At 40.8% G+C, this 138,243-nt stretch overlaps 3 protein-coding genes and 2 pseudogenes across 11 annotated transcripts; 2 read left to right on the top strand and 3 right to left on the bottom strand.

The window, feature by feature from the left end:
* Positions 1-2,873: 2,873 nt before the first annotated feature.
* LOC103235902 (UPF0711 protein C18orf21-like) lies at positions 2,874-4,362 on the bottom strand (annotated as a pseudogene).
* A 22,826-nt stretch (positions 4,363-27,188) lies between these two features.
* Positions 27,189-75,346, bottom strand: HELQ (helicase, POLQ like). Of its 8 annotated transcripts, none has more exons than XM_007999110.3 (18): positions 75,161-75,346; positions 72,912-73,626; positions 68,881-69,059; positions 66,834-67,034; positions 66,013-66,085; positions 63,543-63,640; positions 61,339-61,437; positions 59,943-60,088; positions 57,240-57,479; positions 52,490-52,631; positions 52,025-52,129; positions 50,034-50,256; positions 48,450-48,607; positions 46,893-46,991; positions 42,466-42,639; positions 38,413-38,526; positions 37,026-37,160; positions 27,189-27,442 (listed from the first exon to the last, which is right to left on the bottom strand). In XM_007999110.3, the coding sequence occupies exons 1-18, from the start codon at positions 75,344-75,346 to the stop codon at positions 27,335-27,337; spliced, it is 3,195 nt and encodes a 1,064-aa protein (XP_007997301.2). In that variant the 3' UTR covers positions 27,189-27,334. The 8 variants fall into 8 exon arrangements, 6 of the variants coding, with proteins under 6 accessions (XP_007997301.2, XP_007997299.2, XP_037845540.1 ...); XM_007999108.3 differs by having other exon boundaries at positions 75,050-75,346; XM_037989612.2 differs by having other exon boundaries at positions 63,530-63,640; positions 75,050-75,236.
* A 229-nt stretch (positions 75,347-75,575) lies between these two features.
* On the top strand, positions 75,576-80,882 carry MRPS18C (mitochondrial ribosomal protein S18C). The gene is made up of 6 exons (XM_007999107.3): positions 75,576-75,826; positions 76,560-76,615; positions 77,961-78,044; positions 79,384-79,441; positions 80,618-80,677; positions 80,766-80,882. The coding sequence occupies exons 1-6, from the start codon at positions 75,727-75,729 to the stop codon at positions 80,840-80,842; spliced, it is 435 nt and encodes a 144-aa protein (XP_007997298.1). The 5' UTR covers positions 75,576-75,726; the 3' UTR covers positions 80,843-80,882.
* ABRAXAS1 (abraxas 1, BRCA1 A complex subunit) lies at positions 80,584-103,877 on the bottom strand. Of its 2 annotated transcripts, XM_008000527.3 has the most exons (9): positions 103,686-103,875; positions 100,615-100,705; positions 96,259-96,295; positions 91,758-91,824; positions 89,771-89,964; positions 88,621-88,740; positions 87,046-87,130; positions 83,082-83,196; positions 80,584-82,496 (listed from the first exon to the last, which is right to left on the bottom strand). In XM_008000527.3, the coding sequence occupies exons 1-9, from the start codon at positions 103,770-103,772 to the stop codon at positions 82,063-82,065; spliced, it is 1,230 nt and encodes a 409-aa protein (XP_007998718.2). In that variant the 5' UTR covers positions 103,773-103,875; the 3' UTR covers positions 80,584-82,062. The 2 variants fall into 2 exon arrangements, with proteins under 2 accessions (XP_007998718.2, XP_072873564.1); XM_073017463.1 differs by lacking the exon at positions 88,621-88,740 and having other exon boundaries at positions 103,686-103,877.
* On the top strand, positions 96,302-99,434 carry LOC140712000 (brain mitochondrial carrier protein 1 pseudogene; annotated as a pseudogene).
* Positions 103,878-138,243: the final 34,366 nt, after the last annotated feature.

The following is a 138,243-nucleotide window of genomic DNA, read 5'->3' on the forward strand; positions in this document are numbered from 1 at the left end:
AGGTTCATGGCTTACACCCCATAACAAAAAACAAATTAACAAGAGAAAAGTGTAACAAATTTATTTAACCAAAGTTTTATGTGACATGCAGCCTTCAGAAATGAAGACCCCCAAAATGGAGGAAACTGTGTATTTTTATGTTTAGGTTTGATGAAAAGTGGATACTTATGGAGAAACATGATTGGATAAGGGGTATGATCTAACAGTAATAAACTGGGGGACTTAACAAGGGCTTTGTGTTCAGATTTATCTTGGTGTCTCCGTGTCTTCATTCCGTTTCTCTGACTGTCACATGAAGGTCTTATAACTGAGAAACAAAAAAGAAATCCTAAGTCCCCTAACTGACTGAATGGACACTCTTTTGGCCAAGAGGACCCCAGAGAAACCTTGAACATTGAGTTCCTGGACATGACAGGATGGAAAGTCAGACACACCTTGTATTAGTTCATTTTCATGCAGCTAATAAAGACATACCCAAAACTGGGAACCAAAAGAAGTTTAATTGGATTTACAGTTCCACATGGCTGGGGAGGCCTCAGAATCACAGTGGCAGGTGAAAGGAACTTCTTACACGGCAGTGGCAAGATAAAAATGAGGACGAAGCTAAAGCAGAAATCCCTGATACACCCATCAGATCTTGTGAGACTTATTCACTATCACAAGAATAGCATGGGAAAGACTGGCCCCCATGATTCAATTACCTCCCCCTGGGTCCCTCCCACAATACATGGGAATTCTGGGAGATACAATTCAAGTTGAGATTTGGGTGGGGAGACAGCCAAACCATATCAATCCACCCCTGGCCCCTCCAAACCTCATGTCCTCACATTTCAAAACCAATCATGCCTTCCCAACCGTCCCCCAAAGTCTTAACTCATTTCAGCATTAACCCCAAAGTCAACAGTCCAAAGTCTCACCTGAGACAAGGTGAGTCCCTTCTGCCTATAAGCCTGTAAAATCAAAAGCAAGCTAGTTATTTCCTAGATACAGTGGAGGTACAGGTATTGGGTAAATACAGCTGTTCAAAATGGGAGAAGTTGGCCAAAACAAAGGGGTTACAGGGCCCATGCAAGTCTGAAATCCAGCAGGGAAGTCAAATTTTAAAGCTCCAAAATGATCTCCTTTGATTCCAAGTCACATCCAGGTCATGCTGCTGCAAGAGGTGGGTTCCTATGGTCTTGGGAAGCTCCACCCTTGTGGCTTTGCAGTGTGCAGCCTCCCTTCTGGCTGCTTTCACAGGCTGGTACTGAGTGTCTGCAGCTTTTCCAGGTACATTGTGCAAGCTGTTGGTGGATCTACCATTCTGGGGTTTGGAGGATGGTGGCCCTCTTCTAACGGCTCCACTAGGCAGTGCCTCAGTAGGGACTCTGCATGGGGGCTCTGACCCCACATTTCCTTTCTGCACTGCCCTAGCAGAGGTTCTCCATGAGGGCCCCATCCTTGCAGCAAACTTTTGCCCGCACATCCAGGCATTTCCATACGTCTTCTGAAATCTAGGCGGAGGTTCCCAAACCTCAATTCACAACTTCTGTGCACCTGCAGGCTCAACACCATGTGGAAGCCGCCAAGAATTGGCGCTTCTGCCCTCTGAAGCCACAGCCTGAGCTCTATGTTGGCCCCTTTCAGCCACAGCTAAAATGTCTGGGACACAGGGCACCAAGTCCATAGGGTGCAGGGACCACCCAGCACAGGGACCCTGGGCCTGGCCCACAAAACCATTTTTTCCTCCTGGGCCTCCAGGCCTGTGATGGGAGGGGCTGTGTGAAGGTCTCTGACCTGGCCTGGAGACATTTTACCCAAGGTCTTGGGGATTAACATTAGGCTCCCTACTACTTATGCAAATTTCTGCCGGCTTGAATTTCTCCCCAGAAAAAGGGTTTTTCTTTTCTATTGTATAGTCAGCCTGCAAATTTTCCAAACTTTTATGCACTGCTTCCCTTAAAAAACTGAATGCCTATAACAGTATCCAAGTCACCTCTTGAATGCTTTGCTGCTTAGAAATTTCTTCCACCAGATACCCTAAATCATCTTTCTCAAGTTCAAAGTTCCACAAATCTCTAGGGCAGGGGCAAAATGCTGCCAGTCTCTTTGCTAAAACATAACAGGAGTCATCTTTGCTCAAATTCCCAACAAGTTCCTCATCTCCATCTGAGACCACTTCAGCCTGGACCTTACTCTCCATATTGCTGTCAGCATTTTGGGCAAAGCCATTCAACAAGTCTCTAGGAAGTTCCAAACTTTCCCACATTTTCCCATCTTCTTCTGAGCCCTCCAAACTGCTCCAACCTCTGCTTGTTACCCAGTTCCAAAGTTGCTTCCACATTTTCAGGTATCTTTTCAGTGATGTCCCACTCACTCTACTAGTACCAATTTACTGTATTAGTTTGTTTTCATTCTGCAGATTAAGACATACCCAAAACTGGGAACAAAAAGAGGTTTAATTGGACTTACAGTTCCACATGGTTGGAGAGGCTTCAGAATCATGGTGGCAGGTGAAAGTTACTTCTTACATGGTGGTGGCAAGAGAAAAATGAGGAAGAAGCTAAAGCGGGGCTGGGCACAGTGGCTCACGCTTGTAATCCCAGCACTTTGGGAGGCCAAGGTGGGCAGATCATGAGGTCAGGAGTTCAAGACCAGCCTGGCCAACATAGTGAAACCCCGTCTCTACTAAAACTACAAAAATTAGCTGGGCGTGGTGGTGGGTGCCTGTAATGCCAGCTACTCGGGAGGCTGATGCAGGAGAATTGCTTGAACCCGGAAGGTGGAGGTTGCAGTGAGCCGAGACTGTGCTACTGCACTCCAGCCTGGGTGACAAAGCTAGACTCCATCTCAAAAAAAAAAAAAAAAAAAAAAGCTAAAGTGGAACCCCTGATAAACCCATCAGATCTTGTGAGATGTATTCACTATCACAAGAATAGCATAGCATGGGAAAGACTGGCCCCCATGATTCGATTACCTCCTCCTGGGTCCCTCCCACAACACCTGGGAATTCTGGGAGATACAATTGAAGTTGAGATTTGGTGGGGAGACACAGCCAAACCATATCATGCCTCATTATACCCCCTCCCTCGCTAACCACCATTAGAATTTTTTCCCTAAGGAGTAAACAGAAACCAGCCCTTTGGAAAGATTCACTCCACCCTTCGTTTAACCAACACCCTGACACTGACCGTCCCTTTTGCAGTTTCCACAAAACAACAAACCAGCATTCCTTCATGATAAGAGATCACCAACCATGGGCCGGTTCTTTTTTGTTGTTGTTTTTCACTCAGATCAAGTTTCCATGTGTTCAAAAAATAAATACAAGTTTAAAAAGTTGTCTCACTAACTTTAGTTTTAGAACTGACTGACATCAGGCATTTCTTATTGTCAAAGTCCACCCTTCAGAGAAGATAAGAAATTTCTGAAGTCTACCTACGGATTATTTTGAGATTCATTCTGACTAAGGAATATTTTTTACAAGAAAAACCTGGAATTATGTAGAAAAGCATTTCCCCAAACTGGGAGGGAGCCAAGAGGGAGCCAACATTTCACTGAGAGAAACGTTTCTTTGTTTTGCCCACATTCTTTGAGGAGCAAGAAGATACTAACTCTCCAGACGTAGGTGTTCTGAAATCAATATTGGGCTCTTGCCTTTGGAATCAGACATCTCATGATTTGGGTTTGCAGTCCTTCTCTTTGGTGTCTTCAGGCTGAGTTTATTTGTAGGAGTACTAGGATTGCTCTTCAATGCTAATAGAAAGCTTCTGCTCTTACCATGATGTTTCACTGTTCTGTGGCATGTTTTACAAGTAATCAACAATACACTTTTGGAGTCTCTGAACTTTTTCACAATTTTTACTTCTTTAAAACTGAGTGTATAATTTCATGCTTCTTGATTAATCAGTTTCTGTATTTTGGGTATCAATGTGGCTTTGGCTTTGAGACACACTCAAAAGTTATCCAGAATCAACAACTGCAAACAATATGGACATGTTTCTTCAAAAGTGCTCTTATCATAGGAGATAGCAGGCTTGGCCCTGGCAGCTGTTGTGCAGTTCCTGCTCTGAAGCTTCAAGGTAGTGCTTCTGTGTCATGGCCGTCACTGCCACTTCCTTGTCACAGGGACCTGGTGAGAAAACACGGCACCAGAAGTTGGCTTCCACCATGGTGTGGTTCTTGCCAGCCTAAGGAGGATGTGCAGTGAGGATTTTCATGTCTCAGTTTCACATTTTTTTTTTTTTGGTTTTTTTTGTTTTCTTGTTGTTCTCATTCACTCTGTTTCCCAGGCTATAGTGTAGTGGCATGATCACAGCTCACTGCAGTCTCCCCAGCTAATTTTTGTATTTTTTGTAGAAATGGGGTTTTGTCATGTTGCCCAGGCTGGTCTTAAATTCCTAGGCTTAAGTGATCTGCCCATCTTGGCCTCCCAAAGTGTTGGTACTACAGGTTTGAGCCAACACACCTGGCCTGTTTCACCTTTTGACATCAGAGGCCCAAAAACTTCACCCTGGGATCATGCTAAGGCCACCATTTTTGAACATGGGTCTCATGGAGAGGTGTAAGGTAAATGGATGTGCTTTGGTCAAGAATAGGCCGAGGCAGACGTGCAGGCCAGCATGACTCAGCAAGTTTGGAGCACGGCACACAACTCCACTTGTATAACGCATGTGCGTAAGCTTATACTTGGCTTAAAGCCACTATTGTTTGTAAAAGCTACAGCTGCCCTGCAGACACTGTACATGGGGCATACACTCAGAGGGAGAGAGTGAAGCTCCTGACCCTGTAGGGAGAGCCAACCATCTTGCAGATGGACATGGGGGGAGCCAGAAACCAGCAAGTGTGCCATGGAATGCAGCTGTAAGTGCAGGAGTGACAAGAGCTGCAGAGCTGACTGCTGAAAAGGGATGCAGCTGGAGCAGACAGTTGAGACAAAGGAACAGTGTAAGAGAGCTGCTGAATAAAACCATATTTTACCTGCCTACAGCCCCCTGAGTGTTCTTTCAGCTATCTGCCACCCATCCACCCACTCCCCTTGGACCTCAGCATGGGCTGGAACCTGACACTTGGTGTGACAAGAGGCATGAAGGTCAATTGCACATGCATTTCTCATTTTATAAATATTCATGACTCCTCCTATAGCTTATTGAATATGTGTATTTGGCCACCCACTTCAGCATAAATTCCTGTCTTATTCTTCTCACCCTTGAAGTGCTTGTTCCTGGCTTCTGATGGGAGATTATGCTTTTCAGCCTATCAAAATGGCCACTTGCAGGCTGCAACCGTTTATGAAAAATAAAGCCTTCTTTCCATACTTATGAACCTCATCATTCTTCAGTTGCCCCTTTTTTTGAAACAAAGGTGATTTTAAGATCACATATAATTTATTTGAAAATAATACTAATATATATTATAATTTGGTCTTTAACCAAATTATAACAGATATAGTAGCTTTCTGAGCTAGTATATAATAGCTTTCTAATAACATTTATATATATGTTCATTTATATGTACATTTGATTTCTTATATATAATAGTTCTTTAAGAACATTTACATAACATAATAGCTTTCTAAGAACATTTAAACAACAGAGAACTTGATCTTAAACCAATCAAGATTAAATAAGAAAATAAGAATAACTTTGTGTTCAGTTTCCTCATCTGTTAAATGAAAAGAAAAAGAAAAAGAAAAAATAATAATAATTTGGTCAAAGAGCCCATCATGAAACCATGAAGAAATGTGTGTGTCCACATCTCTGACAGATCTTGCACTTTAACCATTGTAAGTAAAATGGCATTTGTTTGGGCAATATAAGTAAAAATAAAAAAAAAAAACTCCCGTTTCAGAAAACTTCTCTACAAAGAGAAGAAAGAAAACAGTGCTATGATTAAATAAGCATTAAACCAGAATGTGATGCTCAGCTCAGACAATCTGCTAAAGAGATTGCAAGACAGAAAGAAATCCACTGACATACAGCTAGCTGGACATAACCCATCACATTAGGCAGGTGATTTGCAAACTGGAGTCAGGTTTAGCCAGTTAGCCCATCTCCTCCCAGGAGACTGGGAAGATAGGGTGTTATCTTCCTTGATGATTACCTTTCAAAGAAATGACTCCCAGGTCCTTGAGAAAACATTCCTGAATCATGAGCCTGGAAAGAGGCTTATTTAGCTATTTAAAAAACGTACATACATTTGAAAAGGGCTGAGAGAAATTCTTAAAAAAAAAAAGGGCAAAGTAGAGAGGTGGGTCTCTTATTTTCAACAGGAAGAATTAAGTTTTTTATTCACCCTTACACATACTCTGGGGTTAGTTAATCAACTGAATTCGTGTTAGATAATGAGGGATAAAAGGTAATTCAGCAAATGTCAAGTATACAGTTTTCCTTTTTGGCAAAGCAGCAGAAACATACTCACTTTCCTAATTGCCTAGGCCGGGGTTTTTCAACCTTAGCACTGTAAAGGGGAAAAAATATCTTTCCTTCCCCTCATCTTAGGTTCCTTGGCTGGGGGGCCCTGTAGCAAAAGATAGATTAACAAGAGAAAGGCATCCACATTTACTTAATATAAATTTGACAGGGGAGCCTTCACAAGGAAATGAAGACCTAAAGAAATGGAGTAAACCTGAGTATTTTTATGCTAGGTTTGATAAAGAGTGGACAGTCATGGAGAAATATAATAGAGCAAAGAGTATGATCTAATGGCAGTAAACCAGGGGAAACAGCAAGTCTTGCTTTTCAGATTCTTCTCTGTGTCTCTTTGTCTTTGAAAATAAGGATGTTCCATTTCTCTTGGTGTATGGAGGGTACCTCTCATATATAAGGTCTTATGATCTGCTTCAGGGAAAGTTCAGAAAATCCTTTCCAGGTGCCTTTCCTTTTCCTTCTACTTTCCTTTCCCTTTTCCTCTCCTCTCCTCCCCTCCCCTACCTTGTTCCTCCCCTTCTCTCCCCTCCCCTCCACTCCCCTCCCCTCTGCTGCTTTTCCTTTCGTTTCCCTTCCCTTCCCTTCTCATTTCTTTCTTCTTTCTTGCAAGATCTTGCTATATTGCCCAGGCTGAAATCGAATTCCTGGGCCCAAGCGATTCACCCACTTCATCCTCCCAAAGTGCTAGGATTACACCTATGTGCTAGGAGCCACCATGCCTGGCCTGTTTTTGCTATAGGTGTCAACTGTGAACCTTACGACAAGTGAGGAGAATTACTTTTTCTCCCCTATGCCATTGTACTAATTTCAGTGATTGGCTTTGCTGTGCCAGGCAACCCCAGTTGGGTTCTGTAACACCCCCAGATGATGCCTGATGACCCTGGCCTGACTTCAGCAAGAATCCTGTTAGGCTAGTTTAGCCAGAACCCCCCTTACCCTGCGTGTTTTCTTTTAATAATTTTCCATCCACTGACCCATACCCTGTTCCTTGGCTCTAAATTCCCACTTGCCCATGGTATATTTGGAGTTGAGCCCAATCTCTCCCCACTACTGAAAAATCCCATTGCAGTGGTCCCTAAACGTATATGAATGGTCCTGAATAAAGTCTGCCTTATGAAGGGGTTAAGAACCTGCCACCCTACAATATGCTTTGGCATATTGAGTATTTTGAGTTAGAGGCACTCAAAAAATGGCAGATGCAAGAAGATCACTCTGACCTTCCTTCTGTTTCCTAAAAGCAGGAGATGAAGTTCCCACATGTGGGATATTCTCCCTATTCCAGAAGGAAAGTATCATTCTTATCATCAAGGATGGGAAGTTGAGGCTGAGGGGAATCTGAACAAACCAATCTCATAGACCAATCTTCCTAGCCACTGCACTACCCAATACCCTTTGCTGCATCGCATTTTCACAATTTACTACTCTTTGTTTAATTCTTTATATAAGTGTTCATCTCTAGCAATGTCTGGATTTTCATTTCCTTATGAAGTCCTCTGTGCCATGTAAAACTGTACTAAATTTTTTGTATGCTTTTCTCCTGTTGATCCCTCTTATGTCAATTTAGTTCTCAGCTTGTGGGGTGAAAAAAACAAATCCTGAGGGCATTTTGCCTCTCTTTATGTAGGGGAGGAAAAATAATGCTCTCCTCCAACCTTCATGAGCTCTTAGCTGGTGCTCCCTGTAACAAAAGACAGATTAACAAGAGAGAAACAAATGGAAGTTTAATAACATGTGTACCTCCTGTAACACAGGAGATAACCAGAGAAATGAGTAAATCTCTAGAGTAGATCTCAAAGAAAGATTTTAAAACCTCAGGCTTGAATGTCATTATTCTCTGAAACAAAGAAATAAGGATGGAGAGAATGGCCAGCTAAGACAAGATGGCCAGAAAAAGCATCTTAAACAAAGGTACATTTGTTATGCAGATTTAAGTTGATGCCTTCCTTCTTTATTGATTAAGCATCTCTAGAGACTTAGTCTTCCTTCTCTTCCTAGTACAGAGAGGGAGACACACTTAAAAATGGAGACTGCCTTTATAGCTTCAGATTTCTCTTACACAAAAGGGTAACTTTCCAGAACTTCTCCTGTGTCTGCAGTTTCTCAAAATAACCAGCTCAAAATAAACCTTATGCCAAAGAGGCCTATTTTGGGGTGGCATATTCTGGACTCTGGCAGTCATATTTTGGAGTGGTATGTCCTGAGCCCCGTCACTTACTGTGTTTTAACAAGGATCATCAAATAATTTTTTCTCTAGCAGAACTTAGAGTGCCACTAGTATACAGCACTCACAGGTTCCCTTGTTACTGAAAAGGGGTCCCAATCCAGACTCCAACAGAGAGTTCTTGGACCTCCTACAAGAAAGAATTCAGGACAAGTTCATATAGTAAAGTGAAAGCAAGTTTTTTAAGAAAGTAAAAGAATGGCTACTCTATAGGCAGAGCAGTGACATGGGCTGCTCAACTGAGTATACTTATAGGTATTTCTTGATTTTATGCTAAACAGGGATGGATTATTCATGAGTTTTCTGGGAAAGAGGTGGGCAATTCCTGGAACTGAGGGTTCCTCACCTTTTTAGACCATATGGGATAACTTCCTGATGTTGCCATGGCATTTGTAAACTGTAATGAAACCCGTAGGAGTGTCTTTTAGCATGGTAATACATTGTAATTAGCATATAATGAGCAGTAAGGATGACCAGAGGTAACTTTCCTCATCATCTTGGTTTTGGTGGATTTTAGCTGGCTTCTTTACCACGACTTGTTTTATCAGCAAGGTCTCTGTGACCTGTATCTTCTGCCAATCTCCTATCTCATCCTATGACTAAGAATGCCTGACCTATTGGAATGCAGCAGACTATGTCTCAGCCTTATTTTATCCGTCTCCTATTAAAGATAAAGTCACTCTGGTTCAATCGCCTCTGACACCCATGCCGTCCTTTTTCTGAATGGGTCAGTGAGGTGGAGGTGGAAGCACACGCCTTTAACATCCTCTTCTAATCTCCCCCAGCACTACGTTCCTACCTCTCCTCTTCAATTCCTCTTCTTAACACTTTTGATACAGTTATTTATGAGGATGCCTTATCTCTGCTGCTAAGCTGCATGTTTCGTTAGGACTGCATCCTGTTAGATTCACCTTTATATCCTCTGTAGCACACAGCAAACCCTCAATAGAAAGTATGGGTGTCATGAAACAACTTCAAACAGGAACCAAACTGTAATCTACCTGTGTCTTAAATTGATGGCTTTCTGGTTTCCACAGTAAAATGAGAGAAAGGTTTTCTGCAGCGTTCAGATTCTGGAAGCGAGGCCCGTTTCTTCCCCCTTAGCTCTCTGGACTTCATCTTTCCCTTCTCTGTATCATTTCTCGCTCATATTTATGGAAACACACCATGGCCAAACAGCTCTATTGTTCCTTCCTTTGCTGGCCAACAACTGTTTTTCCAGCTCCCATTGTCCTTAAAGGGTACCAGAATATCTCACCCCAGAATATGCCTTTTTGGCTTATGAATTATTTTGAGCTAAAGACAATAAGAGCCAGCAGATACAGGAAAAGCTTTTTATCTCCTGATGACTGCCTGAAAACAAAGTGTATTAGTCTGTTTTTGCACTGCTATAAAGAACTACCTGAGACTGGGTAATTTATAAAGAATAGAGGTTTAATTGACTCAGTTCCACATGGCTGGGGAGGACTAAGGAATCTTCCAATCATGGTGGAAGGCAAAGGGGAAGACAGGCACATCTTAAATGACAGCAGGATAGTGGGGTGGAAGTGCCCCACACTTTTTAAACCATCAGATCTCATGAGAACTTACTCACTATCATGAGAGGAGCAAGGGGGAAATCCGCCGCCATGATCCAATCACCTCCCACCAGGCTCCTCCTCCAATTTGACATGAGATTTGGGTGGGAACACAAATCCAAACCATATCATTCTGCCCCGTCCCCTCCCAAATCTCATGTCCTTTTCACATTGCAAAATACAATTATCTGTTCTCAACAGTCCCCCATTCTTTACTCATTTCAGCATTAACTCCGAAGTCCACGGTCCAAAGTCTTACCTGAAACAAGGTAAGTCCCTTCCATCTATCAGCCTGTAAAATCAAACAGTTACTTCCAAGATACATTGGGGGTACAGGTATTGGGTAAATGCTGCCATTCCAAATGGGAGAAATTAGCCAAAACAAATGGGCTACAGGCCCCATGCAAGTCTGAAACTTAGCAGGGCAGTCATTAGATCTTACAGCTCCAGAATAATCTCCTTTGACTCCATGTCTCACATCCAGGTCATACTGATGCAAGAGGTGGGCTCCCAAGGCCTTGGGCAGCTCTGCCTCTGTGGCTCTGCATGGTACATCCTGCATGGCTGCTTCCAGGGCTGGAGTTTAGTGCCTGTGGTTTTTCCAGGCACACGGTGCAAGCTGTCAGTAGATCTACCGTTCTGGGGTGTGAAGGACAGTGGCCCTCTTCTCACGGCTCCACTAGGCAGTGCCCCAGTGGGGACTCTGTGTGGGGGCTCCAACACCACATTTCCCCTCTGCACTGCCCTAGAAGAGGTTCTTCATGAGGGCACCCCCCCAACCTGCAGTAGACGTCTGTCCTGGACATCCAGGCATTTCCATCCATACTCTGAAATCTAGGTGGAGATTCCCAAGCCTCAATTCCCAAATCTGTGCACCCACAGGCCAATACTATGTGGAAGCTGCCAAGGCTTAGGGCTTGCACCCTCTGAAGCCATGACCAGAGTTTTACTTTGGCCCCTTTTAGCCACAGCTGGAACTGGAGCAGCTGGGATGCAGGATGCCATGTCCTGAGGCTGCACAGAGCAGCAGGGCCCTGGGCCTGACCCACTAAACCATTTTTTCCTACTAGGCTTCCAGGTCTGTGATGGGAGGTGCTGCCATGGAGGTCTCTGAATTGCCCTATAGACTTTTTCTCCTAAAAAACTTTTAAAAGGCTATTAAAATTTGGCTCCTCTTTACTTATCAAAATTTCCACAACAGGCTGGAATTTCTCCCGAGAAAATGGCTGGCTACCACATGGCTGGGCTGCAAATTTTCCAAACTTTTACGCTCTGCTTACAGTTTCAGATAATTTCCTTGTTCGTCCATATGAACATACACTTTTACCAACAGCCAAGTCATATCTTGAATGCTTTGCTGCTTAAAAATTTCTCCTGCCAGATACCCTAAATCGTCTTTCTTAAGTTCAAATTTCCACAAATCTCTAAGGCAGGGCAAAATGCCACCAGACTTTTTGCTAAAGCATAGCAAGAGCGACTTTTACTTCAGTTTTCAGTAAGTTCCTCATCTCCATTTGAGACCACCTCAGCCTGGACTACATTGCCCATATCACCATCAGCATTTCTGTCAAAAACCATTCAACAAGTCTCTAGGAAGCTCCAAACTTTCCCATATTGTCCTGTCTTCTTCTGAGCCCTCCAAACTGTGCCAACCTCTGCCCATTACCCAGTCCCGGCATTGTTTCTGCCTTTTCAGGGATCTTTATAGCAGCGCATCACTCCTGGTACCAATTTTCTGTGTTAGTCTGTTCTCACATGGCTATAAAGTACTACCTGAGGCTGGATAATTTATAAAGAAAAGAGGTTTAATTGACTCACAGTTCTGCAGGCTTAACAGGAAACATGACTGGGAGGCCTCAAGAAATGTACCATCATGTTGGAAAGGGAAGCAAGTACCTTCTTCACATGGTGGCAGGAGAAGGAGGGGAGGTGCCACATCACTTTTAAACAATCAGATCTCCTGAGAACTCACTATCACAAGACCAGCAAGGGGGAAATCTGCCCCCATGATCCAATCGCCTCCCACCAGGACCCTCCTCCAATTCAACGAGATTTGGGAGGGGACAAAAATCCAAACCATACCACAAAGTAAGTAAATTTTTTTTGTAAAAAATTTTATATTTTTGAAGGACACTTCCATTTGTAAAGATGTCTCTGTACCAAGGACAGAGCTACTCCAGGGAGATCAGTCCTATCCCCTCCATACCCCTCCCGCCCCCAGAGAGTGTTATCTGCATAACAGGACAAGTCTTCTGTACCTTACATTTCCCCCCTCCCCTTCCCATAACTTGCTTCCTCTGCTCAGAAGCCCAAAGCCCCTTTTATTTGTGTAGCTTAGTCTGTATACAAGCATCAAGCATCTGGCTACCTCCTTGAGTCATATTTTCTCTCATTTGTACATATATAAATTAAACTGTTTTTTCTTCCTTGTTTGTCTGCCTTTATCAGTTTGATTTGCGGGCCTCAGCCCTTGAAGCTAGGAGGATAGAAGCAAAAAGATTTTCTTCTCTATATTCCCCAAACACTAACTAATTTCCTGTTCCTATAAAGAATTTAAGGAAGACTGGCATTGGAAAGGCCCTGATGGTGATGAGGAAGACCAAGCCATGGCTCTCTCTTTTATCAGAGAGTGTCCTATTTGGAAAACAGAGCCCATCTCAGATAATTTCGTTGAGGGAATTTGATGTAGGGAACCAAATAGAAAAGTGTTGAGAGAATTGAAAAGTCAAATAAAGGACAAGGAGGCAAGCCAAATATTAGCAAGAGCAGGAGGCTGCTACTACCCATAGGACTAGAAAGAGCAAGAGAAAAGGTGGTATTGGGAAGCCAGGAGCCAGAACCACCACCATTGGTAGGAGCTAACCACTTTGGAGCCTGCCCAAGGAGCTGAGGCTGCAGAGAGGCTGCCTCCCAGAAGCTGGGATCTTAGAGGAGATGTAGCCAGAGATGCTGCCATATCTCCTGCCAGTGCTTCCCACTGGCCTATTGAGAAGGAAAAACTTTTCCTTTACTATCTTACATTCAGTAGCTCAGGACCTGTGAATTTGACAGACAAAAGACAGAGTCACAGGAGAAAAGACAGTTTGTGTGTGCAATGCACACATGAGTGCTCAGTGAGGAGTCACTGGGTGTGGTGTGGTGGTTAGAATTTGGGGCTTACATTCTTAACTTCATATGGGAAAGGGAGAAAGGAGAAAAGTTTCCTCATGAAAAAACAAATAGATTTCTTTAGGAAAGACAAATAGGTTTTTAGGGGAAAAAAACAAAAAACAAAAAACAGGAGACAAGAAAGTTGGTAATAATGTTGGTTTGTTAGTAGTCTTTCTGTCTTCTTCCTGGCCATGAAACCACACTGGAGGGGGATTTATTGTAGGCTAACTCTTGGTCTCTCTCATGGGAGGAAATCTGCTCCAAAGAGGAAATTTATGGCACCCTCATTTACAAGTTTCTGCTTTTTATCAGAGAACGGAAGCTCTGAGAGGGCTCCTTTCTGTATCTGTTGAATCTCAAATGTCTTCAGCTTAAAATAATCTTTATATTGTCAACTTAAATAATAGAGAGAGGTTCTCTAAAGAAAAGATGTTTATTTGGGAATAGAGCATTGCAATAGGAATGCACATACCATAGTAAACTATGTGCATATTTAGGGAGGTAAAGGTAGACAAAGGTTTTTAAAGGAAAAAATGAGCATTATGTAATTGTTGTGAAATAATTATCCTTGGCTATGAAGATCAATAATAATGGTGGCACCAGTCCAAGGTTGGACTGGCAGTTGCTGGGCAGAAGTCCTTGCAGAAGTATTTTATGTGCAAAGTTGCGTTTAGTTGTAGAGTCTTTTTCATGATCAGGTATACAAGCACGAAAACCCTCTCTTCCTGGCCTTCCCGGGCTCTATTGTCAGGGTTTTCTTAACATCCGTGACTCCATTTTGACTCTGACATCTTTCACAATACCAGCTCTGGAGCTCCAAGTGGGTTCTCACAGACTAAACCTAACTGGACACCAGGTCAACAAGGAAGACTGTGAAATGGAAATGTCCAGACTCTGGCCCCTACAATTCAGAGAAGAAAACAGCAGGGGATGGTTCTGAGAACAAATAAACAGTCATCCCATTTCTTTTTCTGTGGTCACTGGTGATGTAGCTCCACCATTGCCCCTTTTGGAGTACTCCACCATGCAGGAAACACTGCCTATCCCCAGACAGCAAGCCCAGCAGTTCACTTCCGGGTTTCCTTGAATTGCCACCCTGATGGTACTGCCTGAAAAGCAAGAAGAGCTTTTAATCTCAGAGACCTCCACCGCCCTCCACAGTTGCATACATGTAACTACTAACTTACATTGGTTTGTTAAGTAACGTCAAACTGAAGTGCTTAAATAAAACACCCCAATAACACTCTGAACCTTCTTAATTCACAATATAGATGTGGCAAGTGTTCCCAGGGATAAGGAGTGGAACTCATTTCCTTCCAAGCCACTTGAATTACCTGTGGAACAATTTATCTGCAATTCTAGCGGAGACCAGCCAGGACATCTGTTACCAAAGGTGGGACTCAAGCTTCTCATTCAACAGATCATTGACGTTCACTAAGGAAAAGCGAACTCTTGAGTGGGTTTCTCTGATCTTAGTCTGCTTAGTGGTCTGTATCAGACACAGGAACTCAATTGATCATTATTTATGGATAAAACCATTCGCCATTATGAATCAGTAACATGCCAATTGTGCATGTGGAATAAATAATGGGAAATACTTTTTCTCATTGCTGAATTCATAATGAAGAAGTTTTGACAGTGTGTGCTCATTTTTCAGGAAAAGCCAACAAAAAAGGACACATGAAACTTGTAGGGAAGCCGGCCTCCACCTGCCGTTCACTCTGCCCACAGTAACAGAAGTGCGGATGCAGCCACCGTTAGTGTGTTCTGCCCATGGTACTATTCAGTGAGGCATCAGACCATGCATCAGACCATTTGCACATTTTTCTGTGTGTGGACTCGTGTCCTACTTTTGTGCTTCTCTCAAGGACTTTCGGCTCCTCCTGAAAGAACACGTGTTCATCCAGCCCAACATCTTGGCAAAGGCAAGTTTTTTTGGCAGCAGGGCCATTAATGATAGTAGGTGCTGGCAAAAATGTAGGCAGCCGGGGCTCAGGGGAAGGCAGTGACCCAATTACTGACAGCTGTTAGAGCCTCGTTTCTCTGCCTTTTAGTTTCCCCAGCAGAGTGGTACCGACACCACCATCATTAACAGTTAATTTTGATTTAGTATGTCTGCACAGGCTGGGACAACTAAAGTGCAGCCTGTTGCCTATAAAAGCTCAACTCCCCCCTTGAAGTCATTTTGAATTGCACCTGCTCAGGCCCAAACGATGGATGGAAGAAGCTTTTCAAGGTCATTCCAGTTTCTAAAGGCTTCCTCCTGCAGCAGGAGTCTTGAAAGATGAACTTAAGAGCTATGCAAAGGGCTGAAATAACTTATGTAAAAACCCTCTTTCTACTCCCCTGTGATCATACTGAGAAAAAACCCAAGAACTAAAATTAAGTTAAAGACCAAGACCCAGGTTTTATAACAACCAAATGTCAAGCTTAGTGATGGTATTTTTAAAAACGAGCTAAGTGGAGCATTTTGAACAAATATTGGAGGGTGACAAAAACTCTCTTCTTGACCAAACTTTATTTATTACTTTGTTTTAAAAATAGATACAGGGCCTCAGTCTGTTGCCCAGGCTGGAGTGCAATGGCATGATCATATCTCACTGCAGTCTGAATTTCCTGAGCTCAAGTGATCCTCCCACCTCACCCTCCCAACGTGCTGGGATTACAGACGTGAGCCACCACGCCTGGCTCAAACTTCAGAAAGACTCCTCTGAGCCCTCTTTTTGATGAGGCCTCAACTTTGGCCTATAAAAACTACAGACTCTCAGAACAAATGATTTCATCCACACTCTCTCTTCCCTACTAAAAGACTTGAACCACCGGTAACATAGTCTCTAACAGTTAAGGCTGAACCCCTAGGATGACCCCTCACTCCCCTTAAAGTGCCTGCCTGGGAATGCTCAAGGCTGCTGGAGAATTACTGTGCTTTCCAGCCCAAACCTGGTCATAGGCAGATAGGCCCCTTCACCTGCCTGCCTTAGAGCCGTACCTTTAGAAGTTTGCAGGTGTAGATGCTTCCTCTCTGTCTTTGTGATGTTGATCTTCCACCATCCGGAACTGCCTCCTCAAGAACCTGAGGGCCATCTTGTTTTTTTTCTTTTTTTTTTTGAGATGGTTGAAGTGATTCTCCTGCCTCAGACTCCTGAGTAGCTGGGATTACAGGCTCCCACCATCATATCGGGCTAATTTTTGTATTTTTAGTAGAGACAGGGTTTTACCATGTTGGCCAGGCTGATCTCAAACTCCTGACCTCCAGTGATCTGGTCGCACAGACCTCCCAAAGTGCTGGGATTACCGGGCATGAGCCACTGCACCTGCCGGCCATCTCTTTGAAATGCAAAAATTCAGGGAAATAACTCTGCTCTCCTTACAGATCTCCCAGCAGGGTGACCACTGCGCTCTAACTAGTAGCACTATCTCCTGTCACAAAGATGTGAGGGGAAATCTGCTTTTCTTCCACATAAGCACCAATGAACAAACCCAGTCCCTGCTCAAGCTCAGTCTGGTCCCCTCATCCTACTCCCTCATTCTCCCTTTAAGACACCCAGTCACCTCTGTACAATCAAAGTAAGCTCAGTTCACACTGGATCTCTTCCCTATTGCAGTGGTTATGACAGAATAATGTCTATTTTAGCACTTTACTAGTGTCTGACTTTGTCTTTGACAAAGGTCAGATACATTTTCTTTTTGTCATAGGGAGCAGGGATTAGTTTAGACAGACAGACCATGGAGCTAACGAGACCAAGGTTATTATGAACTTGACCTCCAGATGGCTCTGCCCATATTGTGGTGGCATGCGCGCACCTCTATCAGGCGTTTCACACATGCTTTCCATTGATCACAAGGGAGACCAGATGAGAAAGTAGTGCTGGCTCAGCACAAATCGCATGCTGCTGCTCATTTCGTTTCTCGTTACTGCCTTAAGATCTCCAGCATACAGATGGTGCAGCTCACAGCCTCTTCTTTGTACACCTCAGCTGGAAGAGTACCTGTGCTCTTGCTCCCCCAAATGCCTTCTCTCTGACATCCCCAATTCTCCTGTCCTTTTAGCATCTAGTTCATGGTCCCCTTCTACCACAGGTCCTTCCCAGACTCTACCTCCCACTTTGCTCACTCTGGTGCCTACAATATTTATCTTGCATACTCGATATCTCATTTTGTTACCATGGGTAACAAAATTTCGCTACTCCTAAAAGAAATAAGGACGAAGTATTCCACCTCCTGCCTTCTACCAGTATCAGGCAAGTATATTGAAACTATTCAGTAAAATGCACTTAAATATTTTAAATGAGCTTTCAATAGCTTTGACAAATTTCAGTAAAATGACGCTGAATTCCTTCATCATTTCTAGGATGGACAATAAACTTTTATTACAACTCTCAAAATGCTTACAAAGTTATGCAAAATCAAAGTAGTGTTGCTGCACTTTGTATGGAGTAGGTAGTCTATTGCCTATGGATTTTTTTCCAATTTTATGTGTGATCATACACTAATATTATATTTTACCACAAAGGAAAAACGTTTAGCATTTGGCATTATAATAGCTAGTTCTTTACACTCTCATTGCTGTTAGCCTACATTTTCATAACTTTATGCATATCTCTTTCTTATGATAGTATACTTTCTGCCCATTTTAAAAAGAGAAGAAAGGTTTGGGAAAATGTTATAGACTAACTAAATGGCTCATAAAAACTCCTCTGCAGTTAGCGATTCAGACTTCCGGTTATCTGTGTTAATTGGATCTTTGTTGTTCTGTTTTAATCAACTAAGGATAGGACTTTTACATTTTCCTTAAACTGTTATAATACTATAAATAAATACTTTAATACTAATACCATAAATAAAATATTTTCACTAGAGAAAAGTGCAATCAGTAAAAATGTGAGGTATCCATCACAGTAATGTTTTTTTTTTTTTTTTTTTTTTTTTTGAGATGGAGTCTTGCTCTGTTGCCCAGGCTGGAGTGCAGTGGCATGATCTTGGGTCACTGCAACCTCTGTGTCTGGGGTTCAACCTATTCTCCTGCCTCAGCCTCCCTAGTCGCTGGGATTACAGGCGCCCGCCACCACGCTAATTTTTTGTATTTTTTAGTAGAGATGGGGTTTCACTATGTTGCTCAGGCTGATCTCGAACTCCTGACCTTGTGATCTGCCTGCTTCAGCCTCCCAAAGTGCTGGGATTACAGGCGTGAGCCACCACGCCTGGCCACAGTTAACTTCTATATAGTTTTCAGGAATATAAAATAATCCTGTCATGGGTATTTAACTTAGATTACTCATGTGCTAAGATCCAGAAGGAACCTTCCAGAATGGTGGTTTTCCATTTGTGTTCCACAGAACCCCAGGATGCTGAGGAGTTACTTTCAGGTACATTGATTTTCTCTTACTGCTGTAACAAATTACCACATATGTAGTGGCTTAAAACAACACGGCTTTATTTACCTTATAGTTCTGGAGGTCAAAAGTCTGAAAAAGGTCTTTCTAGGCTAACAACAGGGGTCAGGAGGGCTGTGTTCTTCTTGGAAACTCTAGAGGAGAAGCTGCTTCCTTGCCTTTTTCAGCTGCTGGAGGCCACCTGCATTCCTTGGCTTGAGGCCCTTTCCATCTTCAAAGCTAGCAACGGCCGGCTGCGTCTTCCTCAGGTCAGATCACTCTGACTAACTCGCCTGTCTCCTGCTTTCACTTACAAGAACCTTTGTGATTACATTGAGCCCACACAGATGATTCAGGTCAATCTCTTCATCTCAAGGTCAGCTGACTAGCAAACTTAATTCCATCCACAATTCTAATTTCCTCTTGCCTTGTAACAAAACATGTTTATACGTTCCAGTCATTAGGAGTTGAACTTCTATGGTTGGCCATTCTACTGCCTACTACCTCAGGTATCTCACAGATTTGAGTTCAAATTCTAAAACAGCAAAAACAGGTTATTTAAAATATTTAGAAGAAACAAAACACACACTCAAATTAAAAATGTACAGCTTTCTATTTTATTTTATTTCTGGAGATAGGGTCTCACTTTGTTGTCCAGGCTGGAGTTCAGTGGTGCAATCACAGTCCACTGTAACATCGAGCTCCTGGGCTCAAGCAATCCTCCTCCCTCAGCCTCATGAGTAGCAGGGACTACAGGTGTGCAACAGCACACCCAGCTAATTTTCTTATATTTTGTAGAGAAGGGGAGTCTCACTATGTTGCCCAGGCCGATCTTGAACTCCTAGCCTCAAGCGATCCTCCAGCCTTGGCCTTCTAAAGTGTTGGGATTACAGGCGTGAGCCACTGTGCCCAGGCAATGTACTAATTTTAAACACCAGAGTCTACCAGTGTATTAACTTGTGCTGCTAGGCCACTTGTTTCTTTGAGCACAAACCTTAGACGAAAACTTCTGCTGCCGTCGATGTGCAGATACCTCATTTTGGCGGGGAGTTTGATCATCTAATACATGTGGTTCAGTTAAAGCAAAATCCAGTTATTTCCTCCAGAGTAATACTTATTCTGAATAGCAAAATTTTTATATATTGCATACCTGTGTTATCTTGAAAGACGTTTATCACGTCTTCAAGAAGTACTTCCAGTGGTCACATATCACTTCCATAGCTTCTGAAGACAAGGATTGAAGGACTATTTTAACAATGAAAAATGAAGGAAATGAAGCCCACTAATTCATCATACTCAGTTTTCTCCTCCAAGTTTATTTTAGAACATTCTAAACATCATCATAAAGGACAACAGAGAGCTCAAAGCCACCAATTCAGTGGGGAAGGCAGATCATACCTCCCTACTACGCAGTGCAGAGTCCCTTGTTGGTGTGCAGTCAGTGGCAGAAAACAACTGCCCAATATTTTGTTCCAGCTGTCTGGAAGGCATGGCTCTCAGAAAACTATCCACTCATTTTATTTAGTCTGGTGCAATACAGCTTTAACCCACTGTCCTTTTTCATATGTATTAATGTCTTTCAAGAACATTTGAGTGAATCCATCATATAATATCCTGATAGATCCTACATTTTCACAAAAGGAACATTAAAAATCACTGTTGCTTGTCAATATTGTATTTCTTGTAATCTTCACACCTACCTACATGTTTTAAAAGTAGAAGAAAAATACTAATTTATCTCTTGACCTTGCTTCAACCTGGACATTTTCCATTGTATTTAGAGAGTGAAGACTGCTTCACAGATACAAAGCTAACATCAGAACCTTTCTACGAGACTGACATCTTCCTATTCCAGGTTAGGTATGAAAGGTGGAGTCACATATTAGATATTTTCCTTTGAATCCGATCTTTCTGAATTGTGCTAAAATAGCTCTCGCTGTGTTGACATCTACAGTCAATGAAGAATAAGGCACAGGGTTCTAATTGGTTACATCCTTTGAAAAAAGGATAAACTGTTGTGCCCCCTCAAATTTAAAGGGCTTAAATAAATTATCTCTCACAAAAAGCCTGAAGCCTTAGAGAGAATGTCTAATTCTGTAATTTCTTGCATGTCTCAAGGTGTTTATTTTGTCTCTACACTAGGATGGGCATGGATTACTAGGGTCTTTTCTCTATACCTCTGGGATATGGCTTTATTGTCTTTCAGCACAGCAGTAAATAGGTATTAATAGAATTCTCATACCTTTGGACTGTAATCTGTTCTTATTTTTTTCTCTCTAGAGGCTTTATCCTGAGCGTTCTGATTTTTCATTGCCATGTGTCTAGGTATTGGCCAGGACCTGGTGGGGCCCTTTCAATCTGTTTTTCATCAGCTCCAGGGAAATTTATCTTGTGTTTGTTTGTTCTTTCCCTCTGGTATGCTTTTTAGACATACAGATGTCTGAATCTCTCCTCCATGCCTTTCATTGTTTTCTTTCATAGTTAGCAATTTTTTTGTTCTATGGTTATGCAGCTCAGAAAGATTCTTCAACTCAAACTTGGAAATCACGAATTGGCTCTCCAGGTCTGACTATTCCTACTATCTAATCCACTTTTTTTTTTTTTTTTTTTTTTTTTTTTTTTTTTTTTTTAACACAGAGTCTCACTCTGTCGTCCAGGCTGGAGTACAGTGGTGCAGTCAAGGCTCACTGTAACCTCCACCTCCTGGGTTTAAGTAATTCTCCTGCCTCAGCCACTTGAGTAGCTAGGACTACGGGCATGCACCATCATGCCTGGCTAATTTGTGTGTGTGTGTGTGTGTGTGTGTGTGTGTGTGTGTGTGTGTATTTTTAGTAGAGATGAGGTTTTGCCATGTTGGCCAGGCTGATCTTGAATTCCTGGACCCAAGCAATCTACCCGCCTTTGCCTCCCAAAGTGCTGGGATTACAGGTGTGAGCCACTGTGCCCAGCCAGCTATTGAGTTTTTCATTTTGATCAAAATATTAATTTCTGATAGGTTAATTTGATCTTTGCCTTCTATCTATCTAGCATCCACCCTAAAATATTAATTATGGTTTTCTAAAATCTTGATCTGTTGCTTATTAATTGCCTCCTTAGATTGTAATTCTTCTGTTCGCTGAATTGCTGTCTCTATTTTATGGTGTTGACTTACTCACAAACATTTGGCATTCTTGGTTCTCCGAGCAACTTAGTACCTGAGAATCCTTGTTTTCTGCTTTTTCTGTTACCAGATTGTGGTAACATGCTGAGGGTTTGAGCCAGTAGCTTTTCTTGTGGGTGTGTGGAAGTTATCTTCTTTCTTTCACTCCTTGCTGGATCCTGTAGGATACTGTTTTAGCTTTGTGGGAAATGCCACTAGTGTGTAGTATTCTGCATCAGTGAGGGAGAAGGAAAAGCCTGCTGGTCTAGGATGCTCCATTTGGCTTTTTAATCATCATGATCCTATGTGTTAGTGCCAGTCTTCACTGTTTTTCTGTGCTATCATATACTTAGGCTATTTTCAAATCTCTATTTTATTTATTTATTTATTATTTCGAGATGGAGTTTCGCTCTGTTGCCCAGGCTGGAGTACAATGGTGTGATCTTGGCTCACTGCAACCTCTGCTTCCAGGGTTCAAGTGATTCTCCTGCCTCAGACACCCAAGTGGCTGGGATTACAGGCGTCCACCACCACGCCTGGCTAATTTTTGTATTTTTATTAGAGAAAGGGTTTCACCGTGTGGGCCAGGCTGGTCTCAAACTCCTGACCTCAAGTGATCCACCCACCTCAGCCTCCCAAAGTACTGGGATTATAAGCATGAGCCACTGCGCCTGGCCCAAATCTCTATTTTAAATCATTTCATGGGATTTTAGGCAAGAGGAAAGGCACACACATATGCTCAGCCTGCCATCTTGATCCACTCCTTTCCAAATACATGTAGAGTAGCTTGTGCTGCAAATGAACACAATCAAAAACAGAATTATCAGTGTGATCAGGGATGGGTCTAGGCTCTGTCACTTGATAATGGGGTGATCCTGGCAAGCCACACTTTCCACACTGGTAATGTGAGGTAAAAAACAGCATCTCGGATGGCTGCAAGGAATCATCTAGACAAAGCATGAAAGTGTTCAGCATAGTGCCAGCACTTGGCAAACCTTCAAAACATGGTAGTTTATTGTCACCCTTATTACTGTCATTGAGTATAACGAAAGAAAATACTACACTTTTGGCTGGGTGCAGTGGCTCACGCCTGTAATCCCAGCACTTTGGGAGGCTGAAGTGGGTGGATAACCTGAGGTGAGGAGTTCGAGACCAGCCTAGACAACATGGTGAAACCCTGTCTCTATTAAAAATACGAAAATTAGCCAGGTGTGGTGGCACATGCCTGTAGTCCCAGTGACTGGGAAGGTTGAGGCAGGAGAATCGCTTGAACCCGGGAGATGGAGGTTGCAGCGAGCTGAGATTCCGCTACTGCACTCCAGCCTGGGCAACAGAGCGAGACTCCATCTCAAAAAAAAAAAAAAAAAAGAAAAGAAAGGCCAGGCGCGGTGGCTCACGCCTGTAATTCCAGCACTTTGGAAGGCCAAGGCAGATGGATCACCTGAGGTTGGGAGTTTGAGACCAGCCTGACCAACATGGAGAAACCCCATCTCTACTAAAAATACAAAATTAGCCGGGCGTGGTGGCGCGTGCCTGTAATCCCAGCTACTCGGGAGGCTGAGGCAGGAGAATGGCTTGAACCTGGGAGGTGGAGGTTGCGGTGAGCCAAGATGGTGCCATTGTACTCCAGCCTGGACAACAGGAGGGGGAACTCTGTGCTCCTGTCCCAAAAAAAAAAAAAAAGCACACTTATCAACATGATTATAAATGACTAGAAATTGTTAAGTAAAACCAAGTACAACAAGGCTTATATAGTTCTGGTGTGGCTTCCCGTCACAGTGAGATGGAGGCAAAAGCTGCAGTGATGCTGTGTGGAAAGGCTCTCACAAATGAAAGCATGAAGTCAGGGAGGGCCTCACCTCCGTCCTGCCTGAAAAAATACCAGTGTGGAGGCTGGAGGAGAGGGTGGCTAGGTTTGAAAAGGCTCACACTTGACCCAAACATGGGTGTGCTCCAACAGAAAAGCCTCTTTTGGGTGGTTGTTTAAAGGTATAATGCAAAGCAGAAGAGGCTTGGATGTTAGAAAGATCTTGAAGTTAAGCATCTTAGAAATGGGCCAGCTGGCTCATAGCTTGAAAAGAATCTAAAAAGAAAGCAAAATAAAACCTGATACCACACTGGAACTACTGACATTTTACTGTTTTGAAGCCTTAGAAGAAGGAACTGCAGATACGTTCTTTGATGCTTCAGCATAGATGACATCTTCAAAAATTCCACATTTGAATCTTTCATTTGCCTAAAGTTTAATTTGGTTTAAACCAATAGGTAGAAATCAGCTCTCTATTTATAATATAAAATATATTTGATAGAGTGCTAAATATATATATATATATGTAGAAAGAGAGAGAGAGAGGAGAGAGAGGGTCTTGCTCTGTTGCCCAGGTTGGTGTGCAGCTCACTCTAGCCTCATACTCCCAGGCTCAAGCGATCCTCCCACCTCAGCCTCCTAAGGAGCTGGGACCACAAATATGCACCACCAAGCCTAGCTAATTTTTTAATTTTTTGTAGAGACAGGGTCTCGCCATGTTGCCCAGGCTAAGCTTAATATTTTTCTAAATGGCATGGTAGCCATTTGTCTCAATTCCATTCACTGAGTTATCCATCTTTTCCACTGTGACTTGAAGTGTCATCTGTGCTAGCTGTTTTCTCTGCTTACCCCCACTTGTCTTCTGAAAAACCAAAACCCAAACCTAAATCCTATATCCTGCTCACAGGGGTGGGAAATGGGCCCACAAAGGACTAATGAGAACCCTTCCTGGAGACTTTTCTAACTAGAGTTGGCAGCAGAGAGCTCTTTTTGCTTTCATCTTGAAGCCATAAGGAAGCAAGTCTGGTGCTGCCCAACAAAGAAGAGATGGTGAGTATGGATGGTGTTAGGATTCTCTGGTTCTAGCTGCCCTAAGGCCAATTCTATTGCTGCCTACTGTTTGAGAGCGTGGCCACTAAATGTCCCTTTTGCTTAAGCTACATATGCTTGCATTTCTATTACTCAAAACTGAAAAACCATGTTTATTAAATTCTTTTTTTTTTTTTTTGAGATGGAGTCTTGTTCTGTCACCCAGGCTGGAGTGCAGTGGTGCGATCTTGGCTCACTGCCTCCTCCACCTCTTGGGTTCAAGTGATTCTCATGCCTCAGTCTCCTGAGTAGCTGGGACTACAGGAATGTGCCACCACACCCGGCTAATTTTTTTGTATTTTTAGTAGAGATGGGGTTTTGCCATGTTGCCCAGGCTGGTCTCAAACTACTGAACTCAGGCAATCTTCCCACCTCGGCCTCCCAAATTGCTGGGATTACAGGCATGAGCCACTGTGCCCCGTCTATTACATTAAATTCTTAAACGTATTTAGGTCTATTTCTATTCCCTACTTTGTTCCTTCCCACTTGTCTACTTCTCTAGAACTAAACTGTTTCAGTTTCTTTACATTTTAATATCTTTTGGGACTAATCATCCACCATTACACTTGATACAACCCTTCATTGAGATTGACCTGGAGAAACACTGATAGAAGAGTGTGTGTGTGTGTGTGTGTGTGTGTGTGTGTGTGTGTGTGAGAAGAACATCCTGAACTGCAGATACAGGTATTCAAGTTACTGTAAAGGTACCCTTCTCCCCACCCCCTCACCTCTAATCTTAAATTAATAAATTAATCTTGGATTATAAATCAGTCTTTCACAAATTGGTTAGCAAGAATCAGAGCTTTGGCCTGGCACAGTGGCTCATGTCCTTAATTCCAGCACTTTGGGAGGCCAAGACGGGAAATCACTTGAGCCCAGGAGTTCGAGACCAGCATGGGCAAGATGGCAAAATGCCTTCTCTACAAAAATTAGCTGGGCAGTGACATGCACCTGTAGTCCCAGCTCCTTGGAAGGCTGAGGTGGGAGAATCACTTGAGCCTGGGAGTAAGCCTCGAACTAGGTGACAGAGTGAGACCCTATCATCTCAAGAAAAAAAAAAAAAAAAAAAAAAAATCAGAGCTTTACTTAATTGGGCCAACTAGTAAACCTGGGGTTTCCAGACTTAAAAAAAAAAATCCTCAAGACTGGACTATGGCCCATTGTGAATGCAATTCAGAGGCTGGTTCAAACAGCCAGCAGGCTAGCCAGCTGCTGTTTTACAAATCTTTTTAACTGCAACAAATGGAACATGTGCGGTGAAGCCCAGAATTCTACTAGGACATTAGGATGCCGTACTTTGACTTGGGTAAGGAAATGCAGGGATGGGAGTGGGGCAAGGATGATGGAATGTAATACTAAAGATAAAATCAAGGACAGGTGTAAGGAACACTTAGGAAGGAATAAAATGGACAAATTTACCAAGACATTATTGTATAATGATTAAGTGTGTGGATGTTACACTGGGGCTGCATGGGTCTGAATCCTTGCTCTGTGACTGACTAGTTCATGGCCTTGGGAAAGTTACTTTAGTTTCTCTGTGTGTCAGTTTATTCATCTGTAAAATGAGGATAATAATAGTACCTGTCTTACAGATACTATTGTATGAGAATTAAAGTAGTTAATTCATATAAAGCACTTACAAGAGTTCCTGGCACATAGATATTTTCTATGTATTTACCTAGTACTCTAGGAAAATGGCCTAAAATGTTAAGGTACAAATAACTTAGACTATGGATTTATTTGCAAAGTTTCCAAAGGATGTTTCTTAGACAGGTGGGTTGATCATTAATCAAGCAAGTTCAGTACTCATAAATATTGCTAGTTAACACTTTTTTTCTTGCACTAGTGTCATCTACATTTGAGCTATGATTGTGAAAAGGGAGCAGCAATATTTAAATTGTGTTTAAAGAAAAGCTTCCAATTGTTAATTGTGGGTAGTATTCATTCTTCACTGAGATTCCTACTTCTTAAGCATGTGGGTGTTGGTCGCATACACACATGGAGGACTTAGACATCCAGATTATGAAGCAGTGGCAGCAAAAAGACCTGGGCATAAATGTGGGGTCTATGATGCTTATAGGAGGGAAAGAGCATCTAGGTGTGGGGTAGGGGTGAGGATGAACCTGGAATAATTTCATAGAGGAGACAGTATTCTAGCATTTTTTAGTTACTCCTTGAAGTATTAGTACATTTTAAAGATAATTTTCATGCACTGGAAATAACAAAAAGCAGTTAGGAAATGGAGGGTTTGGAAATCCTAAGGAAAATTCTGGGGATTTCAAATAGTCCAATTTGATGAAAGAAATGGGTAAGAGAATAATGAAAGATCGGGATACAAAGGTTGAGCATAATGTTGATGAAGTTGAATTTCATTTTGTGGTGGACACTATAGACTGTTCAGCAGAGAAATAAGTATTCCAAAGAATGAATTGTTAGTGAGAAGAGGTATATTCAATTATTCATAGTTCTTAATGCATACTTAAAATGTATTTTTTCATTTATAAAGTATAAGTTATTTTTAATAAAACACATGTACAATAAATAATTCATATGTGAAAATGCTCATCAGATAGCTTCATGCTTTGTCAGTGGAAGAAGCCACAGCACCAGGGAAATCAGAAGGTAATCTTAGTAGCTCTTCTACTTCTTCTTGCAGGGCCTCTGCTTTTTCATGCAACAGCATCTACATTAAAAAATTAAGACATGAGGCCAAAATATGCATTGCTAGAGAATTGCCAACAATTTTACCACTGTCCATGGAACACCTGAATCCTTACACATCAGAAATCTAGACATTAAAACTATAATGAGATTGAAAAATGGCCACTTAAGAATAAACGATTATAGTCAATGAAGAGGAGGCATTTAGTTAAAACCATTTTAGCTGATCACTGCCTTTTAGTATACCAAAAATAAAGCTTTAATTCTCCCAAAGATTTGTTTTATTGAAGACTCAGCCACTTAAAAATTAACTTTTAATCTATAAAATCTAAGACAATTTTGCAAAAATTTAATTAGCTCCTGAAAATGTTATCCTTTATATATATGCACTTTATTATTCCTCAAAATTTAGTATGCTTTTAAAAAGCTACCAGTATTTCAAACAAAAGTTTTATTCAAGTTCCTAAACTTAAAACTGTTAATTTCAAAAGCAACATAATGAGCAAAAAAAGTATTTCCAAACATGGCATATAAAAGATGTCAATGAATTTTTGCCGAATAACAAGCTATATAGATCAATAAGAATAATAAGTAAACTATACAAAACCCTTGTGTCAGTATTATTATAACACAGAGAGTATCAACAACCTCAAATTACTTGTTGTTTAAAAAAGCCCACCAATTTCTGGAAGAACAAATCCCGCCCCTCCACTTTTTTTTTAAGACGGAGTCTTACTCTGTCACCAGGCTGGAGTGCAGTGGCGTGATCTCAGCTCACTGCAACCTCCACCTCCTGAGTTCAAGCGATTCTCCTGCCTCAGCCTCCCAAGTAGCTGAAACTACAGGCACGCATCACCATGCCCGGCTAATTTTTGTATTTTTAGTAGAGATGGGGTTTCCCCATGTTGGCTAGGATGGTCTCCATTGCTTGACCTCATGATCTGCCTGCCTTGGCCTCCCAAAGTGCTGGGATTACAGGTGTGAATCACCGTGCCCGGCCTCTTTTTTTTTTAGATTAAAAAAAATTTTAAAGGCTTTTTTCATAGAGACTGGATCTCCCTATGTGTCCAGGCTGTTCTCAAACTCTTAGGCTCAAATGATCCTCCTGCCTTGGCCTCCCAAAGTGCTGGGATTGTAAGTGTGAGCCACTACACTCAGCCAAAACCAGTTTCTTGAGCTCCCACCCAAGTGTTTGCAGAGATCTAGATGGGGTTGAGAAAAAAAGCACAAGACAAGAGGGAAATAGAGGGTCTAAAATGAAATAAAATCACCTCCAGAGAGAAAAAGCCTACCCAAATATAAAAATACTGAAAAAAGAATGTTGGTTGATTAAAGCATTGTTTATAGGAAGATATTTAACATGCATGTGGGACTCTAGGAGGCAGTCTTCAAAAGGCAATGCTTTTAGGGGAGAGAATGGGTGAAAAGGGAGGTGTCTTTGGAAGCTCAGACATGAGGGGAAGAGGAAAAAAGGAAAAAATGGATAATCTTGTATGGCAAAAGGAAATTAAAAAAAAAAAAACATGGCACAAGTATACATATGTAGCAAACCTGCACGTTGTGCACATGTACCCTACAACTTGAAGTTTAATAATAATAGATAAATTAAAAAAATAATAATAATAATAATAATTCAGTCTTCTCTAATCAGTGTAATTATATCCTACTTTATGTTTTATATTACATTTTCCTAAGTATCATTTTTATGTTGCTATTACAATTTTATTGGTATACTATGTCACTATATTTTTCATTTTGAACCTTATCTAACCAGGTATTATAAAGAAATGTTTTTAAACTCTACCAATATTTGATTTTTTAACTGTGTAATATTTTTAAACTGTATCATTTGCTTACAATAAACATTGCTAAAAGCAAAAAAAAAAAAAAAAAGAGATATAAACAATGTTTTACCTTCTAAAATAAAAAAAAAAAAAAAAAAGACAACAAAGGACACAAACCCTCCTTGCATTCCTCTCCCACCCCAAGTCATCCATTAAAGAAAAATACTTTGCTACTTTGACAGAAGAGAACTTGAACTGGGATCTCATAAACCATTCCAAATGACTGTGTTGTCCAAGATATGCAGAGGCACAAGCAGTTCTCATCTATACAAAACTACTATATAAAAAGAAAACAAGGCCGGGCGTGATGACTCACGCCTGTAATCCCAGCACTTTGGGAGGCCGAGGCAGGCAGATCACGAGGTCAGATCGAGACCATCCTGACTAACACAGTGAAACCCCATCTCTACTAAAAATACAAAAAAAAAAAAAAAAAAAATTAACCGGGCGTGGTGGCATACCCTTTTAGTCCCAGCTACTCGGGAGGCTGAGGCAGGAGAATGGCGTGAACCCGGGAGGCAGAGCTTGCAGTGAGTGGAGATCACGCCACTGCACTCCAGCTTGGGCAAGAGAGCGAGACTCTGTCTCAAAAAAAAAAAAAGAATACAAATAACCCAAACTCTTCAGCTCATAAAAATTTCCCTCCCTGAAAGCAAACCATGAAGCAGAAAAACTGTAACACAACACTCCAAACAAAATTAAATATTCTCAAATAACAATCTGGAGATATGAGGAGGAGTGGAAATGCTCACTGAATAAGAAGTTAAAAAACTAAGAACCGACATAGACAAAAACTGGAAGAAATGATACAAAAGTTGACTGAGCTCAGGAATGAAATAAAAGAAAAAGGCAAAATCACATTAGAAATAAAAACTAATAACTATAACTAAATAATTGGGTGTCCATAGAAAAACAGATTTAAATAAAAAACCTAATTAGGGCTACTGAAAAAATTTAAAAAGCAGGAAAACAATAAAGAGAATAAAAATGAGACAGGCCGGGCATGGTGGCTCACAGCTATAATCCCAGCACTTTGGAAGGTTGAGGTGGGAGGATTGCTTGAGGCCAGAAGTTAGAGACCAGCCTGGGCAACATAGTGAGACCAAGCCTCTACAACAATAACAAATTAGCCAGGAATGGTCCATGCCTATAGTCCCAGCTACTCAGGAGGCTAAGGTGGGATCGCTTGAGCCTGGGAGTTCAAGGCTGCAGCGAGCTATGATGGTGCCACTGCACTCTAGCCTGGGTAACAGAGACCTAGTTCCTCTCCACTCCTCCTAAAAAAATATCCGTGAGGGAAGGAGAAGAAGTGAAATGGAATACCAGTAGAATTTGTGTTTCAAATGTGTAGTAGCCACACTGAAGCAGATTTTTTTTTAAACCCCAAACCAAATAACATTTTAACACATTGTTTTAATTATATACTCTCAGAATGAAGACAAAAAGTGCTGTAAATAAATACTGAATTTGTTTGTTTTTTTTGGAGTAGTATAATTTAACAATTCTGCAGTTACTTTCAGTGTATTCTAAGATTGAGGAAAACAGAGAAATATATTAATAAACACAGGGATGAGGTTTCTCATTATTGGAGAAAGGAAGTACAAATATGAAAAAGAGGAAGACTATAGCAAGTCCTGTGTGGGATTAGTTTGGCAAATTAATGACTGGAAATTCTTTGACACCTTCATTGAGAGATGGGATCTAATTCTACTCTTGAATCTGTGCTAGCCTTTGTGATCACTTGTAACTAATAGAATGCAGAAGAAATGATGCCGCATGACAGGGCTCAGTTTAAAAAAGGCCTTGGGGTCTTGAAATGAGATCAATCCAAGGTCATGTGAATCCTCCCTCTCAGACCCTAGCATCCACACTGTAAGAAAGCCAAGCCTAGGATAGGCAGGGTGGCTCACACTTGTAATCCCAGCACTTTGGGAGGCCAAGGTGGGCAGATTTCTTGAGCCCAGGAGTTCAAGACCAAACTGGGCAACGTGAAGAAACCCCTTCTCTTTTAAAAAAAAAAAAAAAAAATGTAAATTAGCTGGGTGTGGTGGTGCATGCCTGTGGTCCCAGCTACTTGGGAGGCTGAAGTGGGAGGATCACCTGAGCTTGGGAGGCTAAGGTTGCAGTGAGGCAAGATTGTGCCACTGCATTCCAGATGGGGTGAGAGGGAGACTTTGTCTCAAAAAAAAAAAGAGAAAGTCAAGCAACATAGAGATTATAAATAGATAAATAAGAAACTGAAAAGTGTTAAAAGATACCAGATTGACTAAAAAGAGAGAGACAATACAAAACATCAAGTGCCTTTGAACATATATATATATTTTTAATTTAGAGATAGGGTCTCCCCCAGGCATGGTGGCTCACTCCTGTAATCCCAGCATTTTTGGAGGCTGAGGCGGGTGGATCGCTTGAGCTCAGGAGTTGGAGACCAGCCTGGGCAGCATGGTGAAAAAATAAAAATAAAAAAGGTAATTTAGTTGTGCATGGTGGTGCCTGCCTGTGGTCCCAGTTACTTGGGAGGCTGAAGTGGGAGGACTGCTTGAGCCTGGGAGGTCGAGGCTGCAGCAAGCCAAGATCATGCTACTGCACTCCAGCCTGGGTGACAAAGTGAGACCCTGTCTCAAAATAAATAAATAAACAAATAAATAACATTAATTAATGAAATTAAATTAAAATAGAGGTAACATTGCTTTGTCGCCCAGGCTGGAGTGCAGTGGCCTGAGCATAGCTGACTGCAGCCTTTATCTCCCAGGCTCAAGTGATCCTCCCACTGCAGCCTCACGAGTAGCTGGGACCACAGGCGCACATCACCATGCCTGGCTAATTTTAAAAAAAAATTTCTTTTGTAGGGACAGGGTCTTGCTGTGTTGCCCAGGCTGATCTCAAACTCCCGGCCTTACGTGATTCTCCCACCCTGGTCTCCCAAAGTGCTGGGATTACAGGTGTGAGCCACTACACCTGACCCTGAACTCTTGAACTTCAGTATTCTTGAACTGCATATAGGAAGCACACTGAGAAAACTACCTAGCAGCAAACATGGGCTTATTGTTTATGGAAAAGGGAGAATGACTCAAATGAGAGAACCCAAAGCCAAGAAAAATCATTCCGAGAGAAGAACTGGGACATAATTAAAGAACTGGCCACATGTGGCTGGCTGGATTTCAGAACTGCTGTTATGCACTACCCATTTTCCTTCTTTATGAATGAGAGTGTACTATGGTTATCCTATTTCTGGTTTCACTATTTTATGTAGTATCTCTTTAGGTCACTGGTTTTCAGAGTAAGAACTGTAACTTGTGAAACTGTACTGAAGGTGCATCACTCACACCCGGACTTGATCTAGAATACTGGATCTGAGTCTGATGCTGTGATATTATGATATACATATATTGGTTTTCATCCACGGTTCCTGGCTCATAACTCCCACAGCCCTTGTTACAATGTTGGGGCACTTTAGACCTCAGGAAACAGAATTTCTGTCTCTGACCTTCTTCTGCCCTCCTTTCGCCTAAGGCAGAACTCTACTCTGATCATTGGTTCTTAAAACCCTCATTCCAGGCTGGGTGCAGTGGCTCATGCTGTAATCCCAACACTTTGGGAAGCCAAGGTGGAAGGATTGCTTGAAGCCAGGAGTTCAAGACCAGCCTGTGCAACATAGCAAAGCCTTGTGTCTATTAAATAGAGCAAAGATTAATTAAAAATTAAAAACATTAGCCAGGCGTAGCACCTGTCTGTATTCCTAGCTACTCCTGAGGCTGAGATGGGAGAATTGCTTGAGCCTGGGAGGGGATGGCTGCAGTGATCTATGATTGTGCCATCGTACTCCAGCCTGGGCAACAGAGCAAGACCCTGTCTCCAAAAAAAAGTAAAAAGACCCTCATCCCAGAGTGTCCTGCCCCATACTCTGGAGAAAGGAATGCTGCACAGAGAGGCCAGAAGCATCTGAACAGACAGGTCTTGCTGGGTTTCCCCACTCGGTCTGTTAGTATTATTAATAAATCATACCCTTTCGGTCCAGTCACATTTCTACATGATTGTCAATCATGCCAACCCAATAAAGTTTCCATAAGAGGTCTAAGAGTATAGGGTTCACAGAGCCTCCAGACAGCTGAGCACACGGAGGGTGATGTGCCCAGCGAGGACATGAAAGCTCTGTGCCACTTCCCCCATACCCTGCCTTATGAATCTCTTCATCTGTATCTTTGTGATATCCTTTATTACATACATGTTTTCCTGAGTTTCGTGAGCTGACTGAACCCAGAGAAGAGGCTGTGGGAACCCCAACCTGAAGGTGGTTGGTAAGAAGTTTTAGAAGCCCAGACTCCAGCTAGATAGTGTCAGGACACCCAGCTGACGTCTGCAGAAATGATTGCTTGTTTTTTGGGAAGAAATTCCTCACATTTGGTCACAGAAATCTTCTGTCTGTGTTGCGTTTGTTGAGTGTTCAGTGGGGGAACAACAACAACAAAAAGACTGAGTTTTTCCTAATAGAAGCTATAATGGAAAGGCCTTTTGGGGGTTAATATATTTTGCATGTGGGAGGAACAGAAACAATTTGTAAGCAGAGAGCAGATTTTAAAGATAACTGCAAATTGTTTGACACTCTTCTCATGAGGAGGTGGTCTGATCCCCTTTCCTTTCAATCTAGGTCTTAATGGTTTTCTAGTAACCAACAGTATGCAGTGGAAACGACACTGTCTGACTTCTGAGGTTGGCTCCGAAGACTTCTTGCATTTTCTGCCTGGATATCTTAGAATGCTCACTTTCTGGACATTCCCTCTGAAAACCTAGTTTCTATGCTATAAAGACTGAAGCCACATGGAAAGGCCATATGTAGTTGCTCCAGTTGACTGAAAAGCCCCAGTTGCCTCTCATTATCAGCTGTTGGTCATGTGAGTGAGTCACCTGAGTCATCCAGCTCGGCTGGGCCTTATGACTATAGAGCCAGTCAACTTCTGACTACAGTTGCATGGGACCCAAGTGAGAAGCACCCAGCTGCACCCCTCCAGAATTCCTAATCTACAAAAACATGAGCAAAATAAGATGGCTGTTTTAAGCCACTAAGTTTTGGAGCTAGACTCTGTTATACAGCATATGTACCTGGAAAAATCAGAATTAGAGTTATCAGTATGAGCTCATGGCCTTCAGTAATTTACACGTAAGTATAGAAAAATGCATAGACATACATCAGCTAGGGTGTTCCTAGCTAGTGCCCTACTTCCACGGGCCTTAGAGCTGGCTTCTGGGCAAGTTCAACAGTACATTGTAGGCAGCTTCCTGGCAGTTTTGTCAGCACTCCAGTGGGCAGTTTCTGCTTATTAGCCTTGGCTGTAGAACCACAACAAACTTCCCAGCATCCAGTGGCAATGAAGTCTGAATCCCATCCATAGGGGTGCTGTGGGGTGGGGGTGGACCACCTCTCAAATGTATTCCTTCCTGAATTCTTCAACATTCTGTTGACCCCTTAGAGGCCTGTTCAAATTACTATGTGGTTTCTGCCTCCTAATGATTAGATGCTGACAGACACAGCCAGAAAGTAAGAAAATACTTCAAGAATGATGATGAAGGTCAAAAAGCCACACAAACCAGTTTTCAGGGGCTTCCACTGGCCAAATCTGAGGCCATTTGAGCACCAAAATAAGTAACATTATTAATGGGTTATAACCCATTGAATATGTCTGAACCTATAAGCATGTACTGATAAATGAATAAATAAAGGAAAAGCTTTTCCTCATAGTAAAACATCAGTAAATAAATCCAGAAGGAATAATGAAGTTAGAAAATCACCACTTGATAAACATGGAAATAATGGAGTTAGACAAACATCACTAGTAAATGCTGAAACAAGCATGTCAAAGTTTAATGAACTTTTTTTTTTTTTTAGGTGCTACAGCAAAGGAAATGACTATAACTTCATCCCTACCAACCCCAAGAACTCCTAATTTAACAGGACAAGGTCAGTCTTAGTGGTTTCATCTATAAACTCAGGGTAACACTGACTTTGTCCACCTCATAGGTTTGTTGTAAAGAACGATTAAGGTAATGTAAGCAATGTGAGCACCATTAAAAGATGATGGAAATTTGCTTTTTAGCTAATTCTGATTTATATATGAAAATAGTAAAACAATGAAGTTTCAAAGAAGCCAAGCAATTTCAGACTTAGAACTATAGTTGAGATCAAGAAGGAAATAATCTCAAATTGCTGTGGAATAGCTTTACCCACAGGGAGCAGAAGGCAATGACAAACTGGGTTGCATCTAGCAAAGGGTAACTAGGACAGTGAATGGCCTAAAAATTGATTATTTAATACAGATAAAAGCAACAGAAAAGAAAAACCCTTGGGGACAACAAGAGCTGTTTTTGAATATGTGAAAAACAGCATACAAACAAAAAAAGAGTCCAGTTCCAGACGTAGTACTCTGATGCAATGGTAAAAATTTTAAGAAGGCAAAATTTAGCCTCGGTATATCAGGATAATTTTTGTAACACTAAGAGCATACAAAAATAGAACCACCTAATTTTTGATGAACAAGCTCCTTGTCAATGTGGTGCTCAAAGGTGGAGAGACCAGATGTCGGGATGCTGAGGGAAGGATTCCTGTGACGAGAACTTTGGGAGGCAGAGCTCAGTGACTTCCAGGGTTCTTTGTACTTCAATGAACCCTTGAAATTGTCTTTTTTTTTTCTTTAAGATAGACTCTCACCCTGTCACTCAGGCTGGAGTGCAGTGGCATAATCTCAGCTCACTACAACCTCCAACGCCTGGGTTCAAGTGATTCTCGTGCCTCAGCTTCCCAAGTAGTTGGGATTACAGGTGTGGACCACCACGCCTGGCTAATTTTTATATTTTTAGTAGAGACAGGGTTTTACCATGTTGGCCAAGCTAGTCTCAAATTTCTGGCTTCAAGTGATCCACCTGCCCCTTGGCCTCCCAAAGTGCTGGGATTACAGGCATGAGCCACTGCACCCAGCCATTTTGTTTTTTTAAGACAGAGTCTCACTCTGTCGGCCAGGCTGGAGTGCAGTGGTATGGCCTTGGCTCACTGCCACCTCCGTCTCCTGGGTTCAAGCAATTCTCCTGCCTCAGCCTCCCAAGTAGCTGGGATTACAGACATCTGCCACCAAGCCTAGCTAATTGTTGTATTTTCAGTAAAGATGGGGTTTCACCATGTTGGCCAGGCTGGTCTCGAACTCCTGACCTCAGGTAATCCACCCGCCTCAGCCTCCCGAAGTGCTGGGATCACAGGCATGAGGCACCATGCCCAGCCTTTTTTTTTTTTTTTTTTTGGAGAGGAGGGGCGGGACAGGGTCTCACTCTGTCACCCTAGCTCACTGCAGCCTTGAACTCCTGGGCTCAAGTGATCCTCCTGCCTCAGTCTCCTGAATAGCTAGAACTAGAGCACAAACTACCACGCCCAGTTAGTTTTTAAATTTTTTTGCAGAAACAGAGTCTCATTATGTTACCCAGGCTGGTCTCAAACTCCTGATTTCAAGCCATTCTCCCATCTTGACCTCCCAAAGAGCTGGGATTACAGGCATGAGCCACCATTGAAATTTTCTTTATTTTTTAGCAAGTCGTTTCTCTGTTTAGCAAGGTTTGTGTCATAACAGATGCACTATTTTTACTCACAAATATGAGTATGTACTTTTGTATCTATAGAAATAAACAGTTATGCAATGTTAAATGTTTTTGTTCTGATGTCTACAACACAAGCAAATAACAATACACAAGATTATTAAGGTTAAAAAATGGTTTGCTTACCTTTGCTGATGCAATAATTTGCTTGGCTTGACGTCTTGATAAATGATCAATTGTCTTTATGAGCACTTCAGGATTTGCATTAGCTAAGTGCATTAGACTTTTGTAACCTGCACTGTATAACTGTCTTGCTCGACCCTGAAAAGTGTTGCAAAAATCAGTAGGATAATAATTTGGGATTAGAAAAAAGAAAAGTAAGCACTTTACTGAAAAGAACAAAAACTGCATGTAAGAGACCAGGATAAACTAAGATAATAAAGTAAATATGAAGAGATAAGACATGAGAATTCTGAGGAATTTTAAAAAAGGCATTTGGGTGGTTCCAAACTGACCACAAGATAACTATAGTTCTATCCAGCTTGAGTCAACTGATGTGTGCTGCAATCAACAATAGAAGCCCATTAAGGCACTTAGGTTGGTGGCATCATCTCATATTCTCAAGTAAAATTCAGTATCGTTCCAGTCCAGTATCTTTCTTTCTTTCTTTTTACTTTTCTCTTTTTTTTTTTTTTTTTTGAGACAGAGTCTTGCTCTGTTGCCCAGGCTGGAGTGCAATGGTACAATCTTGGCTTATGGCAACCTCCACCTCCCACGTTCACGAAATTTTCTTGCCTCAGCCTCCCAAGTAGCTGGGATTACAGGCGCATGACACCACACCTGGCTAATTTTTGTATTTTTAGTAAAGATGGAGTTTCACCATGTGGGCCAGGTTGGTTTTGAACTCCTGACCTCAAGTGATCCTCCCAAAGTGCTGGGATTACAGCAGGAGCCACCTCATCAGGCCAAGTCCAATATCTTTCAATGTTCTCACCATCTACTCAGGGGACCACTAGTGTCTCTCTGTGTGTGTGTGTGTGTGTGTGTGTGTGTGTATCCTAAGTAGAACTCCTCTGACTCAAGAACTGAATAACAGAGAATAAACTGAAGTTGAGGGTTGGCTGAAAATAGAAAGCCAGAAAACCAGTTGCAAACCCTTTCTTCTTACTCTCTTAGAAAAAATACAAATGACCCTTGCTGCCACTGAATCACCATTACCTTAAACAAGCACTGAGTCCAAACTGACAGAAGGTAATTCTTCAAAGGATTGGAGGAAGGAACAAGTGTTAAGGACAATTGGTAGCACAACATACTTGGAGACAGTCACCCCCACCCTTCCTGTTATGGTTTTTTTTTTTTTTACAACTGAGATTTTTCATCAGGTATGCCATCTAATAACAGTGGATTTCTGGAAGGCCATAGCAGCTATTTGTTTTAAATAAAAGACTCCCATGACAAAAGAGCAATAAGGCTCTTGCTATCACTTCCCCTGTAATAAGACTTCACAAAACAATAAAACCTGGCTTCTGTATTAATTGACATAATTTCAATTGGGAAACCGCAAGCTACTGACCTCTAAAACTCCAGTAACTTCCATGAGAGGGATTAGTTCTGCCTTTACACAGTAAGTCAGCTTCTTGGTAAGTTCTACCAAAAGGGCTCTGTAAACCCAAAACTCCTCAAGCTCCTATATAACACAAAGAAATACATAAAATTTAAATTTTATAAGTTATTTCAAAGTTTAGTTTGTGTGATAGGGGGCTCAGAGAGAATGTTCCTTATATAAGTTCTGGAACTTGAGTTAAGCCACAGATGAAAGATGATTCTAAGCAGAATGGATGTGAAGAAACACGGTGAGAACCCTGAGGAATTTGAGGAACTGGTTTTAGGATGAGGACAAGACTGAAAATTGAAGAATAAGTCAATAAAAAGTTCTGGTCATTTTAATCAAAATACCTGGAAGCAAATGCACAGTTTTTCTTTCCCAAGTGACTAAAAATAATTCCTACGTCTGGGAATTTATCCTGAAGATGAATATTAAATATGGAAATATTCAAATATAACATGATGTTCAATGCAACAATACAATAATAAAAATACTGGAAGTCATGAGTCAGTAACTGTTCAAGTTAGATGGATAAATGAGAATTCAATATAGTATTTTGTCAAATATATTTGCAATATTCTATTATAGTAATTTATTTTATTTTAAAGATCCCTTTCTAGTCTTTGGATATCACTGTGAGAGTACACGATGAATGGAACAGCATTAGCTAGCCTCTTGTGACCACTAAGAAAGAAATCAACGTGGCCGGGTGCGGTGGCTCACGCCTGTAATCCCAGCACTTTGGGAGGCCGAGACGGGCGGATCACGAGGTCAGGAGATCGAGACCATCCTGGCCAACATGGTGAAACCTCGTCTCTACTAAAAATACAAAAAAAATTAGCGGGGTGTAGTGGCGGGCGCCTGTAGTCCCAGCTACTCAGGAGGCTGAGGCAGAAGAATGGCGTGAACCCGGGAGGCAGAGCTTGTGGTGAGCCGAGATCATGCCATTGCACTCCAGCCCAGGCGACTGAGCAAGACTCTGTCTCAAAAAAATAAAAAATAAAAAGAAAGAAATCAACGTAATGAAGATGGTAGAGTAAAAAGAAGAAAACCTTGAACAGAACTATTGAATCAATCAACCCTGAAGCTGCCTTAGTTCTGGCATGCCTGTTATATAAAATAATTACTTTTTCTTATTCTTTAAACCTTGATGGGTTTTTCTGTAACTTGTAATTAAAAGCATCTTAGCTAAGACAATTAATGTACCATTTCACAGCATTTATAACTTTTTAAAATAAAAAATACCTTAAAACAAGCTTGTCCAACCTGTGGCCCACAGAGCACATGCGGCACAGGATGGCTTTGAATGTCACCCAAAACAAATTTGTAAACTTTCTTACAACATCATGAGTTTTTTTTTTTTTTAAGCTCATAAGCTATTTTTAGTGTATTTTATGTGTGGCTCAAGACGATTCTTCTGCCAATGTGGCCCAGGGAAGCCAAAAGATTGAACACCTCCGTCTTGAAATATTGAAAGTAGACCAGATGTGGTGGCTCATGCCTGTAATCCTAGCACTCGGAGGCCAAGGTGGGAGGATCACTTGAGTCCAGGAGTTTGAGGCCAGCCTGGGCAACATAGCAAGACCCCTGTCTCTATTAATAATTTGAAAAATTATATACATGTAATATATATCATATAATTATATAATATTTATGTTATATGTAATTCCATAATTATGATATATAAAAATGCAGTAAATTAATTAGAGCACAAATTGTCAGCTAGATTTTTCTTAGGATTAGCCATCAAATTATTGCTGTGTTTCTTGATGCTTTATAGAGTTTTTTACTTGAACAATTCTATAAGGCTCAAGTCCTCATAGTCACAATGAAAACAAAGGGAAAAAATATTAGGGAGAGCATCTTTAAATATAAAAAAACCACACACATAGAAAACCTAAGAAAATACATTTTAAAGGCTAGTTTCTTCTTATTACCCATATTTTTTGTCTTCTGTTTAACTAGCATGTGCTCAGGGGGTATAAACCAACATTTAAAAATCAGCACAAGTAAAACACATTTAGAAAGCTAAATTTGTTAGAACAATTATCATTTAATCCAAAGTCAAGTATTTTTGAATTATTTACTCCCTTCATTAGCACATATGATAGAATTAATTGCCATATGCATATACAGAATATGAAGGTTTAAGAAAGGGAAAATGAAGTAAATTTTAAGTTTAGAAAACAATTCATGGGAAAAAGTTTTTAAAAATTGACTTGGAAACAAATGTGGAAAGGATTATTATGCTATCCAATAAGAAGAAAGTTAAATGCAGCAAAAATGGCTTATATTATAAACACACAAAAAATTGTCTGGATGTAAATGTCTAGTAAGCTTTATTGTGCTATTTAAAGGAATTCTGAAAGCTTATTTTAATAAAGTCTTAAATCCATCTCAAATGCATATGGCCAGAATAAGGTTTTCTTCTTAAACTGTTCTATAAAATATACATTTGATGTAAAAACTTTAAATAGTTGCCTGACACTGGAAGCAAATATAATAAATTACAGTGGCAATCAAGAGAATATGGGGCCAGGCGTGGTGGCTCATGCCTGTAATCCTAGCACTTTAGAAGGCCAACCTGGAGGATCACGTCAGCCTAGAAGTTCATGACCAGTTTGGGCATCATAGTGAGAACCCCCCATTTGTACAAAAAAATTTTAAAACCTGGCTGGGCGCTGTGGCTCATGTCTGTAATCCCAAAACTTTGGGAAGCCCAGGTGGGCGGATCACTTGAGCAGATCAGTCTGGCCAATATGGTGAAACCCTATCTCTACTAAATATACGTAAGTTAGCTGGGAGTGGTGTTGTGTGACTGTAATCTCAGCTACTCCAGAGGCTGAGGCAGGAGAACTGCGTGAATCCGGAAGGCAGTGAGCCAAGATTGCACGACTGCACTCCAGCCGGAGACTCCATCTCAAAAAAACAAAAAAAAAATTAGCCAGGTGTGGTGGCACATGTCTGTAATCCCATCTATGCAGGAGGCTGAGGCAGAAGGATCGCCTGAGCCCCAGAGGTCAAAGCTGCAGTGAGCCTGGATTGCTCCATTACACTCCAGCCTGGGCAACAGAGTGAGACTCAAGTAGCTGGGACCACAGGCGTGTGCCACCATGCCTGGCTAATTTTTGTTATTTTTTGTAGAGACAGCGTTTTGCCACATTGCTCAAGCGGCTGGTCTCGAACTCCCGGGTTTAAGTGATCCACCTGCCTCAGCCTCCCAAAGTGCTAGGACTACAGGTGGGAGCCATGGCATCCAGTCGAAATTAAATTTTTTTATTTTTATTTTATTTTTTTGAGACAGAGTTTCGCTCTGTCGCCCAGGCTGGAGTGCAGTGGCACGATCTCCTCTCACCGCAAGCTCCGCCTCCCAGGTTCACGCCATTCTCCTGCCTCAGCCTCCCGAGTAGCTGGGACTACAGGCACCCATCACCTCGCCTGGCTAATTTTTTGTATTTTTAGTAGAGACGGGGTTTCACCGTGTTACCCAGGATGGTCTCCATCTCCTGACCTCGTGATCTGCTTGCCTCGGCCTCCTAAAGTGTTGGGATTACAGGCGTGAGCCACCGCACCCAGCCTAAATTTTTTTAAAAAGAGAATATGGTACTACATAGTCACAGGTAGCTGTTGGATATAGGTAACTTAGTAACCAAACACGTGACATTTTTATTACTCAGGTGAAAGACATTCACACAGAATCTACATCAATAGGTTGTTTTTAACAGTTAATTCCAAATACCTGAAACTATTAATGGTGGCTTTAACAGCTGGGTTAAAAATACACTTTTCATTATGTATTTTAGTTAACTCAGTAATTTTTGTATTGTTACCATAAGTACATAATAGTACTTTCATAAACAGATAAAGACAAAGGTACATTTTAAATAGTTTTTTAGTGCTCCGTAATAACAGAGTATGTCAACAAGGAGAAAATGCTGACATACTAACTGGCTTATTAGTTTAGTAACAGTTAAAACCAGAAGATGCACAAAGTACATATCATATATTCAATGAAATTACCTCACAGAAATGTAACACACAAGATGAGAATGAGGCAGCTCCAGTGAGAAGATTTTGTATATATCCTCGAGGCATATTAAATTTTTCAGATACAGTCCAAATGTTGGTCTCTTTGAGCAAGGTATAAAGAACAAAAGACAGATATAGCCTGTTGACAACGTCCTTGTCCACCTTCTAGAAAGACACAATCAAATAAATTTGTTTACTAGACCTGCTAAAAATGTATGTTATTAAAATTGGACAAAAGGAAAACTGAAGTTGTATTACAGAATAGCAAGGATAGAATAATTCCAGAGAAACAAAACTAATTTCTAACAGATGTATTTCAGATTAATTCAAATTTATTATCATTTTTCCAACTATAAAAAAAAAGATAAGGCCAGGCAGAGTGGCTCATGCCTGTAATTCCAGCACTTTGGGAGGCTGTGGCAGATAGATTGCAAGACCCCAGGAGTTTGAGATCAGCCTGGGCAACATGGCAAAAATCCGTCTCTACAAAAAGACAAACTAACAAAAAATGTGGCCGGGTGTGGTGGTGCGCACCTGTAGTCCTGGCTACTTGGGAGGCTAAGGGATCACTTGAGCCCAGGAGACAGAGGTTGCAGGGAGCCAAGATAGCACCACTGCACTCCAGCCTGGGCGACAGAGTGAGACCCTGTCTCAAAATAATAAAAATAAATAAAAGTTAAAAGATAAACCAAATTATTTCCAATATAAATTATACTTCCTTCTACAGGGAAGGAATTGTACCCCCTCTCCATCACTCCACAAAAAGAAATGTACAAATCCTAACCCCTGGTACCTGTGAATGTGATCTTACTTGGAAACAAGATATTTGCAGATACAATTAGTTAAGTATCTCTAGGTGAAATCATCCTGGATTTACAGTGGGCTCTAAATTCAATGATTAGTGTCCTTATAAGAGGAGAAGACACAGAGAGACACAGAGAAGGCAGCAATGTGAAGATAGAGGCTGAGATTGGAGGGATGCATTTATAAGCTAAGGAACCCAAGGACTGCCAGTAACCACCAGAAGCTAGGAGAGAGGCACGGATGGCTTTTTTCTCAGAGGCTCCTGAAGGAATCAACATTGCTAATACCTTGATTTTGGACTTCTCATCTCCTGAAGTGTGGGAGAATAAATTTCTGTTGTTTTAAGCCAACCACTCATGGTAATTTGTTATGGCAGTTGTAGGAAATGAATACAGGAAAGGAGGGAATTGGGGACAGAGACCTTTACAGTTACTTGGTATTTGTAAATTGTATATGTGTGTGATTATTATTATAAACTAGACAAATGCACTTTAGATAAATATGTTAATAAGCTTGTCTATATTACAAACTAAGAGTAAATATTAGATCCTATTATTTCCACATGGTCCAAGCTAAAACACCTGAAAGAGACAGAAAAATGCTTCCTGTAGTTGATGATTTTGATTCTGTGTACCTGCTTTTGCCTGTGGTGCCTAATGACCATATTTGTGCATAAAGGATTTCATAGCTAGTATCAAGCTTAGAAACTAATTAATTCTTAAAATTGAGGAAAAAACGATGAACTTAGAAAAAGTAGATATAAAAAATAAAATTAGAGGCTGGGAGTGGTAGCTCACACCTGTAATCCCAGCACTTTGGAAGGCCAAGGCAGGAGGATCTCTTGAGTTCAGGAGTTCAAGACCAGCCTGGGCAACATGGTGTAACCCTGTCTCTATTTAAAAAAAAATTGTAAAATAATAAAAAATAAAATAAAATATAAAATTATATCCTCCATCATAGTAAAAGAATGAGATGAGAACTTACGGTGATATATTGAAGGATGTATGAGTTACAGATTCTGCAGGTTGATACTGGATCACTTTTTTAAAAGCATTAGGCTGAAAAAGTATGACAGTTGAATATCAAGTAGGAAAAGAAAGCTATTTAATTTCCCAATTTTAGTGCATATTCAGTACTAAGTATAACTTGAGTCAATGTACATTTTTGCTTAGAATGTATTTCCTAAGCCAAGAAAAATGATATAATTATTATATGGCAAAACATAATGCTTTATGCCAATTTCAAGATCTTTTGTGGCAGGGCATTATAGGTGGCTCACGCCTATAATCCCAGCACTTTGGGAGGCTGAGGTAGGCGTATCACCTGAGGTCAGGAGTTTAAGATCAGCCTGACCAACATGGTGAAACCCCGTCTCTACTAAAAATACAAAAATTAGCTGTGTGTGGTGGCGGGCGCCTGTACTCCCAACTACTTGGGAAGCTGAGGCAGGAGAATCACTTGAACTTGGGAGGTGGAGGTTGCAGTGAGCTGAGATCGTGCCATTGCACTCCGGCCTGGGCGACAAGAGCAAGACTCTGTCTCAAAAAAAAAAAAAAAAACTTTTGCAAGAAATCAAGAAATGTTCAAAAAAGATGGATGAGGGGGCTCTTTTTCAATGTGGAGAAATCAATTAGATTTTAAGCATTTAAATATGTTCTGTAGAGTTTTAAAAAATTATACCTCCAAAACATTAAACTAGTAATTGATCCATTTGTAATAAAGATAAATTCATGTTCATACTATTTTAAATATGTATCAATTTGGCAAATATTTGTTGACTATATTACATTAAATGTAACATAAATAAACTCTGGATTCAAGCTTTAAAAGATGCATTATTCTAATAAGATTTTTGCATGTTCATTATTTGATAATGAGTTCCAAATTAATAATATTGTTTTTATTTTACATTTTAGAGTTTGATGTAAAAGGTTTGTTTTAAGAAATATTTTTATTCAGTATTTTGAAGGTCTAAATAACACAGCCATTTCCAAAGTAAAAGACCCAATCTAAAAATTGTGATAATGTGAATGCTTAAGTACTACAGATACTTTTATTTTTATTTTTGAGACAGGGTCTCACTGTGTTCCCAGGTTAGCCTCAAACTCCTGAGTACAAGTAAATCTTTTGCCTCAGCTTCCTGAGAAGCTAGGAGTATAGGTGTGTGCCACTGTGCTGGGCTTGTGGGGTTTTTTTCCTTTTTTTTTTTTTTTAGACAGAGTCCCTCTCTGTTGCCCAAGCTGGAGTGCAATGGCGCAATCTCGGCTCACTGCAACCTTTGCCTCCCAGGTGCAAGTGATTCTCCTGCCTCAGCCTCCCGAGTAGCTGGAGTTACAGGCACCCGACACCACACACAGCTATTTTTTATATTTTTGGTACAGACGGGGTTTTACCATGTTGGTCAGGCTGGTCTCAAACTCCTGACCTTGTGATCACCCACCTCAGCCTCCCAAAGTGCTGGGATTACAGGCGTGAGTCACTGCGCCCGGCAGGATATTTTTGATTTTATGACACAGTGATGCATGGGACACCGCACCATCAATTTAAGTGTAAGTAAACGTCATCTTCCCATTTTACAAAATGAAATCTGTACTGTCTACGCAAATTTAAAAGGTATAGGGGAGGCTGGGCGCACTGGCACATACCTGTAATCCCAGTACTTTGGGAGGCCGAGGTGGGTGGATCACCTGAGGTCAGGAGTTTGAGACCAGCCAGGCCAACATGGTGAAACCCTGTCTCTACTAAAAATACAAAACTTAGCCAGGTGTGGTGGCAGGCGCCTGTAATCCCAGTGACTCAGGACACTGAGGCAGGAGAATCACTTGAAACTGGAAGGCGGAGGTTGCAGTGAGCCAAGATCACGCTGCTGCACTGCAGCCTGGGCGACAGAGTGAGACTGCATCTCAAAAAAAAAAAAAAAACCGGTGTGGGGGAAAATGGTAGCTAATTAGGTTTCAATGTAAGTTGAACTGCCAAAGAAAATTTTAAATGAAAAAAAAAAAAGTGTATTATAAGGGAGAAAAAAAATTCTCTTAAGGAAATTGAAGATATGGTTACCAAAGAATTACTTCAACTTCTCTTAAAGTTAGTGTATGCATTTGATAACTTGCTTCATGCCTGCTGGCTGAATTTCAAAACACCAAAATATATGAGTATTAGCTTATCCCCTTTAACCTTCTAAAATGCTTTATGTAATATAAGTACTAGACTAGGAGTTCTTTGAGGATGACAAAAGCAATAACAAAAAACCCAGACCTGCCATATCTTAGAATCCTTGATACCAAATAGAAAGCCTAATATGAAGTTTCTAGAAAATGTATTTCCTCCTTTGAAATGAACTTACATCAGGACTGTGTAATATTATGAAAACATTTCATGCTACCCAAAAAAAGGCCATCACACCACCCAGAAATAAATGTTGTTTAAAAATATTCATACATTTTGGGTGCTCAGGTATGTTTTAAGTAGTAAAATGAGAATTATACTAATTTAAAGGAAAAAATGTAAACCAAAAAAGATCAATATCATGGTATTAATTTTGTTGAAGTGAACTTAGTGAGTGGACTAAGTGTTGATTGAACTTATTATGTAGAAAGAAAAAAAGAATGTGGTACCTTTCTGATGGCTTGACCTGATGCTTTCTTCCCAAGAAAGCTTTCAGAGACTCCAAGAATGGCAGCTACATTTTGTTCTGCTGGACTGAGTTGGCTAAACTACATTGAAAAAGAGCAAATAGATGGAAACATAAAAAAATCCATCATGTGAACCAAATCCAGTATTTCTTTTGATATCACATTCTCATGATTCAGGACACAAAAAACAAGATAAATATATTTGTAAATATTGCAGGTTTTAAAGTTGTATCATTAGAATATAACATACTCTAGAATTACTTAAAGGCATGGCCACAACTACTGGTTTCCATGGACTATGTGATTATGTTTAATAACGGATGGCTGAGGGGAAGGAGAAGGAAAGGTTTTGAGAGTAATTGCATTATATAGTACCACTTAAAAACAACTTACTTCCTGAGTGATGTAAACTCAGCAAGTTGAGAAGAGATGAAGAAAGAAAAAAACAAACAGTAATGATTTAAAAATATGACATTAAAAATAAAGTTAATTTCCTGCAATTAAAAGATGTACATTACCTCTGCCTAATAAATGTTTTTGTTTCTGTTTTTGCTTTTTTTTTTTTTTGAGACAGTCTCATTCTGTCACCCAGGCTGGAGTGCAATGGCGTGATCTCAGCTTACTGCAACCTCCACCTCATGGGTCCAAGCCAATTCTCCTGCCTCAGCCTCCTGAGTAGCTGGGACTACTGGTGTGCAACACCATGGCCAGCTAATTTCTGTATTCTTTTAGTAGAGACGGGGTTTCACCGTGTTGGCCAGGCTGGCCTCAAACTCCAGACCTCAAGTGATCCTCCCACCTTGGCTTCCCAAAGTACTGGGATTACAGGCATAAGCCACCACACCCAGCCCTAATGTACATTTATACAGCTAGCCTGTTCACAGTAAAATCATAATATACTGTATGTTACCACTTGGCTTTATAAGAAGTATGGACAGTTCTACTTTGTGATGGGTTGTAAAATAAATATTCCTTTTCAGTTATTAGTATCATTGGGTTTAATGTATTATCATACCTGGCTCTGACCGAGCTCTCATATAATTAAACTCTCAATCATCAGAGATGGTTTTCACTGTTTTCTTTGCATTCTAGGCATTATAAAATGCAGTGATCATAATGTTAACTTTCTGTGGGGAAACAGGACCATCGATAATCCTTTTTTCTTAACCTTTATTTTTTCAATAACAAATATGTTTATATTTAAGAGAAAAGTAACATTTCAGTTAAACAAACCATAAATGCTGTTGCCAGATTACAATTTTTAAAAACTGAAAGAAAAAATATCCAATTCCAAATATATTTTAAGAGAGAAAAAAAGTGAATAATCACTTGATAAAAAGCATATAATAGGCCGGGCACAATGGCTTACACTTGTAATCCTAGCACTTTGGGAGGCCAATGTGGGAGGATCGCTTGAGCCTAGGAGTTTGAGACCAGCCTGGGCAACATGGCAAAGCCTCATCTCTACAAAACAAAACAAAACAGCATGTAATAACTAACAAACGAAGTAGCCTAAGTTGAAAAACATTATATTCTCACCTGCCTGAAGTATATCATCCAATCAGGGTTACTCTGTGAAACCAGATCATAGGGGGTTGTTAGGTAGATTAGATGAAGAAGGCTTTCAAGCACAAGTCCTTCAAGACCTTTCTTCAAGTCTCTGTAGAGAATGTCACAATAAGCTAAATCTATAGTTCCTAAAAGAAAGATACAAATATTCAATCTTTCACAATTACCAGAGGGGCAAAGACATGGTTTTAAATAAAGTATTGTGTAGAAATTGCTTAAATATAGCAAAAAGTCTTCAAAATCTCTTATAACATCTTATTATATAACTATTTTGGAGGTCATGTTGATAGTACTCATCAACATTTAATATGTACACACCTTCTGATCCAACTATTTTGGGGACTCTAACCCAGAGAAACATTTCCATATGTACCCCAAAATACATAGAGATGTCCATGCAGCCTTGTTTATAACAAACAAAAATCAGAAGGAATGCAAATGTCCATCAACATCGAATGGTTAAATAAATTATGGTACATCCACACTACAGATAACTACAGTATTAAAAGAAAAATGAGATAGATTTAAAGAGATTCATCTGATAAGATGTTCATGATATTTTATACATGAGAAAAGCAATTTGGAAAAAAATATTTAAATGATGATTCCATTTGAAAAATACATGCATAAAAATATTTGGAAGAATATATATCAAACTGGTAGTAGTAGCTCCTGAGAGAGTAGAAATGGGAGAGGAGTATGGCATTTTCCTTAGCATAATTCTGAGTTCTTAGGTTTTTTTTTTTTTTTTTTTTACCAGCAGACATGTATTATTTTTCATTAAAAAAGAGCCTCAGCCTAGACAACATAGTGAAACCCCACCTCTACTAAAAAGACAAAAATTAGCCAGGCATGGTGGCATGCGCCTGTAGTCCCAGCTACTCGGGGGGCTGAGGTGGGAGAATCATTTGAGCCCAGGAGACAGAGGTTGCAGTGAGCTGAGAGTGTGCCACTGCACTTCAACCTTGGCAACAGAGCATGTTGTATGGTTGCTGGGGAGGGGAGCATGAAGGAGGGATGCCCACCTTATTCTCTATATACTTCTGCAGTACTTTAATTACTTATAATTAAAAACATTTTTCAACTTTCGAAAGTTGAAGGAGTTTATCAGCTTACAAAATAAGATTACTGCAATTAATATAAAATTATAAACGCAACTTAAAGAAAGTATAATTTTTTATTTTTTTATTTTTGAGGCGGAGTCTCACTCTGTTGCTCAGGCTGGAGTGCACTGGCATGATCTCAGCTTAATGCAACCTCTGCCTCCCAGGTTCAAACGATTCCCATGCCTCAGCCTCCCGAGCAGCTGGGACTACAGGCATGTACCACTATGTCTGGCTAATTTTATTTTTGTATTTTAGTAGAGACAGGGTTTCACTATATTGGCCAGGCTGGTCTCAAACTCCTGACCTCAGGTGATCTGCCTGCCTCGGCCTCCCAGAGTGCTGAGATTACAGGCATGAGCCACTCTGCCCAGCCTAAAGAAAGTATAATTTAATTTTCATTTTTTCCAATGTGTTTCCTGTGATCAATAAGATTTAGGTAAATTCTTACCCTTAAATGAAGCTCGTCCCAACTTTGTAATATGAAAATTATATTGGACCTCCTCTTCAGACTTACAAATAGTGTCTTTTTGTAGGAGTCCTTTTTCTGTCAGGTATCTAAGTGATTCAACAGTTATTTCCCAAAGACTTTTTTCTTTCAATAAAATCTTTTGCTGAACACCAAAAAATGTACCATTCATGAAGTGATAGATGTCATCAAGATTCGTTGCAATCTGAAACAATTCAGGACGTCACTGGAGCATTTTCCTTAACTCAAGGCATCACCTTGAATGCCTATTAATCAAGATGATAACTCATTTCCATACCTCAAAGCTATTTAAATAAAAAATTAGTATTAAATCTACACAGTTGCATATATAAATTGATAATGGCAATTTAAAATTAACAAAAAATATAGGGGGATAGTTATTATATTCATGCTTTTTATGAAAATATGTACACATTTTTCATTCCAAAACTCCTTTGAATAAGTCTTTAAATAATTTTTCACAATATCTCCAAAACTGTGCTATTTACTCCCCAACCAATTTTCACTAATTCTCACTCAGCCTCTTCCCTGCACTGCTTTCCACCCACCTGTGAAAACATCCTTTAGCTCTAAAAGTTGCATTAAAAAAAAAAAAAGCATGGAAAATACAACAATTTCCACTAAAACAGGGTCAGACAATACTTTGCCTAAAATGTTACCTAAAAATAGTTGATCTCTACCTAATTTTGTCTCTCATATTCCTATCTCCATTTCTTGTTCTTTCACTGCCTTTTTCTCTCCCGCTGTTATTCGCTATTTACAACTTACAATGGCAATCATAAGGAATACTTAACCCTCCATTTAGTATTCAGATGTAGAGTTGGCTCTGAATTAGAATAATTTTTATTAGCCAATTTCAGTGAAATCAGCATGTTATACTAAAATATAGTCAATCAATAAGTATATTTCTCTCTCTTACACTTCTGATGCTATTTCAACTGGAAAATTTAAGTCATAATTTCATGTTAAACCAATATAAGGGGTAAGAAAAATATTATGGGGCATAGACATTTTCTATTTCTTCTTCTCACTTTAATAAAAATCATTCTTAATATAGTATTCAATTAAGCTAAAATTATACTTTTAAGATATTTAAGAACTGATACTTGGTTTTTGGATTATTAATGTACTTAGTTTTTGTACTATTTCCTACCTAAATGATTAGAGTTAACACCGGAAGAGAGCCAGAGGAGAGAAGAACCTTTACTTGATCCCTCTATCTACCATCATGTCGTCTTTCTATCCCTCCCTGAAAAAGTTTTTGACATAGTAATTGAAACCCACTGGGCCAGCCTCTGCTTTTGGCTTCTCAAAGCCAGATTCTCCACTGATGCCCCAACTTATAAGTTCACCCACACTCAGTTCCAAAGTTAATTTCATCACCATGTCCCAGGTTAAAGAACAAACAAACAAACAAAAACAGGCCAGGCACAGTGGCTCATGCCTATAATCCTAGCACTTTGGGAAGCTAAGGTGGGAGGACTGCTTGAGGCCAAGAGTTCAAGACCAATCTAACCAACATGGCAAGACCCAATGGCTAAGAAAAAAAAGCCAATTTCATTAATTCAAGTATTTATTAAGTGTCAACCACATGCCAAGCACTAGGATTCAGTGATCTTTTTTTTTTGAGATGGGGTCTTGCTATGTTGCCCAGGTTGGTCTCAAACTCCTGGGGGCAAAGAATCCTCCTGTTTCAGCCTCCCAAAGTGGTAGGATTATAGGTGTGAGTCACCACACCTGACCATTCCATGATCTTTTCAAAATTATTTACCTTAATCACTGAAGTGGATGAGAAAACAAACAAAATAAAAAAGAAAAAAAATTAAAAGAAAAAGATTAAATAAAAAATTAGTGTAAAATCTACGCAGCTGCACATATAAAGTTACTGCATAACTTTTTAACTTCGATTATCTCAGATAACAGTAATAACACAAAAAAATTTAAAAAAATACCTTCAAACCAATCAAAGAGAGAAATAATGTTTGGATTCCCTTGGTGAATTCCTGAACAAGATGGCTGTAACAGTTTTCCAATGGTCTAGTTATTAACTCCAATACCTATAAAGGTCAAAGCAACACCATGCTTTGTGTTATTATTAAAAATAAATGGCATTTAACATAAATATTTTATACTTTACATAAATCTTGTGGCGCCAGAAGAAGACTGAAAAAATAAAGACAAAAGAATTTAACATTTGTCCTCATAAAAATGGATGAAAAACAAATAGGAAAAATATTTTTTCATTGTCTGAAATATATACATTTTCAAACCACTCTTTCTAATTCTTAACCATATAGGAAAGAAAGCATCATTTAAAGAAAATTAATAATTAATTTTTAAAAGATTATTTCATAAAAGGGCTAGACCAAAGACCAAGAAAAAGACAAAAACAACCAACCAACCAAACTGAGTATTACCTGTTGTTTGTCTTTTTCTTGCAGTATGAGGATACTCTCCCCAATAGTATCTATTCCAGCACGACCAGCTCTGCCAATCATCTGTTTATATTGATTCCTCTTTAAAAATTCCTTAGCAACATAGGGAGCTCTTAAAATAACTCTGTGGAATTAATAAAATTAATTAAAAGTCACACTCTACAATAAACAGCACCAATTTAAAAAATTCTTTATTTCATTATATATTTGTGATATTAAATTTAATGACATACTAACACAAAATAATAGGTAATTAGTGTTTATGAAGAATCTATGATTTCTTAGGTTTTTACATATATTATCTATAATTCTTACAAAACTCATAGTAATAATATACTTTTTAATTACATTTTTATGAAGGAGTTAAATGAAACTCAGTTAAGTGACTTAACCTAAACTAAAAAATCAGTAATTACCAGAGCTATCATTTGAACTCAAGTCTGCCTAGCTGTAAGGCCTACGATCGATCTGTAGCAATAGTCTTCAAAGTGTTTTGACTTTATACTTCATAAATAAAAAAAGTGACCATACACCATCAACATATACATAACTATTTATGAATTTTTGTTATTTTGAACTGTATAAAATTGCAGATTTCAGCTGGTTTTGACCTACAAAAATGGTGGTTTCAGCCAGGCTCAGTGGCTTGTGCCTGTAATCCCAGCACTTTGGAGGGCTGAGGTGGGAGGTTCGCTTGAGTCCAGGAGTTTGAGACCAGCTTGGGCAATACAGTGAGATGCAGTTTCTACCAAAACCAAAACAAAACAAAAAACTGGTTGGGCATGGTGGTGTGCCCCTGTAGTCTCAGCTACTTGGGAGGCTGAGGTGGGGGGATCACTTGAGCCAAGGAGGTTGAGGCTGTAGTGAGTCGTGATTACATCACTGCACTCCAGCCTGGGCAACAGAGTGAAACCCCATCTCTTAAAAAAAAAAAAAGCGTGATTTCAATTATGTTCATATATACAGAAGTCTATAGTCAGCTAGTCAGCTTTCCTATCCAAAGGGAAGAAAAAAATCTATTGTTTACCTATACTAATCAACTTCCTCTTTATTTAGAAATCTCAATATGCAGAAAAGATTACCAAATACTTGAAGAAAACTAATAACATAAAAGAAACATAACATGAATATACAGAATAAATGACCACAAAAACCAGATACTATAGGGAACAGAAGAGAACTTTTAAAAATCCTGATTAGCATTCACAGAAAATTCCAAAGAGTATTATATCCACAATATAAGAGTAGACTATTGGCCGGGCATGGTGGCTCACACCTGTAATCCCAGCACTTTGGGAGGCTGAGACGGGGATCACGAGGTCAAGAGATGGAGATCATCCTGGCCAACATGGTGAAACCCCGTCTCTACTAAAAATACAAAAATTAGCTGGGAGAGGTGGTGCACACCTGTAATCCCAGCTACTTGGGAGGCTGAGGCAGAAGAATCGCTTGAAGCCGGGAGGCGGAGGTTGCAGTGAGCTGAGATCGTGCCACTGCACTCCAGCCTGGCGACAGAGTGAGACTTTGTCTCAAAAAACCCCCCAAAAAACCAAGTAGACTATTACAAGGAAAGAACAAAAGAGAGTTCTTAGAAATAAAAAAATTAATTAAAAAATTCATAAAAAATTTGAAGGGCCGGGTGTGGTGGCTCACACCTGTAAATCTAGCACTTTGGGAGGCCAAGGCGGGTGGATCACCTGAGGTCAGGAGTTCAAGACCAGCCTGGCCAACATGGTGAAACGCCATCTCTACTAAAAACACAAAAATTAGCCAGGTGTGGTGGTGGGCACCAGTAATCCCAGCTGCTTGGGAGGCTGAGGCAGGAGAATTGCTTGAACCCAGGAGGCAGAAGTTACAATAAGCCGAGACCGCACCACTGCACTCCAGCCTGGGCACCGAGCAACAGAGCGAGACTTTGTCTCAAAAAAAAAAAAAAAAAAAAGAAAGAAAAGAAAAAGAAAAAAGAAAATTATATTGAAGAATTGAATAATGAATGAGAATAGTTCATGAATACAGTTAAATACTGATTTTCTTTTTTTTTTTTTTTTGAGACAGGGTCTCTCTGTCGCCCAGCGTGGAGTGCAGTGGTACAATCATAGCTAACTGCAGCCTCAATCTCCTGGGTTCAAGCAATCTTCCCACCTCAGCCTCTCGAGCAGCTGGGATCACAAGTGTATGCTACCATACCCAGCTAATTTTTTAAATTTTTTAATAGAGATGAGGTTCTTGCTATGTTGTTCAGGCTGGTCTCAAACTCCTGGGCTCAAGTGATCCTCCCACCTTTGCCTCCCAAAGTGCTGGGATTACAAAAAACTGATTTTTTATTATGGAAAGTAAAGTTGAAAAAAATCACATGGCACAAACATGTGCTTACATTTTCACACATTTTGAAAAATGTGTAAGAAAAGATATGAAAGCTGAATCTAAGAGGCCTCAATCTTGTCTAAGTGAAATCATAAAAGCAAGGAACAGAGATAATGGGAAGAAAAAGAAATAATCGAAAAAAATTACTCAAAGAGGAAAGGCAAAAAGCTTAGATTAAAAGCATCCACCCAAGTGCTAAGCCCTATGAATGAAAAGTAGTAATGTTGGGATTGTAAAATCAAACTTTCTGCGTTCAAACCTTGGCTTTAAAACTCATTTGTTGCAAATAAAGTTGGGAAAGTTATTTAACTATTCAGTGCCTCAGTTTCCCCTTCTATAATAGGTATGTAATAAAATATGACCTTCCTCACAGAGTTGTTGTGAAGCTCCCTGAAGTCAATGCATGTAAAGTTGTTACTACATGAAGGGGAGGGGAATGTAGTAACTACAACTATTATTATACACCATGAGGAAATTGGAAGGTTAAAGAGAAAAGTCTAAAAGCTTCTGGAAAAGAAAAACAGCAAATCCATGCAGAGACAAAAATGAACAACACTGGCCTCTAGAAAATACGGAACAATATTTACAAAGTCCCTAAAGGAAAAAAATTGAATCTAGAATTCTTTTGCTAGTGTTAAAGTTTGAGACCAAAATACAGATATCTTCAACTATGCAGAGAGTCAAAATGTTTTAACCCAAAGCAGCATTCTAAAAAGGATTACTCAAGGAAGGCAAAATTAAAAAAAAAAAAATCGGCCTGGCGCGGTGGCTCACGCCTGTAATCCCAGCACTTTGGGAGGCCGAGGCGGGCGGATCACAAGGTCAGGAGATCAAGACCATGGTGAAACCCCGTCTCTACTAAAAAATAGAAAAAAATTAGCCGGGCGCAGTGGCGGGCGCCTGTAGTCCCAGCTACTCGGGAGGCTGAGGTAGGAGAATGGCGTGAACCCGGGAGGCGGAGCTTGCAGTGAGCCGAGATTGCGCCACTGCACTCCAGCCTGGGCGACAGAGCGAGACTCCGTCTCAAAAAAAAAAAAAAAAAAAAAAAAAAAAAAAAAAAAAAAAAATTAAAAAAAATTAAAAAAAAAATCAGAGAAGAAAGATGTGGGACATAAGAGGCAGTGGTAAGCAAAATACAAGTATGATTTACAGGTAAGTTTAAAGAATTACTATATAAGATGAAAGAAAATTTTAAAACCTGGCACTAAAATTCCAGGTAATTGCAACATTCATGGGGCAGAGTAGAACACATTAAGGACATGCTAAGCCTCTTGTTATGTTCAGGAAAGGATAGTTATTGATTAATTCTAAAGTAATAACAAATGTTTGATTACAACTTAAAATTTTAAGAGTAACCACTGGAATAACAGAAATAGGATATGTAACTTTCATTTTTTTATTCGATTGTCTGAAAAATGGAAAACTTAATCAGAGACAGAAATTGAAAATAAAAGAATGGCAAAAGGTACGTACTTGGCAAAAAAAAAAAAAAAAATAAGTCCTGGTATTCAAAGCAAAATTATTAAATGAGCAAAATGAGTACTTATCGTACTGATAAAAGGTATAATTCAGCAATAAGATATTTGAAGTAAAACTTTGTATATCTAAATAGTTTTGAAATATAAAAAGTAATAACTTCTAGAAATGCAAAAAGGAGAAACTGACAACTACATAATTTAAGTAGGAAACTAACACACTTCTCTGAAATTGATAGACCAAGGAATCAAATATAGTAGGAAAATAGAGAAGCTGAAAACACAATGAACAACTGTGATCTCAATGAGATGTATATAACTGCATATTCAACTGAAAATACATATTTTTTAAATACTCATGGAAATTTTATAAAAGTTGATCATTTATTAGCAGAATACCCCAGGATCATAAATTATAAAGGGTATAAGTCAATTACACAGGCCCGTACCTTTGGTAATAACTGAAAAGGTAATCAAGGATCTGCTTTAAAATATATATATTAGACTCAAATTGCCTTATAGATCAGCTCTCCAAGATTTCAAGGAAATCTCTATGTTAAATAAACTCTTTCAGATCATAAAAAAGGTGAAACACTTGCCAACTATTTCTACACAACCAGATTAATAAACCCTAACATCAAAACCAGATATAAAGAGCATAAAAGGATGGAATTCTAATATCAAGAAATCTACTAACATTATTTTTCATCACATATTTCATTAAATATTCATTAAAATATTAAAGAAAATAAACCAACCAATCAACTCAGCATATGCTAAAAGAACATTTGATAAATTCTCAGCCACTATGGAGAAAGCATAAAACAACAAAACTCCTTGCAAGCTAGAGATGGAGAAGTTCTGAGCCTGCTCAACATTTACTTATCTCTTACCTTCGAGCTGGTAGGTTGACACCTGCTGCTAGGGTAGATGTGCAGGTAAAAAGACAGAGCACTCCTGTGGAGTAGGCCTCCTCCAAGAGTTTCCTTTCATCACTTGTTAAGCCACTATGGTGATAGGCAACTCCAAATGGGATAGTGCGCTTTAAAACAGGACACAGGTTGCCATTGCCAATATTCTTCAAGTTCTTAATTACCTCACATTTTTCTTTCTCCTTGTGCTTCAGATATTCCCTATGAAAAAGATTTGTTAGAAATATGAACCCTTGATCTTTTAGTGACAAAATTCCTACCATTTGCATTTTAGTAGATGCTAATGTAAACGCTCTTTAATGTACTATTTTCATTGAGTTAAGTACATTAAATGTTCTTAGAATTTTGATTCTGACTTCATTAACTATTAGGCAGTCTCTCAAGTTCTTTTTGTGGATTACAGAACTTTGTGAAAATCTTATCAAAACTAAGGAAAGGTGTGGTGCGATGGCTCACGCCTGTAATCCCAGCACTTTGGGAGGTGGAGGCAGAAGGATTGCTTGAGCCCAGGAGTTCGAGATCAGCCTGGGTAACGAAGCGAGACCACCTCCCAACAAAAAACAACAAAAATTAGCCAGGCATGGCAGTGCGTGCACCTGTAGTCCCAGGTTACAGGGGAGGATGAGGTGGGATGATTGCTTGAACCCAGGAGTTCGAGGTTGCAATGAGCTATGAACCTACCAGCCTGGGTGCAGAGCAAAGCCAAAGCCTTGTCCAAAAAAAAAAATAAAAAAGGAAAAATACAACAATTTACATAAATATGACACTTTACATATAATTTCAGAGGGTTTGTGGATTTCCCGAAATTCATTCCTGTACTTCCTTTGCATCCATGCTCTGGATGTTATAGCTGTTTTTTCTTTATGACATATGTCTTTATAGGGAATAGTTTTTTTTAAGACATAAATTTTCTTCTCTGAAGATGGAAACATATATATTATTAAACCATACTTCTATGGTAAAACACTGTCTAAACACTAGCACTTTAGAAACTTCATTCATATCCTGCAATGTTTCCATCACTTAGCCAGTGTCTCCATCTTACTACTTTGAATTATTCTAAGAAAATGAATGATTTACTGAGAATACTTTTTTCAATAATTTAATGTCCTTAAGCTTTTATAATCAAAATCGTTGTAAAAGCAGACTGTTACCAAAATGAGTGACTCCTTCCTGTTATCCCAAACATTTTTATCTTTTGCTATTCAATAAATTTAAGTCTATCTTAGACCAATCCATGACAGTAGGATTGAAAGAGGAGGTAGAGGTTGACAAGATTAGCATTCAGGTTAATAGACTATGAATAGTGACACAGCATTAGCTAAGGAGATGAAAGAAATTTCAGAAGATGATGAAACCACACGAGACAAACAGGTGCATAAAAAACTGAACTGTTAGTACTTAAAGTAACTTCATACTTATCTCTATGAATATGACAGAGCCAATATTAAGACACTACAAAATTACAAGCCAACACATTTCTTACTCAGGAAATTATATCCAAATGTCCATACAACTTAAGTGTGAAGTTTACTAAGAAAACAAAGGCAGGCCAGGTACAGTGGCTCACGCCAGTAATTCCAGCACTTTGGGAGGCTATGGGGGGCGGATTGCTTGAGCTCAGGAGTTCAAAACCAGCCTGGGCAACATGGTGAAATGCTATCTCTACCAAAATTACAAAAAATTAGTTGGGAGTGGTGGTGTGTGCCTGTAGTCCCAGCTACTTGGGAAGCTGAGGTGGGAGGATCACTTGAGCCCAGGAAATGGAGGCTGCAGCGAGCTGTGTTTATGTCACTGCATTCTAGCATAGGTGACAGAGTGAAACCCTGTCTCAGGGGAAAAAAAAAGGAAAAGAAAAAAAAAGGCAATGGAAGGTACAATTCATCTCCACAGTGGTAAACAGTGATTAGTCCTTTGACTGACTAAACCAGTGGTTCCTGTCTTTGGCTATATGTTGGACTTGCCAGGGGAGCTTTACAAAATGATATCTGGGTATCACTCCCAGAAATTCTGATTTATCTAAGATGTAGCCTGGGCTTTGGAGTTTTTAAAAGCCTCCATGATGATTCACTATGCAGCCAAGGTTTTGAATCACTGACCTAAGCCATTATGTTACTTAACATTCTCTTACATGTTACCTTAGAGTTTTCTTTTTCTTTCTTTCTTTTTTTTTTTTTTTTTGATGGAGTCTTGCTCTGTCACACAGGCTGGAGTGCAGTGGTGCGATCTCAGCTCACTGCAACCTCCGCCTGCCGGGTTCAAGAGATTCTCATGCCTCGGCCTCCCTAATAGCTGGGATTACACGTGCAAGGCACTGCACCCAACTAATTTTTTGTAGTTTTAGTAGAGACGGGGTTTCACCATGTTGGCCAGGCTGGTCTTGAACTCCTGACCTCAAGTGATCCGCTTGCCTCAACCTCCCAAAGTGCTGGGATTAGAGGCATGAGCCACGACACCCAGCTACCTTAGAACCCATTCCTCTGGCTATTTCACATGTGATTTTCATAGTTAAAATTTCTTTCTTCAAGGTCAAGGCCTTTAGCATACTGTAACAACTTAATATGATGTTTTGCAAGGCATAATTAGTGTTTGCCTAATCAACATAATACACAGTCTGTAATTCATAATAAAAATAAAACAGGATATTTAAAAAAATTAACATACTTGCTTAAAAATTTGCATATCATTTCTGCTACATTTTCACAGTTCTTCTTACTAGGACAAAAAACTAAGCAGGAATAATTGGGAATAACTTCTGTAACCAACGCTACCAAGTGATCAGGATCCATCTTTCTTAGGGTATCAGAATACTGCAAAACAACAGGATGTAGGAACAAGGTGGTTAGTAAACATGAAACCCTGACAATTTTTTATCAGTGTGATTTGAAGGTAAATAAACCATCTATAATTCTAAACTTCTAATTTAATAATCTGATCATTTAAAAGATGAAATCTATATTAAGAATCAAAATGTTCAATCTCACTTTTTTTTAGGTTATTATGATTTTCTTAGGTCTAGTTAGTCTAAAAAAACTAGAATTAAAAAAGTGAATTAAAGAAAATTAAAGAAGTGAAAATACTTAGTTATTAATAGCCTCACTACATGCCCATCTCCATCACAGCAGAACAAAAAGTCCCACAGAGTGAAACACAAATTGGTCCTAATAATAGCCTGTTTTCAAAAACACAGATTCAATCATACTACTGAATTATAACAATTTTTGTAATGACACAAGGAACACAAGGAACATGAAGAAAAAATGTGAAGTTATTTAAAATGTTTCTTCAACTTTACTAAAAACTAATGAAGACATAGCTTTAGAATAACATACCTTCAGAGAATTCTAAAACTACTATATAATCTCTTCTTCCCCTTTGTAATATCCTTCATATAAGTCATAAAACACTAAAATTTACATAGTAGACATTAACATTTTAATACACAAATATCTGAACCATATGGTCCATAAATTATTCTTCTGTTGTTGTTGTTGTTAAATGAATAAGCATTTACAGGAGAGGTTTCCAAATTTTCTTGGTTCACAGCCCCAATGCCAAAAGAAATACTTAACATTTTGTTAATTAAATAGTGAGGTCCAAACAACTTAATATGTACTTCATCACAACTTAGTAGCTGTTAGAATAAATAATACACATCAGTTGAATGAAAAAATATTTTTATTTCATTTTTAAATAACCACAACAGCTCACTAATGGGATGTGTGCACAACTTGGTACTGTCTTTCAAACTCTGGAATAAGACTGGACACAGCTATTCTCTTCTGTTCCAGATTGATTTTCACACAGTACTTACTTACAGCAACCGCAAAAACCCCAACTTCACAAAGATATGATGTCATAGAAAAGAATATGGTGTGATCTAATGTTAAAATTGGAAATCAGCTATCTTGAACTGGTAGTCTGCATGGTGACCAACAAATATCAAGCATCAGCTGTGTCTCGCAAAAATCTAAACTATTCTACGGAACCCACTGGAAACTTCTGTGGTGCCCCAGACACAAAGTCTGGTAACCTGGAATTTAAAGGTTATCAACGTTACCTTATAATTAAGGAGGCGTGAAAAAGTCATGCCATTCTCAGCTTTGCTGTCAATTTCATATATTGTATCATTTATTTTCAGATATTCTTTTAATTCAACCTTGAATTAAAAGGACATTTGCAATTAATACCACATACAAATTCCTCTTTCCAGAGTTTTAAATGTTGTAAAACAGGTTAAAAAAGGACAGCTATAAAATATTTTAGCTTTCCTAAGATATATAAAACATGCTTCAACTTAAAAGTTCTTACTTTACCATTTCTTGTTCTTCTTCTTTTTTGGTCTCTTTTTCCCTTTAAATCAAAATAGGGATCAATATCCTTGAAGAAATATGTTTGAACTAAGTAAACATCATATCCAAAAAGACACCACACACCTCTGTATTTGTCACAAAAAGTGTCAGTCTTGGTGTTCTTATCTTTTACTAAGGTGTTATCTGTCTTATGTCTCAAGATCTAAAACTTTGTCTTTTTTCTTTTTTTTCTTTTGAGACAGAGTCTCACTCTACCACCCAGGCTGGAGTGCAGTAGCATGATCACAGCCCACTGCAGCCTCAACCTCCAGGGCTCACACTATCCTCCCACAGCCTCCCGAGTAGCTGGGATGACAGGCACACACTACCACGCCAGGCTAATTTTTATAGAGATAGGGTGCCTCTATGTTACTCAGGCAGGTCTTGAACTTCTGGGCTCAAGCAATCTTCTCACCATAGCCTTTCAAAGTGCTAGGATTACAGGTATGAGCCACCGTGTCCAGTCAAAACTTTCTCTCTTATTACTCATCAGTTTTAATTCTAAATACCACCACATTATTTTCAGTATTTGTAGACAAAAACAGCCTGTAAACACAGCTCATTGCATTTTATTAATAACAGTAACAATGTCTAATGTGGCAATTAAGTTCAAAAAATCTCTCTCGAAAATGTTCATATCTGGTACAAATGTAAAAACATCTTTTTTTTCTTTTTGTTTTTTGGAGATAGCGTCATCACTCTGTAGTCCAGGCTGGGGTGTTGTGGCACAAACACAACTTACTATATCCTCGACCTTCTGGGCTCAAGTGATCCTCCCACCTCAGCCTCTCAAGTAGCTGGGACTATATGTGAGCACTACTATGCCTTAATTTTTTTTTTCTCTGTCGCAAGGCTGGAGTACAGTGGTGTGATCTCGGCTCACTGCAATCACTGCCCCACTAGGTTCAAGCGATTCTCCTGCCTCACTCTCCCAAGTAGCTGGGACTATAGGCATGCGCCACCATGCCCAGCTAATTTTTGTACTTTTTAGTAGAGATGGGGTTTCACCATGTTGGCCAGGATGGTCTTGATCTCTTGATCTTGTGATTCGCCCGCCTTGGACTCCCAAAGTACTGGGATTACAGGTATGAGGCACTGCACCCAGCTGCCCTAATTTTTTAATTTTTTGTAGAGACGGGAGTCTTGCCACGTTGCCCAGGCTGGTCTTAAAACTCCTGGACTCAAGCAATCCTCCCGTCCCTGCCTCTTTAAGTGTTGGCATTGCAGGTGTGAGCCACTGCACCCGGCTAAAACATCAAATTTCAAATTAAAATTTGGCAATTAAAAAAATTATTTTCTGAAAACCGACTTAGACACTGAAAACCTATTTAGATACAAAACATACACAATAGTACTGCACACAAATATATACACATTACAAGCTATTTTCAAATAACTACAAATTACATTTGTTTACTTTCTTCGAGCATTTTGGGAATGCTGCTATTGAGGAGTTTACACGTAAATCCATGTGAAGCCTTTACTTTTAAAAAAAGTATTATAACTACTAACATATAAATATTTTAAAATATTTAAATTTTAAGATAAATTTTTTAATGTGCCAATAACTCAAAACCTGTCTCACTAAAATTTTGCCAAATAAAAAAATGTAGTTTAAAGAATAAGGAGTGAAAAAATAAGATGGGGGTCTGGGAAAACTCATTCCATGAATGTTCACTGAGGGCCTGTGGGCCAGGCTATAGATACATTAGTGACCCAACCCAAGATCCCTGACCTAGACACAAACTCTTAAATTCTCTATACACAACCTCTTATTGGCATATAGTCATGGTGAGTAAAATATGCCCCTTTGGTACTCTATAGAATTATTTAAATCCTATGTTTACTACTTTCATTTCTAAGTCAGATGAATACAAAACAAATCAATACAGTGCAAACCTTAGGTACATACTGGTCTAAATTGACTGGTATAATATTCTGCTTGAAGAAACTTTTGTAGGTCTTCAACATTGTTTAATGTGGCACTCATACCAATAATTTGAGTTGTTTCTAAAACACAAACAAACAAAAGCCAAAGTGTTAAGGAAAATATGTTATTTAATATATCATAAAGTAATTTTAGCAAATCTTTTGTGCTCTGAATTCTTCCTGAGTGATTTGGGAAAGGGGTGGGAGAAGTAAGTAAGAAAAATACAAATAGCTGGGTGCCAACTTTGGGAGGCTGAGGTGGGAAGATCGCTTGAGGCCAGGACTTCAACACTAGCCTGGGCAACACCGTAAGACCTCATCTCTACAAAAAACTTAAAAATTACCTGGGCATGGTAGTGCACATCTGTAGTCCCAGCTACTTACGAGGCTGAGGTAGGAGGATCGCTTGAGCCCAGGAGGTCAAGGCTGCAGTGAGCCATGATCGTGTCACTGCACTGCAGCTTGGGCAACAGTGAGACCTGACCTCTTAAAAAAAGAAAACTACAAATATATTACCAGAGTATTAATCTGGCATTTGAAGAATGAAATTTTTCAGGTATCCTGAAAGTTACTACTTAGAAGTTTATAGAGTTTTAAACTTGGCAAGAAGTAGGATATTAAGGCTTCTAAACAATAATAATGAGTGTAAATTTGCTGTTAACTGTCTATCTGGATCTCCTTTACGAAAAGCATGATATGCTCCAAGGTATGGCTATAGACAGACGTACAGTTAGTAGGATAGAGGGCTAAATGAGTCTCCAACTCTTGGCCCATGAAAAGTCCTTTATGAGATCTTGCTATCAAGCTAAGTTTTAATTTTATTTATTTATTTATTTATTGAGACAGAGTCTTGCTCTGTTGCCCAGGCTGGAGTGCAGTGGCATGATCTCGGCTCACTGCAACCTCCACCTCCTGGGTTTAAGCGATTCTCCTGCCCCAGCCTCCCGAGTAGTTGGGACTACAGTTTTTGGTGATGTTATTGCTTTAAATAAAGGTGGAGTGAAGCTTATGAAGCCATATGACATCCTGGGCAATACAAAATGGATACTTTCTATAGACTTAGCTATTGAATGAAAACCCAAATAGGCCTTCTTTGCAAATGTTTCTTCATTGCTCCTATGTCTTGAAATAGTCATTCAAGAAACTGGCTGAAAGAGAAATAACTGGGAGTATCCTTCTCATTCCATAAGGATAGACTATGAAGCTGAAGAGGTGGGCATGGGGCCAAATCAAGAAAGGCTGTACTAAGAAATTAGGGATTTATGCAGAAAGCAAAGGGAAGCTATTAAAGAATGGTAAACAGTAAAATAAACTAACTGGATTTATATTTTGGGAAAGATCATTCTACTTGCGCTAAAGAAAGATGGATTTGGTGGATGAAGGGCAGTGGGTAGACAGAAGAACTTGGTGATTTCTGTGGCAATTCAGGTAGAAAGGATGAGGTACTGAACTAAAGACTTAGTGGTAATGAGGGATAGGAGAGAGAGAAGTAAAAATATATTTATGAGGTAAACCAGATAGGATTTGGTTGCTGATAGAATATGTAGGATCCTGGCTTGGCTGGCTGGAGAGTGGTAGTTGAGAATTCAGGCTGAAGAATGGCTTTGAAGGAAATGAGTTGGGCTCAGACTAAGCCTTGCTTAGGCTTAGCTGTTCATAGAATAGTCAAATAGGAATGCCCTAAAATACAGGCTTGATGAAAGCAGGGACTGTTTTATTCACTGCTATATCCCTAGCACTTAAAATAGCGCCTAGCACACAGTAGGTGATCAATATTTTTTTGAATGAACAATTACAAAATGCCATAACCTGCTTAAATATTATTGCTGTTGAAATTTTTTAAATACTTTTTAAGATTTGACCTTTATAGTTAAATTTTCCATATATATGGTAAATATTGCAATAGCATATCAATAGTAGGTTATGACATTTAGAATAAATTTTTCATATACTTTAAAGACTACCTGATGCTGTAAAATAGCTCCTTAAAGTGACCTATTTAAATGTAGTGCTTTACAATATTATTATTATATTTATATTATATATATTATTATGGTGGTGATGAAAATAGCCGCAGTAGCAGCAGCAAACCCTTACTGAATGCAGTGTGCTAAGCACTGCTGAATGCAATACATGTGTTAACTCACACAATCCTTACAACAATTCCATCAAGCTGGTACCATTATTATCCTTGTTTTACAAATAAAGAAACACAGGGGTTGAGAGATGTGCCTGGGCATCCATAGCTGTTAAGTGGCGGATAATAATAGAGGACTTCTTCAAATACCAATTTCATTTACCTTCAAAATTCTATTCATTAGAAATTTTAAAACAAAGGCAAAAGGCTTAAGTATCTTGCTTTAGGTTACATAATGCAGCTAGTGATAGAATTAAGTGTTTTATAAGTCTCTTGATTATAAATCAATTCATGACCTCATTTAAAAAACACTTACTGCTAGTGTAGAGGATTTTTGCTAGGGTCATTTCCAACGTAGCTCCACGGCTTCCTTCACCAATCATGTGCAACTTCGAGATTTTTTAAAAAAAGGCAGAGAAGTAAATCTTCATATAATGCTCATATAAAACATGCATATATTCATATGAAATTTGTTTGTAAAGAGTTGCTTATAACTCTCAAGTATTTTGAATATAACAACTATAATACATGTATATTATTTCACTGGTATTTAGGATAATGAGCTTTTCGTACAAAATCCTTATGAATCTGGGATTCATAAGTACTATTAAAAAAATTTTTTTTTTGAAATGGAGTTTGGCTCTTGACCCCCAGGCTAGAGTGCAATGGTGCGATCTTAGCTCACTGCAACATCCACCTCCTGGGTTAAAGTGATTCTCCTGCCTCAGCCTCCCAAGTGGCTGGGATTACAGGCGCCCACCACCACGCCCAGCTAATTTTTGTATTTTTAGTAGAGACAGGGTGTCATCTGTTGACCAGGCTGGTCTTGAACTCCTGACGTCAAGTGATTCGCCTGCCTCGGCCCCCCAAAGTGCTAGGATTACAGGTGTGAGCCACCACGCCCGGCCTATAAAATTGTATACTACACACATACGTGTTCACACTTCAAGAAACACCTGACACAAAACCAAATTTAAGATTATCAAGCATAGAATGTCATCACCTATATTGTCTATATGTTAAAATAAATTTATTTTTATAGAGGTACTAAGGTACTAAGCAGATCCACACAATAACCAGAATAATAAATATTTAGTATAACAAAAATGTTGACAAATTACAAAAGTATTAACCAACCTCGTCTACAACAACCAGACCCAGACTGTCAATTCTTCCAGTTTCAATCAAGGAGTTCACCAAGCTATGTCCTTTTTCAATAGTGGCAATATATAGTGATTTCTTTTCCCTTCTTTTAGTTGGAGGAAATCTTCCCTTGCTTCCAGCATATTCTTCAACAAAGAAACCGAGTTCTACACCAAAACTTGACAAACCTGAAATCTAGAACATTAGTTACAATAAAGAAAAACAGGCCAGGCATTGTGGCCAATGCCTGTAATCCCGGCACCTTGGGAGGCTGAGGCAGGAAGATCAGTTGAGCCCAGGAGGGTGAGACCAGCCTAGGCAACACAGTGAGACTTCATCTCTATAAAAAATAAAAAATTAGCTGGCCGTCGTGGCGCAGGCCTGTAGTCTCAGCTACTCAGGAAGCTGAGGTGGGAGTATTCCTTGAGCGCAAGGAATTGAGGCTGCAGTAAGCCTTGGTCATGCCACTGCACTCCAGCCTGGGCAACAGAGCAAGACCCTGACTCAAAAATAAATAAATAAATAAATAAATAAAATAAAACCAAAAAACACAGATAAAAACTCCATTAGATGTTCATGGGGTTCAAAAAAGCTTGTAGTGTTTAATACCCACCAAGTAGTGTTTAATACCCATCAACAGGAACAAGGTCACAGGTAAGACATACATAAGAAATGCTGTAATGTCTTGATCTTTGCAAAACAAATGCAACTTCTAAAATACATGTGAAAATAAATTTCAACTGTCTCCTTTGATGTCAAAAAGCATCAGGGGCATGGTGGCTCATGCCTGTAATCTCAGCATTTTAGGAGGCTGAGGCAGGTGGATCACTTGAGGTCAGGCATTTTAGATCAGCCTGGCTAACATGGTGAGACACCATCTCTACTAAAAATACAAAAACTAGCCAGGCATGGTGGCGTGTGCCTGCGATTCTGGCTGCTGGGTGGGGAGTGGGGCATGGGAATTGCTTGAGCCTGGGAGGCAGAGGTTGCAGTGAGCTGAGATCACGCCATTGTACTCCAGCCTGGGCGACAGAGCAAGACTCTGTCAAAAAAAAAAAAAAAAAAAGGATCAGAATAACTCATTTTAATAATAGTTTCTGCTTGAAAAAGCAAGGTAAGGCCAGGCACAGTGGCTCACACCTGTAATCCCAGCACTTTGGGAGGCCAGAGTGGGAGGATCACTTCAGGTCAGAAGTTCAAGACCAGCCCATCCAACATGATGAAACCCCATCTCTACTAAAAATACAAAAAGTAGCCCAGTGTGGTGGCGCACGTCTGCAATCCCAGCTACTTGGGAGGCTGAGGCAGGAGAATCACTTGAACCCAAGAGGCAGAGGTTACAGTCAGCAGAGATTGTGCCACTGCACTCCAGCATGGGCAACAGAGGGAGACTCCATCTCAAAAAAGAAAAAGCAGGGTAAATAGTAACAGAACATTTAAGATGATGTTTAATCCAATAGTTTAGAAAATGTAAAACTTTCAGCAACAGGTAATTAGTATTTGAAGAGACTTTAAGTAGTGTATACTACTTTTATATATCCTAAAAATATTAATTCTCCATCAAGAGATACTTCTCACTGGGCGCAGTGGCTCACGCCTGTAATCCTAGCACTTTGGGAGGCTGAGGTGGGCGGATCACTGGAGATGAGGAGTTTGAGACCAGCCTGGCCAACATGGTGAAACCCTATCTGTACTAAAAATACAAAAATTAGCTGGGCATGGTGGCACAGGCCTGTAATCCCAGCTACTCGGGAGGCTGAGGCAGGAGAATTGCTTGAACCTGGGAGGCGGAGGTTGCAATGAGCCAAGATCGTGCCACTGCACTCCAGCCTGGGTGACACAGCAAGACTCCATCTCAAAAAATAAATAAATAAATAAATAAATAAATAAATAAATAAATAAAATTTTAAAAAAAGAGGTACTTCCCAACAATACAAAGTTATTACATTTAGGCTAGTTTTCAGATCTTAATATCAAAGTATTAGCAAATAACATGTTTTAAAACACACACGTGCGTGCGTGCGCGCACACTCACACACACCTTTTCTTGGACAATGGCCACATATGGAAGAATCATTAAAACATCTTTCCGACAGCAAAGCAGTTCTTGTAGCATTAAAATCTCAGCCACGAGGGTTTTTCCACCACTTGTTGGCAATGAATATATTAAATTTTTTCTTTCTTGCACAGAATTCAATGTTAAACAAGTATGTTGCCATTCTGCGGAATTAAAAAAAAAAAAAAGGCATTATTTTCTCCTTCCAAACTTTGAAACTCAAAAGTTTTCTAAGAAAAAAATCAAATCCCTTCCTGTGAGGCAATCTTCTCATAAAGATAAATGTAATTATAACCAATGTCACATGTCAAAAATCCCAAATGTGCAAGTAGTACAGCCAGTGAGCCTAGTTCAGGCCTAGGCAACAAGGTGGGCAACCAGCCCATTTATTCACCAGCTGCAGACGTGGGTTCAATATTACAGCAGGGCAGGTAGCAGCCTCGTGGACAAGGAGTGCCATCTGGGATATCAGAGGAACAAAGGGACAGTACAAGGACCTATGTGAATTCTAATGTCTTCCTCTTATGTTCTGCAAGGAGATTATGTAAGCTTCCCTTCCTCATTCAGCCAAAAGCCACCTCAGAGAAGTAGGGGGAGGAGGGAAACAAACCTATCAGGTTTTACACAAACCAATAAAAACTTTAGCTCTCATGGAGACCTGAATTTTGAATGGGTCCAAACCATTTTAAACGGTTAAGACTGTTTAAACCGCAAAAGACTAGAATTATTAACTGGCACGTCTAGGATTCCCACAATTAGGCAAGGCAGGATTCATGAAAATAGATCAGATCCAAGATATTATGTAAAAACTAGTATTAATTACTCTGTACGATAATTTGACAATAAAAATCATCAAAAGTCTTTAAAAATGTGCTTCAGTGTTTTATCACTAGAAAAACGAGCAAAAAATTTAAGACATCTCACAGCAGATGGCAAATGGCCAATAAATAGATGGTCAATAAGCGGCAGAAATGCAAATGGCCAATAAATACATAAGATGTTCAACTGTTCTCTACTGGGTTGGCAAAATTAATTTTTAAAATAAAAAACAAATAACTACCAAAAAAGAAAAAGCCCCACACATGTAAAATCCAGAGCTGACTAACGTGGGGGAAAACAGCCATTCTCATGTATGGTTGTGAGAACATGAACTGCTAGAATCCTTGTGGAAAGTAACCTCATATAAAAAATAGAACTGCACATTGCCTTTGATCTGGCAGTATTACTTTTGGGATTCTACATCTACAGAACGGAAGCCAAAGCATATAAAGATTATTTGCAGGATGTTCACACAGCATTGTTGGTAGGTGACAAAGTGCCATGGTGGCGGGGGTAAAGGCTGAATAAATTATTGTACAATCATCCAATGTGATTCCCTGCAGTTTAAAAATGAATAGTAGATGGATCTATGTATATTCAATATACAGTTAAGTATATATATATAACAAAAAGCAGATCATTGGCCCGGAGTGGTGGATCACGTCTGTAATCCCAGCACTTTGGGAGCCTAAGGCAGGAGGATCATTTGCAACCAGGATTTCAAGATAAGCCCATCTCTATCAAAAAAAAAAAAAGTTATATCTGAAAGACAGTTAAAAGTGACTTTAACTTATTGTGCTTTTGGGTGATTCCCAAATACTACAAGTGACTGTGAATATGTTTTCTTTAAAAATATTTCAAAAATACTTAAATATTGAATAAATATTGAAAAATACTTCAGATTCATATCACCCGAATTATCAAATTAGATGTTTATGCCAAAATATAATGTAACCATAGCCACATTTTATCCAATTCAGATTTTTAAGTATAACATGACAAAATAATATTTATGAATATAATCTTCACATCAAAAAAAAAATTAGCCAAGTACAATGGCTTATATCGTAATTCCAACCCTTTGGGAGGCTGAGAGGAGTTCAGGGCCAGCGTAGGCAACAAAATGATACCCTATCTCTACAAAATACAAAAAAATTAGCCGGCTAGGGTGGCACACGCCTATAGTCCCCACAACTTGGGAGGCTGAAGTGGGAGGATTGCTTGAGCCTGGGAGGTTGACGCTGTAGTGAGCCATGATCATAGACTGCGAGGTCGTACTCCTAGAGGTTCTGATGCAGTAAGTCTGCGGAAGTGTCTGAGAACACGCGCTTCAACAAATTTCCAGGTGACGTTGATGCTGCAGTCCAGGAACCACACTTGAGAACCACTGCTTTAGCTTAATAAAAAGTAGCACATGTATTTATGCTTTAATCTGTCATGTTATTAAGCCAGATTTAAAGGTAAAAAGATTTTAAAAGTTATTTACTGAAGTTCTTACTTAGAAGCTACCAATATAATTACTGACAATCATTACCAGCATCTAATTTGGCATGTCCTTAACACAGCCTCTAACTTGCAAAAAAATTTATCCCTTTTTATAGACAAGGAACTAGGCCCAAAGTGCTAAAGTTGCATTGTTAAGTGACAACCCCCAGCAGCTGAGAACCTACCAGAGTGTACCAGGCACAGTGCTAGTTAAGAAAAAGGTGAGTTAGATAGAGCCCTGTCCTCAGGGTGTTCATTCTGGCAGACTAAACAAAAAGCAAGGTGCTAGGAGAAAAGCAGAGAGAAGAAAGTTAACATCTACTTCCAGGGTAATACACACCATTAGCTCTTAAACCATGAACCTCACAATTTAGATTCTTGTAGAGTCTTTTATCAGACTTTGTTTCCTGTAGCTCTGCTCCAACCTAACTGTTTTCTCCCTAAGAACCCAAGTTTTCATATCACTCATAAGATCCTAACAGGAGTTCCAGAAAACTCATGAAGTGGAAGGTTGATGGGCTGACTTTCCAGTATGGCAGCAACTGTCCCTTATTTGTCTAAAATGACATGTTTCTGAAATATATGCAAGGACCCTGGATTTTCTAAAAACATTACAAGATACCTTCTTAACATTACTGTTTCTTTGCACTTAAAACAAGCCTGTCCAACCCACAGCCCTCATGAGGCCCAGAATGGCTTTGAATGTGGCCCAAAAAACTTTTGTAAAACATTATGAGATTTTATTTTTCCAATTTTTTTTTCTTAGCTCATCAGCTATCGTTAGTATATTTTACTGTGGCTCAAGACAATACTTTTTCCCATGTGGCCCAAGGAAGCCAAAAGATTGGACATCGCTGACTTAAAACTTAATTGCAGCTGTCTTTAATGATGTCTAGTTTTGGGAGAGGCAGCACAAGGCAGAGCATTTGGGTGGTGGTGGGGATGTGCCTGTGGAGAGAGGTGGCTGCGGCTGCTGGTGAGTGGGGAATGATGTTTGGTTTAATCAACAGTATTACTAATATGGATTTCTTTCACTCAAGACATGTGAGTGTCCAAGATATACTGCAACAGCTAAGTTTTGGTAGAGAAGACAGAGCCAGTCAAGGAAATACAAGCTAAGAAAACTGAGGATCTATTAGACAATCAGAGTCAAAAAACAGGAGTGGCTGTAAGGACATCCAGAAACAATTTCACGAAGGGTGCAGTCAACAGCATCAGGTAAGTTATTGAGAAGTCAGATAAGGTAAACATTAAAAGTAACACTGTGTTTATACATCTTAGTCATCAGATCTTAAGTGAGAGCACAGAACCCAGAATTAGAGTGGGGTAATTTACTAAAGTTCTTACTTACAAGCTACCAACATAATTATTGAAAATCATTACCAACATCTAATTTGGCATGTCTTTGAACCAGAATCTAACTTGCCTAACAATTTATTATCCCTTTCTTATAGATGAGGAATTAGAAGAATTATGTGAGGTAAGGAAACAGACAGAAAGGATAACTGGTTTGATAAGTGTGACTGTGAGGGAAGGAAAGAGGTTCAGTGGTAGCAGGATAGGTAGGAATGGAAGGGGTTGAGAGATGACTAGTATTTTGTTTTCAAAATGAGAACTAGTATGGACCATGAAAGCATTCGCTTCTATTGACTTGCACCAATATTATGGTAATGATAGGAAAAAATTTTTTTTATTCCAGCAAAAAGCATTACCATATAATTTTTCAATTCCCTTGAACTGGGCATAAAGGTCTCTCACTTTGCTGGGTAATGAATAAAAAGGACCAAGATCATTTGATGATGACTCAATTGTTTTCTTAGCAACATTAATTTCCTCAGATAGGAGAGTGGCTTTGAGCTGTTTACTTCTAGAAAATACTGGTGTCTGGGCCTTGGCATTTCCAGTCATGGCACTTTTTAGATGATCTTTAATACTTTTTCTCCTGTTCATATCTGAACTAATTCTGACTTTGGAAGAGGCCTCATCATTTTGCTGGGGTTGCTCTATGCAATTATGGGGCAGTTCCTTATTCACAGTGTTGTGAGAGGATGACTTCCAATCCCTTTCTTTCATAGAACAATTGCCCAAATCATTTGAAGAGTTCTGTAAATTTTCAAAGTATATAGCCTGTGAGGAAGGTACATCATACAAAAGATCAGCTCCAGGTTCAACAGTGACACCTTCATATCCACTCTGGTTCTCTGTGTGCTTATCAGTTTGTAATTCAGTAAGGTTGCCTATGGTAGTAATGCTGAGTTTGTTTTTGATACTTTCTGAGTAAAGATTTTCAGTAGCAAAATCTGTAGCATGTTTCTTATGTTCAGGAAGTTGCATATATTTTTGTTCCAGGTCGTCAACTTGAGCTATAAAGGAGTTTTCAGTAAAGCTATCATAGTCACCAAACATGTCCTCTTCACTGTCATTATGCTGCAAAGAAAACAAAAACGCTTATGGTCAATTCCAGTTTCATTAAGAATAAAAGTTTCACCAGCCTGGCCAACATGGTCAAACCCAGTCTCTACAGAAAATATAAAAATTAGCTGGGCACACCGGCACGCTCCAGTAGCCCCAGCTACTTGGAGGCTGAGGCATGAGAATTGCTGGGAAGCAGAGGTTGCGGTGAGCCGAGATCGTGCCACTGCACTCCAGCCTGGGCAACAGAGTGGGACTCTGTCTCAAAAACAACAACAACAAAAACCCAAAAAACACTTTAGCCTAGGGCTGTACCAAGTATATAATTATATGGTCACATATGGATCATAGACCTATATGTAAATAGATATCATCACCAATTTACAGCTGAAGAAATGGAGGCCCAAAGAGGTTAAATTACTTGGCTAAACAGCAGGTTTAGGAGTGTTACGATGATACTGAGATTCTAATTTTTGAGACAGGGTCTGGCTCTGTCACCCAGGCTGGAGTGCAGTGGCTGCAGCCACTGCACGATCACAGCTCACTGAAGCCTTGACAACCTGGGCTCAAGTGATCCTCCTGCCTCAGCCTCCCAAGTAGCTAGGACTACAGGTGCAGGCCACCACACCCAGCTAATCAAAAAAAAAAAACTTTTTTTTTTTTTTTTTTAATAGAGACTGGGTCTCTGTTGCCTAGGCTGGTTTTGAACTCGAACTTCTGGGCTTAAGTGATCCTCCCATCTCGGCCTCCTAAAGCACTGGGATTATAGGCATGAGACACTGCACTTGGCCAGATTCTAATTGTTAAAGCTATACTAAAACAGCAGGAAGACTGGTAGACGTCTACTGAAATGTCAGTGCATTCGAAGTTTCTGATAACTGCAGCGCTTCCCTCCCAGACTACAATCTACAGAGACTGGCCTGTAACAGAAACATGGTTGTACCACTAGACACTCCAAGGAGTTCCTAGGAATTTGGAATTGAGACTGATAATCTGAATACTGACTTGGAGTGGTCTACTACACATTAGAAAAACAAACCTGGAGGCAGCAATATAGTAAAGTGATTACGACAACAGGATTTGGAGCAAGAACTGTAGTTTCTCAACTTTTCAGGGCCTGATTACTGTTGTAAAATCTAGACAATGTAACTAGTTTAACATAATGGGTCTTCAATAAACAGCAGATTTTATTAGTACAGTAGGAGCTGCAGTTATTTGGAAGCCTAGATTTGTGTCTCCGTCAGCCACTTATTTGCTGCGTGTACAACTTTTATGTCTCGGGGTTTACATTTCATATTTATATAAAGGCAATCAATACCTCCTAAGTGCCGATTAACAGTGGTAAAGAAAAGTAAACCAAGGCGATAAAACTGGTCAACTCTTTGCATCTGGGAAGGATGCCAAAAGTTTGTAGTTTCAAGTTCCAAGCCCTTCGTACCTGGTCTCCCACCCCTCTGTCAGTGGGCATGCGACGTAGGAGGTCCGGGTTTATATCACCACCTCCAAGGACGAGACATTCGGGGGAATCTGAGAGTAGAAGGGGCTGTACCTCGACCGGCAGTACGCCCGCGGTTTTCCGCCTCCTGTTCTCAGCCACCATTTCCTCCTCCTCTTTCCCCTCATCTCCGGGCTCGAGCTCGGCCGCGGTGGGAGCGACAAAAATGCACCCCAGGCTTGGACGGTTCCTTTTGGGGAGAGACACCCGCCGGCGGATGCGGGAACCACCTTCAGCCATGGCAACGATCCAGGGCCCTATTCAGACGTCGTTCTCAGTGACCCAGACGCTAAGCCCAAATGGAAAGGAGAGATGGAGGCCAGCGCCCACTTCTACATCCACCTTGGGAAAAGACCCCAAGTTAGTTCTCTGGGCTCGCGGACCGGAAGCAAGCATAAACTTCTACGTTCTCCTTCTCCAATCATAAGCCTCACGTGACCTGCAGCGTAGCGAGGGCTAGAACACAAAGGTGCTGCGCATGCGTATTGAGAAACTTCACCTACTCTCGCGGGTCTTCAGCGTTCTCCTGCGGAACCTTTGAACGGCTCACTCGAGTCCACAGGGGAAAAGCAGCGGAAGGGGCCTTTCGGAACGATAGGAAGTGGAACAAACGCGGGACCATGGCTGCGATGGTTGCTGTTTGCGGTGGTCTAGGGAGGAAGAAGTTGACACGCCTGGTAACGGCTGCTGTCAGCCTTACACATCCCAGGACTCACACGGGTAAAGTCTCCATATCCTATGCTCCGTTGTAGCGTTGCAGGCATTAACCTTAGTCCTAATGGTTGGTGGTGGAGTCCCTGTTAGCAAAACGACTCTGGTTTCTAGGCGATTAAGTTTCTTCAAGATGGTTGGGAATCTGTAATCGCCTTTGACTGTTTTAGAGTCGTCTAATCCACTCCTTTCTTTAAACGTATGAGGAAACTAGAGTGGTTCTTAAAAAGCAGAGACTTTCCAAAGATCTCTGGATAATCTTAGTGACGAAGGGGCATTTCCAGAGTCGCCCAGCAGCAAATTCCAGTTGTCTAAGGTCCCCAAACAGAACAAAATTGTGTAATTTTTGCAATTTTATCTTCTCTGTTTCCCTATAAATTCTCTCTGGGACGGGTCTGTTACTCATTTTCTTTTTGGTATGACAGTGCTTGTTGCTTCTCCTGTAAGAATTTGCATTAAGAATTTCCTCTAACCATGGAATGAAGGGAAAATAAATGTCAGAAAGAGAGCAGGTATGGGCGGGAAAATACGTGCTTTTTCCACAAAGCCCTGGAAAGCACACCCATGTTGAGTCTTACTCTGTCCCAAATATAAAGGTTTTTAACCAGTCATTCTGAATATAATGAATACAAAACCTTTAATATCGTGTCCCTTAATTCATCGTGTCTCCATAAAAACAAAAATCTTTAGCTATTCAGCTACGAAAAAGAAATGGTTAATTGCTGTTTCTGTTTAATCACAGTGCTTTGGAGAAGAGGTTGTTCACAATATAAACAGGTATCCAGCAATGAGGACCTGGTAAGAATTTTTTCTTCTCTTAGTAAGGCATTTGCAAATATGATCAAATTTTTTTTCTTTTTAAAACGAGAACTGGTATTAGACTCTAACATCTTTTATTTTAGCTACTTGAATAGAGTTCTGCTGTAGGACAAAACAATTACTCTGAGTTCAGAAATGAATTGATTGTAGTCAGTTGAGTTTTGAACTAGGGGAATTCCTAGATTAGAAGCAAAGCTGCTATACTACCATATTTTTCTTCCTAGATCTTAAATTTAAGGATATGTGATTTGGGAATCGTTTTTTTTACATAGCCCTTTGTAAGCAAATGATTTGGGAATTTTAAAAGGTAGTTTGGGTGAGTAGAATTTTAGATAACTGAAAAGAGACTGTACAAAGCTTAGCTATAGGTTGGCTACAGTATTAGCATGGACTTGAAAGCACAGGTTCTTACTACATGCAGAGGTACTTTGACACTAATCAGACCCTACAAAGCACTTGACAGAGCTGAAGAGTAGTCATGTGAGCTGAATGTAAATTGGAAAGTTTGAAGAATTGGGAAAAACAAAAGAACTTGTCTAGCTTCTCTGAGCATCTGTCTTGGTAATCTAATCCATGCACCATACTTTAAGAAAGTAAAGGGACATTATTCCTTTTTTAGTTCATAAATCCCACTGTCTCTAATCAAAATTATGGACCCTCTCCACAGAAAAAGGCACAAAGTTCCATTCATTTGAGGTTTTGCATACAATTACAGGGAGTCATGGGCTTCAGAGCCATTTCAAGATTAAGAACCTCTATCCTGGAGACAGCCATACTGATGGTAGGAGGGAGGCACTGTGGCAGAAGCATTAGGGCAATAGTGGTAACAGAAAAGCCAAAAAGGCTAATGCAAACTTATATAGTAGCCTGGGGTGATAAAGTCAAACAACCCTTTATTACAGTAAGTCATGGGCCATTATGTATAAAAATAGTGAAAAAATACTTGATAGAGACATGGGGATGGATAAATTAGGGATTGCACTCATTTAAGAATGCCGTATGTTACCTATTGTAAGTTTTCTTAAATCTGAAAATTTTTTCATTATCTACAATCTGAGCAAAGCATTGGAGCAATCACTTTATCAGACATCATTTTTGTTCTGCCATAAACTCTTTTATTCTACAAAGATTGTACTTTATTCCAGAATCTTCCCATTAGTTCATTTGTAGCCTAAACTGAAACAAAATAAAGTGCTTATATAAAATATGTACACAGTAAGAAAGGTATAACTAATCATTTGAATGGATTTGAATGTAGAATAGTAACCTTTTAAAATTCAGAATTAACACATCCTATTATCACACTTTTCGTTTTTTTCCCTAGCCCATTACAATGGAAAATCCTTATAAAGAACCTCTTAAGAAATGTATATTGTGTGGAAAGCGTGTAGATTATAAGAATGTACAGGTGAGATCTGGTTTTACTTCACTATATTTTAGGGTTTTTCTTCTGCTAGATCTGCTTAAAGAGAATCAAGTCAGTTTATAGCAGGCTTTTGTAGAGGTAACTTTTAGCAACTTCATAATTTCAAATTTGGTTATAATTCCGTGCATAAGCATATCTCTGTTTTATTCAAGTAAAAGCACCTTGGGTCTCCCCCACTTACTATTATTTCCACTCTGTTTTTTTCACTACACCAAACATCTTAATAGCTCGCTGTAATTTTTTTTTTTTTTTTTTTGACAAAGAGTTAAAATTCTGTCAAAATTCTCAATTGGGGAGGGTCAGAACTTTGGAAAAAGCTCATCTGGTGAAGCTGATCTCTTTACCTCACCACCCATATCACTGATTCACATATTACTTATCTCTTGTATAACTCTCAGCAAGTTAGAAGTTGCAAATTTGGGGCAAGTGAATAGCGCTACAATTCTGTATGGTGGCCGGGCATGGTGGCTCCCGCCTGTAATCCTAGCACTTTAGGAGACCAACGTGGGCAGATCACCTGAGGTCCGGATTTTGAGACCAGCCTGGCCAACGTGGTGAAACCCCGTCTCTATTAAAAATACAAAAATTAGCTGAGTGTGGTGGTGCATGCCTGTAATCCCAGCTACTTGGGAGGCTGAGGCAGGAGAATTGCTTGAATCCAGAAGGCAGAGGTTGCAGTGAGCTGAGATCGTGCCATTGCCCACTCCAGCCTGGGTGACAAGAGCAAAACTGTCAAAAAAAAAAAAAAAATTCTGTATATTGACAGTAGTATAAGGTGATAGCTCCCTTTGAGAAAGAACCAAGAAATTACAGAAACACACATACTAGGAAGATTATACAAAGTGCCAAGAATAATGACTGGCACCTAGAAAGTTCTAAAGAAGTATTTAAGTAAAACATAAATTATAGCAAATGCCTGGTGTACTTGTACCTCTGGAAAATCTCATTACCCTCTGATAATTTATCCTAATGGTTATTATCAGAGGGAAATGTGATAGCTTGTCATAATAGATGAAATTTTTTAGTAGCTTGTTTCAAGCAGTATTTTAGAAAAGTATCTGTGGAAGTCAAGAAAACAGATTTAACATTGAATGAATATGCTGATTAATCTGCTATTATATATAGACTTTTGACACACTGGATAGAAAATATTTAAAAGGTAACAGGATGGATAACAATATTTTTTCTCATATTTTATGAAATATGTCTGAAATGTAGTAAAGCTTAATTATATAACTTGAAGGTTGTTTTTTGAAATTTACACATTCAAAAATAAATAACAAATACTTTTTTTTCCCCTCTGAATAAAACTCCAAAACAGCTTTTGTCCCAGTTTGTTTCTCCATTTACTGGATGCATTTATGGAAGGCACATTACAGGTATTTTGTTTTTTATCATGGGAATATAAATTTACATAAGAATTATATCGATCTATTTCTGTCATTTAAGAAAACTGTCAAATTTTCAAATTGTGCTATAAATTACTACTAGATCAGATACTATGGGGACCACAGCTGGTTACTATGAAAAAGCCTCCTAGGCCAAGGGGATTATTATTTTGCTGTCTTATGCAGAGTTAACTATATAGAAAACTTGGGCTTTACAAAACTGTTGTTGGTGTTTTGGAAGATCCTATAATCATTCCTAGATTGATACTTAAACTTGATGTCAGCAAACTATGGCCCATAGGTCAAATCCGACCTGCCCCCTTTTTATCTTGATCAGGTTTCATCATATATAAATGCCACCTTTTTTTTTTTTTTTTTGAGATGGAATCTCACTCTGTCACCCAGGCTGGAGTGCACTGGCACAATCTCGGCGCACTGCAACCTCTGCCTCCTGGGTTCAAGCGATTCTCATGCCTCAGCCTCCCGAGTAGCTGGGATTACAGGCATGCACCACCATGCCTGGCTAATTTTTGTATTTTTAGTAGAGATGGGGTTTCTCCATGTTGGCCAGGCTGGTCTTGAACTCCTGACCTCAGGTGATCCACCCACCTAGGCCTCCCAAAGTGCTGAGATTATAGGCATGAGCAACTGCGCCCAACCCCACTTGTTTTTGTAGTTTTGTTTACATAGTGCCATATGGTTGTTTTTGAGCTACAACAGCAGAGTTGAGTGGTGGTGATGGAGACTGTATGGCCCAGAAATCCTAGAATATTATTATTCTGGCCCTTGACAAAAATGATTTACCAACCCTTGACTTAAAAACTTGTTGAGGCTGGGTGTGGTGGTTCACACCTGTAATCCCAGCACTTTGGGAGGCTGAGGTGGGCGGATCACCTGAGGTGAGGAGTTCAGGACCAGCCTGGCCAGTATGGTGAAACCCCGTCTCTACTACAAATACAAAAAAATTAGCCGGGTATGGTGGTGCACACCTGTAATCCCAGTTACTAAGGAGGCTGAGGCAAGATAATTGCTTGAGCCTGGGTGGCGGAGGTTGCAGTGAGGCGAGAGTGTGCCTCACTGTACTCCAGCGAGACACTGTCTCAAAAAAAAAAAAATTGCAAACTTTATTGACATTTTTTATGAATAAGAAAGCTTTTTATTTTACAGGTCTTTGTGGGAAGAAACAGAAAGAAATCACAAAAGCAATTAAGAGAGCTCAAATACTGGGTAAGAAAGAACACCTCAACAATTGAATTGAGCTAGCTGAAGTTTTGCTCATTATGTTTTGTCAAGAACTTTAATTATCTCTTTACAGGGTTTATGCCAGTTACATACAAGGATCCTGCATATCTCAAGGACCCTAAAGTTTGTAACATCAGATATCGAGAATAAATTATATCACGTTTCCACCAATAAACTTATTTTACAGTAAGTGGTTGTATGATGCCAATATTGACTCAAACCAAACTTTGGATAGAAAAGTGTTTGAGGAGTGAGGTAAAGAATGACGCTTCCCTTCATACCAATGTCCATTAAGCAGATTACTTATTTAAAATGTTAACACTCATCACATTTTACATATGTTGAATAAAAGTGGTTCTGTGTAATTTTCATTTATATCTGATCCCCAAATAGCTCATACAATAATCCATTCAATTGAATGGAATTAAAACTGCTCAGAATGGTTTTCCAACTAGCAAATTAAGTATGCCTGGTTAAGATATCTTCCCTTTGTAGAAATGTTACATTGGGATGGATAGTGGTGGTGTCACAGGAGGACAAAATATTCCTAGACAAGTCTATCCTCAAACCAGTAGTGTCTTTTACATAAAGATGATTTACACCTAATAGACATTGAATATGATAGACATGTATGTATATATGTATCAATTCTGAGTTCCACTGGCCTATCCCAAATACACTGGATTACCAGGCTTGTACTGTATTCAAAATGATGGATTTGCTAAATTTCGTGCAAAGGACTCTAGGGGAGAGATTACTGTTTGTGTTGCATTATAGTTGTATAATAATTAAGGCTGCCAGATTTAGCAAGTACAAATGTAGGACAAATTTAAATTTTAGATGATGTTTTGCAAATTTATTGCATGGTATCCAGCATTTTATCTGGCAACTCTAGCCATAACGTACTTTTTTCATATAAATTTCCTTCCATATTGTGAAAATAAGGCTATTCTTGTTTTTCCAATATTTTTCTTTTTTAATAGAGATGGGTCTCAATACGTTACCCAGGCTAGTCTCTAACTCCTGGCCTCAATCCTCCTGCCTTGTCTTCCCTAAGTGCTGGGATTACAGGTGTGAGCCACTGTGCCTGGTCTCACTTTTCCAATTCTAAAGAATGTTTCTGTGTAAGCCTTCCCCTCAACAACTTAGTGAAAGGTGAAAAAAAGGTTTGGAAATAAAAGCATCTCATGTTTGAAAAAGCACTTTGTGAAATAAATGCACTAAGACTTATCTGTGTACTACTGCAAACAGGTGAACACAGTAAAAACAAATGAACTTACTGCAAGTAGCTCAACATAGTAAAAACAATAGAAATGTTTGGCTTTACCCATCAGCCAAATAAAAAAAATCTCCTTTTAAGGTTAAAAGGATCAAAATGTAGGAGACTGTGAATATTCACCAAAACCCTTCATCTTCTCAATTTCTTCATCCGTTTCTGGGCTGCTCATCTTGGACGCTTTATCTTGGTTACTACTATCAGTATCTGCTTTAGATCGTTTATCTTGTGTATCTAACAACCGTGATCTCTTGAATTGCCATCTGTCATCTAAGTCTAAGGCTTTATGCTTAATGATTTGTGGTGTACTAGCTGAACTAGCTTCAGGAATGTCAGTGTGTTCTACCATTAAGGTCAGATTGTCTACTACATCGAGGTGGTGGTTGATGTTACAGCTACTTTTAGAAACATGTCTACTTTTTAAAGACATAACACATGAATGAAGAAATTCAGAATTTGGAAAAAAGGTCCGTAATGCTTGGCAAAGAAAAATATTCTCCTGAGGGTCTTTTTGGATGTTCTTCTCTCCTAAACAAAATAGAGTAACAGTTCAACATACAACATTTCTTCTACAAAGCTTTTATAATTATTTGTAAGTAAAATTAAGTCAAAAAGATTTTAACAGTTTTATTATCTAAAGTGAGAATAACATACATAATTCTGAATTCTAATTTATATGCCACAGTATTCTAAGACAAAATTAAAGTTGTGTTCTTTCATGTCAGCAATATAGCTACTGTAGTATTATGTTCTTTAAAAGCACAGGAAGGGCCGAGCGTAGTGGCTCACGCCTATAATCCCAGCACTTTGGGAGGCTGAGTTGGGTGGATCACTTGAGGTCAGCAGTTGAAGATCAGCCTGGCCAACATGGTGAAACCCTGTCTCTATTAGAAATACCAAAAAAATTAGCTAGGCATGGTGGCAGGCACCTGGAATCCCAGCTTTTTGGGAGGCTGAGGCAGAAGAATCACTTGAACCCAGGAGGCAGAGGTTGCAGTGAGCTGAGATCACACCACTGCACTCCAACCTGGGTGACAGAGCGACACTCTATCTCAAAAAAAATAAAAAATAAAAATTTTTAGCACAGAAAGTAGAGATGTGTTGTTTACTTACGTGCTGCCTGAATCTGTGCTCGTTTCCTTTTCTCAATTTCTCGTTTTAATCTGTTTACATCCTTTACTAGTTTATCCACTGCTTGTTCACTGTCTTCTACCTTTTTGCATATACTCTGCAAAATAAAATAATTTAAGGGCATAGGTTAAGATTTCAAGCTCTGTACTAATATAGTCTGGATTCACAAATAATATAAAATCATTGGTGGTATATAATACCCAAAACTATTTGCCTTTTATATACATTTTATTTATTTTCTGGAGGACCTCAGTAACAACCACTTGTAGGTTATAAATAAGCCTTATATGTCATAAAATGCTTTTTCAGAGGTAGCGACTTCTCATTTATACAGTTTTTATCATGCCAGTTAATTTCGTTGAAAATACACAGAAATAAACTGAAATACGAACTCATGGGCCAGGTTGCGGTGGCTCACGCGTGTAATCCTAGCACTTTGGGAGGGTGAGGTGGGCAGACTACCTGAGCTCAGGAGTTTGAGACCAGCCTGGGCAACATGGTGAAACCCCATCTCTACTAAAAATATAAAAAATTATCCAGGTGTGGTGATGCATGCCTGTAGTCCCAGCTACTCGGGAGGCTGAGGCACATGAATTGCTTGAGCCCAGGAAGCAGAGGTTGCAGTGAGCCGAAATCGCACCACTGTACTCCAGCCTGGGCGATACAGTGAGACCCTGTCTCAAAAAAAAAAAAAAAAAAAACAAAAAAAACTTTGAAACAAAAAATACAGATGCAGAGTTACTGCATACATTTAACACTAAGAAACTCACAGTAAGTGAAAACAAAGTGACTTTTACTATTATGAAAGGATACTATTGAAGAGTTTTTCCTGCAAGAGACACTACTTTTGAAAAGCAGATCAGTTCTGTGTGTCTTTAGTTTTAGAAGTATGAATACCAATAACTTTTGATGCCATAATTCCATTTGGGAATATATCATAATAACAAAAATATAAGATGATGTTTCTTAGTATGACATAAAACAACTGGGGGAGGGGAGAACATTTAAAAAAAAAAAAAAACTAATTTCCACCTGTAGGCTAATAGTTTTGCTAGTTTTAGTGGACACTTTTTAGGATGTCTGCCAAGCCTACTTTTTACAAACTTTTTGCCCTAAGAGTTTTGCCATTACCCCTGTACCCCCTTTCACCCGAGCTGACCCAAACAGAACCAATTAGATTCTTGCCTGGCAATCTGGAGGTATTACATAGCCAACTGGCAAATCTTATGCTCTAGAAGACATCTAAATGCAGGAGCTATAGGTTGGCTGTTTTCTGGCCTGCCAGTGGATGAAGAAACAAAAATGTCTGGAAGGATAACAATGTGCAGACAGAGAAAGTTCTACTGGCTTTCTAGCTCCTGGTTCCAATTCCTTCCTAAAGTTCAGCTGCTTTCTGCCTACAGTTCTTATGATATACCTCTACGTTACATTACCTATTTTAGCCCAAGTTGATATTTTTCCATAACATTGCTCTATGAAATATACTGCCATTAAAAATAAAGAGGCCGGGCACGGTGGCTCACACCTGTGTACTTTGGGAGGCCAAGGCAGGTGGATCACCTGAGGTCTGGGGTTCGAGACCAGCCTGGGCAACATGGCAAAACCCCATCTCTACTAAAAATACAAAAATTAGCCTGGCATGGTGGGTGTGTGTAAGCTCAGCTACTTGGGAAGCTGAGGCAGAAGAATCGCTTGAACCTGGGAGGCAGAGGTTGCAGTGAGCCAAGATCGCGCCATTGCACTCCAGTCCGGGTGACATACTGAGACTCCGTCTCAGAAAAAAAAAATAAATGCAAAAACAAAACAACTAAAGAATATGTAGCAACAGGAACAATGTTTGATGTATCAAATTTTTTAAAAATCATGACACAAATTTCTGTCACTGTGACTGTCAACTATATCAAAGTATACATATATTAAGGAAAAACTGGAGCACATGGCAGAGTGAAAATAGTTATGTTAAAATGGTGAGAGTCCAGGCTGGATGTGGTGGCTCACACCTGTAATCCCAGTACTTCAGTACCTTGGGAGGCCAAGGAGGGTGGCTTGCTTGAGCTCAGGGTTTGGAGACCAGCCTGGGAACATGGTGAAACCCTGTCTCTACACACAATACAAAAAAAGCTGGGCATAGTGGTGCACACCTGTGGTCTCAGCTACTCTGGAGGCTGAGAGAGGAGGATCACTTGAGCCCAAGAGGTGGTGGTTGTAGGTTGTAGTGAGCTGAGATCATGCCACTGCACTCCAGCCTGGGTAATAGAGTAAGACACTGTCTCTAAAAAATAAATAAAACGGTGAGATTCTGGATGTTTTTACCATCTAAAATTCCTGTTTCATATGAAAAAAGTAGTGTAATATGAATCAGAATATTTTAACTGCTTTTCTGTTAGTGTGCTCTACTGATGAGTATGGTGGCCATGGAAATATACTCCTTACTAAGATCTCCAACTGGGGAAAACATAGTTGACTTAACAGCCCCAGCTTTGGATCTACCAGTGTGTTTGCTCTTAAGCCACACTTCCCCTGGGCTGTTCCTAGCCAATGACTAAGTACAGTGCAGGTATTAGTGCAAGTCCATGCCTACAGAACAATTTTTGGGCAACTTTGCTCAAATACTCCCCATCAGCCTAGTGGAACTTCCTTAAAATGGCACTGCAGTCTGAGGCTCTTCTAACCACTTGTCCTCTTACCCCCTCTCCTTTCGCAGGGGTCAGACTTGCAGTGTTGTCTGAAGGCTCTTCATGCCTGTTATTGCTTCCTCTTTTTTATCCTTCTCAGGTCCAGTAAATCTCCTGCACTTATAATCCCATCTTGACATCTAGTTCTCAAAGGACCTGAACTGACACATGAAGTAGAACTGACACATGAAGTAGAGGGAAGTACATACTGTTATCAAATATACTTCCCTCTATTTTTTAAGAAGGATTATATACCCCTGCCTATTACCATGTGATGTGTTCAGGTCAATGAAATGTGAGTGGAAGTGACATGGCCATTTTAAGCAAAGTTTTCAGAGCTGTTGTGAATTTCCATTAGCTTTTTTTTTTTTTTTTTGAGATGGAGTCTCACTCTATCACCCAGGCTGGAGTGCAGTGGCACGATCTTGACTCACTGCAAGCTCCACCTCCCGGGTTCACACCATTCTCCTGCCTCAGCCTCCCGAGTAGCTGGGGCTATAGGCACCCGCCACCATGCCTGGTTAATTTTTTTTGTATTTTTAATAGAGACGGGGTTTCACCGTGTGAGCCAGGATGCTCTCCATCTCCTGACCTCGTGATCTGCCCGCCTCGGCCTCCCAAAGTGCTGGGACTACAAGCGTCAGCCACCACGCCTGGCTCCACTAGCTTTCTTACTGTTTGCCTTATGCCATGAGAACATGTCCCAAATAAGGGCTGCTCCTTCAGCCTGGATCCTGGATGAAGGTGACATTCAGAAAAGGAATAGAGCTACAGCCAAGATACAATGTGAGCAAGACCACACCATGGTTGTTGTAAGCCACTGAGATTGCAATCTTTGTTACTACAGCTAAAGAAATACGTCTCAGTCAATGAAGCTAAAGGAATAACAACATCTTGTTCAACAAGGGACAGCATCTATGATGGGGTCTCACAAGATTATAATGGAGCACATATAGAAAGCTGATATACAGCACGTGATATTGGCATTACAGATCAAATAGGGGAAATGATTGATATTCAATAATTTGGGGACATTTGGTTTTCCCTGTGAGAACTAAAAAGTAAAAATACATATAGGTTTATGTAAGTATATGTTTGCACAATGATGAAATTGCCTAATGACACATTTCTCAGAAGGAATAACCCTCATTAAGCATCGCATAACTGTATAAATCTAATCAAGATGTCAGGTTATCCCTAAAACATGTCAGTCATTAACTTGATATGAACTCTATCTAGAGGTGGTTGAAGTGTTTGATATGTTAACTTACCTTTAATTCCTCTTGTAATGAAGCATACATTTCATTTATCTTATGTACCTCCTTTAAGGATCCATCTTCTTCAAAAAATTTAGAGCTGTAAAAAATTACCATTTCCTCAGGCAAATACACAAAACTCATTTTAATAATAAGGTGAAAAACTTACTGTCAAGGAGCAATGGAAGATTCTTTTTACTCGTTTTGTAGGAACCATAATTTTGTCAATCTATGTGTATGCAGAAAAACCAACCACAAAACCTACTTCATTGATCTTCACATTAGCAAACATTTTAGCCTCCTAAGTACTATTGACAGGTCTCCCAAAAAGGCGAGGATGGGCAGGGGATGGGGGAAGATTGCATAAAAATAGATAAAAATTGAAGGAAGGAAAAAAGGTCTCTATTGGCAATGGGAACTGGAGTCAATTTTTTAAATATTTTACTGAATTCAAGTTACCTTTACTTGAAAGAGACATCATTATTTTATTATCCATGAAATAAGGAAAAAAGTAATTCTAAGAAGGCATGACTCGTAAGACATCCCAATGTCACAGATAAATATGAAAAATGTGCATCTCGCCAGGTGTGGTGGCTCATGCCTGTAATCCCAACACTTTGGGAGGCCGAGGCGGGCGGATCACCTGAGGTCGGAAGTTTGAGACCAGCCTGACCAACACGGAGAAACCCCATCTCTACTAAAAAAATACAAAATTAGCCAGGCATGGTGGTGCATGCCTGTAATCCCAGCTACTCAGGAGGCTGAGGCAGGAGAATCACTTGAACCTGGGAGGCAGAGACTGCAGTGAGCTGAAATCATGCCATTACACCCCAGCCTGGGCAAAAAGAGCAAAACTCCATCTCAAAAAAAAAAAAAAAAAACAGGAAAATGTGCACCTCAGAATCAAAGAAATATGGTATTCAGTTTTTAAACTGGTAGCACTGTGGGGACACAAAAGTAAGTAAGTAAAACCTAACCCCTTAATCTCAAAGTTTACACTCTAGTAGGTATCCTATACTACCAGTGTTGCTGTTTTTGACATTACTTCCTTGATGGCCACAAAGAAAGTTATATCTAAGCTGCCTATAGTATGAGTGAGTCTTGGCTAAAGTCTGATTTTTACAAATATCTAATTTCGAAGTCTTTAATCTGAACCACTGCCTTAGAAAATTGTAATTTTTAGGCTATATACTTATTCTCACCTAGAATAGATATGCTAACATTAACAGGATATACAACAAGCTCCTCCCAGTACTTTTTTTTTTTTAAATTTCTTTTGTAGAGATGGGGTTTTGCTGTGTTGTCCAGGCTAGTCTCCAACTCCTGAGCTCAAGAGATCCTCCTGCCTCAGCCTCCCAAAGTGCTGGGATTGCAGGTGTGAGCCACCATGCCTGGACTAACCACCACCTTTTTTGTATCTTGTAAGTAGACAAGCACTAACAGGAAGGGATGAGGAAGGTAAAAACAGCCTAGTTTACTTGAGTAATGGATTAGTTTTCCCTTTCATTTTTATTCTGCTGTTGTTTGAGAAATAAGAAAATTAATTTCAAAGGTGAATAGAAGTTTTGTGAGAAAGCCGTTGAATCTTACCTGTGTGTTTGTACTGCTCGGCTAAAACCAGTGGACATACAGGAACCTGATACAGTTTTATAACCTAGTTGTTCAGACATGCCCAGATTGGCAACCACTAAAGGTACCCTGTGAAAAAGTCTGACAAAATAAAACTTTATAAATTTAGAATGAAAAGAAAGATTAGTATCTACCTGCCGGAATAGACTACTTGTCCCCTACAAGATTTAAAAAATATGCTCCCCAAAACCCATTCTTTACTGCTTATCCAAAGTAGAATTTACTGACTTGAGACAACTGTTTTTTTTTTTGAGACAGGGTCTCACTCTTGTCTCCCGGGCTGCAATGGAGTGGTGCAATCATGGCTCAATAATGCAGCTTCAACCTCTCGGGCTCAAGCAATCCTCTTGCCTCAGCCTCCCAAGTAGCTGGGACTACAGGTGCCCATCACCACACCCGACTAATTTTTAAGTTTTTTGTAGAGATGAGGTCTCCTTATGTTGCTCAGCAATCCTTCTGCCTTGGCCTCCCAAAGTGCTGGGATTACAGGTGTGAGTCACCACACTGGGTCCAGGTAACATGTAAAGCTGTGAAATGTGCTTAGTATAATGGTGTGGAAAAGCAGTTTAATGGCTCCTTGGATTAGTACATGTATAAACAAGGCAGTATTAACATTGAGATTTACCCTATCTTCCGTGAACAATAAAATTATTCTTAGTTGGTATTCTTTTAACGTAATTCTCATATTCCATGAAAATGTAGTTTACTATATACAACCTGTAGGGAGTCCCTGGTTAGACTCATTTTAGTGGACCATCAAGAGCTACGTTGTTTCTTTGCTCAGTTATAGAAAAGCTACTCAAGTATCTAGGCTTAAATTCTAAATTATACCCTTTATCAATCAATATAAAGTTTTTTTCCACCTTAAATAGTAAATAAGAGCAAATCTTTAGTGCCAGAATACAAGTCATCATTCCACACTGGGCTTCTAATTTCCTTATCTGACCATTATTTTCCCACCTATAAACAGATGGTAAGATCTACTTCTGAGGGTTACTGTGACAATCTGATGCGACAATATATGAGAACACTTTGTAAGCTGCAAAAACTACTAAATACTAGATATATTTTTCTATTAGTTTAATACAGCCAGTGACTGGCCAACATTTACCCTTTTTGAGGTTTATATAAGGAATGTTCCAGTCGATGAGTAGAGCAGCTTTCTGTTATTATACTTGGTGTTAATAGCAGAAAAACAAGGTCTTGGTTTGAAAAATGCTCCTGCAAGTTTTTGTGAAGCAGCCTCTCTCTAAACGTCATGATCTGATCTGAATGACGACGGAATTTGTACCAACCTACCACATTCTGAAATATAGAAAAAAAAGAATGTACATCTTAATAGTTACAATATGTCTTACTACTATAATTAAATAAAATAAACAACCTTAAAATGGTTTTCTTAATATTTAGAAAGATTTTGGGCATATATAAACAAAGAATACACTTAATCATATGCTTAAAAAAATATACAAACTGACTTTCCATCATTTAAAAGCATATAATTTTGATCAATATAGATTAAAAGGGAGAAGTAAATTCTTGACTTCCTATAGTTTCTTTTATGGCATTTGCTATCTTGCAATCTTAATCTTTACTCAAAATTTAAATGAAAAAAAAATCAATGCCAATGATTCACTTAAAAGGCAGTCACTCCCTGAAAACAAATTAATTGCCTATATGGACACTTGGTTTGTTAAATAAGTTAAACTGAACCCTACAGCTTTTACCTAAAATTTATGTGGGAATGATATCACCTACCTGACAAAATTGGTTTCAAGATTAAGATCAGATTAAAGGGTTTTGTAAACTACAACATACTAAGCAAATGTGTTAATATTACTGGACCTTTTTTTAACTCGGAAAATAATTCTCCTTTACTTAAGACAAAGAGAAAACGAACCACTTTGCTTAGAGATCTGTGAGTTTCAGCAACTAAATTTTATATCTGCACATTTAAATTGAGGAAATTAAAATTAGTTTTTAAAAATAAGGCATTTTTACAGGTACATTTTTAAATACTCAAATTGATTGGCGGGGGGAGGGGAACAACCATTTTCAGCCAAATACATTTTTTGAAAGAAACATCTTTTTTTTTGTTTTTTGAGACAGAGTCTGGCTCTGTTGCCCAGGCTGGAGTGCAATGGCATGATCTCAGCTCACTGCAACCTCTGCCTCCCGGGTTCAACTGCTTCTCCTGCCTCTGCCTCCTGAGTAGCTGGGATTACAGGCATGCGCCACCACACCCAGCTTTTTTTTTTTCTATTTTTAGTAGAGACGGGGTTTCACCATGTTGGTCAGGCTGGTCTGGAACTCCTGACCTCATGATCCACCCTCCTCAGCCAACCAAAGTATTCGGATTAAAGGCGTGAGCCACTGTGCCCAGCCAAGAAACATCTTTCGATTAATCTATTTTTATTTTCAAATCAAAGTTTTAAGAGAAAAAGTAATGCCTTGAAAAAATTTTGTGTTTGGGGGAAAAATCCATTTTGATCATTCAACAACTTTTAACCAAACACGAAGTATGTTGTAGAGGATCCAAATTCAGTGCTATATAGGAAACATCCCTGCAGTATCTATCAAAAATAATAACTGAGGCCAGGCACGGTGTGTGGTGGTGGGTGCCTATAATCCCAGCTACTCGGGAGGCTGAGGCAGGAGAATCGCTTGAACACAGGAGGCAGAGGTTGTAGTGAGCCAAGATCATGCCACTGCACTACAGCCTGGGTGACAGAGCCAAGACTCTGTCTCAAAAAAACAAAGCAAAAAAACCCAAAAAACTACAGCCAAGTAAAATAACAGAACTGATTAGGTCACAGAATAAATGGCAGCGGGAAGGGGTATGGTGGAAACACAAGAGAAAGAGATAAATGTTAATTATATTAGTCAAAGGATGAGAACAAAATTAATATTTTTAATTACTAATTTTATTTTCAGAGCAACCGCTTTGAATTTCTGGGAAGAACAAACCTTTTCTTACCTACTTTACAGGATACCATGATGTCAAACACTGCTTAAAAATTCTGTCAAAGTACTGTGTTTTTAAGAACCAAAACCAATGTAAGTAATACCAAAAAAAGGAAAGATAAATTAGAGAATACCTTTTTGACATTTGATAATATTTTCTTCAGTGCTTGCTCATTTACTTCACCTGAAGAATTATAAAAGCTGTAAAAGCCAAAATTAAAGGTATTTCAAATATGCTAAAAATATAAATAATTTTATTAGTATTTTAAATTTTAGTTATTCCTAACCCAATACCCAAAGCCCATATACCTACTTGCCTATCAGATGAAGTCCTAAAACAAATGGTAGAGAAAGTTCTCAAATTAACTGACTTAAAGTGGTAGAAACATAAAGTCCATAAAGCAATGAAAAGGAAAAAGGTGTAACTTAAGAGACAAGTTTTGGGAATTGTTTTTTTGGAACCTAAAACAATAACTATCCATGAAACACAGGTATTAAAATGTAAGTTCACATAGCCGGTTCACAATTCATTCAGTTTACTCATTTTTATTTTTTATAACATTGATACATACAAAAGAATGTATAACCAGTAATGAAGCACAATAACAAAAGGTCAATTTATTATTCACTGCTAGTTACAAAAGCTATGTATTTTAGGAGGTAGCTGGGTTTTTTGGGCTGGGGAAAGGGAATAGGTTTTGTTTGGTTTAGAATAGTAGTCTTTGTTCAGGAGTTGGAATATCCAAGATGTAGGAAGAATTAAAAGATAATTCTAAAAGATTCTACTTCCAGCTTTCTTTCCCTTCCAATAACAGAGACTGCAAATAATATTTTCTTCTTTTTACCATTCATTAAGATCAACAATATTTTCTATGATGGTTAAATATGTTATACAAAATCCTTTATAAATAATTTTTGCCAGGGCACAGTGGCTCACACTTGTAATCCCAGCACTTTGGGAGGCTGAGGGGGGTGGATGGCTCGAGTCCAGAAGTTCAAGACCAACCTGGGCAATGTGGCAAAACCCTGTCTACAAAAAAATACAAAAATTAGCTGGGGTGTGGTAGTGTGTGCCTGTAGCCCCAGTTTCTAGAGGCAGCGAGGTGGAAGGATCACTTGAGCCTGGGAGGCAGAGTTTGCAGCGAGATGAGATGGCTCTACTGCACTACAGCCTGGGCAACAGAGCAGACTCTGTCATCTAGTTGTATTTCCAGTATTTGCCTACTTACGGTTCCAATATCAAAATACAAGAAATTATTCTCTAAATACAAGAATTTATTCCTATATTTCCCTAGAATGGTCCACTTCTGAGCTCAAATCGGAGCATAAAGCAGTATATTAGGGTAAGATTAGCAACAGGATAACAGTGCACATCATCTGTGGAAGCACTAGGTTTATGTGAAGTTTCTGGGGAGAAGATGAATGGGGTGGCATTTTATGCAGAAAGTGATACATCATGCAGAAGTCATGTCAAACTGCGTAATTTTTTTTGAGACACGGTCTCGCTCTGTCACCTGGGCTGGATCTCCGCTCACAAGCAATCCTTTCACCTCATCCTCCCTAGTAACTGGGACTACAGGCACGCCAACACACCCGGCTAATTGTTTTGTATTTTTTGTAGAGAGGCAGTTTCGCCATGTTACCCAGGCTGGTCTCCAACTCCCTGAGCTCAAGTGATTCAGCCACCTCACCTTCCAAAGTGCTGGAATTATAGGCGTGACCCACCTGCATAATTTTTTAAAAAGTGACTTTAAGTTTCAGAAGCCGGGCACAGTCGCTCACGCCTATAATCCCAGCACTTTGGGAGGCTGAGGTGGGTGGATCACTTGAGGTCAGGAGTTTGAAACCAGCCTGGCCAACATGGCAAACCCCCATCTCTACAAATACAAAAAAGAAAAAAAAAAGCCAGGCGTGGCGGTGCACACCTGTGGTCCCAGCTACTCATGAGGCTGAAGTGGGAGAATCGCTTGAACCTGGGAGTTGGGAGGTTGCAGTGAACTGAGATCACAGCACTGCATTCCAGCCTGGGCAACAGAGACCTTGTCTAAAAAAAAAGAAAGAAAGAAAGAAAGAAAACTCTATCTATCCGTCCACACACTAAGTTTCAGTAGGCTATTTCCGAGGTACTTCCTCCAGATTTCTGAGGTAACCAAATCAGTGTATTTCAGTGGAAAAGTCTGTATCACAATGTATTTAGTGCAGGGTTAACAAACTTTCCTTTTTTTTTATATATAGTTTTTTTATTTTTATTTTTTATTTATTATTATTATACTTTAAGTTCTAGGGTAACAAACTTTCTGTAAAGGACTGCATAGAAAATATTTCAGGCTTTGACAGCCACATCCAATCTCTATTGCATATTTTTCCTCTTTTTTTTTTTTTTTTTTTTTAACAACCCTTAAAAAATGTAGTAAACAAGGCCAGGCATGGGTGTCTCACACCTGTAATCCTAGCACTTTGGGAGGTCGAGGCGGGCGGATCACGAGGTCAAAAGATCAAGACTATCCTGGCCAACATGGTGAAACTTTGTCTCTAAAAATACAAAAAAATTAGCCAGGCGTGGTGGCACCCGCCTATAGTCCCAGCTACTTGGAGGCTGAGGCAGGAAAATCACTTGGACCTAGGAGGCAGAGGTTGCAGTGAGCCGAGATTGCGCCACTGCACTCCAGCCTGGCAACAGAGCAAGACTTTGTCTCTCAAAAAAAAAAAAAGGTAGTAAACAGTCTCAGATTGAGGGCCATATAAAAATACATCATGGGGCTCTATTTTAGCAACCTCTGTATTCGAGCAGGAAGAGGAAGAAACTGCATAGTATGATGCTGGATTAGAGCTCAAGAAATCCTTATTCTTCTAATTTTTGCCCTGCCATTAACTAGATCTGTGGCCTTGGTTAAATCATGAACTTTTCAGGCCTATTATTACGCTGTTTAATGAAGTATGTGGTTACCCTCTGAATGAGAAGTATTTCACATGCCTCTCCTAATGCCTTTCCACCCCGCTTTAATCGTGTTTGAGCTAAAAGACTCAGGCATTGGTTTCTCATCACTGAAATAGATGGTTTCTTCAGGTCTCAGCCTCTATTAAGTTAGTCTAATTATTAATGTGGTTGAAAAAGGTACTGAATCACTTTTTACTCCTCCTTTAAATCCTTTGTTGGTCCAGAAGATCCTTCAATAAAGTCCTTTTTATGAGTCTCCACTAAGAGTTCCTCCGTTATCTAACAAATATTTTTGCATATCCATTACACATAAGGCAGTGTAGAAGCTGTACCTTTTCTTGGTATAGCAGTTTAAGACCACGCTAAGCTCCTTTTTTCTGCTCTCCTCCTACAGTTATTTCTCACCTTAACCATATGCTCCACTGTAATTCTTACATAACTTTAAAGATGTGTATAGTACGTAGTCTGTAAGATAGTTATGCTGATCTTTTTCTTTCTTTTTTTTTTTTTTTGGAGACAGGGTCTTGCTCTGTCACCCAGGCTGGAGTGCAGTGGCATGACCTCAGCTCACTGCAGCCTCTGTCTCCTGAGTTCAAGTGATCCTCCTGCCTCAGCCTCCCCAGTAGCTGGGACTACAGACGCATGCCATCACTCTTGGCTAATTTTTGTATTTTTAGTGGAGACAGTGTCTCACCACATTGCCCAGGCTGTTTGTGCTAATTTTTCTTGCATGGTTTATATAAATCATAAAACTATTTCATTAAAATTACACATTGCTATGGTTACATGATTACATATGTTTGCTTTGTGAAAATTCATTTATTTGTGTACTTTTCTAAGTGTATGCTATACTCAATAAAAAGCTAAAAAATACACAATGTATTAGAGTTAACAGTACTATGACTATCTGTAGGACTGAGTGCAAGCGTTCATCCTAGAAAAGCAATAGGAAACAGGTTAAAGAACATAACCAGCTGAGTGCAGTGGCTCACGCCTGTAATCCTAGTACTTTGGGAAGCCGAGGAAGGAGGATGGCTTGAGTCCAGGAGTTTGAGACCTGCCTGAGCAACATGACAAAACCCTGTCTCTACCAAAATACAAAAATCAGCCGAGTGTGGTGGCTGGTGCCTGTGGTCCCAGCTACTTGGGAGGCTGAGGTGGAGAGGGTCACCTGAGCGCAGAAGATGAAGGCTACAGTGAGTTGTGTTCACGCCACTGCACTCCAGCCTGAGTGACAGAGTGAGACCCTGTCTCAAAAAGAAAAACAAAGAACATGACCAGCTAACAGATAAAAGATAACACTAAAAAATATAAATGAGGAACTAGTTGCTAAAATATGCTGAAATAAAAGGGTAGAAAAAAGGGCTGCTATTGATGTATAAGAACACTTCATGTACTGAGTTTATAATATGCAATGAGGTGACTGGGTGTGAGAAGGAAAAGCAATTCTCAAGGTAAACTGGTGCCTGGGAAAGGTAATGAAGATCAGCTTAAAGTAATATAAATACAGAGAAAGAACTACTAGGGTGGACAATACACAAGTGATTTTTTTCAGCTATTTAAAAAAAACTTTCCATTCTACTCAGTACCACCATGTATAAGTGATAACTGAGATAATCTGTTAGTTTTAAAAACTATTTCACTTGCAGAGAGTAATTTTCACAATGGATCATTTACTTACTAGCACTACTACTTACCTAAAAAGCTGATAGCATGGAATATATTTCTGAACATCTGGAAGAAAAGCATTTTTTAGTTATGATTACATTAATTCAATTCACAATCATTTGAATACTGCATATTGAGCCTTTACCTCATGCCAGGAAGTATTTTACCACTGATTATCTGATTTTTATCCTCACAACAAATCTGAGACATATACTATCATTATTCCCCTTCCAAAGATGATATAACAGGCAAAGAGAGACAAGTGGCTTGCCCAATCCAGTAGTAGGGCCAGAGTTCAAAACCCAGAACCTCGCCTGGAACCACAATGCTATATTTCCTCTAAATAATGGTCTAACAAGTCCAACACAAAAGATAAATTCAAAGTTGCCACATTTTCACTGAGCTCTAAAAACACTGTGCTCTAAATTTACCCAATTAATAAAATCACCTGTTAAAGGAATTTAAAATGATGAAAATCTTCTTAACCAAAGCAATGGAATAATATGTTGATCTTGGATTTTACGTGTTTAAACATCTGTGATAATCCAACATTTAAAATAATTTGAGCAAATACCTTAGAGCTTAGCACTGTACCTAATACCACAATGTAGTTGCTCAATAAATATTTGCTTAATTAAATCAAATGCCTAGAACTATGTTAGATACTTTGGGCGGCACGCTAATTTCAATTAGGGAAAAAAAAATATGCTCTAAGGGCTTGCTTTTATTTTTTAATTTTTAAAAAATAATCTTGTATTGCTATAAAGGGCTTGCTTTTAAAACTCAAGTGTCTGAACCAAAAAAAAAAAAAAAACTACAGTAAAATTATAAACTACAGGGTTTCAATGCTTCCGGGTTGGCACTGCAGTGGCATTTCTGACTGTGGGAGCCTCAGTTTCCCAGTTGCCCGATGAGCCTGAGCAGCAGCAGCAAAGTACCACAGCCATGAGATGTCTGGTCTGAATTGGAAACCCTTTGTATATGGCGGCCTTCCCTCTATCATTGCTGAGTTTGGAACATTCCCCATGGACCTTACCAAAACACACTTTAGGTAGGTTCAAGGCCAAAGCACTGATGTCCGTTTCAAAGAAATAAAATATAGATGGATGTTTCATGCTTTGTTTTGGATCTACAAAGAGGAAGGTGTATTGGCTCTGTATTCAGGAATTGCTTCTGTTTGCGAAGACAAGCATCATATGGCACCATTAAAATTGGGATTTACCAAAGCTTGAAGCAATTATTTGTAGAACGTTTAGAAGAAGAAACTTTCAATTAACATGATCTGTGGGGCGGTGTCAGGAGTGGTATTTTCCACTATAGCCAATCCCACCGATGTTCTAAAGATTCGAATGCAGGCTCAAGGAAGTTTGTTCCAAGGGAACATGATTGGCAGCTTCATTGATATATACAGACAGAAAGGCACCAGGGGTCTGTGGAGGGGTGTGGTTCCAACTGTTCAGCATGCTGCCATTGTTGTGGGAGTAGAGCTACCAGTCTATGATATTACTAAGAAGTATTTAATATTGTCAGGAATGATGGAAGACACAACTTTAACTTGCTTTGTTTCCAGCTTTACACGTAGTTTAGCTGGAGCTCTTGCCTCTAATCCGGGTGATGTGGTAGGCACTCGTATGATGAACCAGAGGGCAATCGTGGGATATGTGGATCTCTGTAAGTGTACTTTGGATGGTATTTTAAAGATGTGGAAACATGAGGGCTTTTTTGCACTCTATAAAGGATTTTGGCCAAAGTGGCTTCGGCTTGGACCCTGGAACATTATTTTTAAAATTACATATGAGCAGCTCAAGAGGCTTTAACTCTAAGGACTGAATTATACGTGAGCCCAGCCCTGCCAGCCTTTCTACTGCTTTTCCCTTTTCCCGTGTTCTAATGTATTTTGGCGAAGTTTTAAGTGTTTACCAAACTGTTGGTCTCCTAAGGGCCTCCTGATGGAAGAACAGTAGGATGGTTCAAAGTTATTTATATGTTTGGGTTACCATGTTAACTTTTCCCTGAGAGAAAGTGTTAACATTGAGACTCTAGCCTCAGATTGGTATGTTCTATGAAGATGGATACTGATGGATGACACTGAAAATGGCCTACTTTCCAAATGTGGGTTAAATGTAATTGGTTGGGCCCCAGACTTGGGCTAGAGCAGAAGGCATAGGCCAGGGTGGTTACTGCTATATATGTTATAGACCTCGGTTCTCATTAAAGTATTTATTGGCAGAAAAAAAATTATAAACTGTATTAGCATATGTATAAAACATGACAAAAGCCCAGTTTCCTTAAGTAATGTGATTACAAATCACTAAATGCAAAATAGTACAAATGCAGCCAAAGAATAGGATAGGCCTATCCTTTTCAAATAAAAAGGCCAAGAAAAAAAGTAAAAAGTATGAAAAAATACTTAACCTCTTTTGTAAGAAATGCAAATTAAAATGCTATTTTTTCACTTATCAAATTGGCAACGATTAAAAGATTTGATAATTATCTAGTGTTGGCAAGAGCATGGGGGCCAGGCATGGTGGCTCAGGCCTGTAATCCCAGCACTTTGGGAGGCCGGTGCGGGCGGATCACCTGAGGTCAGGAGTTCGAGACCAGCTTGGCCAACATGGTGAAACCCTGTCTCTACTAAAAATACAAACATTAGCTGGGTGTGGTGGCAGTCGCCTGTAATTCCAGCTACTCAGGAGGCTGAGGCAGGGAGAATCACTTGAACCCGGGAAGCAGAGGTTGCAGTGAGCTGGGATCCCACCACTGCACTCCAGCCTAGGCGACAGAGCGAGACTCCATTTCAAAAAAAATAAGGAGTATGGGGACCTAGGCACTTTTATATACTGTGGAGAAGCCTAAAATGGCATAAGTTTTCCAAAAGGCAATCAGCTAGTCTACCTCCAGGAATGTGACTTGCAAATATACACTCAAAGGCACAAAGATACGTACAATACTAAATGTTCATGGTAATACTGTTTAACAAAAACACAGCAAATCATTCTTAGATGGTTAAATAAATTATAAATTATGGTATGTCTATACAATAGGATATATGCAGCCAGCAGAAAGAATGATGGGCCCAGTACAGTGGCTCATGCCTGTAATCCCAACACTTTGGGAGGCCATGACAGGAGGACTGCTTGAGCCTAGGAACTTGAGACATGATGAAACCTCGTCTCTAATAAAAATACAAAAAATTAGCCGGGCGTGGTGGTGCACGTCTGTAATCCCAGATACTCAGGAGGCTGAAGCAGGAGAATCGCTTGAACCCGGGAGGCAGAGGTTGCAGTGAGCTGAGATCGCACCACTGCACTCCAGGCTGGGAAACAGAGTGAGACTCTGCCTCAAAAAAAAAAAAAAAAAAAAGAAAAATGATCATGATATTGTAGAGGATTATGCGTTATGCAACACTGGAAAGTGAACATGACACAATATGATGCCAAACCTTTTATAAGGTACACTACCAATTTTGTTTAAAAATATATATACACATATAGAGAAAAACTATGTTAGACAGTCAGAGAACTCCCTATACATTTTATTTATTTTAAATATTTTTTTCCCTATACATTTTAAAGGTTCTCCCCTGCTTTTCCCTGACAGAAAAGCTGCCACCAGCTATAACTGCTTTATCACCCACCCCTCAAATCTTTTGCAGCCTGGTCTCTTCCCCATTACACTCCAGAAATTACTGAGGATTTTCAGTCATCTAATAATCCAATTACTGCATTTTCTCAGTTCTCATCTTCCAACTTTTCTGCAGCATTTAACATTTTATCTTTTTCCTTGGTCTTCCTATTGCTGGGCCATCTTCCTGCCAACTAAACAGCAAGTGTTTCATCCTTGTTTCCCTGGCAGTAATCTTATCTGCTTCCTAACTCTCATACTATTTCTTACTTTAGACCAGTCCATGGCCATAATTTTAACTGCAAAATGAGTGCAACATATCCTTTTAAATTATTTTAAAATTAATATATATTTCTTAATTTATTTTTCTCTTTTGAGACAGAGTCTTGCTCTGTTGCCCAGGCTGGAGTGCAGTGGCACGATCTTGGCTCACTGCAACTTCTGCCTCTCGGGTTCAAGCAATTCTCGGGCCTCAGCCTCCCAAGTAACTGGGATTATAGGCATGCACCACTACACCTGGCTAATTTTTATATTTTTAGTAGAGACGGGTTTCACCATGTTGGCCAGGCTGGTCTTCAACTCCCGACTTCAGGTAATTGACCTCGGCTTCCCAAAGTGCTGGGATTACAGGTGTGAGCCACCTTGCCCAACATCTATATTTCTTAATTTAAAAACAATAACTTATGCTGACCCCTTTCAGCATACACTATCAAATATGGGAGACACAAATGACTCAAACATAGGAGAAATAAATAACTCACCAATTGTATAAACAACTTCAACATCATCCATTTGGGAATCAGTAATGCTATTCTTGGCTTCACCTTTTACTTCCCCAAGAAGAAAACCTTCCTATGAAGATAAAGAGGCAGTATGTAGAATACACCGATAGAATTACTGTTCAGACACTTAACTAACCAGTATTTTCTGAGTATTTTACTATATATACAAGTATGTGCTACCAGTCGGGGGCACATGAAAGATCTGAGATGCTTCTAGTTTACTTGGGAAAGATGAAGAGTTAAACAAAAATGAGAAGAGGCCAGGCACAGTGGCTCACACCTGTAATCCTAGCACTGGGAGGCTAAGCTGGGCAGATGGTTTGAGCCCAGGAGTTCAGTACTAGCCTGGGCAACAGGCTGAAACTCCGTTTGTACAAAAACTACGAGAAAAATTAGGCATGGTGGCACATGCCTGTAGTCCCAACTACTTGGGATCACCTGAACCCAGGAGGTTGAGGCTGCAGTGAGCTGTGATCATGCCACTGCACTCCATCCCAGGCCACAGAGTGAAACTCTGCCTCAAAAGAAAAAAAAGTAGAAATAAAGAGGAGAGGAAGGGTGAGATTAGCCTGGCCTAATTAGAGTTGGCCCTGGGGAGGCAAGTACAGATTAGACTAAAGCAGTGGGCAGTATTTGTGTAAGCAGAGCATGGAGAACTCGGCACACTTGGAAGCATACAAGACTTAAAGCCAAAAATGAGCACACACCGAGGAATGAGTAGAGCACTATGCCTTGGAGCAGAAGGAAATCAAAGGTAAATTAGAGCGAGCCAATAATGGGACACCCTGAATGACTACTCTGGATTTAACCACATGTCCTTCTGGGAGTTACAGAAAGCTTCTAAGGTATGAAATGACATGATTAGTGTTTTCTGATTAAAACTCATGCACAATATGAAAGATTGAAATTCAATTTCAGAGTCTCCTTTCTAAAAGGAGTGCTGTGCGTCCAATTCTTTTAAACTACTTGTATTCTGCCACCCCAGGGGTAATTCATCTGAGTTTTGGAGAATTCAATTTCTCTAGGTACACTTAAAGACCCAATGTGCTTCACAATGAAGATTTTATATCTTTTTTTTTTTTGAGAAGAGGTCTAGCTCTGTCATCACCCAGGCTGGAGTGCAGTGGTGCAATCACTGCTCACTGCTCCTTTGACCTTCCGGGCTCAAAGCAATCCTCCTGCCTCAGCCTTCCAAGTAGCTGGGTCTACAGGCATGTGCCACCACACCGGGCCAATTTTTAAAATTTTTTGTAGACATGAGGTCTCCTTATGTTGCCCAGGATGGTCTTGAACTCCTGGGCTCAAATGATCCTCCTACCTCCGCCTCCCAAATTGCTGGGATTACAGGAATATTTTATATTCTTAATAATAATGTTTTCCGGCCGGGCGCGGTGGCTCAAGCCTGTAATCCCAGGACTTTGGGAGGCCGAGACGGGTGGATCACGAGGTCAGGAGATCGAGACCATCCTGGCTAATATGGTGAAACCCCATCTCTACTAAAAAACACAAAAAACTAGCCGGGCAAGGTGGCGGGCGCCTGTAGTCCCAGCTACTCCGGAGGCTGAGGCAGGAGAATGGCGTAAACCCGGGAGTCAGAGCTTGCAGTGAGCTGAGATCCGGCCACTGCACTCCAGCCTGGGCAACAGAGCTGAGACTCCGTCTCAAAAAAAATAAATAAATAAATAAATAAAAAATAATGTTTTCCCCTAAAAGTAAAAAAGGATTATTTCCATAATGTGAGTCTTTACTGGAATCACACGGGGGGATATCCAGAATCTAGTGTTCTTGATTTTGATACTCCCAAAGACGAACTCAGGGAAGGGAAGCAGGGGCAACCCAAGTGCACCCTTTAAAGACTTCAGGAAAAAGATCTGAGAAACAGGGGCCTCCCTAGCACCCAGGTATTTCCCAAGGGCTAATCCTTTCAGCTACCGAGGAATTAAGGTCCCACTCTATCTATACTAAAGACATTCCAGAATAATTTCCACGGCTACACATATATTTTAAATGGTCATATATTTGTTTTTATTAGGTATTAATGTGTAAGGTTATCTGAAATTATATACATAAAACATATCAATTCCAACCTTTATTAGGATTGTGCTAAAAAGCAATTTTGTAATGTTTAGATTTCGTAGAGACCGGGTCTCACTAGGTTGTCCCGGATGGTCTCCAACTGGTGGGTTCAGGTGATCTACCCACCTTGGCCTCCCAAAGTGCTGGAATTACAGGCGTGAGCCACCGCGCCCGGCCTATATTAACGCAATTTTGAGAGTAAAACAGGTGTTATCTTAAAATGTACTTAGCAGAAATTACTAGGCATTGTTCAGCAGGGTATTCTCCGAATTGTACCACACAGCAGGGAGGTTATTTTAGATGCTTAGACGTTCTTTCTGCAAGTTACTGAAAGTACTACAGGACATTAACTACCTCCGAGCTCAACGTTTTACAGTGTTCTTTTAATTTCATAGAACTTTTAGAAAATAGGCAACGTACTTTTTAAAACTGTTTTACAAATTTAATAACGCAAATAAAAAGATATCTGATATACCAGATTAAGATGTTCCATCCACTAACATCTATTTTTATTCCCTTACCATCCTACCATCTCAACAAACACGCTCAGGCGCTGCTCTGCATGACAAAGTCCGCCTGGCTTTGCAAACGCCTGTCGGACGTCGCGACAAACGGAAAGTTTACCGCAGGCTCCGCAGAGCAGCGGGAAGACGCTCCGTGAACTTTCCATCTTTTCACGCCCAAGTTTCCACAGCGAAAGGGGCGCCGAGGAAAGATGGGAGCGTGTGGGACACTGGTCGGAAAAGGGAAATCAACGGAGGATAGCAGAGGGAGGGCTAATGCTGGAGAAGACTTCATGGGCACGAGGCACCTTAGGGACCGCTGAGGGGGAGAGAAGGCAGAGCCGCGACGGCAGGGAGGAGGCGCGGCGGCGTCGGGGGAGCGGGCGGGGGACCGGGGCAACAGCGGGGAGGCAGGCAGCGCGCAGGGCTCTTCCCAGGCCACGCCAGACCCCGCCCCGTCCCTCGGCTCACCGTGTCCGAGTCCGTGTTGAGGTGCTGGAAGGCGAGTGCGCCAAGCACAAAGCCCGAGAGCACTGCCGACGTACTCTCCCCCTCCATGCTACCGTCGCCTCCGGCTCCACGAGAGGACGAGGGCGGGGTGCCCGGGGCCCGGATCCCGTGCTGGCGGCGAGGCGGGGCCCAGCGAGGAGGCGGGGCCTGCGCCGGCGCACGGGCTGCTGCACGCTCCGCGGAGGGGCCGGGCGAGGGCGCTGAGGGCTAGCGTGGGCGGGTCCCCAGCCGCGCTCTCGGCTCCTCCTTCACGTCGGCTGCCTGCCTCTCCCGGAAGGCCGCTCACTAGCCGGTACCGCGGCAGAGGGCCGCGAATTGCCTTTTGGTGGCCTGTGGCTGCTGAGCGACGTTTCACAAAGATGCAACGCTATGAAAATTAACACGGTTTACAGGATTGTTTTAAGACCAGCAATGATTACAAGATTTAAAGAGTTGAGGAGCAACATTACGATACCACATTGGATATGCCACGGTTTTGGTTTTCAAACTGCATTTTAGCGCCCTTCACTCACTGAAACTTCTAGAATACTAATAACCATTTGGGTGTTGTCTCTGCTAGAACTCTGAAGCCATGCTCTTTGTGTGTGTATGTGTGTGTGTGCGTGCGTGTGTGTGGTCCCTTGCTTTTAGAAAACTTAAGCCTAATTTAAACAATACGTGGATTTTTAATGTTCTGACAGTTTAATGATGGGCATAATCATAGTGTGCTGCTTCATTTAATGTAAATGGTAAAGTGAGTGGACCAGGGCTTAGCAAATATATTTTACACACACGCACACGTAAACCTATGTTTTTTACATGACTGAAAGCGTAATAACAGACTACTGAATTAGTGTGGCACATTTGCGGGTTTTGTTGTCCAGCAGTTGTCTGTGGCTACATAACTCACAGTACATACGTATATAATTAATGATTATATATTTTTCCCTAAAATTGAGTTTCTTGCCTTCATTTTGTAGCGGTGAAGGGAAAGCTCTGCCCTCTGAAGGTTCACTGGAGTGAAATAAAAGATGAAGAGAAGAAAAAGGCATACGAATTTATTTTATTTTTTATTTTTTCGAGACCGAGTCTCTCTCTGTCACCCAGGCCAGAATGCAGTGGCACCATCTCAGCTCACTGCATCCTCCACCTCCCGGGTTCAAGTGACTCTTCTGCCTCAGCCTCCTGAGTAGCTGGGATTACAGGCACATGCCAACAAGCCCGGCTTATTTTTTTTGTAGTTTTGTTAGAGACAAGGTTTCACCATGTTGGCCAGGCTGGTCTTGAACTCCTGACCTCAGGTGATCTGCCCCCCACCCCCCAAAGTGCTGAGATTACAGGCGCTCCTGGCTGGCATATAAATTTATTAATGTGCCCTGGAGTAAATCACAGTAGAGTGATTACCCCATAACCCAGTTAGGTTCAGATGCTTATGTACACTTTTTCGTAAGGGAGAGGGAGATGGAGGAATGTAAGTAATTTTGAGGGTCACAAATGATTCTTTGGGTGAGCTTGAGAGATGGACGATTGCTTGCAAAGGATACTTTGTGGAAGTTGGATGAGCCCAAGCAGAAGTCAATAGCTTCCGACAAAGTTCCTCTGTACTCTAGGTTTGATGTTTGACTTTCAATCTTCTTGCTGCAGTCAGTAGATAATGAAATTTCAATGAAGGGGTGGAAGACAATTGTCATGGCGTTGATAAAGAGTGGACAGTCGTGCAGCAGTATGATTACACAAAGGGAGTGTGATGTAATGGTAACAAACTGGGGGAACTTAGAATGGACTGTTTGTTCAGGTTCTTTCTTCTCTGTGTCCTGGGGTCTTCAGAGGTAAGGATGTTCCTTTTCTCTATGTCAGGGGAGGGTACCTCTCAAATGACGGTCTTATGACCTACTTCAGGGAAGGACACCGGGTTTTATGGCCTGCCTCAAGGGAAATGGCCAGAGTATTCTTTCTATGGTTTATGACCTACTTCAGAGGAAAAGGAGTGAGGTGAAGATGAAAATGATCTCTCAAATGCTCAGGTGCTATATTTTGGAGTAGTGTGTCCCGAACCACATCACTAGTTTTACTGCCTGCAACCCAGAGCAGCACAGTAGCTGAACCAAATACTCCTTCCAAAGCCAAAAAAGCTTGGATATGAGTGGAGATAAGGAGAAATAATAGATGAGAGTAAAGGAATAAATAAATGGATTATATAGTGAGGGAAATCCAATAATCATTAAGATCTCCAAAGAAACTCAAGGGAAGATATTGTCTCTTAGCTTAATTATATCAGATGCCTGAAATAATGAAGATATATATTGCTAAGAACTCTGCTTTTGAAACCTGAAAAGATCAAATGGAAGCCTGAGTGGCTACACCCTGGGAGACATTTTCATATGATAGGCTGATGGACTGGACAGGTTATTAGTGATTGAATGGGATTTTAGAAATGTGCCACTGTCTTTTAACTCTTACGATTCTTTGCCAAAAGGAATCAGTGGTCAAAGATCAAGGATTTGTCTGTAGTATAGTAAAAAAGAAAATAAATATTTAGTCTTTGTCCTGAGTTCCTGGCGTGGAAGCTTCTAAAACCTTAGGAATTTACTGGTTTTTGTATGCTAAAGAATGACTCATGGGAGAGTGTATTCGTCCCTTCTTCCACTGCTGTAAATACCTGGCCGGGAACAGTGGCTCATACCTATAATCCCAGCACTTTGGGAGGCTGAGGTGGGCAGATCACCTGAAATAGTAGTTTGAGATCAGCCTGACCAACATGACAAAACCCCGTCTCTGCTAAAAATACAAAAATTACCCAGGCCTGGTGGCATGCGCCTGTAATCCCAGCTACTTGGGAGGCTGAGGCAGGAGAATCACCTGAATCTGGGAGGTGGAGGTTGCAGTGAGCCGAGATCCCTCCACTGCACTCCAGCCTGGGCAACAGAGAATCTGTCTCAAAAAAAAAAGATTGGGCACGGTCACTCATGCCTGTAATTCCAGTGTTTTGGGAGTCTGAGCAGAGAGTATGGCTTGAGGTCAGGAGATTGAGACCAGCCTAGGCAACACAGCAAGACTGTCTCTTCAAAAACTTTTAAAAAATTACGTCAGGTGCGGTGGCTCATGCCTGTAATCCCAGCACTTTGGGAGGCCAAGACGGGTGGATCACGAGGTCAGGAGTTGGAGACCAGCCTGGCCAATATGACGAAACCCTGTCTCTACTAAAAATACAAAAATTAGCTGACCATGGTGGTGGGTGCCTGTAATCCCAGCTACTTGGGAGGCTGAGGCAGGAGAATCACTTGAACCCAGGCGAAGGTTGCAGTGAGTCGAGATCACACCACTGCACTCTGGCCTGGGTGACAGAGCAAAACTCCATCTCAAAACAAAATCAAACAACAACAAAAAATTAGTCCAGGTGCGGTGGCTCATGCCTATAATCCCAACTCACGCCAGTAATCCCAGCACTTTGGGAGGCCAAGGCAGGTGGATCACCTGAGGTCGGAAGTTCAAGACCAGCCTGGCCAACATGGCGAAACCCCGTCTCTACTAAAAATATAAAATTAGCCAGGTAGGTGGCATGTGCCTGTAATCCCAGCTACTCAGGAAGTTGAGGCAGAATTGCTTAAAACCAGGAGGCCAAAGTTGCAGTGAGGCAAGATTGTGTCACTGCCCTCCAGCCTGGGCAACAGACTGAGACTCTGACTCAAAAAAAAATAAATAAATAAAAAATAAATAAAATAAAAGAGTTAGTTGGCCAGGCATGGTGGCCCACACCTGTAATCCCAGCAATTTAGGAAGCTGAGGTGGGAGGATCACTTGAGCCCAGGAGGCGGAAGTTGCAGTGAGCTGAGATCATGCCACTATACTCCAGCCTGGGCCAGACCCAGTTTCAAAAAATAAAAAATCAGTCAAGTGTGGTGGTGCACACCTGTAGTCCCAGCTACTGGGGAAGCTGAGGCGGGAGGACTGCTTGAGTCTAGGAGCTTGAAGCTGTAGTGAGCTTTGATTGTGCCACCTCAGCCTGGGAGACAGAGTGAGACCTTGTCTCTTAAAAAAAATTTAGAAAGAAGAATAACTATGAAAGTAAGACAAACATTTTAGCTGCTATATTAGAATCATGTTAATTATAGGGTTGATTGCTTCAGAAGGATGTGCTTGCTTGCTTTAATTGGGATCCAATAATATTCATCTCTGTTAAATTTGTGGTATTCTATGTTAAATAGGGTTAATGGAACCTCAATTTCAAGAAAAAACTATCTTTTACTTTTCTATTTGAATTTTTGGATATTGATTTTTTCTCATGAAAAGGATAAGAATATGATTTTTAAGTAATGATTTCACTCACAACAGATAAACTTTTAAACAAATATGCTTACAAATAAATGAGTATCATAAAGGGAAATATATCTTATCTTCATAGAATATTATTAATTATACAGTTTATTCAGAATGAATGGAGTATTTGATGGCCATGGACATGCTCCACTCTGGTTGAACCTGTGGGGGGAGCCACTGTTGGCTGAAAGCCCCCACCCCCCGCAGCTTCTGTGAACATTACCACCCTCTAACCTTCTCTGCCACAGCATCAGTGACCATGGTGGGGTATTAACATAGGCCCATTCTTACAAGATGCAGGATTCCTGTAATGGGGCTTTGGCTCAAGGACTCTGCATCAGCCTGGCTAAGATTATGTTAGCTTGTGCCGAAGTCTGAGACTCCTATCCTTCCCTTCCTCCTTTCCCAGGTGTCAGATAAGCATGGTTTTCTGCAGCCTCTCCTTGCTTACTCCTGCTGTCTTCCCTTTATCTTTCACAGACATTTCCCCAGTAGGTCTCTCGATTGCACATGGACTCCTGTCTTTGTGTCTGCTTTTCAGAGCATCTAAAGTGAAACAGTGCTTGCTTTTTCATATCACCTATGAAGGGCTTTCAGGGCCATAAAGATCACATTTTCAAATATCTGCCAATTAAAAAAAACTTCAAATGCAAACATACTCAAAATATAATATGATGAATTTCATGTTTTAATTATAGACATGATTTATTTCTAATGGCGAACAAGTATTATTTTAATTTTTTTTTTCGAGACAGGGTCTCAATCCTGTTGCCTAGGCTGCAGTACAGCTGTGTGATCATGGCTCACTGCAGCCTCCACGTCCCAGGGTCAAGCGATTCTCCCGCCTCAGCCTCTTGAGTAGCTGGGATTACAGGTGCACGCCACCATCCCTGGCTAATTTTTTGATGTTTTGTTGAGATGGGGAGGTCTCACTATGTGGCCCAGGCTGGTCTCGAACTTTTGAGCTCAAGCAGTCCTCCCATCTCAGCCTCCCAAAAGGCTGGGATTACAGGAGTGAGCCACTGCCCCTAGATAAGTATTATTTGTTAAGGCTATGTTATCTGGGAAATACTATTATAAACACATTTTGTTTTCTTTGTAATATTTTTGTGTATTAAAAATGTAATGAGAGTTTTAAAAATCTCTGATAAAACTTGATATAACTCTAAGATTATAGACACAGAAATAAATTTATCTGAAGTTCCAGGGAAATTTGAAGATGTATTAATGTGATAACATTCCAATTTGTTATTATTTCATTCCATCTGTTAAAGAGGCATAAGGAAAATTACACAAACACCGTTAAGAAATATGCCCCCTCAGGATGCACGTCTACCTGGTGACCTGCAGGGGACACTGTGATAGTAGTTCTGAAGGAAAAGGCCTTTGGTGGGGACTGCAGACCTTATTATTATGTAAAAATAGTTAATAGGGCCTAATCTGTTATAATGTGTTAAAATAGTCTGCTTTGAAAATCCTTGGTGATTTAGTAAAAATGACTTAAATGATGTATCTTGGGTAAGGATCATTGGGTTTTTTAAAAAAAAAAAAAATACCCTTGAACATCCACAAATATAAAAACAATAGAACTCTGGCAAAGGAGATAAAGTAACTGCAGAAATAGTGGTGCTGACTCATGCTTTAAGAATTATTGCAGACAGGGTTAAGAAGCTAATTTGAATTCCAACAGAGTCCTCCTTAAGATAAAATTCCAAGAGCAAAGTAAAAGTTTCTGCAGTGTCAGTTCAGCTAATCCTGAGAAGGCATTCTGATAGAGAATTCCAAGAGGCATTAGTTTGATCTGAGCTTGTATAGATGACTCTAGATATAAGGTTGTTCTGGTAGAAAATTAATTTCTATAGCTTCAGTGAATAATTTACGCTAGTTTAAATAATGAATAAGTGACTGGTTTGGGTTAAACAAAAAAAGCACCTGCCTCCCAGTGAGGTGGCTCACACCTGTAATCCCAACTACTAGAGAGGCTGAGGCCAGAGGAATACTTGAGCCCAGGAATTCAATGTTACAGTGAGTTATGATGGCACCACTGCACTTCAGCCTGGGCAACAGAGCAACATGCCGTCACAAACAGACAAAAAGTATGTTATATATTTATATAATGAGATAAGAGAAAGTTCCCATAATCCTTCCATCCAAAGATATTACAGTCAATGGTTTGGCTTATATTCTTTCAGGTTTTTAATATATTCATATGTGTATTAATGTATATAGGTGTTTGTGTATATTTTGATTATTGTATTACAATGTATTTATTTATTTATTTGAGAGATTCTCACTCTGTTGCCCAGGCTGGAGTGCAGTGGCACTATCTCGGCTCACTCGAGGCTCCACCTCCCGGGTTCAAGCGATTCTCCTGCCTCAGCCCCGAAGTAGCAGAGACTACAGGTGAGCACCATTCCCAGCTACTTTTTGTATTTTTAGTAGAGACAGAGTTTCACCATATTGGCCAAGCTGGTCTTGAACTCCTGAGCTCAGGTAATCCTCCTGCCTTGGCCTCCCAAAGTGCAGGAATTACAGGTGTGAGTGAAAAATCATTTAAAAGTGAAAGTCTATTTTCACTTTTAAACATACATATTATACTTTATTATTAATTTTATAACTGAAACATATTAATGGGATTCAGGACACACCACCCCAAAATATGACTGTAGAGGCCAGAATGTGCTATCCCAAATATGCCTCTTTGTCATAAGGATTATTGTGAGCTGGTTATTTTGAGAAACAACAGACATAGGAGAAGTTCTGGAGAATTACCCTTTTGTAAAAGAAATTTAAAGCTGTAAAGGAAATCTCTGTTTGTAAGTGTATCTCCCTCTCTGAATCAGGAAGAGAAGGATGACTAAATCTTTAGAGACTTTTAATCACTGGAGATGGCATCACCTTAATCTGTATAAAAAACCTTACCCTGGATTTATGATATCTTTCCCGGCCATGTAATTTTTTTTTTTTTTGAGACTAGGTGTTTCTCTGTTTCCCAGCTTCTCGTTACAACCTCAATCTCCTGGGTTCAAGTGATCCTCCCACCTTGGCCTGCCGAAGTGTTGGGATTAGGTATTACAGTTGTGAGCCACTGTATCTGGCATTTTGGTTCTTTTTTTTTTTTTTTTTAATTTTCTTTTTAATTCTCAGCGAGTCAAGTTACTTCTATATAGAAGGGTGCGCCCTTACAGATGGAACAATGGTGAGTGCACCTTTTGGTTCTGAATTATTGAACTGCCGGGCGTAGTTGAGCACAGCTAAGTGTTTCCTGAATTTTTTTTTTCTTTCCCCAGGAAGATTCTAATCTCTTAAAGGGCAAAAATCTTGCTTTCCACTTCCCTTATGTTCATGAATTCACAGCTATTGACTGCCTACTTTACATCAGGCACTGTGCTAGCCGCTGGAGGTACACTGAATAACAAAATAGAGATAGTGCCTGCCCTAATAGAATTTATACTCCTGTGGGGGAAAGGAAAATTACTTACATCATCTCTCATATGATGACATAATTACGATTCCAATAAATACGTACTAGGAAAAATAGAAAACTAGAAGCAAGGGTAACTGAGATACCCACTCCCCTAGTGCTGGGATCAGAGAAAGTCTTCTCAAAGACCTGGATACTTGGGAAAAGGGAAATAAGTGGGGAAGAGTGTTCCCAGTTAAAGGAACACCATGTGTGAACACGCTGAGGCAATTAGAAGATTCTGAAACCTGGAGTGTGGGAGGGAGGGAGGGAGGCAAGAGGTAAAAGCTGGCTAGTGAGAAGAGCCAGACCATGCTGGCTGTTGTAGCATAGGATTTTAGAATTTATCTTTTTGGTTTTGAAACAAGGTTTCACTTTGTCGCCCAGGCTGTGGTGCAGTGGCACGATCATGGCTCACTGCAGCCTCAACCTCCCTGGGTTCAGGTGTTCCTGCCCCCTCAGCCTCCTGAGTAGCTGGGACTATAGGTATGCACCACTGGGCTAATTTTTGTAGCAATAGGATTTCACCATGTTGCCCAGGCTGATCTCCAACTCCTGGGCTCCAGCAATCCTCCCACCTTAGCCTCCCAAAATGTTGGGATTACAGGTGTAAGCCAACACGCCCGGCCCAGAATTTATCTTAAAAGAGTGGAAACGGCCGGGTGCAGTGGCTCACATCTGTAAACTCAGCCCTCTGGGAGGCCAAGGCGAGTGGATCACCTGAGGTCAGGAGTTCGATACCAGCCTGGCCAACATGGGGAAACCCCATCTCTACTAAAACTACAAAAAATTAGCTGAGAGTGGTGGCAGGCATCTGTAATCCCAGCCACTTGGGAGGCTGAGGCAAGAGAGTCACTTGAACCCAGGAAGCAGAGGTTGCAGTGAGCCGAGATCACGCCACTGCCCTCCAGTCTGGGTGACAGAGCAAGGCTGTGTCTAAAAAAAAAAAACAGAAACAAAAAAACGCCAGGCCTGGTGGCTTATGCCTGTAATCCCAGCATTTTGGGAGGCCGAGGCAGGTGGATCACAAAGTCAGGAGATCAAGACCATCCTGGCTAACACGGTGAAATACTGTCTCTACTAAAAATACAAAAAATTAGCTGGGTGTGGTGGCATGCACCTGTAGTCCCAGCTACTTGGGAGGCTGAGACAGGAGAATCTCTTGAACCCAGGAGGTGGAGGTCTCAGTGAGCTGAGATGGTATCACTGCACTCTAGCCTGGGTGACAGCAAGACTCAGTCTCAAAAAAAAAAAAAAAAAAAAAAATTGTGGGAATGGCTGGTGGCCCAGGCCTGTAATCCTAGCACTTTGGGAGGCCGAGGCCAGGAGTTGGAGACCAGCCTCGCTAACATGGTGAAACCCCATCTCTACTAAAAATACAGAAATTAGCCAGGCATGGTGTCAGCGCCTGTAATCCCAGCTACTCCAGAGGCTGAGGCACGAGAATCGCTTGAGTCTGGGAGGCAGAGGTTGCAGTGAGCCAAGATTGCACTGCTGCATTCCAGCCTGGGCAACAGAGTGACACTCTGTCTCATAAAAAGAAAAGAAAAGAAAAGAAATATATATAAACATACTTTAAAAATTAAATTTAATTATAAAAAGATACTGAATGGGCTGGACATGGCAGCTCATGCCTGTAATCCCAGCACTTTGGGAGGCTGAGGTTGGAAGATCAGTTGAGGTCAGGAGTTCGAGACCAGCTTGGCCAACACAATGAAATCCCATCTCTACTAAAAATACAAAAATTAGCCGGGTGTGGTGGCACGCTCCTGTAACCCCAGCTACTAGGGAGGCTGAGGCAGGAGAATGGCTTGAACCCAGGAGGCAGAGGTTGCAATGAGCCAAGATCGCTCCACTGCACTCCAGCCTGGGTCACACAGCCAAACTCTGTCTAAAAAAAAAAAAGAATACTGAATGGATAGAAGCTAAAAATGCTACAAAAACTAATCCAATTAGTTGCTGTCAATACTACATTTACATGTTTTTTTCATTTTTTAAAGAATAATAATTGTATATATCCGTGGGCTGCATAGTGTTTTAATACAAACAATGCATAGTGATCAGATCAGGGTAGTTAGCATATTGGTAATTTCAAAGATTTATCATTTCTTTGTGTTGACAACATTTCATATTGTAAGAATTAAAGAGGAGAGAAACACAGAAGATGGCTTTTCAGTCAACAGGGACAGGTTTATTTTAAACAAACCTAAGAGGGGCAGTTGGCCAAGTTAGGTTAGAGCCACACTCTCTTACAGACTAAGAGTTTTTAAAGATTCAGGGTGGGAGAGTTTATGAGAGGCTTGGACTGCTTCTGTGTCTCTTTGTTGTGCTTCTCTGGGAGGGACAGTTGCATGTCTGTTCCCATACATCTTTTTGCAGCTGCAGGCATATCCCCCCGAGTCTGCTTTTAACTTTTCTATCTTAGTGTACCTGAAGGGAAAGGAAAGTGCTTATTAAGGCCACTGTTTTACTGGGGCCCATTGTATGAGGGTGAAGTTTGGCAGTTACCCCAAGAGACTTTCTCCTCACCTGCCTCTGTGCCCAAGCGGTCTTACCTGTGTTTTACTGTCTGCTCTTTCTGGCTGCTTGTAGTTAGAAGAGAAGTGATTTCCTTGAAATGCATGAGGCTAGAAAGGGAGTTGGAACTTAAAGTGGCGGTGTTTGTCCAAGATGACAGTGCTCCTGCTGTATCAAATATCCTGCCAAGTGTAGTGGCTCACGCCTGTAATCCCAGCACTTTGGGAGGTGGAGGCTGGGGGATCACCTGAGGTCAGGAGTTTGAGACCAGCCTGGCCAACATAGTGAAAAAATCTCTACTAAAAATACAAAAATTAGCTGGGCATGGTGGTGCACACCTGTAATCCCAGCTACTTGGGAGGCTGAGGCACTAGAATTGCTTGAACCAGGGAGGTGGAGGTTGCAGTGAGCCGAGACTGCACCACTGCACTCCAGCCTAAGTGACAGAGCAAAACTCCATCTTAAAACACACACACACACACCCACACACACCCACACACACACACACACACACAGAGCAACATTCAGGATCCTCTCTTCTAGCTATTTGAAACTATACAATGCATTATTGTTAATTATAAGCAACCTGCAATGCTACAGAGTGCTAGAACTTGCTCCTCCTATCTAACTGTAATTTCATATCCTTTAACAATTCTCTCCCTGTCCTTCCCTTCCCAGTCTCTAATATCCTCTGGTTCCACTTTTACTTCTATTAGATCAACTTTTTTTAGCTTCCACATGTGAGTGAGAACATGCAGTATTTAACTTTCTGTTAAGATCATTTGCCTATTTTATAATCAGACTTTTTCTTGTTTTGTTTTTTGCTGTTGAGATGTTTGAGTTTTTTATATCTTCTGGATATTAATCCCCTGTGGGATGAGTGTCTGCATATATTTTCTCTGATCCTGTAGGTTGTCTTTTCACTCTGTTGATTGTTTCCTCTGCTGTGTAGATTTTTAGTTTGATATAATCCCGTTCGTTTATTTTTGCTTCTGTTGCCTGTGCTTTTGAGGTCTTATTCATAGAACCAAGCCTGCTGACGTCTTGATTTTGGACTTAGAGCTTCCAGAACTGTGAGAAACTACATTTCTTTTTAAGCCACCCAGTCTAATGTAACAATAATATATGTAGATACATTTTGACTTCTCTCCCTGCCCCCACCAAATATTTAATGGTCAGAATAAATAATAGCAGGGAAGACAAACATGTTTTGTTTTGCTTGAGAATGAAATGCGCCTGACCATAGTGGATTTTAAGCTCTTTCTGTAGATATACTGGGGGGAATGGCTGGATGTCTTTTTTCACAATTATTACACTAAGATCACATAAGTTAGTGACTTCAAATAGGGCAGCCAGATAGGGTTCACTTGCCTCCTTCAAAGCACTAAAACCTATACTCTGGAAGCTCCAAGATCAGTGTTAAAGTCCTACACAATTTCTCACACCAGATGCTGGATGAGACATTTGAAAAATAAAAGTTTAGTGAACTTCTAACAATGTCTGGTTTCAAGGAATGCCAGAGTGCCAAGCCTATAGTGATAAGATTTCTTCACTCCCTGGTTGATTTGCAGCCAGTCAGCTTGGAAAGAGCTATGGTATAGAAAACTTGTTCCTTACCAGCCCCCTGCCTTTTGCCCGGAGCTCAGCAAGCTAGAGGTGGCACTGATGCCTGAGAGAGATGGCTGAGCAGCTGCAAACATAACTGAGAGAGGATCTTGGCTATGTAAATTTTATCTCAAAATAAATTGCTACCTTCACAAAGTTGTGGAGAAGTTACTGCATTTAGATATGACAGTTAGGCCAGGTGCAGTGGCTTACACCTTAATCCTACCACTTTGGGAGGCCGGAGCAAGAGGATTGCTTGAGCACAGGAGTTAGAGGCTATAGTGAGCTATGACTGCACCACTGTACTACAGCCTGGAGCAAAAACTTGTCTCCTGGAGAAAAGGAAGAAAAAGAGAAGAGAGGAGAGGGGAGAGAGAGAAAGAAGAGAGGGAGGGAGGGAGGGAAGGAAGGAAGGAAGGAAGGAAGGAAGGAAGGAAGGAAGGAAGGAAGGAAGGAAGGAAGGAAGGAGAAAGAAAAAAAAGAAAGGGAGAGAAAAAAAGAGAAAGAAAGGAGAGAGAGAAAGAAGGAAAAAAAGAAGGAAAATGGACTCTCTATGTCCTGTAGGTTCATGCTAAAAAGTTAAAAAAATAAAATAAAATAAGGACAAACTCTCTGATAGCTGTTTAATGAGACAGAGAGGAAATATATATAATGATCTTATATATTACTGTGTGTGGCAGTTTGTCAGCAAACATGGCCATCAACAATTTCTCCCACCTTATGCACTCATGCTGCTTCTGCCATCAAGTAGTCTATTTTCCCTTCCTTTTAACTGACGTGGCCTTGTGACTTCCTTTAATCAATAAAATGCATCTTGTGTGACTTTGCCACTTCCACACTTAAGCTTTAAGTGTTCTGGAAGCTTCCACCTTCAGTATCTTTGAAGTCAGCCACTGTGCTGTACAAAAGCTCAGGCCAGACCACTGAATGATGAGAGCCATGTGGAGAGACACTTTGGAGGATGTGCTTCTCTGGAATGGTTTGGCCCCAGGTGTGCTTCAGGCTGAGCATAGCCTCATGAGTGACTTCAAATACAACAAGTGGAGTGGAAGAACCACCTAGCTAAATTCAGTCAACCTACAGAACATGAGAAATAACAGATCATTGTTATTTTAAGCTACTAAATTTTAGAGTGAATTTTTTTTTTTTTTTTTTTTTTGTGAAGCAAGAGAAAACTAAAATATCTTATTTAAATGTTTGTTTTTATTTTTTTGAGACAGAGTCTTGCTCTGTCACCCAGGCTGAAATGCACTGGCACAATCTTGGCTCACTGCAACCTACACCTCCCAGGTCTGAGTGTTTCTCGTGCCTCAGCCTCCCGAGTAGCCAGGATGAAAGGCATGCACCCCCATGCCTAGCTCATTTTTGTATTTTTAGGAGAGTCAGGGTTTTGCCATGTTGGCCAGGCTGGTCTTAACTCCTGACCTGAAGTAATCCGCCAGCCTCAGCCTCCCATAGTGTTGTGATTACAGGCGTGAGCCACCACGCCCAGCCTAAATGTTTATGGGTTTATTTATTTATTTTTTGAGATGGAGACTCACTCTGTCGCCCAGGCTGGAGTGCAATGGTGCCATCTTGGCTCACTGCAACCTCTGCCTCCTGGGTTCAAGTGATTCTCCTGTCTCAGCCTCCCGAGTAGCTGGGATTACAGGCACATGCTGCCATGCCCGGCTAAGTTTTTGTATTTTTCGGGAGAGACGGGGTTTCACTGTGTTGCCCAGGCTGGTTGCGAACTCCTGAGCTCAGGCAATCCACATGCCTCAGCTTCCCAAAGTGCTAGGATTATAGGTGTGAGCCACCGCACTCGGCCATTTATGTATTTTTTTAATCAGAAAAGCTAAACGTAAGAATATTTCTCTTTTTTGTGTATACAATAGAACCTATGTGTTCCTACCTAAAAGCTATTTAATTACATGCCAAATATCACTGTTCTTTTGCAAATAAAGTTCATAACACACATTTTCTCCATGTTTATGTATTTGTCTTCACTTCGTTTGTTCAGAAGAGAAGATATCAGGGAAATAAAAATCATCTCATAAGAAAGTTTAATTCATTCATTTTCTTTTATGCTACCTTATAAGAAATATTTCTGCTTCAGGTATTGGCATGATTTATAGAGGAAAAGAATGTGCTAAATTCTTTTTTGGCTGGGTTCGGTGGCTCACACCTGTAATGCCAGCACTTTGAGAGGCTGAGGAGGGCAGATCACTTGAGGTCAGGAGTTTGAGACTAGCCTGGCCAACATGGTGAAACTCCACCTCTACTAAAAATACAAAAAAAATTAGCTGTTCATGGTGGCGGGTGCGTATAATCCCAGCTACTTGGGAGACTGAGGTGGGAGAATCACTTGAAAGTGGGAGGCAGAGATTGCAGTGAGCCGAGATTGCGCCACTACACTCCAGCCTGGGCAATAGAGTGAGACCCTGTCTTAAATAAATAAATTCTCTCTTTTTTAATGTAGTAATGCTCTTTAAAAAAAATAAAACCTTGACCTGGTGTGGTGACTCACACCTGTAATCCCAGCACTTTGGGAGGCCGAGGTGGGTGGATCACCTGAGGTCAGGAGTTCAAGACCAGCCTGGTCAACATGGTGAAACCTTGTCTCTACGAAAAATATTAAAATTATCTTGGTATGGTGGCGCACACCTGAAATCTCAACTACTCGGGGGGCTGAGTGAGGCAAAGAATTGCTTGAACCCAGGAGGCGGAGGTTGCGGTGAGCTGAGATTGTGCCACTGCACTCCAGCCTGGGCGACCAAGTGAGACTCTGTCTCAAAAACAAAAACAAACAAAACATTTTTGTAGAGATGGGTTTTCCCTCTGTTGCCCTGGCTGGTCTCAAACACCTGGCTTCAAGTGATCTTCTCGCCTCCATCCCCCAGTGTTGGGATTACAGGCATGAGCCACTGGGCCTGGCCTTTCTGATGTTGGGTGGAGTAGATGACCGGTGAGGTGGCGAGAAATGACAGGCTTTAGGTCTATGAGAGCTGCTTGGGGATAGGATACTGCTTCTGTGATAGGAACTGGGTGGGCTGTTTAAGGGTAACATGGACGGGGTGTGGTGTTCTGTGACTGAGGGTGTGGAAGTATCCCAAAAAGCAGAGTTAACTACAGATGGGGGATAAGAACATGTTGCATGTTTTAAGGTGGGAGGTTGGAGGAGTAGAAGAAAGTTAGACGCCCTGGAGGGGTCTAGGTTGATGTGTTGCATACAATGGGGAAGGTGGAAGTGGAGAATAGTGTGAAGTTTTGAAAGGATATCTCTGCCTAGGAGCAGAGTTGGGCATGAGGGCAGGACTAAGAAAGAGTGAGTGAAGGAAAAGGTGTTCAGGGAGCAGAAAAATGAAGCAGGGGACTCGGGGTTTGGAGACGTCTCCATCAATTCCCACAACAGAGACTTGGGAGGACTGGGTGGGTCCTGAAAAATTAGGTAAAGCAGAGTAGGTTGCCCGTTATTAATTTAAAAAACATACTGGCCTACCTGCCACCATCAGAGTTACCCTTGGCTTGGATGAGGCGATGGTAGTTGTCGGGGCGTCTGTTCCAGGGCACCGTCAGTCTTCAGCGGCAAGGCGATGAGATCCGGGTAGGAGGTTCTGGCTGGCTCAGGAAGGGATGGGGGCGGTCCTCGCAGGAGCTGCTCAGAGTCCAACTTCCAGTGGGGTCCTCTGCAGAGGGGGCATGGCTCGGTGGTCTTACTTGGGTTTGGGCATTGTCTGGTCAAGTGGCCTTCATTGCCACACTTGAAACAGGTGCCAGGTGGAGGTGGATTGCTAGGAGGCTTCTGTGTGGAGCTGTGGCCCCGTGGGCCTGCACGGTCTCTAATGACAGAGGCAAGCATTTGGAACTCTGCCTGTTTTTGCCTTTTACTTTCCTCATCACGATTGTTAAAGACTTTGAAGGCTAAATTAAGAAGGTCTTATTGTGGGGTTTGAGGGCCGTCGTCAAGCTTCTGAAGCTTGCACCAAATATCGGGGTGGATTGGGAGATGAACTGAAGGTTTAAAATAGTGGTTCCTTCTGGGTTGGTTGGGTCTAGGTTGGTGTATTTTCTCATGGCTTCAGTTAAATGAGAGAGAAAAAGGGCTGGGTTTTCGTCAGGACCTTGGGTGATTTCTGAAAGTTTTTCATAGTTTTCCACTTTATGGGCACCCTTTTTGAGTCCTGCAAGGAGACACAATCATGTGGTCTTGATGGCAGCATCCAGAGGCCCCCCGTCTTGATAATCCCAGTGGGGGTCCTGGTTGGGGACCGCTTTTGTGCCAGTAGGCTGGGCAGGAGCTTGGTGATGAATTGTATCAGCATGTGCCTGAGCTAGGGTCCAGATATGGTCCCAGTCTTCTGGGGTGAGGGTGGAACAGAGGATAATGTAGAGGTCATGCCAGGTTAGTTCATAAGACTGGTTAAGGTACTGAAACTCCCGAATATAAGAGGTAGGGTCTTCTGAAAATGAACCCAGCCTTTTGTTAATTTGAGAGAGATCAGTGAGGGAGAAGGGAACATGAACTCTAACAATACCTTCAGTTCCTGCTACTTCCTGAAGGGGGCACTCTAGCACAGGCACTGAAGTAAGAATGGGGCATGGACCAAAGATGGCGCCTGAGCGAGTATGGGCAGGAGCCAAGGAAGAACCTGGAAGTGGTTCCGGCTGAGGGTTTGAAGGGGGAAGGGGAATTAACAGGCAGTGGAGGATAGATAGGGGTGTAAGGTGGCGGAATGGGTTTACAAGCCCCAGGAGAGGGTGGTGGGGGAGGAGAATGAGTCCAGGCAATACTAGAATTGTCCTTAATGACGTGATAGTGTAGGAAAAGAAGTGGATACAGCTGACTGGGAAGATGGGTGGGAAGATGGCAGCTGGAAGGATGGAGGCTGGGAAAATTGCGGCTGGGAGGATGGCGGCTGAGAAGATAATAAGGAGGCTTGGGGGGTTAAAGAAGATGGTTGAGAGGAAGAGTTAGGGCCTGGGAGAGGTGGACAGCAGTCAGCGGGATTGAATAAGGGGGAAAAGAGGAAGGGTCAGGAAGAGAAAGGCATCAGGGCAGCGAGAAGGAGGAGAAGGCTTTGAACAGGTAAGCAATAATTGCAGAGGTCGGGCTGTGATCTGAATGCAAAAAGGCCTGGACATAAGGAATTTCTCCCCATTTCTCCAGACGTTGGCAATAATTGTTTAAGTCAGTTAAAACTGTAAACTCGAATGTTCCATGTGGGCCATTTGGACCCATCATTTAATTCATATTGTGGCCAGACTGAATTGCAAAAAAAAGACAAGGCACTTAGGGTGGATATCTTTGCCTAAGGCTTCAGGTTTGCTGGCAGTGGGGGAGGGGGTGTGTTTTTTGTTTTGTTTTTAATGAGGCAGCCTAGAGGGTTGTTTTTTGGAATGTAGGACCGGGAGTTTCCCATAACTGAGGGTAGGCTCTGGAGAACAGGGAAAAGTAGACCATCCTGGACTGCTAGTGGGAGACAATAAAAGGAGCAATCGTCACCGCTGCCTTTTTCGTTCTGGAACAGGATCAAATGGCTTACAGGCGTCCCCCTAAGATCAAATGATCAGCGAGTGCCTGGCACACGCCTGGAACCTTCTTGGACCAACATTGGGTTTTTGGATCGGAGAAACCAAGAGAAGCTGTGCAGATTTTCCCCTGTAAACCAAACCGGGCTCCCAGGGAAACTTACCAGTAGGTGAGATTAGTGATGGATGTGCATGCACAGAGAGGCGACTGGAGGCTGAGGAGCTTCCTTTGTCTGGCTACTGTGGCCTGCTTTCTGAGGTGGAGGGGTAGGTCCACGGGGGACGCAGACCTGAGCCCCTCCCGGGTTTGGGCACCAGATGTAAGGTTATTGTATCAGTCTGAACCCTGAGAGCGTGCCTACAGACAACATGAGGCGGTGTGGAGCAACATGCTGTTTTAGTGAGCGCCTGGGTACAGGTAGGCTCAGGCCTAAAATGGCGTTAGCTGGCCAGTTTCAATCTTAATCACATTGTTGACAAACAGACCACTTTCCAATTTAGGACAGCACTACTTGCAGCTCTCTACTGTATGACCTCTTACTGCAAATTAGGCTTCTGCAGTGATGATCAAAACTTGGGGAAAGGGTTGCCTGCGCTGAAAGAGAAAACTAAAATGTATTTTGGAATCTCATTTTGAGTCCACTGTGAACCGTTTCTTTGTTGTGGGAAATCATGTGAATGGACCCTTTAATTGCACAAATGTAGAGGAAGCACTTATCCTTCATTTTCAGGAGGAAACTGAAAGAAAAGATTGGAGATGTTGTAGACATAAGTTGGGGGCAGTGCCATTTAAATAATTGTGTATAGTTAAATGATTATTGTGCCCTGGGACTCATTTACTTCTGTGTTGAAAGATGTTTCTTGACTTTATTTACACCTGGTGAGTGTGGTACAGCAAAGGAGACCTTCCCTTGGGAAGATAGGTGTGAGCTTACTCAAGAATTGCTTTAGTCTGGACAACATAGTAAGACCATGTCTCTGCAAATTATCTATTTATTCATTTATTTTATTTTATTTTATTTTATTTTATTTTTGAGACAGTCTCACTCTGTCTCCCAGGCTGCAGTGCAGTAGCGCCATCTCTGCTCACTACACCCTCCTCCTCCCAGGTTCAAGCAATTCTCCTGCCTCAGCCTCCCACGTAGCTGAGATTACAGGTGCCTGCCACCACGCCTGGCTAATTTTTGTAGTTTTTAGTAGAGATGAGGTTTCACCATGTTGGCCAGGCTGGTCACGAACTCCTGACCTCAAGTGATCTGCCCGCCTTGGCCTCCCAAAGTGCTGGGATTACAAGCATGAACCACCATACCCAGCCTATTTTTGTATGTTTAGTAGAGACGGAGTTTCATCATGTTGGCCATCATTGGCCAGGGTGGTCTCGAACTCCTGACCTCAGGTGATCCACCCACCTCAGCCTCCCAAAGTGTTGAGATTACAGGCATGAGCCACCACGCCCAGCTTATAAATTATTTTAAAAATAGCCAGGCATGGTGGCACACACCTGTAGTCCCAGCTATTCAGGAGGCTGAGGCAGGAGGATTGCTTGAGCCCAGGAGGTTGAGGCTGCAGTGAGCCATGATTTTGCTACTGCACTCCAGCCTGTGTGACACAGCGAGACCCAGTTGGAAAAAAAAAAAAAAGAATTGCTTGCTGAAGATCAGCGATTTTGTCCTAGAGTCTTTACCCTCGACCAGGAGAGCAGTAAGGAGGGATGAGACTGGGTTTGGCATAACCCAACCTATGCTGGATTGTTGATAACTTACACATGACTGTAAGACTGAGTAAATCACAATATACTGATGCTTGCTTTAGAAATGACAGCTCTAACAGCAGAGTGGAAAAGAGTTTGAAAGACGCAGAAATAGATTCATTCTAGATTACTTTGTATTTCTAGGCCTTTCTTCACCAGGCACGGGATCATTTTATTCATTAAACTCCTAAGATTCATCATCATGTCTGGGATATATATAATATATTATGCCGTCCACATTAACCTATGGAATAAATGGACTTTTTCATTAGGAGATTACTAACAAAGTCATTATATAAAGTATGGAATAAGATATCCCCAGATTGCCAGAATTTGAAAATAAGAATATTCTTTGAGAATGAGAATAATGTATATATTTATTTATTGCCTATCATTTTCCCCATCAATTACTTATTCTGAATCAAGGGGATGAATGAAACTATGCATAATGTCATTCGTAGCAATAAATCCCATCACAAAAAAACTGGTAAATGTGGTCCTGAAGAGATCTGAGGAACACCCATGAAGCTGACTTGAGTAGATTTCCCAGATAAATGACTGAAAATATGACTAATACAAAAGGAATTGGTGATCTCACTGGGTATTGTAATCTGTTTAAGGAAGGAAGACAGGGAGTCCAGGTGAATCAGGAACAAAGGGAGACACCAGAGAGCCCCACCTGGACTGTGTGCAGGTCACCTGGCCAGCAGAGGCACTGCATGTTGGTCACTCATCCTTTAGCCACACAACAGTGGCCTCATTTTAGGCTTTTCCTGGCTTGGATAAAAAAGCCGTCAACCGTATACTGCTCTCTCACTCTCATTTCTTCTTCTGATGAGTTTGGACTTCCATCCCTTTGACACAGTGAAGGAGGAGGCATTATATTTCAAAGATGTTCTAGTTACTAGAAAAATACATACAGCACTGTACATGGCATTCTGACTTATAAAGTCTCCTGTGAATTTGATTATTATGAACTGACCACAAGATTTTTGATGAAATCATGGTTTTGATCTTAAAATTAAGAACCATGGCAGGGCGTGGTGGCTCACGCCTGTAATCCCAGCACTTTAGGAGGCCGTCGCAGGTGGATCACCAGAGGTCAGGAGCTTGAGACCAGCCTGACCAACGTGGTGAAACCTGGTCTCTACTAAAAATACAAAAATTAGCCAGGCGTGGTGGCAGGTACCTGTAATCCTAGCTACTCAGGAGGCTGAAGCAGCAGAATTGCTTGAACCCGGGAGGCAGAGGTTGCAGTGAGCCGAGATTGCGCTATTGTACTCCAGCCTGGGCGAGAAGAGCAAAATTCTGTCTGAAAAAAAAAAAAAAAGAGCCACTTCATGTATATCAAAGGGATATAATCACACTTAAGTAGTGCTGTGCCCCTGTTTTTGATGTTCTGTCTCACTATAACAACACAGGACTCCTGCAGAAGGAACCTGTCTCATCAGGATAGCTCATTACTAGGCAATCTTGCAGGATCTCTACAAGGGATGTATACATTTGCATGGCCTTGGCTGTAGGAATGCTGGGGAGACTGGGTCACAGTATTATCCAGGTCTCTTGGTACTATCTAGGTAGGAGAGGAGCTAGTAAGAAACTGCCCCAGCTGGGCATGGTGGCTCACGCATGTAATCCCAGCACTTTAGGAGGCTGAGGCAGGTGGATCACAAGGTCAAAAGATTGAGACCATCCTGGCCAACGTGGTGAAACCCCGTTTCTACTAAAAATACAAAAATTAGCTGGGTGTGGTGGCACAAGCCTGTAATCCCTGCTACTTGGGAGGCTGAGGCAGGAGAATCACTTGAACCCGGGAGGCAGAGGTTGCAGTGAGCCGAGATCACACCACTGCACTCCAGACTGGCGACAGAGCAAGACTCTGTCTCAAAAATAAGTAAATAAATAAAAATAAAAAATAAAGAAACTGCCCAGGCTCGTGGCTCATGTCTAAAATCCCAGCACTTGGGGAGGCTGAGGCAGGAGGATCACCTGAGGCAAGGAGTTTGAGACCAGCCTGGGCAACATGATGAAACCCTGTCGCTACTGAAAATACAAAATTAGCTGGGCATGGTGGTACGCACCTGTAGTCCCAGCTGCTCAGGTGGCTGAGGTCTGAGAATAACTTGAACCTTGGAGGCGGAGGTTGCAATGAGCCAAGATTGCATCACTGCACTCCAGCCTGGGCAAAAGAGTAAGACTCTGCCTACAATTAAAAAGAAAAGAAAAAGGAACTGCCCCTCAGCAGCACTTTTATAAAGTGTGTTAGTGTTCTCCAGAGAGCAGAACCAATACAAAAATAGACAGAGGGAATTTATTGGAGGACTTGGTTTGCGTGATTACGGAGGCTGAGAAGTCCCACAACAGGCAGTTGCAAGGAGATCCTGGGATGCTGGTAGTGTGGCTCAGTCCAAGTCTGACAGCCTCAGAACCAGGAAAGCTGATGTGTAATTCTCAGTTTGAGGCCAAAGACCTGAACACATGCAGGGTTGCTGGTCTAAGTCTGAAGTTGCAAGGTCAGAGAGTCCGGAGTTCTTATTTCCAAGGGCAGGAGGAGAAAAGTGTCCCTGCTTCAGGAGGGGAAAAAGAAAATCCTGCTTCTCTTCTTTTTTGTGCTATGTGGGCCCCCAGCCAAATGCTCATATTGATGGTGGATCTTTCCCACTCCGTCCACCAACTCACACGCCCATTCCCTCACAGACATGCCTGGAAGTAATGCTTTACCAATTATCTATTTCTTAATTCAGTCAAGTTGACATCTAAAATTAATCTATCAGAAGTCAATCCCCAGCCAGCCACAGTGGCTGATGCCTGTAATCCCAGCACTTTGGGAGGTCGAGGTGGGTGGATTGCTTGAGGTCAGGAGTTCAAGACCAGCCTGGCCAAAATGGTGAAAACCCATCTCTACTAAAAACACAAAATTCTCATGGTATGGTGGCACGTGCCTGTAATCCCAGCTACTCAGAAGACTGAGGCAGGAGAATTGCTTGAACCCTGGAGGCAGAGGTTGCAGTGAGCCGAGATTATGCCATTGCACTCCAGGCTGGGTGACACAGAGAGATTCCGTCTCAAAAAATAAAAAACAAAAATGTCCACCCCTTGTCAGCTTGGCACCCACATGTATCTCCTTAAAACATACTTAATTTCCAATTAAAGACAATAACAAGGTAAATAATTCTGATTAACATGATAAAACTGTATTGTATACAACGAAAAGTGCGTGAATCTCTTCCCTAGAAAAGAGAATAAAGTCCCTGGGTGATGTTTACTCTTTTCCTGGTATCCTGTAACTTAAATACTATGATGTAAAATTAGCAATACTTAAATACTGACTCAAAGTCAATATATTTTATAAGATGAATAAGGAACAAAAATAGGTCATCTGCTTAATATGTGTATATAACAAAAACATATACTTTTTAAAGTTTATTTATTTTTTATTTTAAGATAGGATCTCACTTTGTTGCCCAGGCTGCAGAGCAGTGGCAAAATCACAGCTCACTGCAGTTGCGATCTCCTGGGCTTAATCAGTCCTCCCACCTCAGCCTCCTGAGTAGCTGGGATTACACACATGCACCACCACACCCAGCTAATTTTTAAATAATTTGTAGAGATAAAGTCTCACTATGTTGCCCAGGTTAGTCTTGAACTCCTGGACTCAAGCCATCCTCCTGCCTCGGCCTCCTAAAGTGCTGGGATTACAGGTATAAGCCACAATGCCTACAAAATATTTTTAACAAAATAGTGAGGAAACAATCATGACAATTATAGTCCTCAGTTCTGTAAGTGGTAATGTGGTTATAGTTGGTATTTATAATGACCTTCTTCCAGTACACATTCTGTATTCCTTTTGTCTTCAGCAAGCACCTCACTTGGTTGTGGTTCTTTACCTGGCAGGGTGACCCAAACCTTTATTTCTGAAGGGTCTTGGCCAGTCATAATCCTGCCTGGATTGGGTTGTTGTAATTTCCCATTGACCTTAATCACAGGGCATGGTAATACTAGTAGATGCCCCAAGGGATCTCTAATATTCTAGACACATCCTTCCTTACCACCATTGTGGAATAATAGTCCAATTTCTCTTTAGTAATCTGATCAGTCATCCCAGTCAACACTGTAACTCCCTTCTTAGCCTATTGACTCAGAAGCACGAGGAAACCAAAGTGACTGGGTGGCAGTCTTAACTTTCAGTTCAATAAAGTCATGGTTGTGAATCTTGGTAGCAACATTCCTCCCTCTGGAACTGAGACCTCTAGGCCAGCAAAGCACATATTGCACAAACAGGAAGCAAGGATTTTGCTAGTTGGTCACCAGGGGTGATGGTGACTGGTGCCATATCCCCCTGGATTCCTGGACTCCTAAATCCTAGCAATGGGATTAATAGTACCATATATTGAATGCTGATTCAGAGCACATACAGCCTTCTGGAGAACCTTGCTCCAGACTTTCAAAGTATTGTCACCTAGCTGGCACCATAACTGACTTCAAAAGGCCATTCCATCATTCTGTCAAGCCATATGCTTCAGGATGTTGGGGAAGATGGTAAGACCAGTGAATTCCATGAACATGAGCCTGTTGATGCACTTCTTTGGCTGTGGAGTGAGTTCCTTGGTCAGAAGCATTGCTGTGTGGAATACTATGATGGTGGATAAGGAATTCTGTATTTTTGTTTTTGTTTTTGAGATGGAGTTTCACTCTTGTCACCCAGGCTGGAGTGCAGTAGTGCAATCTTGGCTCACTGCAACCTCTGCTACCTGGGTTCAAGCAATTCTCCTGCTTCAGCCTCCCGAGTAGCTGGGATTACAGGTGCACACCACCACTCTCGGCTAATTTTTGTATTTTTAGTAGAGATGGGTTTCATCATGTTGGCCAGGCTGGTCTCAAACTCTTAACCTCAAGTGATCTGCCCACCTTGGCCTCCCAAAGTGCTGGGATGATAGGTGTGAGCCGCTGTGCCCGGCCTGATAATGCATTCTGTAAGTACATGGATGGTAGTTTTGGCAGAAGCACTGTGTGCAGAGAAGGCACATCCATATCCAGAGTGTCTATTCCAGTAAAGATAAAATGCTGCCCCTTCCATGATGGAAGTGTTCCAGGTAACTGGTTGACTACCCTGGGGAACGATGCCGTATCAGGGGCTCAGTGCTGGTCTCTGCTGCTGGCATATTGGACACTCAGCAGTGGCTGTAGCCAGGTCCATCTTGGTGGGTGAAAGTCCATGATGCTGAGCCCAATCCGTATTGTTCATCCCTCCCACCATGGCCACTTTGTTCGTGAGCCCGTTGGCCATTGACAGGGGTGACTGGGGTAAGAAGCCAGTTGGTATCCACAGAACAGGTCATCCTACCCACTTGATGACCAAAGTTTTCCTGTGCTGAAGTGACCCTTTGGTGAGCATTCACATGGGACACAAATATCTTCACGTCTTTTGCCCATTCAGAGAGGTCTAGCCAGTAACTCCTTCCCAAACTGCTTTGTCACCAGTTCTCTAATCGTGTTCCTTTCACATCCCTGACCATCCAGCCAAACCACTGGCTATAGCCCATGAATTGGTGTACAATTGCACATCTAGGAACATCCTCACAGATACATTCAGATGTAATGCGCTATCAGTTCTTTAGGTATTCGTTAATCCAGTCAAGTTGACACCTATCATCACAAAAAGGCAGATCAACAGGAAAATTTAAGAGCCTGAGACTTCAGTCCGTGGTAAGAAAAGAGGTATTTTCCTTGATTCATTCAACACATTTAGGTAAGTGAATCACCTGCTTTTTAAGGTCTTTTATAATAATCTCATAAACTGGGCTTTTCCTGGTTTCAAAAAACACTTTCTCTAGCTTCATGTTATCAGATTCAGAACGATATCACCATTCTCCCAGGATGCTCAAACAAGAGAATTCTCAGATCCCAGAGATGTTGTTTATATACTCTAACTTAATAATATCAGGCTAGGCACAGTGGCTCATGCATGTAATTAATCTCAGTGCTTTGGGAGGCAGAGATGGGAGGATCACTTAAGCCCAGGGGTTCAAGGCTGCAGTGAGTTATGATCACTCAACAGAGTGAGACACTGTCTCTAAAATGGTTTTTTTTTTTTTTTTTTTTTTTTTTTAAGATGGAGTTTCACTCTTTTGCCCAGGATGGAGTGCAGTGGTGCAATCTCGGCTCACTGCAACCTCTGCCTCCCAAGTTCAGGCGATTGTCCTGCCTCAGTCTCCCGAGCAGCTGAGATTACAGGCAGGCGCCACCACGCCTGGCTAATTTTTGTATTTTTATTAGAGACGGGGTTTTACCATGTTGGCCAGGCTATAAAAATCTTTTCTAAAAAAAGAAATATTGGATTTAAAGAATAGGTGTCAGCCATGTTGTAAGTGCAAATTTGGCAATATACAAATCTAAATGGTTACTCATGAGGCATGTGCTAGTTGTAGGTCATCCTATTAATGAAAGCCCAAACAAAAATTTTCACAGGTGGCTTACAGGCCTTTGTGGGTGTGTCTGTGCCCCTCACCAGTTCCAGGGACCCCATTTTGAGAACCAATGAGAATTCTTTTCATAGGATTATTTTCTCATGCATTGCATTTATATTGATATCTTGCCTCAAATGTTGTCAGTCTTCTACGGAAAACAATATCTGATAGATTTAAATGTAAGTAAAACAAAAAAGTTTTGTTAAAATAACAATAAGAATAGTGGAAATAAGTGAAGCATAGGAATCATGCTAGGAAATTAGGGTCCTTGACACCATTATCTGTTTCAAACTCCGGTTTGATGGGAAGTGTTTTTCCTTCGGAACTCTAGGAAGAAGATACCAGGAGGGGGTAAATAAGAGTTACCGTGGCCAGGCATGGTAGCTCACGCCTGTAATCCTAGCACTTTGGGAAGCCAAGGCAGGTGGATCATGAGGCCAGGAGTTCAAGACCAGCCTGGCCAACATGGTGAAACCCCGTCTCTACTAAAATTACAAAAATTAGCTGGGCATGGTGGCATGTGCCTGTAATCCCAGCTACTTGGGAGGTTAAGGCAGAACTGCTTGAACCAGGGTGGCAGAGGTTGCAGTGAACTGAGATCGAGCCACTGCACTCTAGCCTGGGCAATAGAGCAAGACTCTGTCTCAGAAAAAAAAAAAAAAAGAAGAAGAAGAATGGTTGAGGCATTATGAATAATAAAAATATGTAATAACAGCCATCACCGTCGTTGAAGAGATTTTATTTTTAACAGAGGCCAGGGTACACTGAAGCTACTAATTAGTCAGCAAATTGTTTTCTTTTTAATTGTTGCCATCAGCTAGTTGCTCTCTGCTCAAAGTGCAGAAATAAACTTTAGCACCATATATTATAGGGTGGTGACAGCAGTCCATTAATTAAAGACAACTCTCTTGATTTGAACAGATTTTTAGCTTATGAACTTGTAGAATAAAAGAGTTTAAGACTAATTCTGGGAAAAATTTGACTGTTTATCAATCTACTTATTTTTATCCTGCTTTAGTAAAGGGAGGGTATGCCTCTTAATAACATTTAAAATATCAATTTCTAGTTTGGACCACCTATCTAAATAGTTAATTCACAGCTGCATTTTGTTTTTTAAAAATCTAATTTTTAAGTTTTTGGGCCAGGCATGGTGGCTCACGCCTGTAATCTCACCACTTTGGGAGTATTGCTTGAGTTCAGGAGTTGAGATCAGTGTGGGCAACATAGTGAAACCCCATCTCTACAAAAACTTTTTAAAAATTAGCCAGGCATGGTGGCACATGCCTGTAGTCCCAGCTACTTGGGAGGCTGATATGGGAGGATTGCTTGAGCCTGGGAGGTTGACGCTGCCATGAGCCATAATCGCACCACTGCACTCCAGCCTGGGCAATGGGGCGAGACCTCGTCTAAAACTATAAACTAAATTTCTCCCAAAGTTAGCTTGGCCTGCACCCAGGAATGAGCAAGGATAGCTTAGAGGTTAGAAGCACGTTGGAGTCAACTATGTCAGATTTCTCTTACTGTCATCATTTTGCAACGGCAGTTTTTCAACTGCACCCTCTATCTCCCAGCCCCAAGCAATCCTCTCACCCCAGCCTCCTGAACAGCAGGGACCACAGGTATATAACACTTGACCTGGCTAATTTTTAAAATTTAGTTTTTGTAGAGATGGAGTCTCACTGTGTTGCCCAGGCTGGTCCAAACTCCTGGGCTCAAGCAATCTTCCCACCTCAGCCTCTCAAAGTGCTGGGATTGCAGGTGGGAAACACTGTGCCTAGCCAATTCAAAGTTTTTACAGAACATTTTATGAGACCTTTGTAAAGGGCATCTGGCCTGTGGCTCTCTGGCTTGTGACTGCTGATTTACATATAACTAGTGTATAAATGAGTTGGGAAGAGGAGAGCCTGCGCTTTCTCTTCAGAAGTTTCTCTCCCCCTGTTTACACACTCCTTCAAGCTTCATACTTGCCCCTATGAGACCTCCCGTTCAATTCAGCAAGTGTGTAGTGACAACATCATTGTTTGCCCTGGGATGGAAATTCTCATCTCTAGCTCTCACTACTACTTTGAAGACTTGATATAGTAGGTTCAGGTATCAGATACTATGACAGTGGTTCCAATAAGACTAGATTAAGGCCCAGCAGTTTGGGAGGTCATGGTGGGCGGATCACCTGAGGTCAGGAGTTCAAGACCCGCCTGGCCAACATGGTGAAACCCCATCTCTATTAAAAATACAAAAAATTAGCTGGGCGTGTTGGCAGGTGCCTGTAATCCCAGCTACTCTGGAGGCTGAGGCAGGAGAATCACTTGAACATGGGAGGCGGAGGTTGCAGTGAGCCGAGATTGCACCATTGCACTCCAGCCTGGGCAATAAGAGCAAAACTCCGTCTCAAAAAAAAAAAAAGACTAGATTAGAATCATCTGTGGCCCGGTCACATCCTAGTATTCAGTTAAGTTTAGCCATGGCCAGGTGTGGTGGCTCATGCCTGTAATCCTAGCACTTTGGGAGGGTGAGGCAGACGGATCACCTGAGGTCAGGAGTTCTAGACCAGCCTGGCCAACATGGTGAAACCCAGTCTCTACTAAAAATACAAAAATTAGCCAGGTGTGGTGGTGCATGGCTGTAATCCTGGCTATGTGGGAGGCTGAGGCAGAGAGTCGCTTGAACCCTCAAGGCAGAGGTTGCAGTGAGCTGAGACGGTGCCACTGCACTCAAGCCTGGGCAACAGAGCAAGTTTCTCTTTAAATAAATAAACAAATAAATAAAGTTTAGTCTAAAGCTACCTCCTCACATATTTTAAGTTTGGCCTAAAGGTTTATCTGTACATAGCAAACTGGATGTGTAACTGGATGTGTAAACAGACTATAACCTACTCTTGTAGCAAGAGCAAGAAGCCAACTCTCAATCACAGCAGCCATACTTCAACCATTCACAGGTGGCCAACTATTTAAGCAAGAGAAACACTGAGTGTAACCAATCCAGCTCTTTCTGTACCTCACTTCCATTTTCTGTGTGTCATTCTTTTTTCTGTCTAGAAATCTCTGACCAGGCAGTAGTGCCAGAGTTGCTCTGAATCTGTTTCTGGTTTTGGAAAGTGGGCTATCTGATTCGTGAATCATTCTTTGCTCAATTAAACTCTGTTTAATTTGTCTAAAGTTTTTAACAGTAGATCCAAAGATTAGGCTCTAAGCCCACCCATAAAGAAAAAGTTGGATGTATCAATATCATCCTTGAAAAGTTCCCTGGAAATTCTCCATCATGGCAACCATTTCAGACCACCTCTCACCATGTTAGTTTTCCTTCTGAAACTGCCTTTGCAAAAATTATGACAGTAAAAAAAAAATCTGTCATAGAAAAATTATGACAGTGAAAGAAATCTGACCTAACTGACTCCATCTTGCCTTTAACCTCCAAGCTGCCCTTGACTATTCCTGGGTGTAGGCCAAGCTAACTATGGGAGGAATTTAGCTTATCACTTAACTTTGAAACAAAGGAAATAGCTGTGATAACAAAGGTTCAAACAATTCTCCTGCCTCATCCTCCTGAGTAGCTGGAATTACAGGTGCCTGCCACCACGCCCGGCTAATTTTTGTATTTTTAGTAGAGACTGGGTTTCACCATGTTGGCCAGGCTACTCTCAAACTCCTGATCTCAGGTGATCCGCCCACCTTGGCCTCCCAAAGTGCAGGGATTACAGGTGTAAGCCACCGCGCCTGGCCTAAACTCTTTATTGCAATTCTCTTGTCTTAATAAATTAGCTTTATTTGGGCAGTGGAGAAGAAGAATCTGTTGGGCAGTTACACTTCCATTATTGGAATCGATTCATTGCTTCTTGGGCTGAGCACAGATGAAGTACTTATGTGGATTTTAGGGCTGAGTAGTTTGAAAATATAAACTATAGCTTTAAACACTAGGATTGCACTCCATGGAGAAAATGTTCACATTTTGAGAGATCCTCCCCCAGGAACTGAGACCTCTAGAAGGAAAAGCACATTTATATTCCCTATTTCAAAAAGCTCTCTGAGTGGAATGACGACGATTTTAATTTTTGTTCTTTACATGATTTTAGTCATATAGTTTAATTCACATATGTTAAATGGGGCATGGGGTATTAGGCAATTCCACTGTAAATAATGTACCTTCAAGCACTATTATTTTTTGTTGGATACTTACTTTCATGTAATCCAGCATTTTTCCAAGTGTAGCCCAGCTATTCCTGGAAGTCTTCGCCACCTTTCGGGGGACTGGGCACTGTGGCTCATCCCTGTAATCCCAACACTTTGGGAAGCTGAGGCAGCAGGATTGCTTGAGCTTGAAGTTCAAGATCAGCCTGGGAATAAAGAGACTCCATTTGTACAGAAAAATTAAAAATTTAGCTGGGCATGGTGGTGTGCATCTGTAGTCCAGCTACCCTAGAGGCTGAAGTGGGAGGATAGCTTGAGACTGGTAGGTTAAGGATGTAGTGAGCTGTGGTCATGCTACTGTGCTCCAGGCTGGGTGACAAAGTGAGACCCTGTCTGGAAAAAAAAAAAACCTTTCAGAGGGTCCATGAAGTCAAAACTATCTTTTCTATAATACTGAGATGTTATTTTCCTTTTTTACCCTCATTCTCTCATACATGTGATTTATTATCTTTTTGATGTCTCAACCTGGCCAGGATATAGTCTCCGGTTATTCAGGGGCTATAGTCCTCTAGTTACAATCTAGGTGTTACTGTAAAGTTATTTTATTGATGTGATTAAAGTTGAGTTTAAGTAAAAAGGAGATTATCTTAGATAATCTGGGTGGGTGGATTCAATCAGTCCAAAAGCCTTAAAAGTTGAGCTGAGGTTTATTTGATGAAATTCCAACTGGACTTTTAGCTTCTTATGCCTTAGAATTTCAGTCAGCTCCATCTGATAGCCTTTCCTGTGAATTTCAGACTTGCCTTGCCTGTCCCCACAATTGCATAAGTGATTCTTTACAGTTAATCTCTTAATACATAATTCCTTTTGTTCTGATTAAGATTTTGACTGATAGAGGCCAGGCGTGGTGGCTCACACCTGTAATCCCAGCACTTTGGGGGGCCAAGGCAGGTGGATCACTTGAGGTCAGGAGTTTGAGACCAGCTTAGCCGATATGGTGAAACCTCGTCTCTACTAAAAATACAAAAATTAGCTGGGTGTGGTGGCATGCGCCTGTAATCCTAACTACTCAGGAGGCTGAGGCATGAGAATCATTTTAATCCGGGAGGTGGAGGTTGCAGTGAGTGGACATCATGCCACTGCACACCAGCCTGGGTGACAAAGTGAGATTCTATCTCAGAAAAAAAAAAAAAAAAAAAAAAGATTTTGCTGGATAGAGATTTTGGACAGAATCATAAGAATGAGTTTTTGGAGTTGGTTTTCTAATCTGATTAAATTTGAAGGCACCAATGCCTCTATTTTCAGAGGTAAAGAGGGCACTGGTAGTCCATGTTATGATATGGTAAGAGATAAGCAAGGCATGGCCCCTGGATACTTCTAATAAAATATCTACAGGAGTCTATGTCTGCCCTGAAATAAACCCTCATCTCCTGTAGCCACATGGCAAAGATTTCTGAAAACCAACCCCCGCATCTCCCTCTGCCAAGGGCTGAATTAGACACAAAAGTGAGTCCTTGATTGAGAAGGAACATGATCCTGAAATTTGGTATGGGAACAAGGCAGATCTTGATGAAGCTGAGGCTACAGAATCCCTAAGTTCTGATGCATCTCCTTTGCCAGTTGGAGGGGCTTTCCACCACTGCCTGAAGAAGTTAGCCCTCCTATGCCTATGCCTGAAGAATGTGTCATGGCCTCCCCTGAGGCACTTGCCTTGCTCATTCTCCTCAGGACCTGCCTCCATCTGGTTCTAGACTAGAACTAGACTCCAGTCCTAGCACGTCATGAAAGGTGAGGTATACTATACTCCAAAGTATGTCCTAGGAGAAGGTATACTGTACTCCAAAATAACTGCTTTTTTTTTTTTTTTTTTTTTTTTGGACAGTTTCTTGCCCTGTTGCCCAGGCTGGAGTTCTGTGGTGTGATCTCAGCTCATTGCAACCTCTGCCTTCTGGGCTTAAGAGATTCTCTGCCTCAGCCTCCCAAGTAGCTGGGACAACAGGCATGTGCCACCACGCCCAGCTAATTTTTGTATTTTTAGTAGAGACGGGGTTTTACCTGTTGGTCAGGCTGGTCTCGAACTCCTGACCTCAGGTGATCCACCCGCCTCAGCCTCCCAAAGTGCTGGGATTACAGGGGTAAGCCACTGTGCCCAGCCAAAGAACTGCGTATTTTTTGCAATGTATGCTGAAAGAAACCTGGAGAATATCTGTGAGAATGACGTGAAGGAAGTGGGAGCATGTCATCCTGATTCACAAGTAAAACTAGGAGCTTATGTAGGGCAGGTGATCAATGGAGTTTTATCTCAGGTCCATCTTATATTGGGGCCCAATGAGTCTTTGAACTCATCCTGTGGTTACTTCCCCAGTCCTGAATGCAAAATTGGGACAGACATGCTCAGCAACTGGTAGAATCTCCATGGTGGATCCCTGACCTGTGAAGTGAGGGATGTGGATGAGAACAGGAGACAGGTGTGTGTGTATGTGCATTGGGGGAAGCACTGGGATGTGACCAAAGACCCAGAGAAGAAGAAACCCTGCATAAACCAGAAGGTGGGAAAGATTATTTTTTGGCATGTGATGAAATTTGGGTTGGATGCAGACTGTGGAATGCTTCCAGATCTAACCTAAAATGTTCAATATTTCATCTTTAACTTCTGGCTATTAGGGAGCATTAAAGTAACTAAATATGGTCTGAGAAGGACTCTGTACTTCTATATTTGAGTCCTCATGGATGAACTGCAACCTAACTTAACAGGCAGACAAGATCGAAAAATCTAACTTAAGAGTATGTGCCTGGCCGACGCAGTGGCTCGCGCCTGTAATCCCAGCACTTTGGGAGGCTGAGGCAGGCAGATCACCTGAGGTCAGGAGTTTGAGACCAGCCTGACCAACATGGTGAAACCCCGTCTCTATCAAGAATACAAAAATTAGCTGGGTGTGGTGGCGCCTGCCTGTAATCCCAGCTACCTGGGAGGCTGAGGCAGGAGAATCATTGGAACCTGGGAGGTAGAGGATACAGTGAGCCAAGATCATGCCACTGCACCCCACCCCGGGCAACAGAGCAAGACACTGTCTCTAAATTCTAACCTAAATTCTGTTCACATTGGCCACAATTGCTGTCAAAGCAGAGGCTTGAAGACTTGAATAACACAATGAGTTAACAGGTAAGGGCAGCTGTTTGGAATCATTTATTTTTGCTTTGATATCCAGACACTTAGCTGGACCTCAAGGGATTTTTTTTTTTTTTTCTTTTTCTTTTTAGACAGGGTCTTGTTCTGTTGCCCAGGCTGGAGTGCAGTGGGGTACATGTCGTCAGGACCTCCTGAGCTGTCATGAAAAAAAAAAAAAAATTTATATATATATATACACACACATACACACACACACACACAGAGCCTATAATCCTAGCACTTTGGGAGGCTGAGGCGGGCACTCTCCCCGCTATGGATATGACCTTATTTGGAAAAATGGTCTTTGCAGATTAATGCAAGAAAAAGATGGAGAGTTTTTGCCCTTGCACCAGGCTGCCTGCTGATCTCTGCATAGAGCTTTGCATATATACAGTATACTGTATATATATTTTATATATATGTGTGTATATATGTGTGTATATATAATACACACACCTGTATGTGCATATATGTGTATATACACACCTGTATATACATATACATACACACTTGAATATACATATATGTAGAGATCAGCTGTGTATATATATAATATATATACACACACACAGGTGTGTAAGTGTACCTATATACAGGTGTGTATATATATTCATAGTTACGGGTGTTAGGACTTGGACATATCTTTTGGGTAGGCGTGTATATATATACATGCCTGGATTAATAGGTAAAAAACAGGAGTATGGATAACTTCATTATTGAGCATTGACTATTAGCTACCATTTAATACGTACCCTTCATTTAATACATAGCCAATAACAACTTCGCCAGGTAGGTGTTACTATCCTCATTTTACAGAGATGGTAATTATAATGGGTTGAATTGCAGCCTCCCCAAAAGATATGTCCAAGTCCTAACACCCCTAACTGTGGATATGATCTTATTTGGAAAAAGGGTCTTTGCAGATTAAGTTTAATTCAGGGAAGAATCCTAAGATTAGATCATCCTGGATGAGGGTGGGCCCTAAATCCAGAATAATGTGTCTTTGTAAAAGAAAAGAAGGGAAGAAGAGACACAGGAAGGCCATGTGAAGACTGAGGCAGAGATGAGTGTGCTGCCACAAACCAAAGAATGCTGGGATCCACCAGAACCTGGAAGATTCTCCTCTACAGTTTTGGAGGGAATGTGGCCTTACAGACAGACACCTTGGTTTCACTTCTGGTCTCCAGAACCGAGAGAATCAATTTCTGTTGTGTTAAGTCCTTAAATTTGTGGTGATTTGTTAAGGCATCCCTAGGAAACAAATACAGTAAGTATAGGGGGTCCTGACTTCAGGGACAGAGTAGGTAAGTTCCTACCTAGGTTTAAGTATCAAGGAATGGAGGAGGGAGGAGAGGTGAGGTAAGTGAAAGAGAGACAAGGAGAGCGGCAAGTCGGGACCACCCTTCCCTGACTTGAGACAGGGTCAGGATCACCCTACATTTCTTCTCTTCCCTCACCCTCCTCCAGCACTGCAAAGATGAGCCTTTGTTACCCTGGGGAGCCTGTGTTGGCTCTCCTGCGTTTTAGGCAAGAAAAAGATGGAGAGTTTTTGTCTTTGCACCAGGCTGCCTGCTGATCTCTGCATAGAGCTTTGTCATTTACCGTGCAGTTTCATGC

This window comes from Chlorocebus sabaeus, chromosome 7, assembly GCF_047675955.1.
Source record: "Chlorocebus sabaeus isolate Y175 chromosome 7, mChlSab1.0.hap1, whole genome shotgun sequence".
Taxonomy (NCBI): Eukaryota; Metazoa; Chordata; class Mammalia; order Primates; family Cercopithecidae; genus Chlorocebus; species Chlorocebus sabaeus.

Coding starts and splice junctions, on each gene's coding strand:
- HELQ (XM_007999108.3), bottom strand. CDS start 75,346: ATGGCTGAAGGTGGTTCCCGCATCCGCCGGCGGGTGTCTCTCCCCAAA. Junction 73,627..75,049: donor ACAGAGGGGTGGGAGACCAG/GTACGAAGGGCT, acceptor TTTTCTTTGCAG/CATAATGACAGTGAAGAGGA. Junction 61,438..63,542: donor ATACCAGTCAATTTAGACCA/GTATGTACCTAA, acceptor TTTTAATTCAAG/GTTGAATTAAAAGAATATCT.
- ABRAXAS1 (XM_008000527.3), bottom strand. CDS start 103,772: ATGGAGGGGGAGAGTACGTCGGCAGTGCTCTCGGGCTTTGTGCTTGGC. Junction 91,825..96,258: donor CCATGCTATCAGCTTTTTAG/GTAAGTAGTAGT, acceptor TGGCTTTTACAG/CTTTTATAATTCTTCAGGTG. Junction 83,197..87,045: donor CATTACAAGAGGAATTAAAG/GTAAGTTAACAT, acceptor TTTATTTTGCAG/AGTATATGCAAAAAGGTAGA.
- MRPS18C (XM_007999107.3), top strand. CDS start 75,727: ATGGCTGCGATGGTTGCTGTTTGCGGTGGTCTAGGGAGGAAGAAGTTG. Junction 75,827..76,559: donor ACATCCCAGGACTCACACGG/GTAAAGTCTCCA, acceptor GTTTAATCACAG/TGCTTTGGAGAAGAGGTTGT. Junction 79,442..80,617: donor TTATGGAAGGCACATTACAG/GTATTTTGTTTT, acceptor TTTATTTTACAG/GTCTTTGTGGGAAGAAACAG.